The 141,898-nt window shown below is 36.3% G+C and overlaps 15 protein-coding genes and 1 long non-coding RNA gene across 21 annotated transcripts in view; 9 read left to right on the plus strand and 7 right to left on the minus strand.

Annotated features, from left to right (window-relative positions):
* The window catches only part of slc4a8 (solute carrier family 4 member 8), a 13,867-nt gene extending 13,280 nt beyond the window's left edge, over positions 1-587 (plus strand). For all 5 annotated transcript variants that reach the window (XM_073851485.1, XM_073851487.1, XM_073851488.1 and 2 more), the window contains one exon: positions 1-587. This exon is cut by the window's left edge and continues 889 nt beyond it. The gene's annotated coding sequence lies outside the window, so the exon portion shown is untranslated.
* A 12,288-nt stretch (positions 588-12,875) lies between these two features.
* On the plus strand, positions 12,876-14,090 carry LOC141347710 (uncharacterized). The gene is made up of 3 exons (XR_012357411.1): positions 12,876-13,328; positions 13,557-13,611; positions 14,033-14,090. It is a non-coding gene; the product is annotated as an uncharacterized lncRNA (long non-coding RNA).
* Positions 14,091-26,063: 11,973 nt separating this feature from the next.
* LOC141347279 (sorting nexin-5) lies at positions 26,064-31,608 on the minus strand. Its single transcript, XM_073852291.1, has 15 exons — positions 31,439-31,608; positions 31,227-31,267; positions 30,743-30,850; positions 30,551-30,658; positions 30,382-30,451; positions 30,159-30,286; positions 29,843-29,926; positions 29,596-29,670; positions 29,474-29,504; positions 29,250-29,334; positions 28,488-28,527; positions 28,290-28,376; positions 26,819-26,908; positions 26,647-26,712; positions 26,064-26,443 (listed from the first exon to the last, which is right to left on the minus strand). The coding sequence occupies exons 2-15, from the start codon at positions 31,227-31,229 to the stop codon at positions 26,300-26,302; spliced, it is 1,119 nt and encodes a 372-aa protein (XP_073708392.1). The 5' UTR covers positions 31,230-31,267; positions 31,439-31,608; the 3' UTR covers positions 26,064-26,299.
* Positions 31,609-31,932: 324 nt separating this feature from the next.
* ccdc174 (coiled-coil domain containing 174) lies at positions 31,933-36,963 on the minus strand. The gene is made up of 11 exons (XM_073852290.1): positions 36,856-36,963; positions 36,575-36,679; positions 36,379-36,479; positions 35,460-35,518; positions 35,176-35,338; positions 35,008-35,103; positions 34,781-34,917; positions 34,559-34,653; positions 33,655-33,784; positions 33,387-33,545; positions 31,933-32,389 (listed from the first exon to the last, which is right to left on the minus strand). The coding sequence occupies exons 1-11, from the start codon at positions 36,895-36,897 to the stop codon at positions 32,082-32,084; spliced, it is 1,395 nt and encodes a 464-aa protein (XP_073708391.1). The 5' UTR covers positions 36,898-36,963; the 3' UTR covers positions 31,933-32,081.
* A 1,064-nt stretch (positions 36,964-38,027) lies between these two features.
* Positions 38,028-40,643, plus strand: ghrl (ghrelin/obestatin prepropeptide). The gene is made up of 5 exons (XM_073852466.1): positions 38,028-38,174; positions 38,267-38,408; positions 38,542-38,622; positions 38,702-38,810; positions 40,513-40,643. The coding sequence occupies exons 2-5, from the start codon at positions 38,295-38,297 to the stop codon at positions 40,518-40,520; spliced, it is 312 nt and encodes a 103-aa protein (XP_073708567.1). The 5' UTR covers positions 38,028-38,174; positions 38,267-38,294; the 3' UTR covers positions 40,521-40,643.
* A 597-nt stretch (positions 40,644-41,240) lies between these two features.
* On the minus strand, positions 41,241-47,676 carry tatdn2 (TatD DNase domain containing 2). Its single transcript, XM_073852565.1, has 6 exons — positions 47,380-47,676; positions 46,933-47,280; positions 44,626-45,603; positions 44,420-44,547; positions 41,479-41,662; positions 41,241-41,381 (listed from the first exon to the last, which is right to left on the minus strand). Exons 1-6 carry the CDS (start codon positions 47,674-47,676, stop codon positions 41,241-41,243), a joined length of 2,076 nt encoding a protein of 691 aa, XP_073708666.1.
* A 2,259-nt stretch (positions 47,677-49,935) lies between these two features.
* Positions 49,936-53,196, minus strand: vhl (von Hippel-Lindau tumor suppressor). The gene is made up of 3 exons (XM_073852421.1): positions 52,815-53,196; positions 52,262-52,384; positions 49,936-50,477 (listed from the first exon to the last, which is right to left on the minus strand). The coding sequence occupies exons 1-3, from the start codon at positions 53,008-53,010 to the stop codon at positions 50,284-50,286; spliced, it is 513 nt and encodes a 170-aa protein (XP_073708522.1). The 5' UTR covers positions 53,011-53,196; the 3' UTR covers positions 49,936-50,283.
* Positions 53,197-54,378: 1,182 nt separating this feature from the next.
* crbn (cereblon) lies at positions 54,379-61,145 on the minus strand. Its single transcript, XM_073852021.1, has 11 exons — positions 61,026-61,145; positions 59,553-59,662; positions 59,151-59,353; positions 58,854-59,012; positions 58,558-58,696; positions 57,630-57,692; positions 57,335-57,419; positions 57,144-57,259; positions 56,939-57,003; positions 55,783-55,914; positions 54,379-55,691 (listed from the first exon to the last, which is right to left on the minus strand). The coding sequence occupies exons 1-11, from the start codon at positions 61,096-61,098 to the stop codon at positions 55,514-55,516; spliced, it is 1,323 nt and encodes a 440-aa protein (XP_073708122.1). The 5' UTR covers positions 61,099-61,145; the 3' UTR covers positions 54,379-55,513.
* A 1,386-nt stretch (positions 61,146-62,531) lies between these two features.
* Positions 62,532-63,167, plus strand: LOC141347571 (chaperone protein DnaJ). The gene is made up of 2 exons (XM_073852566.1): positions 62,532-62,742; positions 62,842-63,167. Exons 1-2 carry the CDS (start codon positions 62,532-62,534, stop codon positions 63,165-63,167), a joined length of 537 nt encoding a protein of 178 aa, XP_073708667.1.
* Positions 63,168-65,878: 2,711 nt separating this feature from the next.
* fgd5b (FYVE, RhoGEF and PH domain containing 5b) lies at positions 65,879-81,873 on the plus strand. The gene is made up of 21 exons (XM_073851596.1): positions 65,879-66,033; positions 67,605-69,924; positions 70,965-71,070; positions 71,148-71,206; positions 71,350-71,380; positions 71,506-71,612; positions 71,726-71,846; positions 72,078-72,156; positions 72,266-72,316; positions 73,771-73,829; positions 73,956-74,027; positions 74,136-74,204; positions 75,230-75,313; positions 76,942-77,021; positions 77,110-77,203; positions 77,280-77,417; positions 79,206-79,308; positions 79,400-79,509; positions 79,664-79,786; positions 79,872-80,014; positions 81,017-81,873. The coding sequence occupies exons 2-21, from the start codon at positions 67,760-67,762 to the stop codon at positions 81,051-81,053; spliced, it is 3,831 nt and encodes a 1,276-aa protein (XP_073707697.1). The 5' UTR covers positions 65,879-66,033; positions 67,605-67,759; the 3' UTR covers positions 81,054-81,873.
* Positions 81,874-88,301: 6,428 nt separating this feature from the next.
* On the plus strand, positions 88,302-106,229 carry prkcda (protein kinase C, delta a). Its single transcript, XM_073851595.1, has 18 exons — positions 88,302-88,547; positions 93,785-93,913; positions 94,266-94,465; positions 94,541-94,607; positions 96,570-96,729; positions 96,812-96,843; positions 98,243-98,328; positions 98,406-98,535; positions 99,567-99,667; positions 99,781-99,871; positions 99,949-100,079; positions 101,218-101,391; positions 103,449-103,540; positions 103,666-103,728; positions 104,529-104,667; positions 104,753-104,941; positions 105,032-105,160; positions 105,265-106,229. The coding sequence occupies exons 2-18, from the start codon at positions 93,805-93,807 to the stop codon at positions 105,421-105,423; spliced, it is 2,052 nt and encodes a 683-aa protein (XP_073707696.1). The 5' UTR covers positions 88,302-88,547; positions 93,785-93,804; the 3' UTR covers positions 105,424-106,229.
* A 1,878-nt stretch (positions 106,230-108,107) lies between these two features.
* On the plus strand, positions 108,108-116,512 carry ddi2 (DNA-damage inducible protein 2). Of its 2 annotated transcripts, XM_073852172.1 has the most exons (10): positions 108,108-108,462; positions 109,313-109,439; positions 109,525-109,812; positions 109,897-110,023; positions 110,123-110,250; positions 111,180-111,308; positions 111,400-111,503; positions 111,895-112,087; positions 113,496-113,547; positions 113,806-113,902. In XM_073852172.1, the coding sequence occupies exons 1-9, from the start codon at positions 108,325-108,327 to the stop codon at positions 113,504-113,506; spliced, it is 1,245 nt and encodes a 414-aa protein (XP_073708273.1). In that variant the 5' UTR covers positions 108,108-108,324; the 3' UTR covers positions 113,507-113,547; positions 113,806-113,902. The 2 variants fall into 2 exon arrangements, with proteins under 2 accessions (XP_073708273.1, XP_073708272.1); XM_073852171.1 differs by lacking the exon at positions 113,496-113,547 and having other exon boundaries at positions 113,806-116,512.
* A 7,034-nt stretch (positions 116,513-123,546) lies between these two features.
* Positions 123,547-124,237, minus strand: tomm6 (translocase of outer mitochondrial membrane 6 homolog (yeast)). The gene is made up of 3 exons (XM_073852145.1): positions 124,045-124,237; positions 123,788-123,915; positions 123,547-123,710 (listed from the first exon to the last, which is right to left on the minus strand). The coding sequence occupies exons 1-2, from the start codon at positions 124,137-124,139 to the stop codon at positions 123,819-123,821; spliced, it is 192 nt and encodes a 63-aa protein (XP_073708246.1). The 5' UTR covers positions 124,140-124,237; the 3' UTR covers positions 123,547-123,710; positions 123,788-123,818.
* Positions 124,238-124,344: 107 nt separating this feature from the next.
* Positions 124,345-127,106, plus strand: uqcc2 (ubiquinol-cytochrome c reductase complex assembly factor 2). The gene is made up of 4 exons (XM_073852144.1): positions 124,345-124,529; positions 124,920-124,994; positions 126,347-126,416; positions 126,708-127,106. Exons 1-4 carry the CDS (start codon positions 124,392-124,394, stop codon positions 126,812-126,814), a joined length of 390 nt encoding a protein of 129 aa, XP_073708245.1. The 5' UTR covers positions 124,345-124,391; the 3' UTR covers positions 126,815-127,106.
* Positions 127,107-132,022: 4,916 nt separating this feature from the next.
* Positions 132,023-135,115, minus strand: tspo (translocator protein). Its single transcript, XM_073852297.1, has 4 exons — positions 134,886-135,115; positions 133,209-133,382; positions 132,963-133,101; positions 132,023-132,517 (listed from the first exon to the last, which is right to left on the minus strand). Exons 2-4 carry the CDS (start codon positions 133,379-133,381, stop codon positions 132,341-132,343), a joined length of 489 nt encoding a protein of 162 aa, XP_073708398.1. The 5' UTR covers position 133,382; positions 134,886-135,115; the 3' UTR covers positions 132,023-132,340.
* Positions 135,116-141,383: 6,268 nt separating this feature from the next.
* frs3 (fibroblast growth factor receptor substrate 3) overlaps positions 141,384-141,898 on the plus strand; it is a 15,102-nt gene continuing 14,587 nt past the window's right edge. Inside the window, exon 1 of the mRNA XM_073852637.1 lies at positions 141,384-141,607. The gene's annotated coding sequence lies outside the window, so the exon portion shown is untranslated. The remainder of the gene's footprint in view (positions 141,608-141,898) is intronic.

The raw sequence follows: 141,898 nt of genomic DNA on the forward strand, positions 1-141,898 counted from the left end.
CACTTTTAAAACTCCCACGGTAGTTTCTGCACTGAAAGAGGTCAAAAATATGGTTGTGTTTTTAACCTCAGTGAAATAACACTTTATTTACAGTTGCACTTTGTGTAGATATATACTAATATGATTTTATATTTTAAAGGGAATTATTATATAAAGTATAACAGTGTGATAGTTATTTTAAGTAAATAATTTTCTTTTTATATAAATGTATTTTAATAAAATGAGTTGAGCAGATACAGCAAGACACCGGCTGTTAATATGAATGGGTTACAGCTGTACTTTTCTTACAGGACCAGTTGTCTGTAAGTTGTAATTTCACTTTATTAAACTGCCTTCAGATGATAGTAGAATGTCAATATTTAATTTGGAATGTCGACTCAGCTTTGGAATGTTGAGGAATGAGGAATTTTCCCAGCCAGACATTAAGCTACTAAATTATCTATATTGTCCCCTCCATGGCTTTCTTGTTTACGGAAATGTTGTCATTGACTTGATTGTACGTTATCTTAATGCTGGGATGTGCTCAAAGAGAATGTCTGTTTCACTCCAATAAATTTTAAATTTTCTGAATGAGATGAACCTGCTAAGAGTTGTGCATGTGTTTTTTTGGGCATGTTTTTGTGACATATCAGGACACAAATGTGTGTAATAACATGGGTATGACATAGGTATTACAAGGAGAGGGTGACTTATGAGGACATTGCCCATGTCCCCACTTTTCAAAAGGCTTATAAATCATACAGAATACGTTTTTTTGAGAATGTAAAGATATGCACAGTCTCCTGTGAGGGCTAGGTTTAGGTGTAGGGAAGGTGTAGGGTGATAGAAAGTACGGTTTGTACAGTATAAAAACCATTACGTCTATGGAATGTCCCCACAATTCACAAAAACAAACATGTGTGTGTGTGTGTGTGTGTGTGTGTGTGTGTGTTTCTCAACAAATGGTCATTTGTGTTAGATTTTTAATTGGGGTTGTAAATACAGTTGAAATCAAACATTTTCAGAATTTGCAGAATGTTAATTATTTTACCAAAATATAAGGGATCATACAAAATACAGGATAACTGAGGGACTCAAATGCAACTATTACAGATTCAAATGCTCACTTGTTACAAACGGGATGACTGAGAGTGGGGATCCAAATGCAAGGCTTTATTTAGACGAGGTCAGAACAGACAGGGTCGATCACCAGCAAACATCAACAGCAAAGATAATCCAATAGCGTAATCCAAAGAACAAGCGTGGGTCAAAATCCAGGTGAGCAGTCCAAAGGAAACAGGGAAATGAAAACCAGAAACTAGAAAACTACGACTAAGACTAGGGATAAACTGACTATGACTATGACTAGGAAAACAGGGAAAACAAACAGGGAAAAATGCTCAGTAATGTCCACAAATGTAAATCAATACTTCGCAATGAGTGTGTGTGTGAAGCTGGCTTTTATGGTAGACAAACAGGAAGTAACCATAGAGGCAGCAGAGGGAGCAGCAACAGTCAGTGGGGGTAAGGGCTCCCTCTGCTGGCCTGGCGTAACATAGCCCCCCCCCAAGGAGCGGCTTCCAGACGCTCCAAAAAACAACAGGAGGAAACAGTCCAGGGGAGCGGTGGGGGGGCCAGGAGACTGAGGCAGAACAGGTGGGGCAAAGGCCCTCCAGAGCAGGGCAGGAGATTCAGGAGCCCTCCAGGGCAGGGCTGGAGGCAGAGCAGTCCTTTGAGGTGGAGCAAGAGTCTTAGGAGCCCTCCAGGGCGGAGCAGGAGGCTTAGCGACCCTCTGGGGCAGAGCAGGAAGCGTAGAAGCCCTCCGGGGCGAAGCCGAAGGCGGAGCAAGGGGTTTAGGAGCCCTCCAGGGCGGAGCAGGAGGCGGAGCGGCCCTCCAGGGCAGAGCAGGAGGCGCAGGAGCCCTCCAGGGCGGAGCAGGAGGCGCAGGAGCCCTCCAGGGCGGAGCAGGAGGCGCAGGAGCCCTCCAGGGCGGACCAGGAGGCGCAGGAGCCCTCCAGGGCGGAGCAGGAGGCGCAGGAGCCCTCCAGGGCGGAGCAGGAGGCGCAGGAGCCCTCCAGGACGGAACAGGAGGCGCAGGAGCCCTCCAGGGCGGAACAGGAGGCGCAGGAGTCCTCCAGGGCGGAACAGGAGGCGTAGAAGCCCTCCAGGGCGGAACAGGAGGCGTAGAAGCCCTCCAGGGCGGAACAGGTGGCCGCATCATGGACTGGGACCTGGGGAGAACAGGGATAGAGGAGGCAGACAGAGCAAGGAGAGAAGTAGAGAGTTCATGGGAGAACGTGGCCTCCATAGCCGTGACCAGGCAGACGAGAACTTCAGGACCGACTTTCGGGGCAGTTCCTGGGCAGACAGAGACTTCTGGAACGGCCCCAAACGCCAAGACAGAGATGACAGGGAACCTAGGCGGTGCAGGCAGAGCAGGGAGTCTTGGCGGGGCAGACAGAGCAAGGAACCTTGGCGGAGCAGACAGGGCAGGGAATTTTGGCGGCGCTGGCAGAGCAGGGAGCACTGGCGATGCGGGCAGAGCGTGAAGCCTTGGCTGAGCGGGCAGAGCGTGAAGCCTTGGCGGAGCGGGCAGAGCGTGAAGCCTTGGCGGAGCGGACAGAGCGTGAAGCCTTGGCGGAGCGGGCAGAGCGTGAAGCCTTGGCGGTGCTGGCAGAGCGTGAAGCCTTGGCGGAGCGGGCAGGGCGTGAAGCCTTGGCGGAGCGGGCAGAGCGAGAAGCCTTGGCGGTGCTGGCAGAGCGTGAAGCCTTGGCTGAGCGGGCAGAGCGTGAAGTTCCGCTATGGACGCCACCTCCGAAGGAGGTATAGGCGCAGCGGACATGCGTGCAGAAGAGCTCTCCAGAACAAACTTGTGGGCAGACTCATGGGCAGAAGAGGCCACTGGGGCACAGTGTGCAGCCCACACACTCAAAATGGCGATAGCCATAACAGGTAGCACAGTTGGCGGAGGAATGCCCTCCGGGTCATTTGGCGTGGGGCTTGGGAGCGTTGGCTCTGTGGGACTTGGGAGCGTTGGCTCTGCATGGCTTGGCAGCGTTGGCTCTGCATGGCTTGGGAGCGTTGGCTCTGCATGGCTTGGGAGCATTGGCTCTGCATGGCTTGGGAGCGTTGGCTCTGCATGGCTTGGGAGCGTTGGCTCTGCATGGCTTGGGAGCGTTGGCTCTGCATGGCTTAGGTGCGTTGGCTCTGCATGGCTTGGGAGCGTTGGCTCTGTATGGCTTGGGAGCGTTGGCTCTGTATGGCTTGAGAGTGAAGGCTCTGGATGCTCAGGGGAGATGTGACTTGGCAGTGAAGGAGTAGCTATGACCTGACTCTTCATGACAGGAGCAGCAGTGACTTGATTTGGCGTGAGAGGGACAGCTGTGGCTTGGCTTGGCTCGGAGGGAACAGCTGCTTGACTTGGCCTGACAGGAACAGCAGCTGTATCTTGACTTGTCCTGGCAGGAACAGTGACTGTGACGTGACTCGACTCGGCAGGGACAGCAGCTGTAACTTGATTTGGCGTGACAGGGACAGCTGTGGTTTGGCCTGGCTCGGAGGGAACAGCTGCTTGACTTGGCTCTGAAGAAACGACTGCTGCGACATGATTTGGCCTGACAGGAACAGCAGCTGTATCTTGACTTGTCCTGGCAGGGACAGTGATTGTGACGTGACTTGACTTGGTAGGAACGGCAGCTGGTGCAGGTTCGAGAGAAGCAGATATGACGTTCACAGGCAATGGCTTGGTTGACGTGGCGTGAGCAGACGCTGGCTTGGTTGACGTGGCGCTAGCAGATGCTGGCTCGGCTGACAGTAAGGGACCAGCTGAACGAGCCGACCGCAGTGGTGGGTCCTCCAAGCTAGACATTAGTCTCTGATACGTCCTGGAAGGGTGTGAGTCTGGCGCTGTAGCCACCCTGTTAATAACAGACTCAGGTATGGCGGCCATCTTGCGTACAGGTTCAGGCGTGGCGGCCATTTTGTGTGCAAGCACGGGCGTGGCGGTCATCTTGGGTGCAGGCTCTGGCGTGGCGGCCATCTTTGCAGCAGGCTCTGGCGTGGCGGCCATCTTTGCAGCAGGCTCTGGTGTGGCGGCCATCTTTGCAGCAGGCTCTGGCGTGGCGGCCATCTTTGCAGCAGGCTCTGGCGTGGCGGCCATCTTAGCAGCAGGCTCTGGCGTGGCGGGCATCTTCGCAGCAGGCTCTGGCGTGGTGGCCATTCTGACCGGGAACTCAGGAACGGGAGCCATCTTATGAACGTGCTTTGGAACGGCGGCCATCTTGTGAGCAGGGTCTGGAAGAGCGGCCATTTTGCGAACAGGATCAGGAAGGGCGGCCATCTTGGGTGCAGACTCAGGAAAGGCGGCCATCTTATGAGCTGACTCGGGAAGGACAGCCATCTTGGAAACAGGCTTTGGGACAGCGGCCATCTTGTGAACTGGCTTGGGGGTGGCAGCCATCTTGTGAACCGGCTTGGGAATGGCGGCCATCTTGTGATCGGGTCTTGGGGTGGCAGCCATCTTGTGAGATAAGTCAGACGTGGTAGATTTCTTGTGAGCTGGGTCCAATCGGGTGACCATCTTGAATGCGGACTCAGGAAGGATGGTCATTCCGAAAGCTGATTCGGGAAAGGCGGCCATTTTGTGAACGGGCTCCTGAAAGGCAGACATCTTGTGCTTGGGCTCGAAGCTAGCAGACCTCTTGTGCTGTGGCTCGAAGCTAGCAGACATCTTGTGCTGTGGCTCGAAGCTAGCTGACATCTTGTGCTGTGGCTCGAAGCTAGCAGACATCTTGCGCTGTGGCTTTGGGCTAGCAGACATCTTGTGCTGTGGTTCTGAGCTAACAGACATCCTGTGCTGAGGCCCTTCTAGTACTCCCACAGTGAACGGAGATCCACAATGCGACAACACAAAGTCAATAAACTGTGCGAGGGTCCAACTAGGGTCCTCATCGGGTAAATTGTAACCGATATCTGTGTCCAACCCACTCCAAAAACACTCCTTCATTAAGGTCTCATCGTAAGGTGCCAGATAACAATAAGCAATGAAATCCCTCACATAATGCTCGATGGGACGGCCATTTTGAAAGATGGAGCAGAGCAGACTTACGGGGTTGGACAAACTTCCTGTTGAATCCATTCTTGATGGTTGTTCTGCTGGTGGTGAATAAAGCCGCTGGATCCGGGTGTGGCGAAGTATTCTGTTACAAACGGGATGACTGAGAGTGGGGATCCAAATGCAAGGCTTTATTTAGACGAGGTCAGAACAGACAGGGTCGATCACCAGCAAACATCAACAGCAAAGATAATCCAATAGCGTAATCCAAAGAACAAGCGTGGGTCAAAATCCAGGTGAGCAGTCCAAAGGAAACAGGGAAATGAAAACCAGAAACTAGAAAACTACGACTAAGACTAGGGATAAACTGACTATGACTATGACTAGGAAAACAGGGAAAACAAACAGGGAAAAATGCTCAGTAATGTCCACAAATGTAAATCAATACTTCGCAATGAGTGTGTGTGTGAAGCTGGCTTTTATGGTAGACAAACAGGAAGCAACCATAGAGGCAGCAGAGGGAGCAGCAACAGTCAGTGGGGGTAAGGGCTCCCTCTGCTGGCCTGGCGTAACATCACTGATGCTTCAAAAGGAAACACGATACATTAAGAACCAGGGGTGTAAACTTTTGAACATAATGAAATAAAATAATTCTAATTTTGCTTAAATATATATATTTTTTTATTTAGCACTGCCCTTCAGAAGCTACAGAAGATACCTGCATGTTTTCAGAAGACAAAATAAGTTAGATTTACTCTGATCTTCAAATTCAAAAAGAATTCACCCCCAGCTCTTAATGCATCGTGTTTCCTTCTGAAGCAGTGAGTGTTTATACCTTCTGTAATAGTTGCATCCGAGTCCCTGAGTTGTCCTCAGTGTGAAAAGATGGATCTCAAAATAATACGGATATTGTTGGAAAGGCTTTGAATACACAAAAATGCTGAAAAACCAAAGAATTTGTGGGGCCTGAAGGGTTTTTCTGAAGAACAGCGGACAGTTTAACTGTTCAGGACAAACAAGGGACTCATGAACAACTATCACTAAACAAAAAAAAAAGATCCACAACTGTGGATCATTCAGGTAACAACACAGTATGAAGAATCAAGCATATGTAAACTTTTGAACTATTGTTTTCTATTGTGGAATATATTTAAACATACTTCAGCATTTTGCAGATAGTGCATGTAAACGTTTGACTGTATTTCAGATTAAATATATGATATTTTGATTAGCTGTCTATTTATCAATAGTAAGTGGCTGATTGTACATTATCTAGTTTATAACACACCCACTCACCAAATGAAGGAATCTGTGCAAAAATGTGAGTTAAAAATATTTTAATAATTTACATTCATTTCAAAATTATTTTCTGTTAAGAAAAAATGCATTGTACAAAACAGCCTAGCAACAAGACAAACACTAATAATTATTACAATAGCTTTTAACATTTTAATTTTGCATTGTGTCTCTGTTTCAATGACTATGTTTGCTAACTGTTAATTGTGCAAGAGTTCTTCAACTGATAAAAATCTAGAGCTGACAGGATGTGACAGTGACAAGAACTGCCTGAAAGGATACGTGACCACCACAGTATAACATGGCATATATAAATATGTGGATATTTTTTAACATTTTGACTTCTCTGTGCTACTTCACAAAAGGTAAGGCTCCTTACTTAATTAAGGTGCAGTTAATTAACTGTACATTTATCCATGATTTGAGTCTTGGATTTATTTACAAATACAAATGCTGATAATTCCCCTTGTGTAGACTGACATATGAAATTCTTGTAAAAATCATGCATGAATAGAGGAAAGAAAAATGTATGGATAATAAAGTAAATTAAGTTGCCTCAGCAGTGCTAATCTTGAACAATTACTAACAAAAGTTTTTTTTACGTTTACTTTATTTTTTAAAAATCATGGAACATTTCACAGCAAACTGACGTGTACCTCAACCTGAAAGGGGGCGATATACTAAAAGGCCTTGTACTTGCTAAAAATCTAAATAAGAGGACACAAGACGCATAGTAAATTGTGTACAACAGATTCTTCAGCAAAGTTTTGATCATGCTGATAATTTAGAGGCTTTAGAGATTTGGGTATCAACAAAAAAATCTGACTTAGTGTTAAATATAGGCCTTATATTGTTAATGTATATCACATGTGTTTTCCCTCAGCCTGTACTCCATCATACAGTGGTTTTACACATATAACAGCTTTCACAAGAGGGTCTGTGCTGCTGCCCTGCACCTGTATCAACCCACAGGACAAGCCCAACAGTGTATTCTGGGAATCCAACAGCAGGACAGCGTCTGAAGTTGGCATTTATACTGACATATCCAGTGTGTTTGAGCTGTACAGTGAAAGAATTACAGTGTTTAATCAGACCTCACCTGGAAACGTCTCTCTACTTCTGTCAGACCTGACTAAGGATGATCAGGGATTGTACGTCTGTTTGTTAGATAAAACATCCAGATTCATTAACGTCACCATTGAAGGTAAGCAATCATTTAGATTTTTTTACTTATGGGTGGCCTATGTGTGAGACTTCTGGTTCATTATCCACTATAGGGAAATAGCAAGAATAACAATGTGTAGTAAACGGTAAAACCGTTTGCACTACAAACCATTGCGTTCATAATTAAGATAATACATTAAAATAATATGGTAGACACACCCATTTACAATATTAAGCAGCAAAACAAGCTGTTTTGTACAGCTAAAAATAGCTGGACGCAGATGAGACCGAACTCCACACCCATACAATTTACAAATGACTTCACCTACTCTTTGTGGGAAGAAAAAGGTGGATAGAATGTTAACATTAACAGACAAACAGTCAAACAGCTACAGTTCTTTCCAAAACACTTTAAAACTAGGCAAGACCAAAAATATGTACACGATCAGCTGATATTGTCCCACACTGCCTGCAGCAAGATCCTTGACTTGTTACTCCCTTTCAGTTTTGGACTAATAAAGAAACATATTGTATTTTTCTAGCAGAATTCCCTCAAAGCAGAATTACTGGTCACACACTGAGCAGTATGCAGTTATTCCCTTGTGAGCCCTTGTGAACTTTTAAAACTTTTATCTAGCTGGGCAGGGAGAAGTTGTGAGTCATCACAAATATCTCCATCTGATGTTACCCAAACATGAAAATTACGTCAATAATTATTCACCCTGATGTCGTTCCAAACTCATAAGACCTTTTTCGGATTCATTTTCGGGTTCGTTTTCCTCAAGATATTTTTTATGAAATCCAAGAGCTTTCTGACCCTGCATAGACAACAATTTAATTCAATGTTCCCAGGCCCAAAGGACATGGGCTCTCGGATTTTATCAAAATTTAATCAGTTCATCAAAATTTGAATTCAAATCAATGTTTTTTACTGTTCCAAATAAATCTTGAAATGATTCTGTTCCAATCATGAAACTGTTTAGTTTGATACGATTTTAACTGCAACATTTTTTGCAATATTGTGTTATAATATGCTTAATATGCTCTTCCTCTCTGTTTTCCTTCATTAGATAGAAGTGAAACTACAGCATCTTTAAAGCTGAGTCACATTGTGTTGATCTCTGTGCTGTTTCTGGTAATAGCAGCAGGAGGAGCCGCTGTCATTTACTGCATACACAGAGGTCAGCAGCACACACTCATTAGCTATATCTAGTGTTGGGCATGTTACTTTAAAAAAGTAATTAGTTATAGTTACTAGTTACTTCTCACAAATAGTAACTGTTAGTAAGCTAGTAACTGAGTAACATCATTATAAAAGTATCTAATTACAGGGAAAGTAACTATTGTCTTACTTTAAAAAAAAAATGTTTAAATAGCCTGTGTCAAATAACTTGCATGTCAACAATATTACATTTTTGATATAATGATATATAAGCATTTCAAGCATTATAATGTGATATTATATTAAATTATAGTAATTAAAATAACCATGTATGAATGCATATTTGTAATGTTGACTGAACTTAGGACTGGTTGATAACAGGTAACAAAACTACTACGAATTCTACTACTAATAACAATATTAAACGCACAAAGGATTGTTATAAAACGGTCGGTTAGTTCCATTCCTCAATTCTGATTGGTCAGCAGCTGTGTCATATTCATGATACGGCACTGCTATGACCGCTTCACTCAACGGTTTTGAGTATCATTGAACCCCCTTAGCAACCACCCTTAGCAACGTAAACACAGCTGCAGCAGTTAGGGACTACTTTTTACAGCGGAAGGCAGTTAATGATTTTATTTTATGAAAACGTACAACTTAATATATATAAATTAGGGGTGGTCATAGATTAATTTTTTTAATCTACATTAATCTAGATTAAATCTTGGAATTAATCTAGATTAAAATGGCTAATCTGAATTCTGCTGAAGGCATTCAGAATATGTGTGCTATCCAAATAATGACTAAAAGTAAGTCTTCGAGAACGGGCCAGGTGGCGCATTAGATCAGGCGCTCATCTCCTGTTTCCAAAATGCATCACAAACTGCTTGACAATTGCATTTACAACATAATTACCTATACAAACTTGTGTAACCAAGTACTTCTGCGCAAAAGGCTGCACGACGTGCGCGTGCTGCACAGACGCGCACCGGCATGGATATCTGCGTGCATAGTCTTGGGTTAAACTGCGTTGCTTTTAGAAGCGTCAATTCAGTTGTTGCATATAGTTTAATGTCTTTATTTCGGGATTATCAAAGTAAATTATAACTCATGTGCCCCAGTAAAAAGGGTCTAGCAACGCACCTGCCCTGAAGCGGCTTCATAGCTGCATTCATGTTTGCACGTCTCATTTGATGTGGTCATTTCACAGAAGTTGAAGACTGGTTCTCACCCCCTACAGTGCAATTCGACTAGGTATACGTCATCCGCGTTAAACTATCAAGGTGAAAGTCATCATATCTTGCGTAGTTTATGCTGCCTTCATGTGATATGGGAAAGATGATGCTTTCCACTTGTGAAGTGGAAATTACCAGTGTGTCGTATTCAGGTGCTTTTGTTGTCGTAGTGAAGAGAAACATGGCGAACTCGGAATTTGCCCTCACATGCTACTTAGGTAAAAGTTTTAAAACGGTTATAAACTCCCTAATGCATCTGCTACAGGATGCATCAAAACGCAAACGGTAAATTATAGGCTGTATCTTATTGATCATGAATAGTACAGTTGTTTTAAAGACAATACTTACTAATGGTTATTTTAGCTAGCCTATATATACGTTTTTATATAAGCCTATATATAGTATGTATATTTTATATAGCCTATATAAGTTTTTTTACTTTTAACATCATGCAATGTTTACCATTCATTATGGTTTCGTTACTGTCCGCCATGTTGAAAGGTCAAAGTTTATCCCATCTCGGCAACTCGGGTATCATAAAAGTTTTCGAGCTTTCCAGTGGAAATTACAACGTGAGTGGGTGTTCATGTGCAATTTCGATGTCGGATTTTGGTATTTACCATAATTACGATAGCACATGAAGGCAGCATTAGACCCAGCTCCCAACCCAACTTTGAGAATAGATTAACGGCGATATTTTTTTTATCGCCCGATAAGAGTCTCACGTTAACGCAGCACGTTAACGCCGATAACGGCCCACCACTAATATAAATTAATATATATTTTTGATTTTAATATTTTTATTGTGTGGTAACCGTTTTATAAAAGCAATAAGGTACTTGAGGCCGTGCTGTATCGTGAATAAATCACGGCTTCGCGTCGTGCCTAACAACGCCCTTCAGCCGTGATTTATTCACGATACAGCACGGCCTCTCGTACCTTATTGCTTAAATAAGCTGTTGGTTCATGAATATTAATCACGTTGTCTGCGTTTACTCGAACTGATTTGCTGAAATCAAAACAGGGACGATAATAAGTGAGCACTCATTGGCTGGTGCTCACTTACTATATTAATAGCTGAAGAAAAAGGAACTCCATTATTTTGACAAGAAAGTACACTAAAGAATATCATTTACATGTAGTGCATCAATTCTGCATGGTGTATAAGACTCTCTCGCTCTGTATCTTTATTTGCGTGCGTGTCAGACAAAGCGACAGCTAGTCGTGTGCCTTCACACTAGAGTTTATGGTTCGTCAAATACAGGTACATTGCACATCCATTCAGATGAACAGAAAAATAAAGTTATAATTATTATAATAAATTATGGTAACGCCACATTTTATTGTCAGTAATGGCAACGGCGTTGTAATGGGGAAAAGAGTATACGCTTGATTACTTGTAACTAAAAAATAAAATAAAAAGGTTGGTAATGCCATTTATTTATAACGCCATTATTCCCATCACTGGCTTTGCACACGCAAGTCACAAATACATTTCTATGAGCACATTTTAATTATTTACTGTTTCTAAAGCTTACAGAAAAGCAACAACGAAGACTGGAGAGATGAATGTGGAAAATAATTTGGTAAGTTTCAACACACAATTAACAAATTAATTTGTTGGCCGGTTTTTAATGATCTTTTCATTATGTCTCTTTAGGAGGATTTAACATATGGTACTCTGCAGAAAAAATACAATGCTGAGGAAATGTATGGAACTATTGGGAACAGATCAAAGGAACAGTAGAATGTCAGGGGTGTTGTACAATTATGTTACTAAACCCTGTTTGCAACTCATTATTAAAGACATATCATAACCCAGCAAACATTGGTCCGACGGCGACGTCCTGTCCCTGGCCAAAAATAGTCGCGGTAGGACGACAAAATATGCAAAAAATTTTAACACAAAATATTTCTTAAAAATGCATTCAGATGCATTTGTACATGTCTACAATTATATGTGGTTGCATGTAAAGTTGTTACTTTGACTTTTAGCTGAGTGTAGTTCAAAATATACCCGGTTGTGAAAGGACGTCCAGCAGGTGACGTCTTTTACACGTGCATTTATAGTCCATCGTCAACCTCTATAAAATCCTTAAGAATTATGCAAAAGCAATTGTGCTTACATTCACATTCACATTGGCATACTACAGTAATTAATTTAAGTGCCCAAAGTAGTTTCATAAGAGGTTGTTAATAGACGTCCACTGACGTCCTTTAAACGTTTAGTAAGACCCATGCAAACCAGCACGGAAATCTTTATTTAAAAAACTTCCATTTGTTTTACATCTTGTTTTATGTCAAATTCTATTCACAAATTGCTTGTAGTTAAGTGTGAAATCACTGCATTTACCCATTATTCCATCAGTTTCCCATACATTACAATATGATTTAATTATTTCGTTTTTAATGATTAAATATATATAGGCTATATACATAAGTAAGTCACAATTTAAAGTCTGAGCTGGATGCAAAAACTGCTGCCAAGATGTTGTTACAAATTCTGGCGATATGGTATCTCTATAGCAGATTATCTCGAGATATGACAGTTTGTATACTCAAAATTCCAGATCAATAGGTGGCGGTAATGCATCTTTTTATGCTGGTTTGGCAAAATCGCCAAAAACACCAGAAGAAGAGGAGTGAGCCGTAACGTACACCAGGAGAGAGTTTTTTGAGTTTCCAAATCATTAAAAATTCACCGATGGGTAAGTACATTTTGAGGTATTTTATTAATGTATTTTATTTTTACTTGTTTTACTCGGAGGAACCAAAAGCAAGTATAAGCACACTGTCAAGTTAAATTAACTTGGGCTAAAGTTAGCTAGTATGCTAAAAGGTAATGTTTAATGCTATGGTCTTTTTTAACCCTAAAAAGAAACTCATCTGTGGCGCATATATATATATATATATATATATATATATATATATATATATATATATATATATATATATATATTTCTTTATTATTAGGCAAGCTATAAAAGGGAAAAAACAATAGTTAAATGTATATATGTACTTTGACATCAATGACATGCAGCACATAAGAGCACATCGGTTGATTAAACATGTTTAAAAATTAAATTAAAAAGTACTACTCAGATGTAGCATTCTGAAAGTTTATTTCTGAAAATAAATGCAATGAAAGACTGTGATATGTTAAAACTGTAGGAGGAGCTCAGGAACAATTCACTGAAATCTGTAAATTAATTTGAGCATGGCTGACTTCAATAAGTGCTTTAAAAGTATTTTGTAATTTCAGATTTGCTAAACATGTCCTCTGACTATCAAAGAAACTGGAGATGTCGAAGGGCAAGAGTTGATGCCTTAGCGGAAGAGGACAGCAGCTCAGAATCCGAGGGGACAGTGGAGCCTGCCTTGGTGTTTTACAATTTCAAATAGGTGGAACCAGATAATTACCCCATGCCATCAGCAAGTAAGGAATATTATATGGTGTTTGAAACGCAGGCCATTTATGGGAAATTCATTAAAGCAAAGTTTGCAAACAGTCCGTTTGTAAATCTTTTATTAGAGGTACAAGTAGTTGTTTATCGATAATCTAATGCCAATATCGATATCATTGTTTTTGTTTGCTGTCAATTCTGTCTTGCTCTTGATTTTCCAAAACATTATTACATTATTTTGATTGTGGTGTCACTTTTAGGTTCAGCAACTGTCCAGAGTTGGCCGAATGTCAGTCAGAGACTGTGTATGAACAGGTATGTATTTACCTAGCATTGTTTGTGTGTTTTGCTGTGTCGTATTTCAGAAAAAAATGACAATAGTAACAGTATCCACAATAATAACCTCAACCTTTGGTAATACTATAATTCTGTCACACACTATATCTACTTATATAATTGCCTGTTTTTGTGTTGAAGTTGTAATGTCTGTGCTAAATCAGGTTGTTCGTAGGACTTAAAACAAGATATAAAAACATGTTAGTGTAAGAAATGAATGAGTCATTACTTGTCACAAAAACTTTGGATAGGGATAGAGCACTTATTACATGATAGAGAGTGGTTGTGAAAGTGTATGTTTTAACACTGCATGCAATTGGCAAGCTGCACAGTACTGCTAATTTGTAATACTGATCTTACAATGCATTTTAATATTATGACTGAATCGTTTATTTCGCAGAATCATGTCAAATGCCTTAATGGCAAAATTCAACATGCAGGGTGGTGGCCAGCTGGAAAAAGGGCTGGGCAATTTGGCTTAGAATCAAAATCTCGATTAATTGAACATTTTAACCCGATTACGATTAATGAACGATTATTTTATTTATTAATAAAATTATATTTAATTATATTTATATAATAATTATTTTTTTGCCCTCATAGTTCACTGACAAGTTTTGTACAGTAAATATGTTCACATATTACAAGCGAGACACTATCTACGATCTATGATTATTAATTGAACATCAGTGTTGAACAACTGAAATTAAAGCAAGCATTGCTTAAAACGAAAAGTCACATTTTTTCTTAAATTAGTGAAAATAAATAACTTGCACTATTGGAAATAAAATAAATAATTTTCAATGTTTTTCATATTAAAAGTAGAAAATAAGCAGTATCTCCTCTAAATAAAATTACCCTTGTATATCCTGTAAAAATACTTTTTACTGTATAAAATAAATACTGTTTAAGCTCTCCATCGACATGTCGGCGGAATAACGGAACGGAGCGCTTGTGTTTTTTAAAGGGAAAGTAATTGAAATAATCTTCCTGGAAAAATTTTAACGATTATAGGTTCTGAATGTCGATTTCGATTATTTTTCGATTAATCGCCCAGCCCTAACACATCGTATGTTCCTTGTGTCTTATTTAAAAGACCTGTTTTTATCAGAAATGTCCAAACGCATAATTAACATGTTTTAGTCCCGGTGTTCTCATATGTGGACATGTATGAAATCAACATCCTGCATCACGAATTAAGTCGTCACTTTGTTTTGAAATGAATAACATTTTTCTGAGATGTTGATTCATGACACACAGTTTAAAAATTAGACAAATTTAAATAATTACAAATTATCTTATTTCCATAAGAGTGTCACTACATTACTTTTAGACTTTTTGAAGACTAAGGAGAGGGAGTGGTCCTGGTGAAACATTCAATCATTTGGTATCTCAGAGAAGCTCATGTTCATGAAATGGATGGGAAAAGTCTTGTTCGACTGCATTGTACAATTAGTTTGATAGATAAAAACACTTTAAAAATAAGTGCTTGTTTAACTTTTTGCTTTTTACATTCATATTTTCTTCCCTCAGATGCTGTGAAGAGGTGGAACCCCAATTCAACGGAATCGGAAATTGATGGCGCTATGGCTGAACATCTAAAACATGCTCCAGGAAGAGCAGGGGGTGGGGGTTATAAAAAATAAGTTTTCGGGTGAAAAAGATGTGGGAGATATTTGTGACAGCTCAATTCCTTAAATTTAGTTATGAAACTGAATTTGTTTCGTGATGAACATGTTAATTTTTCCTGTTTCCCAGGTGAATTTGTATTAAAACCATAAAATAAATGTGATAAATAAATTGTGACTTTAGTTCATCCCATTATCTTTGATCATTTGTAATGAACTACTAAAATGTTAATAATATAACACTTTATTTTACAGTGACCTTGTTACATGTAGTTACTGTAATAACTATAAATTATGCATAATTGCATGCATCAAACCTTAACCTTATATTCAGATGCAGTTAATTATATTAAGTACTTAAATGTATAAGTAAAGTAATGTGTTGTTTGATCTACACGTGATTATAACGTGTTCTATCTAGACGTTTCGGTATGACTGGGCCGATTTTGGCCCTTTTTAGAACCTTTGTCAAGTTTAGATGCTTAAACGTCAAAATCGCCTGTTTACGATTTAACACAATTAGTGTATGATTATTTTATATGCAGGCTTATATGCCTACACTTATGCATAAACACACCATATAAACATCCAGAAGAAGACTAATTCTGACGTCCATGGACGCGCTGAAGAGACGTGGAATTCACGGCCAGAAAAGACGTGGAATTCACGGCCAGAAAAGACGTCGGTTCAACTTCCATTTTGGAACTATTTTTCAACCATGACGGGACGTGTCGGACGGACGTCTTTTCAACGGTCAATACACGTCCAAATGTTTGCTGGGAAGAACCTGACTTTTCTGTGGTTAAGTCCCTGGTGTCTCAAGTGACAACTGTGCTAGTTCTAACGGCATGTTTACTGTTCTGTCATTGGCTGCACAGATGAACACAGAACACTATTCAGAGTCCCAGCTTCAGAGGAGACAAAGCTAATAAATATAAACATGCGATTTCTTTCCCAGCTGTTTATTTTCACAGACAACACGATTAGGCATGATCTCATTTCATACATCAGATATGGTCTCTAAAACAGCCCTGCCCTCACAGGCGTGGCAGAATGAACGACGTTATAAATGTGAGCATTGCACTAGCTTCCTCTTTTAATAGAGACCAACAGCATCACAACTTGCTTAAAACTCAAAGAATGGCAGAGGCAGCTAGACAAGTAAGCAATTCTTGACAACTTATATCAATAAGAAATTTTAGTAACAGTCTTCTATAAAGAGAAATAATGAAATACTAAAGAATATTGAAGAAAAAAACTAAATAAATGAAAACTTCCTTTTTGTTTTAATTAAATTAAATTTGATTTAAAAATGTTGTTAGTATAATTTAATGCTGATGTGTTAGTGTACAATCAAAATCATGTCTAAGGACATGGACTCATATAAAGTATTTCAGAACATAATCAAGACTAAAACCAAATCTAATCTAAAAAGTAAAGATTGCAGATTAAAAAAACATTTTTGTGTTGCTCTGTTTGTTTTCTATGGTGGAGCATGAGAGACAACAGCATGCATAGAGTGGAAAGGGTTTTTGTGTTTTTAAATTAAAAGCAAAATATGTATCTACAAATGTATTCAAAGCTGATACAAGTGAGATGTTAAATCTTTATCTTTCCAGTATGCCTTTACTGGGAGAATAAATAATCGTGACTATCCTGAGGTCAGCCATGACAGACACATAAGCATAGAGGATCTGAGAAACGCACTTCAGGATGATACTAATGTCATGCAAATACAGCGTGACTTTGAAAAATTGGAAAGACACTATGAACTAAAAATACTTGAAAATCTGACTAATTACATCCCACACTACCCAACCCCCATTGAATTTCACATCTCAGAGATGACTCATGTCACTAACAACGATGATCTTCTGAAAATCTTGGAGTCAAGGGGATTCAAGGCTCATGAGAACTTATCATGGTGGAGTCTGAAGATTGATGAAGGGAATATAAGAGCAGCTGAGGAGCGTTTTTTGGAGAAGGTGTTCCCAAACAGATCCCAAGAGCAAAAAGAAAAACAGGAGCCATTCCTCAGCAAATATACCACATCACCTGCATTCCACACTGAAATTTCACGCTATGGCAACTTTCGATTCACGTTTCCTCTGAAAGAACTCATGGAAGCATACAAGGAGCAAATGTGTGGAGGCCAAGACCCAGTTCTTAGGGAGTATAAGACAGTGTTTTACAAGCAGGAGATCATGTATGTTGTTCTCGTTCACAATCCTGATGACAATAAGCAGTTTGAGAATTTCCCTAAGATTGAAAAAAGCCCATTTGCAGATTATGAGGAAAATCAAATTGTCTGGAAAGCACAAGCCATTAGTGATGCCATTAGATTTAAACTGGTACTGAATAAAGAAGACAGAATAGCAGAGGTTGGACCTGTGCTTGAGCGTTATTATGTATGGGATCATGTTAGCCTAGCATTTCATTTCGATGGTGTATTACGGTTCCCTCAAGAAACTCTTCAAAAGAACATCACCTGCTGTAAACTGGACAAAATAAATCTTGCAAAAGGAAAAAGAACCTGCTCCTCCCGCGAAGAAGCAGAAGGAATACTTTCTAAATATGGTGTAAAAACTAATTTTACGCAGAAAGATACAGCAAGTAACCCATTTAATTAAACATTGAATTCTATGTAGTAAAAGCAAAAAATACATTGTATGGGTCAAATATATATATTTTCTCTCTTATGCCAAAAATCATTAGGATATTAAGTTAATATATTTTGTAAATTTCCTACCATAAATATATCAAAACTTAGTTTCTGATTAGTATGTATGCCTAAGAACTTCATTTGGGGACATAACACAGTTTGATCTCAAGTTAATCTTAAGTAGCCATAGAGTAGTAATGCATTCTTCATATCTCCAAAAGACTTTACTCTTATCATATTTATAAATAGATATTATTATAAGTAAGTATAAATTATATTTATAAAAGAAAGAGACAGCTTTACCATTCTCTCCGAAAACAGCCGAGCTCCTGGAGGCGCGCCGTGGGCGGAGCTAAACATTGACTGATTGATTGATTGATTGATTGATTGATTGATTGATTGATTGATTGATTGATTGATTGATTGATTGTCAACAAAATATAGACATTTGATGACATTTCACTTACCAGCTGCAGTTCTGAATCAGGACCGAGAGACTTTACAGCTGGAAGGGACCGCTCCATCTTTCAGTATCAAACGATAAATATAAATATTCTTCAACAAACACACTTGCAAAACTCCGTTTCTGCCCAGTAAAAACAAGCTGTATACACTGTTCACATAACGCTGGGTTCTTTCGGGAGGCTGAGCAAGGTTATCTTTACCTAATAACCAAAACCACACTTTTTTAGAGACATTCTCTCTGAGAGACGTGCAGCAGTGCAGCCGAATGAAGACTGCGGTCACACCATCTGCGCTTCGTAAAAGTGCCTATATAGATATTTACGGTAACAAACACCTCCAACCTAACGCGGCGCATTTCATGTTACTAAACTACTTTTAAGAACTGCATGCCGTAGTCAGAACCAATGCTATTAACAATCTCTCTATCTCTGTCTCCCAAATAAAAATACTATTAATCTGACATGCGCAAAAAATCATAAAAAACATAAAAATCTAATTATTTTCTTCAAACCCCAACAGATTATTTTCCTGCAACCTATCACTGTGGGGATTTTCATGCTGTTTAACGGTTTCATTATTTTATAATTGAATACCAAAGTCCGGACCAATACTATTATTTATTTCTCAATATAGACATTTTTAAAAAATCATAGAAATATGAAATCAAACTGAATACTCCAACAAATTATTGTTCTGCATGTCCTGTATGTTATATACTGTATCATTTATTTTAATTACATACCAAAATCAAGACAAATGCTATTTACATTGCTGTATAGACATTTAAAATTTTCATAAAAATATGAAATCAAATTGTTTTCTGAAAACTCAACGAGATTCTTGTTCGACATCTCCTCAAGTTCCACTGTGGTGATTTTCAAGTTGTTTTACAGAATCATTTTTCAATAATTTCATACCAAAGTCGACATATGCTATTGACATTGCTATATAGACATTTTAAAAATTCATAGAAATATGAAATCAAATTGAAAAAAAAAACCCAACAGATTATTGTTCCTCATCTCCTCAAGTACCACTGTGGTGATTTTCAAGTTGTTTTACAGAATCATTTTTTAATAATTTCATACCAAAGTCGACATATGCTATTGACATTGCTATATAGACATTTTAAAAATTCATAGAAATATGAAATCAAATTGAAAAAACCCCAACAGATTATTGTTCCTCATCTCCTCAAGTACCACTGTGGTGATTTTCAAGTTGTTTTACTGTTTACTTTTTTAATAATTTCATACAAAAGTCGACATATGCTATTGACATTGCTTTATAGATATACATTTTTTTTAAATAAAAATATGAAATCAAATTGTTTTCTGAAAACTCCAACAGATTATTGTTCTACCTCTCCTCAAGTACCACTGTGGTGATTTTCAAGTTGTTTTACTGTATACTTTTTTAATAATTTCATACAAAAGTCGACATATGCTATTGACATTGCTTTATAGATATACATTTTTTTTTAAATAAAAATATGAAATCAAATTGTTTTCTGAAAACTCCAACAGATTTTGTTACTCATCTCCTCAAGTACCACTGTGGTGATTTGCAAGTTGTTTTACTGTATACTTTTTTAATAATTTCATACAAAAGTCGACATATGCTATTGACATTGCTTTATAGATATAATTTTTTTTTAAATAAAAATATGAAATCAAATTGTTTTCTGAAAACTCCAACAGATTTTGTTCCTCATCTCCTCAAGTACCACTGTGGTGATTTGCAAGTTGTTTTACTGTATACTTTTTTAATAATTTCATACAAAAGTCGACATATGCTATTGACATTGCTTTATAGATATAATTTTTTTTTAAATAAAAATATGAAATCAAATTGTTTTCTGAAAACTCCAACAGATTTTGTTCCTCATCTCCTCAAGTACCACTGTGGTGATTTGCAAGTTGTTTTACTGTATACTTTTTAAATAATTTCATACAAAAGTCGACATATGCTATTGACATTGCTTTATAGATATAATTTTTTTTTATAAAAATATGAAATCAAATTGTTTTCTGAAAACTCCAACAGATTATTGTTCCTCATCTCCTCAAGTATCAATGTGGGGATTTTCAAGTTGTTTTACTGTATACTTTTTTAATAATTTCATACCAAAGTCGACATATGCTATTGACATTGCTTTATAGATATCAATTTTTTTTATAAAAATATGAAATCAAATTGTTTTCTGAAAACTCCAACAGATTATTGTTCCTCATCTCCTCAAGTATCAATGTGGGGATTTTCAAGTTGTTTTACTGTATACTTTTTTAATAATTTCATACCAAAGTCGACATATGCTATTGAAATTGCTATATAAACAAAACATCTAATTCTTGCAATGTTTTTGAGATGATAGTATGCTGGTTTAGTTACTGCTTTGACATGGCTATTGAAACTGAGGTCCGACTCCAGAATCACACCAAGATTCTTGACTTTATTTTTTGTTTTTTTGACCCCTAGCATCAAGGTACGCATTTACCTTATGAACTTCACCTTTGTTTCCAAATGCAATGACTTCTGTTTTTTTCCTTGTTTAATTGAAGAAAGCTTTGGTACATCCAACTGTTAATTTCATCAATGCATTTGCAGAGGGAGTCAATGGGGCTGTAGTCATTTGGCGATAAGGCTAGGTAAATCTGGATATCATCTACATGTGATATGCAATTTGGTTCTTTCTCATTATTTGACTTAGTTGAAGCATATACAAGCTGAACAACAGCGGCGCTAGAATTGAGCCTTGTGGGACTCCACATGTCATGGACGTCCACTTAGTCTTATGTTCTCCTATACTCACATAATAGCCTCTCCCTTCTAAGTATGACCTGCACCATTTGAGAACCATCCTAGAAAGCCCGACCCAGTTTTCCAGTCTATCTAGCAGAATGTTGTGATCGTCTGTGTCGAACGCAGCACTGAGATCTAGTAATACCACCACTGATATATTGCCAGAATCAAAATTTAGGCGAATATCATTTATTATCTTTATGAGCGCTGTCTCTGTGCTATGATGTGGTCTGAAACCAGATTGGAAGTGGTCCAGGTATCCATTTGAGTTTATGTAGTGATTCAGCTGATTAAAAACAACCTTTTCAATAATCTTGCCTATGAAAGGAAGATTTGATATTGGTCTATAGTTGCTCAATATAGTGTTATCAAGATTTCTCATTTTCAAAAGGGGCTTAACAACTGCAGTTTTCAGGGAGTTTGGAAAAGTCCCAGAAAGAAGTGAGGTGTTCACCACTTCTAAGAGATCTGCTTCTAAACAGCTAAGCACACTTTTGAAAAAAGATGTGGGAAGTGTGTCAAGGTAGCAGGTGGAACAGACCCATGGAACAGGCCACGACCCTGATGCTGCATTACGCACAAACCCACGTGCCGGCAGGTATACATGCTAGCAGGTGGGAGTGTTAATGTAACCTTCCCAACGTCCTGGGGGCCAATTGTGGGGGACCCCACAAGAATGCCAGTTGTACTGAAGCATGGTTGGGGGGCGGAGCACATGAGATCTTTCCATGTGGAAATAAAAATAATTCAATATATCCATAAGTTCTTAGGGACATATGAGGGAAACAGAGGCCTTCTGGTTGACCACTGGAAAATACTGAAACATATATTGCCACAACCAGCGGGGCGAAGGAGACCCGGCAGGAGCACAGTCAGGAACTACTCCGCAACTAGCCCTGAATGCGGGGCATGAAGGACCCAGGGTTCACCAAGGGGATACATCCTGGGAAAATAGCGCACGGATCCTCATGGGAATGGTGCAGCAAGCCGACACCAGCCAACCTCCCACTCACCTGAAGTCCTTATGTTAGGACACAGGAGATAACGGTCTGCCTCCTCCAAGGGCAGAGCTTGCAGGTTCACCATCTGATCGCTGAAAGGCGTGGTGGGAACCTTGGGCACGTAGCCGGGCCGGGGTCTCAGGATAACGTGAAAATCGCCAGGCCCGAATTCTAGGCAGGCTTCGCTGACAGAGAAGGCTTGTAGGTCCCCTACCCTCTTGATGGAAGCCAGGGCAGTCAGGAGTGCTGTCTTAAGTGACAGAAATTTTAGCTCAACTGACGCCAGTGGCTCGAATGGGGCGTCCTGCAGGCCTTGGAGGGCGACGGAGAGGTCCCAAGAGTGTACGAGGTGTGGTTTGGGAGGATTGATCCTCCTCCCACCTCTCAGGAACCTCACGATGAGTTGGTGCTTACCAAGAGATGTTAAACCTACTGCATCATGATACGCTGCGATAGCAGCAACGTACACTTTGAGAGTCGAAGGGGACAGCCTGTGCTCCAACTTCTCTTGCAGGAAGAAAAGCACTACTGCAATGGTGCATCTCTGTGGGTCCTCTCCGCGAGAGGAATACCAGTCAGCAAACAGACCCCATCTCAGTGCAAAAGCCTGCCTGGTAGATGGGGCTCGGGACTGAGCGATAGTTTCTATCACGGCCTGAGGAAGGCCGGAAAGGTCTGTGGGTGCCAATCCTTGCCCTAACAGGGAGGGGCTGACGCGAGGGAGACCTAAGTCCAGGTGGGCCACTCCCGTGGCGCAACCAGCAAGACTTACACCTCATCCTCCCTGGACTTGCACATAGTCTGTGCAAGGAGGCTCTCTGGGGGAAAGGCTTACTTGAGTCCCGGAGGTCAGCTGCGTGCCAGTGTCACTTTGAGAAGAGGTGACTGGCAAAGGGAGGAATCGGGAAATGCGAAGACAGAGGAACCTCCAGACCAATCCCCCTGGCAGCTCGGAGGAGCATAGCCGAGACCTCGGCGTCAACCTCCGGCGGAGCAGTAACCAAGGAGGGGCGCTGCACCGCTGGGATGGCATCCTCACTCTCAGACTCTCCCTCTGATGCTGCAACAGACATCTCCTTCTCCTGTTGTGTGCCAAAGGAGACGCTCAGCCTGGCATGCAGGGTAGTGTACTGCTCTGGCATCTCGGTGGGACCACACTGAGGTGCGGAAGACCGCAGGCTGAAAAACATTGATGGTTTAACCAACGAGCGGCGAGACTTCAGCGTGGCCATGGTCATGCATTCGCAATGAACGCATGAATTATCTGTGAACGCCGCATCAGCATGTTCGTCCGTCCAGAAAGGTGAGGTAACTGCCGCACCCACAAACGCACGGCCAGAAAGCCATTCTTAAAAGAACATCTTACACAGCCATGAGAAATTGCTCTTTTAGTCCCGGTCTGCCCAGGGAGGAAACCGCGGCACCACTGTGCACTCAATGGGGCTTGTTTGCTGGAGAGCAGGAGGCTTTGTTGAGGCCGTGAAAATGGCCGCCCACAAGAACACTTCTTTTTCTTCTGTCGGCTTGAGCATGAGAGGCTCTGAAAGCGAAAATCTGAATGAGTGGTGCGTGCCGCCATCTTATATACCTGTATGTACGGGTGGAGTGGCTTTGGCACGCAGATACCACTCGCCAATGTTCATTGGACTTTTGAATAAGGCTCAGAGATGATTGGTCTCTCAGGCGAGTTCACAATGTAACATCGTAGTGATTTGACTGAAGGGGAACTAATAATCTGTTTTTAGAGTTTTCAGAAAATAATTTGATTTCATATTTTTATGTTTTTATTAATCATGTCTTTATAGAGAAACATTAAAAAGTATTGGTCCAGATTTGATATGCAATTATTAAAACAATTAAACTGCATGTTAAGCTGCATGAAAATCACCATAGTGGAACTTGAGGAGATGTAGAACAATAATCTGTTGGATTTTTCCGAAAACAATTTGATTTCATATTTTTATGAATTTTAAAAATGTCTATATAGCAATGTCAATAGCATATGTCGACTTTGGTATGAAATTATAAAAAAAAAATATACAGTAAAACAACTTGAAAATCACCACAGTGGTACTTGAGGAGATGAGGAACAATAATCTGTTGGAGTTTTCGGAAAACAATTTGATTTCATATTTTTATAAAAATAAAAATTATATCTATAAAGCAATGTCAATAGCATATGTCGACTTTTGAATGAAATTATTAAAAAATGATACTGTAAAACAACTTGAAAATCACCACAGTGGAACTTGAGGAGATGAGGAACAAAATCTGTTGGAGTTTTCAAGAAAACAATTTGATTTTAAATATCTATACAGCATGGATATATTTTAATGTAAATAGCATTCGTCTTGATTTTGGTATGTAATTAAAATAAATACAGTATATAACATACAGGACATGCAGAACAATAGTAGTATTCAGCGGAGATGACGTGACCGCACTTTTACGAAGCGCAGATGGTGTGACCGCAGTGAATGAAGCGTGTTGCGCTCTTGCTCTTGCTTTAACTATGTGTGCGTGGGCGTGCTTTCCCGGAAGATATGCCCATACAAGGAGTTCTACCCTTCAGGACGTCACGAAAAAACTTTCCTAAACTTGTAAGAAAACCGGAAGTGTGCATTAGGCACAAAAATACTCTATTATATCTACTATATCTACTCTGGTTATATGTCCAAACCTGGTTTTGTGGTCCAGGGTCACAAATAATATTTTCTTTTAAAATGCACTCTGATATTCTGTTTTATTTACAACTTAAATCATAATTATTTACAGTGTAGTCATAAAAGGACGGTGGAAGCAACCACACCGGGTCAATGTAAATATGTTTTAATTGCACACTGATGTCATAAATATAGCTTAATATTTTACTAGTTTATCTCTTTTGAAATCATTAGTGTTTTGTAATCTTACATAAATCATTTTTTAAATAATTTCTAAATGATCAATGTTAATCGATCAATAATTACAGAAAATCATTATTAAAGGTTTTATTTGATTATTTTTCTTGTATAAGCAGTTTAAGATGTTATAATGTATGTCTGTATTTGTTTTACCTGTATTTTACTTTTACCTACATTTAAAATACTATATTATATAATATTACCTTGTGTAATCTTGCGTAAATCAACTTTTTGTAAAGAATTGTTATATTATTAATCCTCTGGGCCTTTTCAGTAATTTTAAGAGCTTCTTTAGAATTAGAATGAGATGACAACTTGCTATGTGAATTTTGTGTGAACACACAAAAATGTAAAAAACAAAACTTTGCAGTCAAAAAAAGACCATAGCTCATACATTTTTTATAAATATTTCATAGTATCATAAACTCCCATTTCAATTTGAAATAATAATCCCAAAAAATATTATTGAACAAAATATATTACATTTTAAGGCTTAAAAAAGTGTGACCCAAAAATGAAGAGGCCCAGAATTAAGTTTTTTTATTTTGCTTGACATTTTATGTTGATTTAATTATAAGCAGTTTAAGATATGCTGTGGGAGAATATCAAACATAATTAATTCGGCAAGACTGTAATTTGATTTTGTATGTTTATGCTTTTTTTTATGGGCCTGTTTGCCTGACTTCATTAACCTTGTCATCATTAAACTCTTTTGCATAACTGCAACTGTGGCTCCTGGCCTTCTTCATCCATACTGGGACCAGTTGCAAAAAACACAGCCAGTATGTAAAGGCTGTGTCTTAAAAAATTATGTAACCAATAGCAGATACACAAGGGATCTATCATATTTACTTTTCTCATTCAAATGAGAAAGTTTCACAAACACCAACTCACTATACATTTTTTTTCTGTACAATATTTATTCAGCCATCACCTCAGTGACTTGCAGTGTTCAAAGTAGAAACAGGCATGGGTTTTATAGCTTTATTGCAAGCAGACATAGGACAAAGTTCACTTATGAATCTGTAGCCTAATCTAGAACTGGTAGTTACATTGGTGTTCAAATTAGATGACTTTCAATTTTAAAGACTGAAAAAGATTAAGTACAATCAAAGAGATTAAAAAGATGAGAATAAACTGAATTTACAGAGCATAGTTTGATAACATTACCAGCTTGTTATGATCTACTGCCTGCTTATGTTTCATTCAATCTGAGTACATGTTTCTGCAAGCTTCCAGATGCTGAGAGTAGAGTTCAGCAAACTCCTTCGCTGTGTTGAGCTGCTGTTCACACCAGCCAATCAGAAAGTTCTGCAGCACGTTCACTCGGGAGCTATGAAAACGCTCAATCTGCCACACATTAGTCCAGTAATTATTATAGTATATCCTCTATAAATGTACAATTTGGAAACTTGACCAACCTTGTGACATGACTTATGATTATCAGATCAAGAAGTCATGTCATGAGGTTGGTCAAATTTCCAACGTAACATCTTAGGTAACACATTCAGCAGATAATCTTCATTGGATTTAATATCAGTCCCATTATTTACCTCTTGTTTAGCCACAGATGAGATCTGGTTGAACTCTTTCTCAACCGCTTCTTGAAATGCTTCCATCTACAGTAGACACAGGAAGACTTAATCTGAATTTTGCCAGTTACACATGACAGAGACATTTCAGTGTGGACAGTCTGAATGGTAGATAATGCAGATTAAAACATACCACTTCTCTCTTATTGGCTTTGGCTTTTTCTGTATTCTTCTTAACTGTTTCCAGCTCTATCAGTTTACAGGTTCTTCTGAAGAGCATCTCCTGTAACAACACAAGCAGAAATGGACAACTATCAAAGCAGTCTTGAGTCCAAATGTATTACACTTTATATAAAACTGCATTCAATATATATATATATATTACAGGGTTATTATAGTGAACTAAAATTAAAACCTTGAAATACACTACCAAGGCTGGATTTATTTGATTTAAAGTGCAGCAAAAACAGTAAAATTGTGAAATATTTTTACTATTTAAAATAAATGTTTTCTTTTTGAATATATTTTAAAATGTAATTTATTCCTGTGATCAAAGCTAAATTTTCAGCATCATTATTCCAGTCTTCAGTGTCACATGATACTTCAGAAATCATTCTAATATGCTGATTTGCGGTTTAAGAAACATTTATTATTATTATCAATATTTAAAACATTTTTTTCAGGAGTATTTAATAAATAGAAAGATCCAAAGATCAAGTTTTATGTGAAATAAAATGCTTTTGTAACATTATACATTTTTTTTACATATTTTCTTTGGAAAGAAATTATAGAAATTAATACTATTATTTAGGAAGAATGCTTAAAACTGATCAAAAGTCATGATAAAGGAATTACTAATGTTACAAAAGATTTCTATTTTAGATAAATACTCTTCTTATGAACTTTATATTCATATTCAGAAACCTGACAAAAATTAAATTCTACTTCTTTTGAACAGCAAATCAGAATATTAGAATGATTTCGGATGCTAAAAAAAATTTGCTTTGAAATCACATGAATAAATTATATATTTAAATATATTCAAATAGAAAGCAGTTATTTTAAAAAGTAAAAATATTTCAAAATTGTAAAGTTTTTATTGTAATTTGAATCAAACAAATGCACGCTTGGTGAGCAGAAGAGACTTCTTTAAAAAAAAACATAAAAAATCTAAAACAATCAAAAACTTTTGACTGCTAGTGTAAATTAAACCTTAACCGAAATGAAATGAAATGAAATGAAATAAAATAGACATCAACTGAAATAAAATATGTATAACAAAATGTATTTTAGTTGCCAAGTCAGCATTTCTCATTATCATTTAGTTTAAACCTAAAATAACAAAAACATGAAATAAAAATTAAAAAAAAACTTAAAACACAATGAAATCACTAATTCTTTAACTAAAATTAAATGGAAAACATAGAAAGAAACTAATAGAAATTAAGAAGCTAATAAAGGCTAATTAAAAACTAATAGAAGTCATTCTGAATAATTTAAAATTGATTTGTTAGGGAAGCAAAGCTACTTTGTGGCAAGGGCAAAAATAGACAAAGTAACTGATAATACTGTATCCAGAAACTGTATCCATGTTACTCTGTATTCAATGTTGTAGAAATAGTACACATAACCATAGCCATGCTGATGCATTGAGTAAAACATACTTTCTCTGCCTCTTGGTAGCGAGACTCCAGGTCCAGACCCAAACCAAGAGTGGACAGGTTGTTACTGGCAGCTTTCTCAAAGTTTCGCTAAAGATACAAAAAAAAAAATCCAATTATTAATATTAAACAATTGTATATAAAGAGGAATGATTAAGAACTCTTTAACTGTGTTTAACGTTTTTGCATATAAAGTCCTACCTTTACTGCCTCAATAATATCCGACATCTTCAAACAAATCCTAAAGAAACACAACATCTGAATAAATTGATTATCCTCCCATGACCAACAATTCACATCAACATGCAATTCTCTGACACATTCTCTCTTTATTCAATTTGTGCACATTAAAGGGGACATCAGATGCAAATTCACTTTTACATGGTGTTCTCTCCATTTTTTAATCCCCAAAAAACCTAAACAGACTCAATTATTAAGCTGTTTTGATTTTCTCAGCAGTACTATGTCATATTGCTCAGGCCCCGCCCACAACCACTGATGGACTGTCCTGTGTTAGCATATTCCCGCCCTCTGCCAGTTGTACACTGTCTGCCATTTTCTCTGTGTTTGAGCTGCTGTAGTGACAAAAATGTTTTGTAAGCAATGCAGGTATTTTTTAGTTGAATGTAAAAGTAAACATAAGAGTCATTTTCTCCTGACGCAGTGGATTAGTTTTGTTTCTGATGGTAATGTGCAACCAAATACACTAAAAAAGGAGGGGCGGGGTAAGCAGTAGCTCATTATCATTTAAAGACACATGTTCTGAAACAGGTCGTTGTGAACAGAGCTATTTTTGACAAGGTAAAAGGTTTTGTTTTACATGACCATTGAGAAATTTGAACCAAAGTATGTTACAAACATTTCATGAAGACCCTAAATGATCCTACCAACTTGTGGAAAATGGGCATCCAATGTCATCTTTAATGCAGACACAAATGGTCATTTTATTTAGTAAATTCTTACTTGGAGAAAGCTACAGCATCTGCATCGTCCTGATTCACACAAAGATGAAGAGATGTGGAGAAATGTCCGCAGGCTAAAGCTAGCTCTGTAAAACACACACACACACACACACACACACACACACACACACACACACACACACACACACAGACACACACACATAGCGACTGTATTCCTAAATAATGTGTACGAAGTTTGTATGTAAACTGCATGCAATGACTTACTTTGCTCTGTCATGACAACATCAAGTAATTTCTATTAAGAGAAGAACAAAAAAATTCACAATGTATAATAAAATGACAGTCCGCTGGCCAAATAGAAATTGAAAACAGCTTAAATAGTGTACCTCCGTGGCAACTTTTGACAACGCAGCAACATTTGTGTTTTTGTTCCTCTCATTCTGAAAGAAGTTGTCCACATCCTGGGGGTATTAAATTATATATTTACAGTATATATGGGATATAAATCACATTAACAGATTTATGATGTTTGTATAGTCATACGTCATAGGTCACTTTCCCACCCAATGGTGCATAAACCACTCACATGAACAACTAATGAACTCATAAACCCACATTCACACACAGGCCTACCTTATGACTTTCCTTTCTCATCTCCTCCACAGCCTGACTGAGGCGATTAAAGATTCCTTTCTTGCCTCGCTGTTTTCCTGGAGACTAGTCCAAAAATACATGCAATGACAAAAGATTATCAACAAAGATCTGACCAGCTAGAAAGCAGCTATCATGTTCTAACTGTGAGACCTACAGTTGGTTTTAGCTGAATTGTCCAACAGGTAGCCGTATTGGTTGCATATTATATGCTATTGTATTTTCTTTAGAGCAATCATACAATAGGCTATGATGCAGAATTTGAATTAATGAATGTATTTGTGTGTTTATAGTTAACCTCAGAGTTAACAAGAAAGCTGTCCAGTGCTTTGCATTTGCAGAGAGTTGGGTGTGCCGCCACCTGCTGGATATAAAACTCCAAAGCTTTACAATAACTCTGCCAATCCTGTCCAAGAGCCAGAAACCCTGGACACATAAACAGAAAATGTAAAGAATGCATTACATAAGAAACAAAATATATTTTTGTCTAAATTGCCTATGCATATACAAATAATACATACCAAGTTGTTTGAGTGCTTTGGTCTGCGTGTTTGTCTGTGATGGAAATGCTTTAGAGGGCAAAGGCGGAAACTGTGGGCATAATCACCTCATTTTAGTCTCGTTTACTCACCATGTTTTCTAGTTCACAGATCTGATACTTGTAAATTGAGTTTTGGAGAATTCACTCACTATAATTCCCTGAAGTCCAGGAAGATTTTCTTGTGAGAAAAGACTCTGCTGAAGCCAGTCAAAGTCTTCATATGTTCGAAAAACACACACCCCAACACTGCTGTTCAACTGAGGGAAAGACATTTTAATTATATTGTAACGTTCCACAAAACGTCTCTAAAACATGTTTTATGCATTTACTAGGCGTCTTACTTTCTGAGACGTGATGGCAAACGTCAGAACTTCTCCATCCTGAGTCACATCAGTGATTTTGATGCTGCTCGCACTTACACTTAGTGCTTCTTCTGCATTTGAACCTTCCTAAAACACCCACACAGAATGAACGAACGAATTATGTAAAAAAAAAAAAAAAAAAAAAAAAAATGCTTGCATTCGGGTCACTCATGGGGTTTTTATTAGCAAATACGTGTTGTGAAATTTATAAGAGCTTAAATCTGCTGAGGTAATATTCCAGTATATTCATTTTTAGTCATAGTCATTTACTTACAGTAATGCATTATGAATGAACATTAACAATGAACAACGTAACTATTAATGCATGCTGTAAAACTACATTTCGTGATATTTAAAGCTTAACTTAATATTAACATCGATTGCGACTGACTACAATCAGCAGATGGCTGAACAGCATGTTACTACAGTCATGTGATAATCACAACCAGAAATAGCTACTTACCATATTCCTTGCATTCAACTGGTTTCGTACTTTGGTTTAATCTTAAGGAGGAACAAAACGGAGAAATATGAGAAAACTAAAAGTAGAACTGCCTCTCAATCTTCCATATGAACCATTTTACTGTCCTCTCTCTTCTTCACCTCAACTTTCTACTCTATTTTCCTTCCTTCCTTGCTCTTTCTCTCTGGTTGATACAAAATGCTCACACGTACATTCCTGCGAAGACAGGATATCCTTCGGATCAAAGGTCACTCTCGTCCTGCGATTTGAATGTACGTTAAATTTTATCCAATATATAGCTTTTAATGTCCTCTTTTGAATGACATGGAATACACTCACATTACATGTGAACTAAGTAACTTGTAAAGCAACTCATTACAGGCTACTGAGTAACTAAGCAGTTACACTGCAGTCAGGTGTAACTCATAAACTTTGCCCAGTGTACATAACATGCAGAAACACATTTAAGTTGCCAGGATTTCAAATAATTTTACAAAAAAAAAAAAACACTGATAGAACAGGAAAACTAACAAAGAGGACTTTTCAGTTCTCAGCTTTCATTTATCATGTTCAATTGACAATTTTATGGACAAGAGTGACTTCTGTTCTTTACAAGCTATTAAAACAACTGATGACAAAATTAATTATGGTTAAGAATGCTGTTGACATTGGAACAAATAGTGATGAAATAAAATATGCACAAAAATCTGGTCATTTTTTTTATTCTGACTTTGCAATTCAGTTACATTTTAGTACAAAGTTTTATTGTCCCTATTGCTTAAAACATCCATCCAGACTAACTGATGCAGCTTGTCACCTCTCATAGTTTCCCAAATGATTTTCAGACTTGCACATTCATGTGGAGTGTTTGTAGTATGATAACAGGTCGTCCAGACTCTGTGTTTGAGCAGTCTGTGATTGAGAAGGTTGTGCATATGTGGGTATGTCAGAAGGTTGTCTTGTGGTAGGTATGTTCTTTGTGTCTTTTTCTGTGGACATGTGGGATTCAGACCACTTGAAGGCAAGTTTTCCTTTGCTCTGCCCTTTGTCTTTTGCTCTGCTATAATTGGCTCTTGTGTCATCTGCATAATAAGCAGAAGGAGGAGCAAACTCTGAGTCTCGCTCTTCTCGACGCCGACTGGTCCACTGACCGGAGGAGAACTCTGGGAAAGGAAATAAATGCTTAAGTTGTGCACCTTTAAGAAGCAAATGTAAATAAAAAGGAAGGCAGTAGGGATGTAACAATATTATCAATATCATGGTATCATGATAGCAAAGCATCTCGATATCATCATGGTCACATATGAAACAAAAAAAGTGAAAAAGTGTAGTTTTTTGAATAATATATATTTAAATTTCTTCTAACATAAAAGGTCTTTCAAGTTGTGTTTTGGGCCATTATGCTTCGGCATAGTATTTGTTAAACGAACTAAAAGCGAAAGCACAATATGGCTTAATACATTCAATTCTGTTTTCGCAGCACATTTCAAAGCGAAGCACACACTTTATTTTAGGCGAACAGCTCGTGATCCGGCGTTTTCCGCGCCTCAGAACGGCTCAGTTCACAGTGAACGCAGTGAACTCATTTAGTGTACGTTCTGTGAGTTTAGTGTGTGTTTGGAAACACAATGGCTTATGCCGTCAAAATAAAAGCTTAAAAGTGCTGTATGAATTGCTGACAGTCAGCGGTTTAAATGGGCAACGTTACTGCAGTCCAAACTCAAATCTCTTTCAAGTGTAGAAATTCTTCATCTTCATTTATTTTACAGTGTAATTGTTTTACAATATATGGCTATTAATGTAAAAAGGAATAACAATAATATAACATTTTTATTATTATTATTATATTCTAATTTGTTTGGCTTCCTAAAACACCAGTGTAAATGAATTTCAACTGAGACAGTATACCACAAACAAAAAGAGAGTCAGTTCACTGACTTTTTTTCCGACTTGAGTTTTCTAAGTTAAGAACATGGGTTGGAGCTCTTAATTTTGAACTCTTAAAGTGCATTAGACAGAAGAATTTAACTTTAACCCTCTCAAGTCTTCATTTGACAAAAAATATCATATCATGGACTTCATATCAAGATTGTATCATGAGATTTTGATATTGTTACAAACGCAGGAATATCACGTCAATTTATTAGCACAATCATGTACCTTTGCCTCTGTCCCACTCTCTTACATGTGGAACGCCAGGTTTGGTGTCTTTTCTCTCTTGAATCTCCACTTCCACTTTCCGCACTGTCGCAGGGGCTGGAGGTCCAACCAAATCTTCATCATCTTCATCATTCTCAGCAACATCAGCAGCAGCAGCAGCTATAACGTAACATCAGACATGATCCAAAAACAACCACATATGACTTAGAATTCATTACAAACACACTTATACACATCAAGCGCTATTAACTTATGTTTAGCAACACACCCTCTTCTTCATCCCCTGGCTCCAGCTTGCTTTTCTTCATTTTCCTCATCCTCACTTTAGCGAGTCGAGCTTCAAGCAGAGCTTTCCGCTTCTCCTTCAGCTGCTCACGTTTGTTGCGCTGATCTGTGGTCTGCAGAGAGAAAGAGAGAATTTACACTCTAGCCAGGAGTATTTTGTTAATCAATGTTTTGTTAATTAAATAAATAATACACTTTTTTAATTGAATGATAAAAACACTATCTGAATTAGTTCACAGAGCTCTTCAGAAACTGGGATGCACAATATACTGGTGATATGTTGGTTATTGGTCAATATTGAAAAAGTCTTTCCTTTTTTTGTAAGAGATAGATCACCCAAAACTGAAAATTCTGTCCTTAATTACTCAGCCTCATGTTGTTCCAAACCCGTAAGATCTTTGTTGAGCTTCAGTACACAAATCAAGATATTTTTACACCATTAAAATAGTCCATATAACATTAGTGGTTCAACCGTAATTGTAAAAGGACAGACCTGGGAGAGAACAAATTGTTTAATAGTTTTAAGTTGTTATTTTAGTTTTCTTTGCACACAAAAGGTATTATTGTAGCTTCATAAAATTACGATTGAACCACTGATGTCACATGGACTATTTCAATGATGTCCTCATTACGATTCTGTGCTTTGACCCGTGGCAGGACCCATGTTGTCTATGAAGGGTAAGAAAGCTCTGATTTTGTCAAAAACATCTTAATTTGTGTTGTCTTACGGGTTTGGATCGACATAAGGAGTAATTAATAACAGTATTTATATTTTTGGGTGAACTATCCTGTTAAGCATATTTATGCTGCCTTAAAATGCCATCTAGGCAGCTCACTCTTCTTTGGAAAAGAGTTTGCAACACTTCATTGAATTCAGTTGTTCTGACCTGGTCTCTCAGCATGTCTAGAGTTTCTCTTTGTTTTCTTCGTTGGTCCTCATCATGGGCAAAAGCAAAATAGCCAACACCCAGCTCTCTGGCCTCTGAAACAGAAATAAAAAATAAAAAAATCCATGTGAAGATGTAATTCAGCACTCATAGAAGCACTAGAGACATTTTCTACACAAAAGACAGGTTTCTGTGTGTGTGGAGTTCATTCCTCTCAATCACCTTGCTCTTTGATATTTTCATAGTGAATGGGTCCAACAGGTTTCTTCATCTGCTCCTCTTCCTCTCTCTCCCACTGCTCTCTCTGCATCTCCCTCCTCATGTCCTCAGATAACAGTGTCCTGTCAGCTCCAGTCACCCTGCACACAATAAAACAAATATGGATTGAGCAGGAGCAAAGGCAATCAGTTACATACAAAAACCAACAAAGGTAAGAACAATAAATGTACCTCTTGTTCTGGAATTCTTGGTCCATTTTCTGAAAATCTGGTAGGTCTTTTCTCAGACATCTTCGAGAACGTCCTAATGCATCGACATAGTCCACCCTGCAAAAACCAAGAGTTCAAATCATATTGTCTCTTCATCAGGTTTAAAACACATTTCTCAATGAATTGTACCATTCTTCTTTTGCGTTCTGCGGAGGTGGAACAGGTATGTTCACATCAGAGTCCTCTCCATCTTGGTCCCCTGCTATATTCGCAGTGTGTGTCTGTGGTTCATTCCTCTGGTTGATGATCTTCTGGGTGAAGTCCACCAGGAAAAGACTTTCAGTCTCCTCATCTAATAATATTTAAAAAAAAATGCAGTCTACTTTATTATCAGTTCATTTTTGTTACACTAAAAAGCAGAGGAAAATTGTTTCAAGAAAAATTTGAATCTGGGAATGCCAGCAAGCATATACCTGGGAAATCTCCTTTTGTCATCTGTTCATAAAGACGTGCCTTTTCCTCCAATTTTTGCCTTCATAAGACAAAAATGGAAAACATTAATAGAGAGCGTTTTTACAATGCATCATCAATCGGCCATATTGGCGGCACTAAACGTATTCAATGCCACTGAACCAAACAAAACTCACATATTTTGCTGATTATTGCAGCTGAAAATGTTCAGTTACTGTCATGTTTTGGACTGTACTAATCGGTCGGACTAGGAAAAACATTTGGAGTACCATAGACTGCTAAAAGTTACAACAAATCAAAAAGAAGAGTGCAAAAAACTGCCTGAGGAAATGTTTGTTCTTACCATTTCTGGTCAGGTAAGTGATATACTTATTAGGTTATAATATTAGGCTATTATCTTAATTAATACTGCTCCAACGTATCTTGACCACCCATTAACTTTAGTTTGTCAAAGTATTGCACCCTTTCACTTTGATTCGGATTTCCCGAATCGATATCGTTGGGTTAAACTGAAGATCGATTAAAATCGGAGAATCAATATTTTTTACCCAGCCCTATCAAAATGTAATTTTTGATTTGTATTATGCATTGTTAAGAACCTAATTTGGACAACTTTAAAGGTGATTTTCTCAGTCTTTTTGATTTTTTTTTTGCATCCTCAGATTTCTGATTTCAAATAGATGTATCTCAGTCAACTATTGTCCTATCCTAACAAACCATACATTAATAGAAAGCTTATTTATTGAGCTTGCATATGATGTATAAACCTCAGTTTTGTCAAATTTAACCTTATGACTGGTTTTGTGGTCCAGGCTCACATTTTGGGTTAGGATTATACATTTTACATTTTGGGCAAAAGAAAATGAATTAAGAAAATATAAAGAATGAGAATATTGCAGTATCCATTTAAAGTTCATTCACCTGGATTTATCAAGTGTGTTTTCTTCCTCTGCAGTTTGCTGAACGTCCCTCTGTGCTCGAGCATTGACTCCTTCATTCTGTTTGCTCCAGATATTGGGTTTCTATGAGCAAATAAACACACAGTCAAACAAAACAGGCGTATTTACATAATAATTCAATGATCATACCTAGCTGTCATTAACTGTCCGTGTCTTACTTTGATTTTTGTTTTAGACTTCTGTGCGGCTCCTGCATCTTGGCCAAGCCGGTCGTGCTTAAATTGTTCCTGTTTTCGATATAATTCCGCTTTCAAATCAACCAACTGAAATGTAAATAAAGTAGATGTTAGTTAATTGATTTAAAAAGAATCAAGCCATCATTCCCAGTTTTAAAAACAGGCACACAATGCAAGTAAATGCAAGTCAGCTGTAAGCTAACTATAATACACAAACAAAACTTAAATCCTCTTGTTTAAAATTTAAGATACGAATTACTCACCGATGACGCTGTTACACTGTATGGTTTCTTCTTTTTATCCATATTAACTCTAACATTAGCTGTTTAGGTAATCCAGGCTAACACTGACATTCAGAGAGCAAAACAGTGTGTCACCGAAAGGGAAACATGTACTCTGCCATCTGCTGTGTCGGAGGTCACACTACAATAGTTTTTAGAATTTTACCATGTCAGTACTGTGGTACATTTTTGCGTTTTAGTGAAAAATATGAAAACTGCAATTTTAACGTAAACTGACATGCTCCAAAACATGTTGTTAAATGTCCAAAAGTGTGTCATTACACTGGTGTCACTGGTCATGTCATAAAAAAACATGGGAATACACCATGGTATTTGTCAGTGAAAACTTTGAAAGTCAAATGTTTATCATTTTAGTTGCTTCAAACCAGTTCTTAACAAGTTACTGCCATATTCTCTATGCATTATTATTATTATTTATCAAAAGAAAATAAATAAAATGTGACCCTGGACCATAAAACCAGTCATAAGTGTCAACTGTCTGAAATTGATATACATAATAAATAAGATTTCCACTGATGTATGATTTGTTAGGATAAGACAATATTTGGCTGAGATACAACTATTTGAAAATCTGGAATCTGGGGGTGCAAAAAAAAATCTAAATATTGAGAAAATTGTTTTTGAAGTTGTCCAAATGAAGTTCTTAGCAAATCATACTACAAATCAAAATTAAGTTTTGATATATTTACGGTATGAAATTTACAAAATATCTTCATCGAAAATTATGTTTATTTAATATTCTAATGCTTTTTGGCAAAAAGGAAAAATGTATCATTTTGAGCCATACAATGTATTTTTGGCGTTTGCTACAAATATACCAGTGCTACTTAAGACTGGTTTTGTAGTCCAGGATCATAAATGCAATAAAATGTGTCAAACAAGTGTTTCACATGAGTAGGATGATCAAGTTGAACCAACCACGTACAAAGGTGAGTCCACTTAAAAGTGTGTGTTCGTACCAAATAGGCCATGTTCCTGTTACAGAGGAATTACCAGGTCAGTCAAATAAACCAGCCATGGCAATAGTTCAGTGGTCTAGTAACACTAATAGCTGTTGACACAGCAGTGTGCCACCATATGACTGTTATCATTATATTCATATCACCCTGAGGGAAATCTCTGTCACACACATACAGTAACAATCAGGGATTTTTAGTTCTGTTTGTTTTCACAGTTAAAGTTGTAGACTTTCATGCTAATTGTTAACCAAAGGCTATTATAAAAGTGAGAAGCAGATCTGAGTGTGCAGACCTACAGAAGCAGTTTGATCATTACACAAGGTGGGGTTGGCTTCTATTATATTTGACTATTTCTGTGCAGTCTGCATATAGCATTTTAAAGTGCAGCCATTAAGTGTGTTGTCATAAAACAGAACCAGGTAAACCAGGTGACTTCCCAGGATGCCTCTGCGCTGTCGTGCCAGCCACGTGTTTCTGCTCTTATGCACTCTTTCCTTGTGTGTTGAGTCTGTAAGATGCGGCACCAGCTTCCTCAGTCCTGCTCAGAAACCTCAGGTGAGTGTATGTCAGGTGGATGTGTTTGAGATATGTTTGGAGTAAACTAATGTATTTTTAAGATGGGAATTTAAAAAATGAAGTATGTCAAGATTACATAAAATTTGGCATCAAATGTGTTCCCAATTTTAAGGGTCGAAGGCCACCACGGGTGGGCAGAAGAGATGTTGCTGAGCCAGAAATCCCAGTGATTAAAAATGATGATCAGTTCATGGTAAAAACTCAATGCACTTTTAAATAGGATTTCAAAGAGGTACTACTACAGTCATACTTTGTTCTCACTATTCATTTAGATGAGCACTCCATTCGAACTGTCTGTGTCTCTGAGTGAAGCCGAGTATGAGAAATATGGTCCTGTGCTGCAGAAGGTTCTGGTGAATCTTCTTAGTGATTCCCCATTTGGTGAGTTAAACTCTTAAAGAATGGATCCATATAACTTAAGTAACCATATATGAAAATCAAATGACAAATGCAATGAAACACCTACACTAACAGTCAAAAGTTTTTGAACAGTAAGACTTTTCATATATATATATATATATATATATATATATATATATATATATATATTTTTTTTTTTTTTTTAAATACGTCTCTTCTGCTCACCAAGCCTACATTAATTTGATCCAAAGTACGGCAAAAGCAGTAATATTGTGACATATTTTTACTATTTAAAACTGCTTTCTGTTTTAATATATTTTAAAATGTATTTATTCCTGTGATCAAAGCAAAATTTTCTGCATCATTACGCTGTCCTCAGTGTCATATGATCCTTCGGAAATCATTCTAATATGCTGATTTGCTGTTAAAGAAACATTTTTTATTATTATCATCAATATTTAACACTTGTGCGTTCAAAAAAAAAAGTTACACACAGGTGCAAAATGGACAAAAATGTCCATGTCCAAAAACTGTCATAAAAATATTATTAATTATGAATATTATTAATATTATTTATTAATATTTTTTCCACTTTCACTGATGTTGATTTTTTTAACCAGCATCTGTTCTATCCATAGATACCAAATATTCATTAATTTTCTGAAAGTTAAAATAAAAAAAATAGTAATTTCCATATACTAAATGCTGAACAGAACTTTTTCTCTTTGCTTATTAGATTCTTGGGTGTGTCAGTGAAGAACAACAACATTAATTTTGAGGCATTTTTATGTTTACGTAGTGTTAGATCTTTTAAAAAAAGAATGTATATGCCAAATAAAAAAAAAAAAAAGGCACAATCTAGTAAATTTTTTAAAAATTTTTACATTTGAAGCCTTGCCGATAGAATGAATGCCTATTAGCAAATATTGCTTCATTTTATAGTCAAATAGCCCTGGGTTAAAAAAATGCAGTTTTAATGGGTTTCAGTGTGGACATTTTTGTCCATAAGGTCCTGAGTATGATTACTTTTTGTATGGAGGGTAAAATAGATTTTTTTGAAGGAAATGATGATAAAAATATTAAAATTTCAATAAAAATAAACACCTGAGCCAAAATTGATGCAGTTGGCATTAACACAGGCAAAAAAAAAAACGGACTGAAATGGACAAAAATGTTCATAAGGTCGCACAAGGGTTAAACAGTCAAGTACATTTTTTTTTCAGGATACTTTGATGAATAGAAGGATCCAAAGATCAGCATTTATCTGAAAAAAACAAAAAACAAAACAACTTTTGTAATATTGTACACTATACCATTTAAAAGCTTGGAGTCAGTATAAGAATAAATTATAGAAATTAGTATTCTTATTTAGCAAGGATGCTTTAAATTGATCAAAAGTGATGATAAAGACATTTATAATTTTACAGATACATGCAATAGACTTCAGATACATGCGGTTTTTCTGAACTTTCTATTCATCAAAGAAACCTGGAAAAAAAAAACTCAGCTGTTTCCAACATAATAATAACTAAATGCTAAAAATTCAGCTTTAAAATTACAGGAATAAATTACATTTTAAAATATATTCAGACAGAAAGCAGTTATTTCTAAATAGTAAAAATATTTCAAAATGTTAACGTTTTTGCTGTGCTTTTGATCAAATAAATGAAGGCTTGGTGTTCTGCAAAATTACTAATATACTAATTGTGTGTTCTTTTTTCAGAATTCTGACAAGAGCTACCAGTTCCACAAGATTCAACTCCTTAAAAACCATTAAAAATGTTTGTAAATTAAAAATTACATTATCATTTTTCAACACCATGATTTGACAAAATAAAGGATGACAAAGAAACATTTTCTGCCTCTGGTCTCTCTTTTCCTTGTTAAATCACATCCGCTTTAAATTTAACGAGATCTCAAATAAAATTTCATAAACCCATGTTGCATATACAATATCATTTATTGAATCTTTCCATTTAGACAAAAGTTACATTTATATAAAACCAACAACTTGGTAAAAGCTATTTGTTGTGGTTTTTCACAATCTGTTTTGCATTAACTTTCATGTCATGGTGTAAAGAAATTATAAGGGAAGACACAAGTCGGCATTTGATGTCACTCATGTCTCACAAGCATACATAACTCGTAAGAATGTATGCAGATAGACGACAAAAGAATCCTGAGAACAAAGAACCATTTTAAAACAAAACTGAAGAGACATTAAAATGAATTACTAATCTTTTTAACAGATGTGAAATTTCCCACAACACTTACAAAACTTAAGTATCAATTCCTTATACACTTATTACCACACATTATAACACGCTAGAATATAAATGTTAACTTTTTTTGCAGACATTGTTATTTAAACACAATGAAAAGGTCAAAGAAATCACATTCAAAAATGCCAAGCAGCTCGACTAAGATGCTGTAGCAACATGGAGTTTCCAATCACAGGCCGTATATATGTCTAGTGTTCTGCCGGATTGTTTGCAGTACTGTGCTTAGGCTCTCATCCTTTAGCAGACTAATCTCATGCAGTGTGTGTATGCCCATACCAGGGTGAGCAAACCTGCATAAGGACTTAGGCACCTACAGAGAGAAGAATATTAAGTGTCTGTGTATATTAAATAATGACACATACGTAAGCGGAATCAAACAATTTGTGCCTGGTAAGACGCACTGATACCTGTCTGGGTAGGAAATATGGTGCATCTGTCTCCAGTAAGATCCTGTCAAGTGGGATTTTCTTGACGGCATCTCGAGCCTCCGCAGCATGATGGTACGTCACCAGGCCAGTGAAACCCACACACAGGTTAGTGAATTCACTTAGGAATGGCTCAATCACAGAGTATCTGTTGGTAAAACAGTGTCTAACACACAATGATACACATTAGTAGACTGTAAAAAATAAATACATTATATAAAATCAATAGTTTTGCCGTTCAAAAGTTTGGGATCAGTAAGATTTTTAATGAAGTATCTTATGCTAATCAAAGTTCCATTTGTTTGATTGAAAATACAGAAAAAAATAAATAGTATGACATATTATTGAAATTTAAAATTACCAATTCTATTTTAATATATAATTTATTTCTGTGATGCAAAGCTGAATTTTCAGCATTATTACTGCAGTCTTCAGTGTCACATGATCCTTCTGAAATCATTCTAATATGCAGATTTATTACCAATGTTGGAAACAGTTTTGCTATTTAATATTTTTTACCTGTGATATTTTATTTAGGATTCTTTGATAAATAAAAAGTAAAAAAATATGAATAAAATATCACAGGTTCCAAAAAAATATTAAGTAACACAACTGTTTCTGTTCAAAATAGAAATCTTTTCTAACAATGTAAGTCTTCACAATCACATTTTATAAATTATACACATCCTTGCTAAATAAAAGTATTAATTTCTTTAAAAAAATAAATAAATAATAATTCAAATGATTTCAATTTTAAATACATTCTGTTTTTTTTTTATGTTTTGTTCATCAAAGAATCCTGAAAAAAGTATCACAGGTTCCAAAAAAAAAAAAAAAAAAAAAAAAAAAAAAAAAAGCAGCACTGTTTCCAACATTGATAATAAATCAGCACATTAGAATGATTTCTGAACGATTATGTGACACTGAAGACTGGAATAATGATGCTGAAAATTCAGCTTTGCATCACAGGAATAAATTCTATTTTAAAGTATATTAAACTAGAAAACCACTATTTTAAACTGCAATAATATTTCATTTTTTTCTGTATTTTTAATCAAATATCTGCTTTGATGAGCAGAAAAGATGTCTTAAAAAAAAAAAAAAACTTTGAACGGCAGTTCAAAATTTGGCAGTGCCAATTATTTCTGTGAAAATCATAAATCCCACACACTTTTGAATGGCAGTGTAAGTATAATTTAATAAAAAAAGGAAGAAATTAATGCTTTTATTCAGCAAAAGTGGCAATTATTTATTTTTTTTTATTAACAATTATTGACAATTATTATTTTTAATAATTATTGTTACCAAAAAATCTATTTCAAATACATTCTTTCTATTCAAAGTATTGAAAAAGGTATTTAAAAATATACAAATGCTATTTATTTACTCCAAAAAGAAATATTTAATGAACTTTTTTCATAGGGTGCTAAATAATATTTTAAAAAATTAAGTGTATTTTAAGACCATATAAGATCACAGCAATATGGTAATTAAGGGGTGTTCACACTTGTCATGTTTGGTTCGATTAAAACAAACTCTGGTGCGATTGCTCTGTTAGTGCGGTTCATTTGAGTAAGTGTAAACGCTGCCATCCGAACCCTTCCAAACAAACTCTGGTGCGCTTTGAATGAAATATGAACGCAACATGGACCAAATACTTCTAAACGAACCAAAAACAAGATGCGACGCTATACAACACAATTTCACCAAGGGAACAAGCGGTGTATTCAAAACAAAATGAGCAGAGGGCAAACGTGGAGGAAAGAAAAGGTAAAGGGCCTTTTATGAGCTCTTTGTGAGTTCAGTGTGAATCAGTGTGAATGCTAAGCAGACCAGCACCAAATGAATAATTTTCCATTTTGGCCCAGACCAAAAAACCAAACAAACTGAACTATAAGTGTGAACACACCATAAAAATAAAAACAAAAAATGAATAAAATAAAAGGTCCTAAAAACAAACTTAAAGGAGAATTTCACTTCCAGAACAAAAATATACAGATAATGTACTCACCCCCTTGTCATCCAAGATGTTCATGTCTTTCTTCAGTCGTAAAGAAATTATGTTTTTGAGAAAAACATTTTAGGATTTTTCTCCATATATTGGACTTCTATGGTGTGCTGAGTTTGAACTTTCAAAATGCAGTTTCAATGCAGCTTCAAAGAGCTCTAAACAATCCCAGCTGATGGTCTTATCTAGCAAAATGACCGATTATTTTGTTTTGAAAAATTACAATTTATAGATGTTTTAACCTCAAACGCTCACCTTTTCTTGCTCTGCCTGAACTCCGGTTCAAGACAGTTAGGGTATGTTGAAATATTCCCATCTTATTTTCTCCCTCAATTTCAAAAATCTTTTCGAAATCACCCTACATCGCTGCAGAAGTACCGACCCATTGTTTGCAAAATGAACATGCAAAGAAGATCAAACACCATTAACAAAAAATGTAAAACAGCAATGTAGGACAATTTTGAAGTTGAGGGAGAAAATTAGATGGGAGTTTATCGACATACCCCAACTGCCTTGAACCGGAAGAAACAGAGTTCAGGCAGAGCAAGATGAGCATTTTAAGGTTAAAAAGTACATAAATTGTAATAATAATTAAAAAAAAACAATCATTTTGTTAGATAAAACCCTTATTCCTTGACTGGGATCATTTAAAATCACATTTGGATTCATTTGAAGCAGCATTTAAACTGCATTTTGTAAGTTCAAACTCGGGGCAACATAGAAGTCCACTATATGGAAAAAAACACTGGATTGTTTTCCTCAAAAAACAATTTCTTCTGAAGAAAGAAAGACATAAACATCTTGGATGACAAGGGAGTGAGTACATTATCTGTAAAAAAAAAAAAAAATCTATGTAACGCCAAGTAATTTAGCAAAAAAACAATTCTTGATCCTGTTTGTTTTATGAAAACTGACCTGTGTATTTTGTAATCTCGGGGGACACACTTCTTCATTATTTCCAGCACATCATCATCAGCATTACGGCAATGTATGACAAGAGGCTTCTTGAGACCGACGGCCAACTGCAACTGCCGTTCAAACACCTTGACACACAAAAACAAAAAACTGTCAGAAATAATATACTTTAATGTAATACAAAAATATTAGCCTGTCTGCAATACCTCCTTCTGCTTCCTCAAGTCTGTGGAATTCTTATGCGAGTAATCCAAACCGATCTCTCCGAATGCAATGGCCTTAGGGTGACGCATAGCAGTCAAGATGCTATGCTCATGAGCGTTGTTATACTCCTTGGCAAAATGCGGGTGGCAACCAAAAGCTCCCCACACTTTCTCCTCTTCCAGTAGCCCTTCCCAGATGGCCTCTCTCTTTGTTATACGTGGGTTGCAGAAGTCCGCGATGCAGCCCCTAAACTCCACTGGAAAAGTACTTGCATACTCGCTCTGAAACTTTCTGAAACTTCCCTGGAATCCCAACTTCCCATAGAGCATGTCAAGGTGACAGTGCGTGTCAATAAATCCTGCAGAATCTGCTTTTGAATAGCTCAAATCTGGCAGCCAAAGAGGCTCAGAGCCAACCGACATCCTGCGAGTGGCGTTGTCCTCAAGAAGCATCTGTGAGGATGTGTAAATGTTGGATTCTGAAGTTCTGCGTGTAGTAAGAGTCGAGTAATCCCAGTAACCAGGCGTATATGGGCCGGAGGCAAAGGTTCTGAGCCCGGGGTAGGCATTAACCAGTGGAGAAGAGCTGATAATAGACTGTTGTAATTGGAGGGACCGCCTAACTGTCATATAATGCGAATAGTTCTTGGGCGGCTCGAGGTCAGAGGCTGTATTCTGAGGAGAGCGCTCTGACAAGTGCTCCACATCCCAGGCTGGGACGGTTGGGAAACTGTCACCTACTTGTGACTCCAGTTTCCACATGGCTTGTGGGAAAGGTTTTAAAGCTGGTGATGAAGTGTAAGGATTATGTTCCAAAGGTGCAGGAGTGTCACTGAAGTCCACAAGCTCACAATCCCTTTTAAGCTTAGCTGTTTGTCGCACCTTTGGTTCGAAAGACTCATCCTGTGAGAAAACTTCCACCTGCTCTGAGTCTTCAACATCTGACCAATCCGGGGATTCTGGTCGCTTTAGGATCACACTCTGTGCATAGAGATAAAGTCAGTAATGCAAAATAGCTATTTTTTATATACACGGTCATTTAAGAAGTTTGGGACCAGTAAGATTTTTAATGTTTTCTAAAAAGTCTCTTATGCTCATCACAGTTCAATTTATTTGATCAAACATACAGAAAAAGTAATATTGTGAAACACTATTGCAATTTAAAACAGCTGTTTTCCATTTTAATATACTTTAAACAAGACTGTATTCCTGTGATGCAAAGCTGAATTTTTAGCACCAATACCAATATTATCAATGTTGGAAACAGTTGTGCTGCTTAATATTGTTTTGGAACCTGTGAGACTTTTTTTTCAGGATTCTTTGATGAATAAAGCATTTATTTAAAATAGAAATCTTTTGTAACAATATACACTACTGTTCAAAGTTTTGGGTCAGTAATTTATTTCTGTTCAAAATAGAAATATTTTCTAACATTGTAAGTCTTTACTATCACTTTTTATCAATTTAACACATCCTTGCTGAATAAAGCTATTAATTTCAGACAGAAAAAAAATTACTGACCCCAAACTTTGAACAGTAGTGTATATTGTTACAAAAAAATATATATTTTAAATAAATGCTGTTCTCCTTAACATTTAATTCATCAAAATTGTATTCATCCTGAAAAAAGTCTCAAGAGTTCCAAAACAATGGCACAACTGTTTCCAACATTGATAATAAATCAGCATTAGAATGATTTCTGAATGATCAACTGACACTGAAGATTGGACTAATGATGGTTTGCATGACAGAAATAAATTACATTTTCAAGTATATAAACATAGAAAACCACTATTTTTATTTGCAAAAATATTTCACAACATCAGTTTTCTCTGAATTTTTAATCAAATAAACGCAGCGATGATGAGCAGAAAAGACCTCTGTAAAAAACATTTAAAATCTTACTGATCCTAAACGTTTGAACAGCAGTGTAGGACTTTATTATTACAGGATGTTGTTTTATTTATTGTTTTGAAAGTCTCTTATGCCCAAGGCTGCATTTATCTGATTATAAATACATTAGAAACAGTAATATTGTGAAATATTGCAATTTATATAACAGTTTTGTCCTGTTATGACACAGCTGAATTTCAAGCTGCCATTACTCCAATCTTCAGTGTCCCATGATCCTTTAGAAATCATTCTAATATTCTGATTTTGTGCTCAAGAAATATTTCTGATTATAACCAATGTTAAAAACAGTTGATAATATTTTTGTAGAAACAAAAAGTGTCACTTTTGATTAACTGAATGTATTATTGCCAAAAAAACACATTTAATTTATTTCCAAATATATATTATATCCATTACCCTGGTGTCGAACTTTATTTCTGTCTCATTATCTTCTGTGCCTATTAACTCCAGAGGGGGAGGCCTATCATCTGTAGTCACGATCAGTTGTTCATTCGTCTCACTGAATGAGCAGCAATCAAGCTCAGAGGTGCTTTCCTCCTCAGTTGCCTTTATAAGCTTGTCTGGGGTTTTCTTTGCAGATAGGCTTTTGGGCCCACCAGTTGATGACTTTTTGCTTGCATTCCCCATCGCATCATTCAACGCTTTGAGGAGAATGATTTTCTGCCCTTCTTCTGGACTCCTGTGTTTCTTTCCAGCCGAAGGAGGTGAAGGTCCAACAGAGGACCTTTGTCCTGAAACAGTGTCCTATATGGCACACACAAAACACAAATCCAGTCAAATACATGCAATTACATTTCTACTATTAAATGAGACAAATGTATTATAATTCTTGAAGTTACTCACCTCACCAGGACTCTTTTTTTTCGACAGCGCTCTGTGGTGTCCAGTCAGTTTTAACCGTGTTTTTGGTGTACGGCGTGGAGTGCTGAGACACATGTTCTCCATGTCGCCCAGTCCAGCTGAACCAGTAGATGTGTTCAGGCCAGGAGAGCCAACCTCACTTATATCACCATCCTCCTGACCATCTCCATCCCAGCATGTTGGCTTTGCCACACCCACACTGTTCTTCATGAGCTTTCTGGGGAAGTCCACGGCCTTATTCAGCCAGGTTATCTTCACCTTTTCCCTTTTGCGGTTCATCGTACTGGGACCTTGAGTAAGAAAAGAAACGTATACATAAAAATACAAATACACAAATAGGTGGAGCCGTTTCTAACCTATATTTGAGATGGATTCACAAGCAGAAAACACTACATTGAAGGTGGAGATGGAGTTCAGCAACGATGCATTTCCAAAGACTTAAGTTAAATATAGAGTACCATTTATTCAATATTTACGTGTTTTTAAAACCTCCAAAAATGTGCATTGCCTGCAGGTTAACGTTAGCTATAAAGTTAAAAACAAATCTACTTCTCTTTTACACATTTATTTTATTTTATTCTTTAACGTATTTATTTTACACATGAATAAAGAAAAATCATAAACCTGTATAGGACGTAAAACACGTATTAATTTAAAGAGCTATTGGTTAATTACAGATGCTAATAATTAGCAAAACCTCGTGTCTGACCTAAAAGCGTCAGCGCACATAACGACGATCACAATAGCGGAAAAAACAGTCTGAAAGTGTGTAATAGTGTTGATTAAACCCGATTCAGTTCAAACAACGGCAAAGTTAATATTACAAACCTTAAGGCCTGTACGGGTGAAGAAAGTTCAGGTGGATCACGTGCGTATGTAATTAGCGATGCGTTACCTTCTGTCAACACCCAACATCTTACTGGACCCTAGACGGCATTGCACGATAGTGAACGCTAGTTTGAGACGTACTAAGTATGGAGTGTGCACAGATCAAGCACGGGGTAAGAAAGTCAACATTTACTGTCATTTGACTTACAAATACATTATCGTTTAAATTTTAGCGGTTGTTTATATCTCATGACGTTTCAATTTCTGCATATGCACTCACACAAGAATTACAAAAAACTAAAACACACTCAGCAAAATATTATCTATCGTTATCGACGAAAAATAAACCCTAAAAATATTTTCATGATTTTTGTCAATATCACACAACCCTAAATAAGGGGCATCATTTAGGTCATTTGGCACACAGACATACAGCTTGTGTGCGTGCAAGTGTGTGTGCATTGGTTTAACCTACATTAACCCGCAGCCTACATGGGAAAACAGCACATGAAGCATAGTTCATTTAATAAAGCTTATTTTTTGTTAAATAAAAATGTTTACAAATTAGATAAATATTATTGTTTGTAATCACAGGACACACAAAAATAAAAAAGGGGTTTAGTTTTTAGTTATTCTAATTATTCTCTTGAAGTAGATATTTGAAACCAAGAAAACACACTTTGTGTAGAGAATACTACTAAGATATACGCTGCCAGTACCATTTTTAATGTTTTTTTAAGAAGTCTCTTCTGCTTACTAAAGTACAGCAAAAACAGTAAAATTTTGAAATATATTTACTATTTAATATAACTGTTTTCTATTTAAATTGATTTTAAAATGTAATTTATTCCTGTGATTTCAAAGCTGAATTTTTAGCATTATTACTTAAGTCACATCCTGATGAACCTTCATAAATGATTCTAATATTCTGATTTGCTGCTCAAAAAACATTTATTATTTCTATTATGTTGAAAACAACTGAGTAGATTTTTTAGATTTCAGCATTTATCTGAAATAGAAATCTTTTTTAACATTATAAATATGTCTTTATCATCACTTTTGATCAATTTAAAGCATCCTTGCTAAATACAGTATAAGTATTAATTTCTTTCCCATAAAAAATTATACTGACTCTAAGCTTTTGAATGGCAGAGTGTATAATGTTACAAAAGCATTTATTTCAGATAAAAAAAATGTACTCAACTGTTTTACATATTCATAATAATAATTAAAATCATATTAATAAGTAATATTAATTAACTAAAATATTATTAGAATGATTTCACAGGAATAAATTACATTTGAAAATGTATTCAAATGCAGTTGTTTTGAATATTTAAAAAAATTTCATATTCAATAGTAAAAATATTTCAAATACTGCTTTTGCTGTATTTTGGATCAAATAAATGCAGGCTTGGTTAGCAGAAGAAACTTGTGTACACATATAAATACATACATTTAAACAAGAGTTATTAGTCTTATATATAATCAGACACATAAACATAATTAAAAATACATTCAAATGCAGTTGTTTTGAATATTAAAAAAATATTTCATATTCAATAGTAAAAATATTTCAAATACTGCTTTTGCTGTATTTTGGATCAAAGAAATGCAGGCTTGTTTAGCAGAAGAAACTTGTGTACACATAAATACATACATTTAAACAAGAGTTATTAGTCTTATATATAATCAGACACATAAACATAATTAAAAATATTTTGTAACTTTTTTTATTTACAAAACTTTTACCAAATATGAATCTGTTAAAAGAGTAGAAGTATACAGAAAACTGTAACCAAAAATATTGCAAGGCCTACCACACAGACAATCTGCATTTTCTAAAGTTCTTTCTGTGGACTCAGTGCCGGTCACTGAAACCTAAAGATTACTATGTTTAAAGTGTCCATTTGCTTAAGAAAATAGTCCTCCTGATCTGAGGTTTGTCAGCACTGTGTATTTTACAGTGTTAGACTTTATTGTCCATTTATGATGCTGGTGCACAGATCTGCTCAGTAAATATGCCCTCATTCACACTTATATTAAATTTTCATATTTTCATCTGTTTTGCTGTTCTCTGTTCTCCAGTAATTTCTGTTCCACTCGCTGACTAATGCGTCGTAGATCGGTGTGAATGCTGGGTCTCTGAGCAAGGTCATCTTGCAGGCATCGGGCGATCTCCAGCCGACAAATATCTTCTCTGCGGACCAACCGCCTCACAACTTGCAGGCAGCGATCTCGCAAGGACATCACTGGTAAGCACAAATATAAAGGGGAAAGTCAATTTTAGATTTCGTTCACAGTTCGATTACTAATTTACAAAATGACAGAATTAGTTATCAGTCTGAATGAAATATAATTGAAAGTGTAGTGTTTTCACGGTGTGTTATCAATCGGCCGTATTGGCCACACTAAACATAAACAATGCCACTGAGCTGAATGAAACTTGCATATTTTGCTGATTATTGCTGCTGTAAATGGTCGATGATTGTCATATTTTGGGTTGTACTAATCGGTCAGATCCAGGAAAAAATTTGGAGTCATAATGACTGCTAAGTTGTCACAAATCAAGGAGAAGAGTGCTAACTCTGTCTGAGGAACAAAAGGTGTTTGTGGTTGGCAAAACTAAACCAGGATTTCCAGAGCAAGAATCTTGACAACATTCATGTTTGTTCTTATCATTGCTGAAATATTAGGCTAATTTCTTAATTAATACTGCTCGACCGTATCTTTACGACCTATTAAAGCAGGGGTCACCACACTCGGTCCTGGAGGGCCGGTATCCTACAGAGTTTAGCTCCAACCCTAATAGATATACTTAAAGCCTCCAGGCAAGTGTGTTGAGGCAAGTTGGAGCTAAACTCTGCAGGACACCGGCCCTCCAGGATCAAGTTTGGTGACCCCTGTATTAAAGGATAACTATTGCCAAAATGCAACCTGGGCTGTTTTTTTTTTTTCCCGACAAACGAGCCGTTTTTGAGATTGACCGTGATTTCGTTTTGTGGTCAGTGGCTGGTGAATGGGAGTACTAGGTGCATAACTTTGAGCGCATCAAAATCGATATTTTTACAACACTAAGAAGGCTCGACACACCATGAAACTTTGCTCGAAGTATCGCCTGGGTCTCTACACATGAACTCGAGCATTGAGAACATTGTTTGTGTACACAGAGTTTACTAAAAAGAAAGTTTTTGAACAACTCACTTTCACTGTTTGAGTTTCCGCTCGCGGCCGTCTTGCCAGTCAAGAAGTGTCGATCTCCGAATGCGAGAATGGATAGCTCCTAAAGCATATTTCCATATAAATGAACGGCTAATTCGTTATGCCGCAAGTGAAAAACAATATTAACCTTCTAGTTGTAAAAAGAGCTTCATATAAGCCTAATATATTTCATCCTATGGAGTCCATTCATTCGCATTCGGAGATCGACACTTCTTGACTGGCAAGATGGCTGCGAGCGAAAACCCAAACAGTGTAAGTGAGTTGTTCAAAACCTTTCATTTTAGTAAACTCTGTGTACACAAACAATGTTCTCAATGCTCGGGTTCATGTGTAGAGACCCAGGCGATACTTCGAGCAAAGTTTCATGGTGTGTCGAGCCTCCTTAGTGTTGTAAAAATATCGATTTTGATGCGCTCAATGTTATGCCCCTAGCTAGAACTCCCATTCACCAACCATTGACCACAAAATGAAATCACGGTCAATCTTAAAAACGGCTCGTTTGTTGTAATTATGCTTTTAGATATAAGTTTGTCTCGTTTACAGTAAAAAAAAAAAAAAAAAACAGCACAGGTTGCATTTTGCCAATAGTTATCCTTTAACTTTAGTTCATCAAAATATTGAGCCCTTTTCTTGCTTACTGAGTCCTTTTTTGTATGATTTAACAGCTTCCACATGTTTTTTCCATGGTTTAGACAGTATAAATTAGCAGACCGTGCTGTTGTTTACATCCAAGAAACGCCGGTATGGACGCAAATCCGGTTAACTGACCAAATCGTGATATAAGTGCAAAACCTCTTTATGAATGAATATATACCAGGTAATGTGATGTTGGCAATTGAGACTTGTCCATTTTCAAGAGGGGCTGGCAAATACATTTCTTTATTGTTGACTACCATTGGATCGTCAGTTTCTGCATCCCGAAACATCCATGGATGTCCTGACAGAAACAGAAAAACAGTATGAGAAACTTTCATTCTAATGGATAATTGCACTACCTAACTCATATTTAGGTACACAGACAATATCTTTCAGATATTCCTTTTTTTGGGCATGAATAGGTTAAAAAAACTATGAAACTAAAATGTAAATAGTTCAACCACTTACACCTGGGGTCAAGAACCATTTTTTAAGTAGTTTCTCCTGAGACTAATAATCATGGTGAATAAACTCGGTTGTGTCACAGTAGACTTTAATAGTTCACGCTATTAACCCAAACAAAGCTTTTCTGAACAGTTTTGATGCAAAACACTTGTGTTGAGCCATTTTGTCCACTCACTGGCATAAAACACGAAAAAGGTGTAGCAGGCTGAAAGTGTTAGCCCTAAACAAGTAAAACAGCTCAGACAGAATGCAGCAATCGTACGAACCCACATATGTTGTCATTCTTCGTCCGGTGTACGGCTGAATATCTACGTATGGCTGCGGCTCTCCGCGGAAGTTGATCCAGATGGGCTTGACGACGCGCGGACTGCAGTTACAGAACACCACGTAGGCTGGTATACGGCTTACCAGAGATCGGACCAGCGGCAGCGCTTGCTGCCCCTCCGGAGGTTCCTGAGGCATCGTCAAAGACAGGGCAAGACTAATGCAAAGCTACACTGCACGTAAATAAATACGCAAACTAGAAACGTTAAAGGTCGATTCTAAACAGAATAAACTCATACGCCACGGCCCAAAACATAGGGGAACGAAACGTGTACGTGACTGTCAACATTCGTCGGTACAGCTTGTCGTCGTTTGTTGTGATTGCGTAATCATGCGAGAACCAGTGAAGAAGACAGCGTGGCTTGTAGCAACACTTCCCTCTGGCGGTTTGTTCGGAAAAGAAAACATTAGATACTGTGGTAAAAAATTACTGTATATACTGTACTTTCTCTCTCTCTCTCTCTCTCTCTCTCTCTTTTAAATATGAAATAGTACGAATTATGCAACAACAGACGTTTTGTGCGTCACTGTTGTTACAGGACCTCAATTCAGCAAAAGCCTTGAAATAAATCAACAAATACAATTATTTCCATTTTTAATCTATTTTGTACACATATCCAAGCTTGTCTACAAAAGTGTGATCAAACTATGGCTATGTTTGGATTAGCAGACTGTTAATATTTCTACAGCATACACAGTTCTTGAACAGTAAGATTTTTCACGTTTTTTTTTTATAGTTATATTTAGTTTAGTTCTTTTTTTAGCATTTATTGGTAGTTTAAATGTATGTATTTATATGTGTACACAAGTTTCTTCTGCTCACCAAGCCTGCATTTATTTGATACCGCAAAGTACTGCAAATACCACAAATATTTTTACTATTTAAAATAACTGTTTTCTGTTTGAACACATTTTAAAATGTAATTTATTCCTGTGATCAAAGCTAAATTTTCTGCATCATTACTCCAGTCTTCAGTGTCACATTAGTCAGAAATTAGTCTAATGCTTATTTGCTGTTCAAGAAACATTTGTATTATCTATATTTTAAACAGTTTAGTATACACTATACCATTCATTAGCTTGAAGCCATATATATAAATTAATACTTCTATTTAGCAAGGATGCTTTAAAAATGATGATAAAGACATTTAAAATGTACAAAAGATTTCTATTTCAGATAAAATCTGTTCCTCTGAACTTTCTATTAATTTAAGAAACCTGAAAAAAATCTACTTAGTTGTTTTCAACATACTACTAATAAATGTTTTTTTGAGCAGCAAATCAGAATATTTGAATAATTTCTGAAGGATCACGTGACTGGAGTAATGATGCTAAACATTTAGCTTTGAAATCACAAGAATAAATTGCATTTAAATATATATTCAAAAAAGGAAAAAAGTCTACTTTAATTTTTAAAAAACATTAAAAATCTTACCGTCCAAAAACTGGTAGCATAATGGAACTCTCCAAATAGAAATTTCCCTTTAAGAAAACAATAAACACACCTTGAGTTTTCAGAAGCGGTTTATTGGCGAGAATTTATCAGTACTGAACAGTATTTAATCTCTTGAACATTACAGATATGCAAGTCAGCATGTGTCATGTTTGTGTTTTCTTATTATTACAGCTATGTAACTGACTAGTGAAGAATGAGCATGTTCATGTGCTGAATTTTGTGTAAAGTGTATTTTGCACTCCATTTAATGAACATGTGAACAGAATCTTTATATTTTAAGGAAGTTTCTCGGCACACCAATTCCCTTCTGGATACACATTTTGGCTCTCAACTAAACATATACAGCATATCATCATTCAAATAAATGGTATCCAAATAAAACAATTAAGATAAAGGATGAAGCAAAACAGAGAAACTAAGAAATACAAAAATACCTCAAATACCTTTTGAGAGTTGCTCTTGATATTAAGTCTAAACAACACAAAGGGTAACTCCCTGATATTTCCTTTATTATTCACTGGCTGGCAATTTTAGCCAGAAGTTGTGTGCCAAATGTACCCGACACAAGCACATGGGACATAGCGTGTAGTCAAATGATTTCATTCAAGCAGTTTAGATCTTGTTTTGCAGACGACGTCCTGGTTGAGGTATTCTACATGATTGTTGATTATGTTGCTAAAAGTGGCCATGAAAATACTTTTTGTCAGACTAAATGAGATCATTACACTTTGGTGTTAGAGATTTGTCCCTATTTTAACACAATACTCATAAACATCTAAACAAGATGACATCTTGCTTAACTGTTATCTAGACAGTAATAATGAAGAAAAAGACTGCTAGACTGTAAATTAAGTGCATTACAACAGACTGTAATATCTTAAAGAGCCCATCTGGTATGATATTGCACGTATCAGGCTGTAATTTACACAGCACAAGGTGTGTGAAGGCAACAACTTGCATTCTGTTGTTCTTTCTACTCCCAGAACTTATGCTTCCCTGTCCCCTTTTTTTTTCCTCTCCCTGTTCATGCACACATTTACAAATATAAACTTACAAACACACGCTCTCTCTCTTTCTAGGTGAGGTTTTGGGGTCTCATGTTTTTGGGGTGATAGAAGAGACCCCTGGGGGAGCATATGCTTGTGGGCTGTAGGGTTAAAGGTCACAAGTAATGCTCAGATCACATTACAGGCACAGCAAGCGTGACCCTTCGACACCATCCTCGCCCTGTGGGATTGTCGGTAACAGGGCAGAACGAGTCAAACCCCAGAACCGAGGTGGACTCAGATCTTTTTTTACTGCTGAGAACTTCCAGCCCATATGAGCGCCACAGGTTCTGCACTGAGCAATTGTCCACGCATACCTAGGCAAAGAAATATGTAATTATATATAAAAATGGCTGATCAATAAAAATTCAAAAGTTCAAAAACATCTATAAAAGTACTGAATCTCACCCTGGAAACCAACTATGCAGTGTGGAAGGCCGTCCAATCAGGTTAAGGTTGTTGGCCTTGTAGACCGTAAGCGTCTCGTGAACATAGCCATGTGGATTCACATATGCTGCCATTGGCCCATACAGAGATAGACTAAAAACAGAGGAGTGCTAAATGAGTAACTGTTTTCATTTTTATCTTAAGATAAGATCACCCAATTTTTTTTTTAAGTCAGTGGATTATCCAAGAAGAAAAAGTGTAGGTTCTTTTCATTGGCTGTTGATTAAGCTTGTAGTCGATTGTAAAATTGAGGTGAAAAATTTGTATACAGTTGAAGTCAAAAGTTATTTTTATTTAGTACTGACCTGAATAATATAATTTACATAAAAGACGTTTACATACAGTCCATAAAAGTAAATAATAGTAACATTTATAAAAATGACCCCATTCAAAAGTTCCCATAAACTTGATTCTTAGTACTGTGTTGATACCTGAATGATCCACAGCTGTTTTTTTGTTGTTGTTGTTTAGTGATAGTGAGTCCCTTGTTTTCCTGAATAGTTAAACTGCCCCACTGTTCTTCAGAAAAATCCTTAAGATCCCACAAAATATTTGCGTTTTCAGAATTTTTGTGTATTTGAACCCTTTTCAACAATAACTGTATGACTTTGAGATCCATGTTTTCACACCAAGGACAACTGAGGGACTCATATGCAGCTATTACAAAAGGTTCAAATGCTCACTGATGCTCCAGAAGGCAACACGATGCATTAAGAGCTGGGGGTGAAAACTTTTTGAATTTGAAAATCAGGGTAAATTGAACTTATTTTGTCTTTTGGTAAACATGCAAGTATCTTCTGTAGCTTCTGAAGGGCAGTACTAAATGAAAAATAAAAAATAAAAAAAAATATTTAGGTAAAATTAGAAAAATGTACACATCTTCATTCTGTTCAAAAGTTTACACCCCTGGCTCGTAATGCATCGTGTTTGGTTACCCACATTCTTCATAAGATCTTATTTTGTTTTCAGCAGAAGATAATAACTCATTCAGGTTTGGAACTATTTGAGTTTAAGTAAATGCTGAATTTTCATTTTTTTGAGTTCACCCAACACTTTAAGATTTTAAGACTAAATTGTGACTAAATTCTCAGTGCTTTTAAATAAATTATTATCTGACCTGAAGATCTCATTCTTGCTAGTTATCTCTGTATCCTGGCACTGTTTACAGCAGAGAGAGGTGCACTGTAAAGAAACATGAAGTGCATAAATATTTTTTTGATTTTTTCCCATTATTATAATGCATAAAACAAATTACTGGACGAATAGAAATACTTATATAAATATTTATAGACAAAGGCAACCATACACATACACATACACACCCTGTCCATGATGTCCAACTCACAGCGCAGTCTCTGGATAGCACTGCCAATCTTCAGCAGCTGCAGTCGCAGAGCATCGTCTATTGGTAGACACGCGGCCACCCTATATGAGAAATCTGCAGGAAGACAGAGACTTACTAACTACTTGACTGTCTGTGAGCCTGAAAGCATCTGTGTGTTTGTATCCAAACCTGTAGGATTTGTAGGCAGGGACTCGTCTTTGAGGTTTTCATCCCATTCATGGAGTTGTTTCTTTACTCTGCTCATAAGAGTTTTCTGGAGGGAAACACACACACAACCTTCAATGCTAAAATATAGATTTTTTTTTAATTGCACTTATTCAGAATTATTTGTCAAAAGTACTGTTAATTTCTAAGAGGGTAACTGGTTTAAATGAAAAATAAGAAATCTCACCTTCAAGGCCTTCTATGCAAAATAAGCATTTGTAAAATTAATAATATAATAAAATTAAGAGATCAAACTCACAGAGTCATATAAGGCATACACCCAAGGAGGCCATGAGGTCATACTAGCACAATGAATCTTCTTCTGTGAGAGAAAGAAGAAAGTGAAAGAATATTAAGTATTAATAGTAGCAAAAATAGCTAAATCTATGTTACTTATATCTTATAAGGATGACTTAACATTTTAAAAGTTAAAGGATTAGATTTGCAATTTTCTGAAAATGTACTCACCCCCATGTCATCCAAGATGTTGATGTCTTTTTTTCTTTAGTCGAAAAGAGATACAATTTATTTGAGGAAAACATTCCAGGATTTTTCTCGATATAGTTGACTTTAATAGAGACCAACTCGTCCAAATTGCAGCTTCAAAGGGCTCTACACAATCCCGGCCAAAAAATAAGGGTCTAATCTAGTGGAACAATTTTCTAACAAAAATAAAACAATGTATATACTTTTTAACCACAAATGCTTGTCTTAACTTCACGCATTATGTAATCACGTTGGAAAGGTCATGTGTGGTTAGGTCTTCATCTGTGTACTCCGGTTTAAAACTTCAAAACTTCAACTTCAAAATCGGCCAACATCGTTGTTTTACCTTTTTTGTTTGTAAAGGGTGTTTTGACTTTCTTTGCACGTTTGGTTTGTAAACACTGGGTCGGTACTAGTGCAAGACGAGTATGTGTGGTTAAGAGGTTTTAAATTTTTATGTTTTTAAGAAAATCGTTTTGCTAGATAAGTCCCTTATTTCTCCTGTAGAGCTCTTTGAAGCTGCTTTGGACCTTTATCCCATTGATCACCATTGAAGTCCACTATATGGAGTAATATCCTGGAATGTTTGCCTTAAAAATATTTCTTTTTGACTGAAGAAAGAAAGACACGAACATCTTGGATGACATGGGGGGTGAGCAAATGATTAGAAAATTATCTGAAGTGGCATGCGTCTACATTACCTGTCTATGCGGGGGTGGTGTTGTTTGTGAGTGTTTGGTCTGTGGTGTGTGTGTATGCAAGTGGGGCTGGAATTGCAGTCCAACTAAAGGGTCTGGAAGAATCCTCTCAGGTAAAATCTGTACTTTTGCTTGACGAATCCTACAAAAACAAAAAGATGTGTGTATGGCAGTGTTTCATTCACATTACATTCCTGAATTTAAATGAAAACCAACTTTGTGGTTTAGAACTACAGTACAATTTGTGGACACTGGACAGCACATTGTTTCACCCACTCAAAGCACATGTATACCCCTACCCATCTGCTTGTGTGCGTATTTCATGCACTCGGAAGCGCTGCCGTCCAACAGCTTTGATCTTCACTGTCTCAATTCCGTATTCCTGTTCCTCACGAAAGGCATAAATCTCTGCAGTCGTCCCAAACTCTGCCTTTATCTCCGCTCCGCTCGCATCAGGACTGGGAGAGATAGAAACTTGTCAAACTACAATGCAATACAGTTGCAAAACCTCCACTGCAGCCTGCTTGGATAATGTTCTCGAAGTATCATCATGAATGTGGAGTAGTTATTATTCTGCACCTTGTGTTTGTTAATACCTGTGTGCAAGCACTGCAAACGTGCGGTCGTGGCTTATGAGGTTGCGGAACATGCTGACCTCCTGTGGTCGGAAAAGCTGCAAGGGTAGCGTCTGACCTGGGATCAGAATGAGTGCGACGTGGGGAAGAACCGGGAGATTCTGGACACTGTCCTCATCATGTAGAGTACGGCCATGAAACTCCTCCATGTCTGAGCCCAGATACTTCACAATGTACACACAAATGCAAAGTGAAAACTTTATTTCTAGATAAACATTGAATAAATAAACTATTTGTATATTGTGTGCATGCTAATGGATTTAAAATGAATTAAAAGTTATATTTATAAAGTTTTAAACATATTAGCTTCAGGTCAGAACACATGACTGGTGTTTTAATGAACTTATGAGAGATGACACTCACAGCGTGTGAAGTTGGCAGACTCGTGTCAAAGTTTATAATACTTGGCTTTTCTGCATCCTCACCATCTCGATCCTCCGTCTCCATGTCATCCTCTTCTTCCTCTTCATTTTCTGGAGAAAAACAGAAAGATAGAAATTAGATCTAGAATATAATGTCATTGACTCTCACTGAGTTTGGGTTCCTTTCTAAAGTCACCTTTGGCTTAAATGATTAGTTCATTTCCAAAACAAAAATGTAGAGATAATTTACTCACCCCCTTGCCATCCAAGATGTTCATGTCTTTCTTTCTTTCTTCAGTCGTAAAGAAATTATGTTTTTTGAGGAAGACGTACCAGGCTTCTTTGGTGCCCCCAAGTTTGAACTTCTAAAGTGCAGTTTAAATGTCGCTTTAAAGGGCTGTAAATGATCCCAGCCCATTGTTTACATGTGAAAGATAACACAGCGATGTTGGACAATTCTGAATTTGGAGGAGAAAATGAGTTCTGAGACATACCCTAACTGTCTTGAACCGGAGTGCACAGAGTACACAGAGTATCTTAGAGCTAGACAAGATGAGCATTTGTAGTTAAATTTTATTTATTTATTTATTTTTTTAGAAAATAACATCATTTTGCTGCATTTTGGAAGTTCAGATTTATGGGCACCGTATAAGTCCACTATATGGACATCATTCCTGAAATGTTTTTCTCAAAAATCAATTTCTTTATGACTAAAGAAAGCAAGACATGAACATCTCAGATGACAAGGGGCTGAGTAAATTATCTGTGAATTTTTGTTTTGGAGGTCTTTAATTGGGTCTAACAGGCACTAAATATTACTTACACTATTGTTAAAACTAAATTTTAACAGAACTGAGCTGAATAATGACACGATTGACTTATTGCTCTGTTCATAATTCATGAATTTTACTACATCAACATTGGTATTAAACTAAATCGAATTCCTACTGTGAAGCTGCTTTGAAACGACACTGTATAAAACGCTGTGACATAACTTACTGTATGTCTTACTATTTACTACATTTTCTTTTATTATTCACTTATACTTTCACTTTGTCAATTATATCTACAGTAACAACCTATTTCAATCTACTTTCGATTTCAATCACACAGTCATTTGAGGACAACGATCATTCTTAAAGCCAATAATTAAGCAAAGTACAAGCAGATATTTGCTCTAGATGCATAACATTGAATCTAACACTAAATGTCTGCAGACAATACAATAAACCAACAAAAAGCGTGCACACTTGACTTAAGTGTGGCTACAGCTACGAAACGTGTCTTTACACATAAGTGTTTACATAACAGGTAAATGTACGCAGACACTTGAAGTTTGCAGAGCTGTCATGCACAGCGACAGCTGCAGATCTGTCAGTAAATATCTCCCTGCATGTTCTGAGGAGGACATTAAGCATGCTTTTGCTACTGCGATAGCTCCGTGTTTTCTTTGCAAGCTAACAGGCCTACGAACCTGGCAGGAGTTGTAGTTGATTCCCCATTTCGTCGTTAATGTTGTTGTCGCCTCCGCCCCTCTCAGCAGCCATAGCCGTGTGTTTACAATCCGCTCTCGACAAGCGCAGCACTACCGTGAAGAGACATGCGGGGTAAATCACACAGCGCCCTCATGTGAGTGGATGTTAGTGGCCTAGTGATTTCGAATCATCAAAATGAATCGAATCTTTTGAATCGGTTCACTATGAATATCCGTTTAGTGGCGTTTTACGCCAGTAGATGGCGACAAGATGTGTATGCTAGAGGGAATCAATTAATCAAACTAATTCATTACGCTGAGTTGTTTAGGTAAACCAACTAAATCGTGGAGAGCTTTATTAAAATATTGCATTTTCACAAATTTATAAAGACGCTCTAGAATGAGCTTCCTCCACAAAGTCAACTTCTGGACACAAGAACGAAAAGAGATGCCTCGAGGTTCGAACGAAACGAACGAGAACGATTGATTCAATCAAAAGATTTGTTCGGAAGCGATTTGTTCACGAAACAAACAACTGAAAGAGTGGTGGTTATTAACAGCCACCTTATCGAAACGGGGTCAGCGTAATTCTTTGTTTATTAGTAGCAATACGTCTTATTTCTTTTGGGAACGGCTAGACCTTGGTAAGTCAACTGATGTTTATGAATTTCTGTATGAAACCTTGTAAGCTCCAAAGTGGGCCCTAAGTGTTTGCACACTTTTTCATTGTGTTGAAATTATATGTAAACCAAACATAATTTCTCCTTTTAATAAAACACACTACAATATTATCAAAACTACACAAAGTAATTAGTTCGAATTTAAATTGTACACCACATAAAACAGTAAATGTAGGCTTTGCTGCGCAAAACAAGACCATTTTTGACATTTTGGTTTTCAAAAGTAGTTGAACATGTCCATAGTTAATATGATGAACCACACCTGTGGTAACTCACCTGTGTGAACTTGAGGAGTGTATTAATAAAAAAAAAAGTATTTGTGCATATTACTTACAAAGACAACATAGTTTGCATAATTTGTTTTCAGAGACTGTGATAGATTTCTGTTTCCTGGTACATTCATATATGATCCTGGACCACAAACCAGTCATAGGTTTGATTTATGTTTGATTTGGGTTTGCTTTAGTTTGACTTTATAACAATTTAAAAATCTGAGGGTGCAAAAAAGTTTAAATAGTGAGTAAATCGCCTTCAGAGTTGTCTAAATGAAGTTCTTAGCAATGCATATTACTAATCAAAAATTACATTTTAATATATTAACGGCAGGAAATTAACAAAATATCTTGAAACATGATCTTTACTTAATATCCTAATTACTTTTGCCATAAAAGAAAAATCAATCATTTTGACCCAAACAGTGTATTTTTGGCTATTGCTACAAATATACCCATGCTACTAAAGACTGGTTTTGTGGTCCAGGGTCACATGTTTTGAACAGTGCATATGTATAGGTTTGTTTATTATTCTCTTTTTGCTTTTCAGGTGGATGATGGCAACAGCAGAACGATTATGCATTGTGCTTGTGTTATGTGTGTGCGCGTGTAAGGGCGTAAGTGACCATTACTCACTGCTTGGAGTTTCTCGCTCGGCATCTTCAAGAGAGATCAAGAAAGCATTTCACAGGCTGGCCCTTAAACACCATCCAGATAAGAACCAAAGTCCAAATGCACAGCAGACATTCACACACATTGCTCAGGGTGTGTTTGGATGTGAAAGTGTACTTTCAAACAAAAATAAATCTTTCATGTACTACTTGAAGTAATTCCTGATGAATTTTGTTAATTTTAACCCCTTAGCCTACGAAGTGCTGTCTGACAGAGAGAGGAGACGAGCGTATGATCAAATGGACCACTTTACTAACCCTGATCAGGACAGAATGAGAACGTTCAGGAAAGATGAAAATGCAGACATGGACAGCAATCCCTTTTTTCATAAAGGGGCATTTCATGGTAAAAGGTCTTTCCAGGATTTTAGTTTAGAGGAGCTGCTTCTTACGCTACGGGTGGATGATGACTTCTTCATGGGCGAACAACCTGGTTATGAAGGATGGAGTTATATTTTTGGGCCTGAGGATAATGATGATGAAACAGTCCTCTTCAGTGATCTTTTCAACATGCTTTGATTTACAGGGTTTGTGTATCTTGGTCAACGTTAGGTTGTATTTTTTTTATATATTTAATAATAAATGTCTTTTTTTTTTTTATCGCTTCTGCATATTAATCTTGCTGCTGTGTTTATCAAATAAAACTTCAGATTAATGAAAAAATCTCTGCATAACTCTCATGTTGTTCTATAGAGAATGGCCATTTTAATATGAGGTGATAACTATGTTTTTACTTTAAACAGTGTTATAAATATTAATTTCCAAAAATTCAGGGACATGAGATGTAAGTTAATAAAGATTGTTTTAGTCAACGTTACAGTTCATAAATATTAAAATGTTGGATTACCTCCTGCAAATAATGTTTAGACACTAATTTGTTTTCTGAAATTATGAACCCTTCCTTATTTCTATACAGGTGATATTTCCTTGTGTCAGTTCCTCAACTCTTCTTATTGATTGGACTTCCTACTGATTGGAACACCTATACTGAGCAAAAGTAAGTTGCTGACAAATGTGTTGTTTTATTGCTGCTATGAAATCAAATTCTCTAATCAGAGCTGATGCATTAACTCAGTGGTTCTCAATCCTGGTCCTGGGGGACCCCTGCTCTGCACATTTTGCATGTCTCTCTTATTTAACACACCTGATTGAGATCATCAGCTCATTAGTTCAGTTCATGAATCCCTCTCCTAATGAGCTGATGATCTCAATCAGGTGTGTTAAATAAGAGAGACATGCAAAATGTGCAGAGCAGGGGTCCCCCAGGACCAGGATTGAGAACCACTGCATTAACTAATATACAATATTTATTTATAGTGATATCCTGCTTTAACAAAATTGAACACGCATACTGATGTATGCTCAAAAGGACTGATGCTCAGATAACACCGAATCCTTGATAAACGTTCAACCTACTTTATCATGCTCAGCATTTCCTGCTTGAACTGGAAAGGGTGGAGTGTCCAGGGTGTTTTTTCCCTTCTTTGTTCAAAAGATGAACAGTGACTTTGTGTCAGTGTGTTTGCCTCCGCCGGTAGTGTGTGTTTGTGTGCATGTGTATATGTCTGTGCTTAACATTTGTCTACAGCAGGTTTGCTAACTGCTTACTTTAGCCTGATGACTACAAACCTGGGTGAGTCAGACACTGCAGATCCTCTGTGTGCCAGTGAGATAAACCACCTCCCTCAGGTTTTTTTGACTGTGATGTGATTACAACTAACCAAAACACTGAGTATGAATCAAGGATAAGAAATGTGCCTTAATCTAGTTTACGTGGGTAGTGAGTGTAGAGGAAAAGAGGATATCATCAGTCTTTTCCACCTCTGTTCAGTTGCCACTGCATATCAAAAAGTAGCATCCTGGAGATCTGAATATTATATTTAGAAGGAATTGAAGGCATAAAAATAAGAAATGTGACACTACAAAGACGACATGCTTTCCTTTTTTCTTCTAGTTCATCACAGGTTTTTGACATGTGTCATAGTGATTTGCTTATTTCTGGAAGAAATAAAAAGCAAAACCATTCTGAATCTTTCACGCTGCAATAAAGATTCAAACAGGTAAATAGTCTCCAGTATACAGAAGTTCATCTCATAATATTCTCATCTAAATGATACACGCGTTTCAGCACTCAATAACCAGGATATTACCAAGATTTAGAAACAAAGATGCAGACCTTTATATAATCGACAGCAAATAAAATAAGTATTAAATTAAAGTTAGGTTTAAGTCTAAAGTTTGAAGTAGATTGTTTACCTCTTTCATTGTACTTTTCTCCTTGAGAATTGAATGTTCATACTAACCCAGACTAAACTCAGGCTAAAGATGTTTGAGGAAGGAAGCATATTTCTGTAGAGCTGTTGGGAAAAGGTCATGGCCTTATTTAAGCCTATAGAAATGGCTTCCTACTATTAATTATAAATGTAAAAATAACATTTGCAGATTTTACTGCTGGATTAACTCATTGGTCACTTCACAAGTTGCGGTTGAAGTTAACATCAACAAACAAATGATGCTAGACCTTTTCTCAGTGCTAGCTTCACTTAACGTTTTTTTTTAAAGCCATTTTTTTTTTTCTATTTGGTTTTAACCTGTGACTGATCCTGACATAAGTAAGTAGTCCTGATGCTGTTTTTCTATGTTCACTGATCTAATCTGAATTCCAAACTCAGATTAATGCTCTGTGTGCGTGCGTGATTTGGTGCTTTATGAATGCTTAGTATTAATGTTTTTTTTTTTCCATCGTCACTAGGGAAAGGTTTTTAGAAAATTAAATTTTAGAACATAGAATATTCTCCATGCCTGCTCTTTGGATGACTGTTGTTGAGGAAACTTAAGCAGGATAAGAGAGCTATTTCCTGTAAAGCAAACCTCTGAAGGCCATACTGCCCTCAAATAGCTTTGACCAAAGTCAAGTTTTTATATATGTATATGTATGTTTTGTTATATTCATGATATATATATAGTGTGTGATATATACAGTAGGCTGGGAAAAATCTAACAATTTGTATGTAAGATATGTTTGCTCCTGAGCTAGGTGGTCAAATTTATACAGATACACTATATATAGGCTTATATCAATAATAAAAAAAAATGCCTTGATTTAAAAAGTCCTGCTTTTGCTTTTTGTCCTGACGCCCTTTCCTCAGGAAGTCAAGGCAAAGTCTCGTCCATGAGTGTGTGCGTGTGCGCGCGCGCTCGTGCTGGTGCTGAGCGCCTGCTGTCCTGTGCAGTTACATCGCAATATGAAGTAGGAGAATGCAGTAGTGGATATATAATCTCATGTTATAATCTCATGTAAATTCTTCATGGATTACGATTTCATCGTGTTTGACCCGTTATTGTCGTGTCTTAGATACCAGACGATGTTCGACAATGAGCGCAGGTGAGTTTTTAAAATGATAGCGTGGTAACGAAAACAAAGTATGGTAAATTTATTTAGGCAATGAGAAGTATGTGTTTTATGGAAATTTAAATGTCTGAAAGTATGTGAAATAGTATCGAGTTTAGAGATATTTCAGTGCGCATTTAGGTTTTTTTCTTCTCGAGAATTCTTTGTCATTGTATTATACTATATATTTTACCTTTTACATTGTTTAGATGTTTAAATAGTTGTAAAGATTCAGTTTATCCCTCATGTAGAGCATATGCAGTGTGGTATTATTTGCTAAATAAGAATGCCACCAATGTTTTACATATAATTTTTCTTATGAGATTGTTTCTTCAGCTGTCACTCTTGGCCCTGTGTCGATGTAATATACTTTTAAAACATGAAATACGTACAGTAGCCTATTTAAATTATTTTTCACTTTGTGTAGATCATAATTCATTTTTCTATAATGGATTTATGTTAACATTAAAAGTCTGTGAGTAAAAGGCTTTTAGGTTAAAATGGTAAAATATATGCTTAATAGGCAAAAAGTATATAGCCTATACATTATATTAAATATGCAATTTAAAAGTGTAGACCGTTTTACTGTAACCTTGTAATATAAAGCAAAATGTTCAAATCTGTCAGAGCTTGAAAATGAACCTTTTTTCAATAGTTTATAAGATCCACATTTATAAACAATTTAAATGGGCTACAGTATGTATGTTTACAATACTATACATACTGTAATTTCCACTACAGGATGTTTCAAACAATTGCGTTTTCTGGATTACGTTTTAATTGTGTGTGTGTGTGTGTGTGTGTGTGTGTGTGTGTGTGTGACCCTGGACCACAAAACCAGTCATAAGGGTGTGAATAAATATGCTTTCCATTGATGTATGGTTTGTAAGGATGGGACAATATTTGGCCAAGATAAAATTATTTAAAAATCTGGAATCTGAGGGTGTAAAAAAAATCTAAATACTGAGAAAATCGCCTATAAAGTTGTACAAATGATGTTTTTAGAAATGCATATTTCTAATCAAAAATTAAGTTTTGATATATTTACAGTAGGAAGTTTACAAAATATCTTCACGGAACATGATTTTTACTTAATATCTTAATAATTTTTTTTGTCATTAATGAAAAACCTATAATTTTTACCCATATGATGTATTTTTGGCCATTTCTACAAATATACCCATGCTACTTGAGACTGGTTTAGTGGTCCAGGGTCATATATGAGATATCTAGTCTGTTTTTTTTTTTTTTTTTTCGTACAATTCTATTTTATATTTTGTGCATAGCTTCAGTCTGTATCATTCATCAGTGAATAGAAAATCTCAAAGCATAAACCACCCTGAACAACTCTTTTCATTCAGAAATTTCTAGTAAATTTGACAAAGATTTGGCAAGCGACACTTTGATTAAAACATTCAAATTTTGAGGTGCAAAAACAGATATAGTATTTTCTTTTTCTAGTAATGTCTTTAAGGAAATAATTTTTACAGTGCAGATGGACATATTTTTTAATGCCCCGAATTGTTACAGCTACTCATATTAATGTTTTTTTTATTGTGTTTCAGGAGCACCTCCTGGGCCCCAGAGGACACATCCTGATCCTCTCTTAAAGAGGCGATGTCAACTACCTATTCCTGAATAATCCTGAGATAATCAAGAACCCAAACCAAAAATTGCATCCAAATTGAGGAAATATCTTCAGCATCATCTCAGTTCAAACATGTACTTCAATATGCTTCACACTAACAAAAGCCTAAGGCCTCCAAACTCAAGAAAGCATATGACGGAAATGCATAGAAAAATAGCACAGGAACAGGAGGGGTCACAAAAGAGGAAGACAGGGAAAATAATACATACAGAAAAGACAATGCACATAGAAGAGACAGAACCAGATGTTGTAGTGGAACAGGGAGATGACTTAGGATGCGGGGATGAGTTAGCACAGGGAATTGATTTAGATTTGGTGAAGGACGTAGAAGAAGGTGAGACATTTAAGTCAGAGGACGAGGAAGAGTCGATGGACCTACTATCTGATTCATGCAGTAAGAAAGATGTGGACGATAATATAGAGACTGAGCAGATTGAAATAGAGTACACTGGGAAGATAGCATGGAGACCGACTAATAATGGTTTATTAACATCACATAAAAGCCCTAGTGATGTTCAGTTGGCTTCTAATGCAGTTTATGGACGCAAATTCCTATATGACGAAATTTGCATGAATAAAACTTTCATTGAAGCCTTTTACCCAAATGGTATAGTCCCAGGCAGAATGTTTTCAAGTGAAGAAGGCATAGATGAGATGTTCCCCGATATTTGTGATGCAGGCGAGGCATTAGCAGACAAAGATGGACTTTCCGAGTGTGACCTTTTTGAACATACAGAAGCTCTCCAAATAGCAGAAACAGAGGACCACTCGAATGGAGATATTATGATGCTTACTTTGGAGGAGGGATTGAACGGCTCTGATTTGTCTTCAACTTCCATTGAGGAAGAGGATGATGAAATACAGTTAGAAAAAGAGCAAACGGAAGAAAAAGGAAACCATTATTTATCAGACGAAAGCACATCTCAGGATCTTTCAGCTGCTATTGACTCTCCAGACTGTCCTTCATCAATCAGTGGATGTGAAACTCTTCTTGAGTCTGATCTAACCTCGTTTTCTAATTCTTCCTCCTCTTCTTCTCAGCCATTTTTTGTTTCTGGCTCTGAAATGGTTTCAGATGATGATGTAGCAGATGCAAATCACAACCACTGTAGCGAATATGTGGTTAAGCAAGAGGAAGCCATGCCTGCCGCCTTAAATCTTGATGTCATCAATGTCCTTTCCCTCATTCAAGAGCAACCTGAAAGCCAAGGGCAAAGTTTACAACAAAATCAAGAAGAAGAGAGCATTGGGGAAGAAGAAGCTGGTGCAAGTGACAACTTGAGTAGATCTGAGGGAAAAGAACTTACAGTAGATCATGTGTATGAAGAAACAGAGCCAAAAATCCAAACCAAAGGCTTTCTTCAGAACAGGAAGTACTTTATGACTCGCTCTATATCTGTGGAAACCCCCAGTAAGAGAGTTGACCTAATGAGTAGCCCTGCGACAGGAAATAGGCGGCTTATGCTACACCCAGGCTCCTTCTATACAGATCAGTGTTTCCTCGGAGATAGTAGACCTGCGCTGACAGGCTCATTAGGATGTCTTTCACAAGGAACCTCAAACTTAGTTAAAGTCACCCGAGTTGATATACCACCCCCTTTTGAACTGGCATCCATCACAAAGCGACCAATTAGAAAAAGTTCTCCATCCCTCCCAAACGAAATCTCCGCTACTTGCAAGAAGCCTGATTTTGGCTTCAAGCGATACCTTCTGCCATTACGATTCCTTAGGAAATCAGATCGTAAAAGCATCATGGATAATCGCTCAACCTCCTCCAGGTCGTCGTCCGAGTCAAGTCCGCAAGGGTCATGCAAACGCTTGGATTTTATCAGGCATAACGTGGGCAGTCCAGAGTTGCAGAGGAGTGCAGATTGCACGCCACCTATGTCCCCTTCATCCTTTGTCTTTCAAAAAAATAGACAAAAACAGGGACTAAACTTCACCCTTAATAATGATTTGGCTTCTAGCACTATTTCTATGGAGCTAGACTCCCTCTTCGACCCCATTCCCCTTTCCAAACCTCGATCTTTTTCATCTCCTAATACAGACTCTTCGGATTACGAGAATGTTCAAAATGCTGCTTCTCACTATGAGAATGTGCAAATTCGCCTTCTGAATCCAGTCATTCAGAGTCAACGAAATCAGAGTTCAGCCAGTGATACTGATGGTTATGTGGATATGAGCAGTCTGCCCGGCTTCCAGGGCAAAAGTCAGACATCTGAACAAGAGACAGAAAGGTACAGATGTTTATTTATAATTAAACCTAAATATATCAATATTTTATGTCATTCATATGAAGATAGGGATTCATTTCAGTACCACTGTGGATTTTCTTTTACATTTTCGGTATGTAACACTTTTGCCACAACACAACTCTGCAAAAAATGTATTGATACGATGCCACATTGTGTGGTTTTTGGTTGTAATTTTCACTCGAATGGCAACAAGAGAAGCAATTTAGGTCTTCACTGCTTTCCTAGCGATAAGAAGCGGATGCCTTTGAGGCTTTTAGTAGACCACAGCTACTGAAAGAGCTTACAAACAGCAGAGACAAGAAACGCTAGCTGCCATCCTGGCAGGATGTAAACATGCTGAGGTTTGTCATGACAAATCAGTGTTTTCAGACTTGGAAATAACACTTGGAAATAAGATGCTAATACGATGACCACAGCTACTAAAAGAGCTTATAGGTGGCGATGGATATAAGCTTAGGCTTATACCAAATACCGTACTATCGATTTTTCCCATAAGGAGTCTAAATGCCCCTGGATATCGAGTGAAATCCGTGCTTAGTTCTTCAGTGCCTGTGGTGTCCTGCCAGGATGGCATCTAGCATTTCTTGTCTCTGCCATTTGTAAGCTCTTTCAGTAGCTGTGGTCTACTAAAAGCCACAAAGCCAACAGGGCTAGGGTGGAGAGGCGTCCTTAGGAAGTCATACATCTACTGGCATCTTCCCATTCTTTTTGGCTCATTTTAATATTTTTATATATATATATATATATAAGAATTGTTTTGTGGTAAAATAGAGTCAGGTAGCACCAATTGCTCACCGAATACAACCATTTGATGCAATCAAAATAATGGTGCCCATAGTCCAAAATCATTCATGGGTTTTCTACTACATATTTCAGTAAGAGACACAATTTACATTTAAGTCTCAATACCCATGGTTCCCTTTAAAAGTTCAAATATATTAGTTTGCAAAGTTGCATATCTAGGTAGTTTAAAAGGTTTTTTTTTTTTATTGTCATGATTCTACTTTTTCTGTTTTATTTAGTCTCTACACTTTCTGTTCTCCTAATGTGAGACAAGATGGAACAGTAGGTGTGTCTGTGGGTGTGGCTTGTACACAAGAGAAAAAGACAAAGGCATCTGAAAAACTGGTAAGCTTTTTATGAGTGTTTTTATGAGTGTTGTTTTCTTTTAATTTTATTGTAACTCAGCTGCCACTTTATTTCAGACTGTCAGCTGTTCCAGGGCATTCTATAGTGCCAAAGAGCTTCTCGATAGTGAGGCCCAGTAAGTCATGAAAACAACAGCTCAAGTGGATGGCACAATTAAAAAAAAAAAAAAAAAAAAAAATTAATATTTAGTGTTTGAAAAATGTCTGAATTTGATTGAATAAAATAGAAATATTAAGTTCTTTTTTTTCTAATTTTAAGGCATGTTAAGACTTTACAACTTCTCTGTGAGGTGGGTCATACAAATATTTCTTACTGACATTGTATGTGGCTTTCAGTAGAAAAAGAGTTGTAAAAATCAGAAATATAATGATGAAGGTAAACTCACTTTTTTTCCCCCTCACTTTCACACAATAGTCAGTTGAAGCTGATGAGAGGCTGATGACAGTGTTTACAGAGGTACCTGATATTTATACTCTCCACCAGAATATCCACACACTACTAGAGACTCGCTTAAAAGAATGGTAAGACACTCACCCATGCATATGCAAATGCTACCTTCAATTGTTTATCATCTACAAAAGATGTCCATCTGTCATAATTTCATCTGTTTTCTTCATTTCACTCCACTCATCAGGGATCAGAATGAAGGTATTGCTGAAATCATCCTGGCAAAGAAGACAGACTTTTCCATTTTCTCTTCTTACATCAGTCATTATGATGAAAAATTGCATTATCTGGAACACATACAAAGCACAGTAAGGCATTTATGTTGTCTTTGTTTTCATTTTCATTCATAACTTTAACCGAAACAAATCTATTCTTATTAGGCATATCCATCAACCTCCCCCTATCATTTAGTACATCAAACTGTACAATGTGATTTGAGTGTGTTTTGTATTGTATGATTACATGTAGATGTATTTTAGTTGTGTGTTCAGTTGCACATTACATACTATAGCGTGTTTTTTTTATTTTTTTTATCTCAGCTACATGATACAGTGACCCTGAAAAAGCAGTTGCTGCAGGTCATCGTGCGCATCCTGCAGTACCGTATGCTGCTAACAGGTGACTTCTCAATATATTCTAACTAATAACTTCATATACTTATGAATTTTAATACCAAGACTTGTAGTATTGCTTAATATTGCTTTATTTTTGTTGTCTTTTCTAACAGACTACCTGAACAACCTCTCACCAGACTCCAGAGAGTTTGAAAATACACAAGGTAAATTGCAACATTACTCAGACGAAAGACTCTTTTTATCTTGTTTTTTTTTCTCTCTATCTCTTGGATTACAGTAAACGAGAAAACCAATTTGTTTCCTAACTTAGTTTTTGTCTGTTTTAAGAAACTGATGTTTGATTCTTATCTTGACATGTTTGCAATTACAAACAAAACCATTGATCTTATCTCTCATTGTGTGTATAATTCATTTGCTTAAGCAACAACATATCTCTGATCTTCTAGATGGTTGCACAAAAGGCAAATGACCTTTGACTCCATCATGGATTTTCAATGATCTTTTTAAACGAGCCTTTCTCCATTTATATATTAAGATCATTTATTGCTGCTGTGAGAAAGTATATGTTTGTAAAAAAAAAAAAAAAAAAAAAAAAAAAAAAAAGGATGTTCTGTTAAGTTCTGCGATGTGACATAATATAGTTTTATTTTAAACATTTTTCTGATGATTGTCGATATCATATATGCAGTCTTATAGAGATGGTCTTTTTAGAAAATATTTAATATATTCAATTCTGATTTAATACAGGTACTTAATATACAGCTGAAGTCAAAAGTTTACATAAACCTTGCAGAATCTGCTAAATGTTAATAATTTTACCGAAATAAAAGGGATCTTACAAAATGCATATTACTTTTTTATTTAGTACTGTTCTGAATAAGATATGTCACATAAAAGATGTTTGAATATAGTCCACAAGAGAAAATAATAGTTGAATTTATAAAAATGACCCAGTTCAAAAGTTTTGATTCTTAACACAGTGTTGTTACCTGAATGTGTAGGTGAGTAGGGGTGGGGATGAAAACTTTTTGAATGTGAAGATCAGGGTCAATTTAACACATTCTGTCTTCTGGGAAACTTTTAAGTAGCTTCTGAAGGGCAGTACTAAAAAAAATAATAATAAATAAAATGTTCACATTCTGTTCAAAAGTTTTCACCCCCCCCCCCCCCCAGCTCTTAATGCAATGTGTTTCCTTCTGGAGCATCAGTGAGCGTTTGAAATTTCTGTAATAGTTGCATATGAGTCCCTCAGTTGTCCTCGGTGTCAAAACATGGATTTCGAAATCATACAGTCATTGTTGGAAATGGTTCAAATACACAAAAATGCTGAAAAACCAAAGAATTTGTGTGACCTGAAGAGGTTTAACTGTTCAGAACAAACAAGGGAATCATGAACATCTATCACTAAACAAAAAACTGCTGTAAATCATTAAGGTGACAACACAGTGTTAAGAATCAAGCGTATGTAAATTTTTGAACAGGGTTTTTTTTTTTTTTTTAAATTCAACGTATTTTCTCTTGTGGACTATATTAAAGATATTTTATGTGAAGTATCTTATTCAGCTTAATACTAAATAAAAAAATAACTTATAATTTTTTTTTTTTTTAATGTATGTTAAATCTGTCCCTCTCTACCTGTTACTTTTTGTCTCCTCAGATGCTTTGGTTGTGGTCTCAGATATTGCTCATCATGTCAATGACAGCTTTAAGAATGGAGTGAGTATGCGTTTGTTGGTCTAATTTGCTTACAAAGAGTCTATGCGTGTGGAACCAAGGAAGTTTGTGTAAATGACACTTTTGTTCCATGTAAGAGAATTTTAGCATTCTTTTTCTCTCTATCAGGCGGATCTCCTGCGTTTGGTCCATATTGAACACAGTGTTCTGGGTCTGACAGATCTCCTACAACCTGGGAGAGTAAGAAATACAATGGCTAACTTATCACATACAACTCATCCAGTCAAATTATATAATTTTTAAAGCAGTACTGATGAGTAAAGTTGTCTATGTATATTTGTGCCCTAGGTGTTTGTGAAAGAGGGCACCTTGATGAAGGTCAGCAGAAAATGCAAACAGCCACGTCACCTTTTCTTGGTATGTCATTTTAATTTATTTACATTAACTTTGCAACTTTTTTTGTGGAAGAAAGTTTTTAGAGTGTATACAACTTTTAATAACCGAGTTGAGTATGTAAGATACAGTTGCTTTCTTTTTGTAAAGCCTCTAGTGTCACTCCTTTGTGTTTGTTAGCTATTTTACTTGTTTTTAGAGTTTCCTGACAGGATGTTGTTCTGTGTGTGTTTATGTCTACATATGCTATTGTTATTGCTGTGCTGTTCTCACCCCAGAATAAGTCTGTGGGAACGGGGACAAAGTGATGTGTTAAGATAACAGAGCAGAGGGTGACAGGATGGACGTGAGATGGCCTTTCAGAAATACTGTATACTGTAGACCTTTCTGCCAGACGGACAGTTGTGTGCTGAGACAGGCACGTGGCCCCCAGAGTGCTGAACTCAAATGTCCCTCATATTTTATTTCTTGATGCACGAGATAGTCTGGCATTTTGTATGCACCATTGATTAACATTTCAGAAGACAAAATATGCTGCCTTATCAGGCAGTATCTGATGGTAGGAAGGCACATCTGAATCTAGTGTTTGCACAACATCCTGTCTAGAAGGTTGAATTTTAGTTGTTTAGCTGTATAGTTATATTTTTCACTACCTGTTTGATAACCCACAATAAAGTGCACATGTTTTGGCAGTTGTTTAAACATAAAAATGGCATCAGAATGAGTAATTGATGACTAATGATGGTAGAAATGTATGCTCTGTTTGATAAATCACAGCTTAAATGCGTGTTTGTGTTGGTTCTCAATTACTGTTGTAACACCTTGCTGTAACAACCTGCCTTAGTACAAACATTGCCTGGTGGACAGGGCTGTGATGCTGCAAAGCAGCTTCTGGTCAAAACCAATGTCCTTGCGCCCTCTTGTGGGTAACTTTGTTACAGTGACCCACTCAGATTAATTTTTGTGGTATGCAAATATCAAAAATGTCAAATTAATTGTGCTTGTATGTTGTAAATGTTATGCATTTCTTTAACCTTTTACATTTTCAGATGAATGACATAATGCTGTACACATATCCTCAGCAAGATGGCAAATACAGACTCATTAACAGATTACCATTGGCAGGGATGGAGGTAAGGCTGACAGCATTCATGAACACTTCTTGTGTTTATTAATGCGTAATAGTTCTTGGAAACCATCTTTTCTAATAGGGAAACCACTAATGCACTGTATTTAGCGCTCAAGACACTAATAATCTGTGTTATTTTTAACTAAAACTACAAAAAAAAAAAACTAACCTAAAATAAGTACCAAAATTACTCATTAAAACTGAAAAATAAGGCAAATTTATAAAAAAAACAAAAAAAAAAACAGAAGCATTTTACAAAATTGCTACAATGTACAGTGCCTTGCAAAAGTATTCATACCCCTTCATTTTTTTCACGTTTTGTTTTGTTGCAGCATTATGTTAAACTGCTTTAAATTGGTTTTTCCCCACATCAATTTACACTCCATACACCATAATAATGACAAAGCAAAAACCAGATTTGCAAATTTTACAAACTTATTAAAAATAAAACACTGAAATAAGTACATTGCATAAGTATTCATACCCTTAACTCAGTACATAGTTGAAGCACCTTTACAGCCTCAAGTCTTTTTGGGTATGATGTGACAAACTATGCACATCTACATTTGGCATTATCTGCCATTCTTTGTCTCACCTTTTCACCTCTCAAGCTCTGTCAGCTTGGATGGGGGCTGGCAGACATTTTCTAGAGTCCTAGTTGTTCCAATCGTCTTCTATTATGGATAATGGAGGATACATGCTTCTGTGAACCTTCAATGCATCAGATTTTATTATCTGTTATCTTGACCTCAGGACTTGGTTTTTGCTCTGATATGCATTTTCAGCTGTTAGACCTTTTCTGAGAGGTGTGTGCCTTTCTAAATCGTACTCATTCAAATGAATTTGCCACAGTTTAACTCCACTCGAAGTGTAGTAACATCTAGAAGCAATATGAATGCTCCTGAGCTAAATTTCGAGTGTCCCAGAAAAGGGTATGAATACTTATGCAACGGGATCTTTTCAGTTTTTTATTTCTAATAAATTTGCAAAGTTGTTACAAACCTGTTTTATGTCTTTATGGTGTATGAGATGTAGATTGATGTGGGAAAAATATAATTTAAAGCAGTTTAACATAATGCTGCAACAAAACGTGAAAAAAATTAAGGGATATGAATACTTTTGCAAGGCACTGTAATAAAAACTGAAACAATTAAATTAAAATCTTATTTAAAACATTAGGAAATGCTCCAATATTGTATAAATAATACTAAAATAAGGTTGTATGTACGTAAAGCATTGTTTATATAGCACCATTTAAAACAGTGTTTACAAAGTACTTTATTCAAAACCCCAAAAATGTCATATAAATAGTAAAAACCAACAGAATAAGAAATTAAAATGCATAAAACTAAATAAGATGAGGAGGAAGGAAAGGAAAATTGTATTTTACAAAAGTAAATAAAACAAGTAAAAATAACATGCATTAAAAATGTTCATCTTATTCTGCTTTCCATTTATTACACGTATGGAAATGTAAAAAAAATGTTCATGTATTTTATTTGTCTATTTATAATTTTGTATCTTCTCGTAGAACCCTAAGTGCCTATTTTTTTGAGCTCATTTAATTATCTAAACCCCAGAGAGGGAGTGAGTTATAATTATTAAATCCTTTTCACTTTTTTTGTCTTTCAGGTCAGCAAGCCACCTATAGAGAATGCTCAGAGTGCATTGAAGATAGACGTGAAAGATATAAGCATCACTTTGTCTGCCAAGCAAGTGACACACACAGACTCAAACACTCACGCATACATATGTGGTGTGTGTCTGCAGTGTAAATGATGCGTGTGTTTCTGTGCGCAGCTCCTGTGTCGAACGAGACGGCTGGTTTGTTATACTGAATCGGACATTAGTGAATCTTGGCCCCGTATCAGGAGATCCAGTGAACTGCTTTGGGGTGAGGAAACTTTAAATACAGTGTGACAAAATGTCAGCACCTGAAAGAGTAAAATGATACATGTCTTGTGTTTTAGTTAGTGGATGGTCCAGAGATGTGTCTTGGTGAGAACGCTCCTCCTCTGCTGTCTGTTTCCCAGGTGACAGTTTGCATGAACTGTCACTCACATTTCAGCCTCACAAACAGACGACATCACTGCCATGCCTGCGGCAAGGTACAAACACACTTAAAGGAATAGTTCAACTAAAAAGGCTATTCAAGATGTAGATGAGTTTGTTACTTAATTGGAACAGATTTGGAGAAATTTAGCATTACATCAGTGAATCCTCCCCAGTGAATAAGAGTCTGAACAGCTAATAAAAGCAGCGTGTTTATAATAAACAAATTCATCATTAATATTTTCTAACTTAAAATCAGCTCTTCTAGCCAAAATAGTTTATAATCCATAATAAGGCTTCCTCCAGTGAAGTTCCCTGTTGTCCTCTCACATTAAAATCCATTGACATATTTGTTTAGAACTTATTTGTTTGGACTGTTTTCGCTTGCAAACGGTGCTTGATCTATGCATACTGCCCTACAAAGGCAAAGTGCAGTAACTATGCCAACACTGAAAAAAATGCCTTTAAAGTTTTTACACCAGCCAGTCAAACATGTTGTGGGTAGATTGGTGGTAATGCATTCATGTAATGCCTTCTTAGGAAGACATTTTTTACAGATAAAAACCATGACAACTGATGTGACCTTTTACCACCAAAATGCAGATACTGCACTCTGCCTTTGGATGACCTGAAAAAACTAAAACACTATTGCAAAAGCAAAGTGCAGTATCTACAAACTAAATGTGTTCAACCAACTTTTGTGTTTCTTACTACTTGTTTTTTTAATAACTTTATTAGTTTTATTGATGTTTGTCTCAATATTAAGAGTCATCTGCTCCTTTTTAAACAGAATGTTTTGCTCATTTTATTTAAAAAGTAATTCATTACAGACCTAGGTTGCTTTAAAACGATAGCTGAAAAAAAATTCACACAATTTTAACACGAGAAAAACAACAAACAAGTAGCCTAGTGTGTGTAGGCTATTTTCAAACATGTAGATTTCCTATTAATGCTATCTGTACCCTTAAAGCTATAATTTGGCTAGTAATTAAAAAAGAGGATTCTTATGTATTCTTAGATACCTGTGAAATCCAAAAAATTGATTAGCAAGATGGACTCTGACAACTGAAATCCAAATCGTTATTCTTGAATATGACAGGACACAAATGAAACTGCCCAGTTCTAGTATATTTACTGATTATGCAAAAAATATCCATCATCATAAAAGCAGGTGTATCAGTCTTTTAATTAGGTTGCCATTTTAAGGCTGACTTATTGACTCAAAGCTGGGAAAACAAAGCTAGAACACAGTAACATCACTTACTGCAGTTTGCCTTGGTATTAGTTTGGATTTTGTAGTTACTGCAATTTTGACACTACTGTTTCTCTGAAACGGGACAAAATTGAACCAGGAGACTTTGCCACAAGACAAAACAGTTGTCACAAAGCCCATTTTAAGCCTTAACTCAATTTTGACCAAATGTGTAGTTACTGCGCTTTGCCTTTGGAGGGCAGCATATTTCTCTCCTGATTTAGACAAGATGGCTTTTTCACTGGAGAAATCAATAATCTAGATAGAGGCTCTATCCAGAATCAACAGTTTGACGTTAAAAACCTAATAATAGATTTGTTTTATTACAAGCACACAGCAAGGCTTTAATTGATGGACTGGAGTTTTGTGGATTATTGTGATGTTTTTAGCTGTTTGGGCTCTCATTCTGACGGCACCCATTTACTGCAGCAATGTAATGCTGATTTTTTTCAAATATGTTCAGATGAAGAAACAAACTCATCTACATTTTGGACAACCTGATGGTGAATAAATTCTCAGCAAATTTTAATTTTGCCTAAAGAACCACTCATAAACGATTTATTCTGATTTTCTCGTCTAATGCTGCTTTTAGGTTGTCTGCAGAGATTGTTGCAGAAACAAATTCCCCCTCAAATATATGAAGAACAGACGTGCCAAAGTGTGTGATCATTGTTATGCTGAGCTGCGTAAGCATGGTACAACCACAATATCTTTCATTAAAGTAGTTTTATTAATTAAACGTTATGCTTGACTCTCATCATAATTGTGTGTGCATTTGTTTAAAAGATGTTACTACAATAACAGAGAGCTCCAGTCGACCTCTTTCTTCTGTCTTCCAAAACATTCATCCGTCAAGTTTGTGGAAGAGCCGCAAAGGGCAAATGTCTTTCAACCAGGTATCCCATAACCTCTGGATTAATATCTTTCAGCTAAATATTAGTAATTAAATAATGAGTAATTAATGAATTTTCATTTTTGTGTGAACCATCCTCCCTTTAACGTTTTATTTTTTCCTTTCGAATTTGGGGTGATACATGTTTTCTTGCCTAGGAGACTGTATCTGATGGGGTGATGAGTGGATCCCTGCAGAGGTGCAGGAACAGCAAGAGAAGTTGGAGGAGCCTGTGGTTCCTCCTAAAAGATAAAGTTCTCTACACATACCCACAGCCTGAGGTAAAGTATACAGTCATATTTTTCCACACATTAAATTGCAACATGCAGCTCCTCATCTCTCCTTATGTCTTTTTCTTTTCATAAGGAGAGGGTTGCATGTGAGACCCTTCCTCTGTTGGGGTTCTCTGTGAGGTCAGAGGCTGAAGGGGAGAGCAGTATGTTTCAGCTGTACCACAAAAGCACCCTCTTCTACACTTTCAGAGCCCAAGACAGCCACACTGCACAGAGGTTAAAACACACACACAAACAAAGTATATAATATTATAAAAATGGAAAAAAGTTTCATGGTTTCCACAGAAATGTTAAGCAGCAGTTTTTTTGGTGTTAATACAAAATGTTTCTTGGGCACCAAATCATGTGATCAAATACACCTTGCAGAATCTATTTTAATTTTTTGACCAAAATAAGAGAGGTCATACAAAATGCATGTTATTTTTTATTTAGTACTGACCTGAAAAAAAAATTAATTTACTGTGTTGTTACCTGAATAATCCACAGCTGTTTTCGTTTGTTTGTTTAGTTGTTCATGAGTCCCTTGTTTGTCCTGAACATTTAAACTGTCCACTGTTCTTCAGAAAATTCCTTCAGGTCCTACGCATTTTTGCATATTTGAACCCTTTCCAGCAATGACTGTATGATTTTGGGATCCATCTTTGGACACTGAGGACAACTGAGGGACTCATATGCAACTATTACAGAAGCTTCAAATGCTCACTGATGCTCCAGAAGGAAACCCAATGCATTAAAAGTCAAAAGTTTACACCCCTGCTCTTAATGCATAATTTTTCCTTCTGGAGCATCAGTGAGCATTTGAAGCTTCTGTAATAGTTGCATACAAGTTCCTCAGTTGTCCTCATTGTTAAAAGATGGATCTCAAAATCATACAGTCATTGTTGGAAAGGGTTCAAATACACAAATGATGAAAAACCAAAGAATTTGGAACAGCAGGCATCATAAACAACTGTCACTAAACAAAAAAACAATACAGCTATAGTTCATTCAGGTAACAACACAGTATTAAGAATCAAGTGTATGTAAACTTTTGAACGGGGTCATTTTTATAAATTCCACTATTCCTCTTGTGCACTATATGTAAATGTTTTATGTGAAATATCTAATTCAGGTCAGTACTAAATTAAAAAATAGATGGTTTTTGCTGTTGTTGTTTTTTTTTTTTTTTCAAAAATATTATGTTCTATTACATAATGTGAAAATTCTCTTCTGCTCTAGGTGGGTCAATGCTATGGAAGAGGCTACAGTTCTGTAGCATCAGTCGTCCTGCTTTTGTCTTCTCAAATGGGCAATTAAATCTGTTAGCAATCATTTGAGAACAATGCATTTTCACGTCACATTCAAAAATCACCACCCAGTGTGACTGGGAGCGTAATCAACCATCCCTAAGCTAACATGACGCAACAGACATATTTTTGGAACGCCAAGGGAACAAAATGCTCACACTCAGACATTTATTTTATGCCAAATACTTCTTCCAAAGACCTTGTTGAGCCGTGGACTCACTTTAAAAGGCACACTGTAGCACTTGCAGCTGTCATTTAGATAAGAACATTTTAGAACCAGCAAGAGGTTGCTTAACTTAACCATTATACAATGTGATATATTATGCAATACCCCAGAGCACTAAAATATATTAGGACAATTTCTATATATGGGAACTTTGAGATTATTATGTTATGTATTATTATCAGTTAGTGCCATTTGCTTGATATCCTCTCATGTCTTGATTATATTTCCTTCTATACTGCTGTCAGTCATTTGGAAAATGACTACAAGTAAATTAGTATTTAGCAACTGAGCTGGTATTCACGTTGCACTTGATGATGATGTTGTAATGTTTAATTTACGTGTCTAAACTGCCAATCTGTTCACTTGCCATGTTATAATTACAATATGAGGGCTTAATCTATATTAAAAAAGGAATGTATAAGTAGTTTGTGAAAAGACTTGAGTGTTATTGTGTTCACTTTGGGTTTTTAAACCTCACTAGTGCCTCAACTTCCTATTTTACCCTCCTTGTGTGTGAAATGTGGTTATGCAAATGATACCTATATGGTTGACCACTGCTTAAATAAAACCATCAACAATCTAGTAGTCAGTGCTATGTATAAGGGTTCCCTATAAGGTTCATTTCAATTCAATTCTGTTTCATTCAAATGTATATCATGATGCAAATCATTCAAGTACAGCTTAGATGAACTTTATCATAAACCAATAGTTTAATTAGCTCGGTAACTTTTTTTTTTTTAACTCCCCGACATTTAAGTTTTATTTTCAACGACAGCCAGGTTGAGTCCACAGAGAGTGAATTTTAGAGATGCGATTCTGTGATTAAGTATCTTCAACTCAGTAATTAAAGAGTGTATTACAGATTGAGACTGTGTGTGTGTGTGAGGGAAATGAAGAAAAGGGGAGGGCTGGCGTTGCCCTGCTTCCACGTCCCCAGGAGACGATGTGACCCAGAACAGAGTGAGAGAGCATGAGAGTTTGTTTTCTGGAGTACCTGAAAGTTACGGACACCTTGTCCCAAATAGGAGATGCATTTATCATTTTAGCTCCCTCTATCCCTCTCTCTTCATTTACTTGCTCTCTCATGTCAGTGTGATACAGTTTCCATTTTACCTCCAACGCTCCTTTTCCTTTATTATATATATATATATATATATATATATATATATATATATATATATATATAATATTATTTGATCCAAATTAAAATAATGATAGCTTGTAATCAAGTGCATTATTGAGCTGACAACTTGCAATATAGGCCTACACCCACATGAATCTTCAATTAATTAATCCTCTTCTTTCTTGTTAGATAATGTATTGCATATTCAGAAATTCTAAAAATATTCAGATTCTTTAAAAAGAGTGTAAAAAAACTAAACATCACAAAAAACATGTGGCACCATTATACATAATGTAAATAAATCCAGCAAGGTTTTTGACTGCATGACGCTTGTGAGATATCTGGACATTGGGAAGCATGCAGCTGATGCTATCTAGGTTGCTTGTTTTGCAGTTTCTCTTTATTAAAGAGGACAAATTGCTCTCTCGCGGGGGTGTAGTTGACGCGACTGTACACTTCACTTCTCTCAACAAGATTTGTGCTTTAGTTTTACCACAGGTTTACAACAGGAGTTATGCCTTACTCAACATAGAATTATTTGCAACCATTTTCACTTAGTGAATGCAACATATTTATGAGGAAAACAACATATAAACAACTTGTTAAACAAATGTATACCTCAAGAATGAAAAGTGGGTGAAAGGACTAGATTCTGACATGCAGTCAATAGGAAAGGGCTTGATGGCGTAAACCAAAATGAAAGTAATTTCAAAGGGGTATGTTATTTTAAGATTATAAAGACGGCACTTTTGGATTTCAGGCAATTAAAAGTGTAAATAGAGTGAAGTTTGATTTCATAACTTGAAGGTCTCGGTTCTGCATTTAAAATCTGGCGTTAAAAGTTGCACCTAGGCTACTTCCCGATTTGTTTGGTTACCCAGATGCGTGGCCATATTGGTAAGCTCGGATGTAAAAAATGAATTGCGAGGATAATGTACTACTGAATACGTTGTTCTGCTAATTTATTCTGTATAAACTATGGAAAAATGTGTGGAAAGGGCACAATATTTTTACTAACTAAAGTTAATAGGTGGTAAAGATATGTACAAGCAGTATTAATTAGCCTAATATTTCACCTACCTGACTGGAAATGATCAACAAACACGAATGTTTGGAAATCCTGCTTTAGTTCAGCCAACCACAAATGCTGTTTGTTCCTCAGACTGTTTATTTTTTGCACTCATTTGGTATAACTTTTGGCAGTCTATAGTACTCCCAAGTGTTTTTACTCGTTCGACGGATTAGTACAGCCCAAAACATGACAATAATTGACCATTTCACCAGCAATTATTAGCAAATTATGTGAGTTTTGTTTGGTTCAGAAGCATTGTTTTCGTTCAGTGCTGCCAGTATGCCCAATTAATGATGCGTTGTGACTCATGAAAACACTCTATCTACGAAATAGAGAATTAAATGTCTCCTAAAAGGGAAAATCAGCTTACCTTTCTAGTAATGGACTGTCTACTCACTCCAATTTGAGTGCATGGGTGTTTCCACACAGCCCTAAGTAGGCTTCTTCAAAGTACTTGACCTCACTCAAGTAATGATAATAAGCTGTAATTTTGAAATAATTATAGGTAATCAAAATATCTCCAATTAGACGGCTTGTAGGCCAAAACGCATGTTTTACTGATACCTACCATAGAAAGTCAACTTATTTTGCCTACATTAGCATAGTAATTACTGTGCATAGCTCGTGTAGATAAATGATTTATAAATTAAATAAATTGTAAATTATAAAGTTTTAATCTTTTTAGTTCATAAAATACATGAAAGATAGTTAAGGCGATAGTTAGAATGAAAGTTCTGTCATTAATTACCCTCATGAAGATATTTTTGGCGAAATCCAAGAGCTTTCTGAAGCTATATAGACAGCAATGCAACTGACACGTTCAAGACCCTGAAAGGTAGTATGGACATTGTTAAAATAGTCCATGTGACATCAGTGGTTCAACTGTAATTTTCTAAAGCTACGACAATACTTTCTGTGCACAAAGAAAACTAAAAGAATGACTCTGTTCAACAGTTTCTTCTCTTCCATGTCAGTCTTCAACGCAAAGGTCAAAGGTGAGACATATAATAGAATACCAGTTTTTATTCTTTCACATTTCTAGACCAAGAAAATTGATTGAATTGATCCAGAGACATTGAGAGAAAGTGTGTGTGAGAGTGTGTTTGATTCTGTGGCTGTGTCATGGTGACATTGTCGTGACACTTTTAGGTCTTTCAAGTGTCTTATGTTCCTCTGCATTGCAGCTGAGAGATGAAGAGAGAGGGAAGAAAATGTGCCTCATTTTCCTACAATAGATAAAGGCGTTATCTGTTCTTTTCTTGACCTATCTAAGCTAAATTACCCAGTCTAACATCTAACATAAATATATAAGACCGACACCTGGCCTGATCTACTATTAATACACAGGAAATAAACTAATCTTCCACTTCCCCTTTATTTGCTGCTGTTTATAAATGTACAACTAAATGTGTATAATTACACTTAAAATGTTACAAAGTGCTAACAGTCTATTCATGGGTTTGTGGTGACAAGAGGAAGGAATGTGGCTTCTGTTTTACTGCTGGACTCTGACATATAAGGCATTACTAATCGGTCAGACAGCTGTTTACATACAGAGTGTGTGTATGTGTGCATCTTTGTGTGAATGAGTGTGTCAGACGCAAAGTTTATGCAGCACTGTAAACTTCTCTCTATGCGCACCAGTACACTAAATCTAATTCATCCATGTACTTAGTTGGGCTATTTATCTAACGGTCTTTTCATAAACAAAGAAGACAAAGACAAATGATTAAATATAATATAATTAGTACTCTGATTATTTTACATATAACAATACATTATTTATCTGTGTTGATCTGCTCGATTACAGATAAGGGGTAGCAAAACAGCCCCCTCACCACCTCCAATTCTGCACCAGACATCTACACACACAGGATCTGCAACATACTGTTGTTTCTTTGCTTTTTTTAAATCTCACCCACACACTTAAATCTAGGACATACACTCCACAGCACTGCGGACCAAGAGGAGGAAAGCAGGACAAGACTACAAGCACACACAGAGAAGGATGTTGGTTTTCACATTTTGCGTCCTTCACACTCAGTTATGTGACCTTTCAGCCTATGTTTTATAGGTAATTTTCTATGAACGCTATATAGAAACCAGACACAGGCTCTGTTCCTCATCTCAATGCTTCTTAAGTAAACTATCTATAAATCACCAGCAATTGCAGTCACTGTTTCTCTTTGCATGTGTGTCCAGCTGTGGACAGAATGCTGGCACATGTGGCAAGCTGCTTTATCATTTATTCCTTAAAGGTCCACTGAAGTGCTTTGAAACACGCAGTGTTATTCGTGTTGATGTAATTTCAACTGAAACAGGAAGACAGGACAGGACATATTTAGCAGTCCTGCCCCCTTTTTTAAAATGGCCATTAGCATTTTGTTTAGATCACAGCTTGAAACCAGAAACCAGACTTCATTTACGCAATGAAATGCATATTTACATTGCCTCAATCATTCCCTATCTCCTATATAGTGCGCTATGTGCCATTCACCATACAGAAAATACTAATTCTGTGAACAAGTGACTGATTTTAGCCTCAGCTTCAGCATCTATCTATAATGTAGGGGGTGGGACACTTCAGATTCTGGAGAGCATTTGATTGGACAGAAAGTTTGATGAGAAGCTGAAGTGCAGGGTGATGTCATTAAAATGGTTTATCTATATTTGCAGAAGTTAAAGACTGTAAGTTTTGAATGTGTCTATCTTTTAAATGCGAATTTTGTCACTGTTTTGAAACACACTAGCTAATATATAACTTTAAAGGGATAGTTCACCCAAAAATTAAAATTTGATGTTTATCTGCTTACCTCAGGGCATCCAAGATGTAGGGGACTTTGTGTCCTCAGCAGAACACAAACAAAGATTTTTAACGAAAATCGGTGCAGTCTGTCAGCCAAATAATGTGAGTGGATGGGCACCAGACCTTTAAAAGTAAACAAAAACATGCACAGACAAATCAAAATTACACCCTGCGACTTGTGACGATACATTAATGTCCTAAGACATGAAACGATTGTTTTTTGTGAGAAACTGAACAGTATTTATATAATTTTTTACCTTTGATACACAGCCACGTCCATCTGTCCTGAGCACGAGCTCATCACCCCGCTGTAATTATTAGAAAGTACTTTTACATTTACATTTTACTAGTAACTACTTATTGCTAGTATTTATCCTGCCTTCATGTGGTATTGTAAATTTTATGCTTCCTACTTCTGAAATTAAATTAAATACAAGTTTGTTACCTGCTTTGCTGTTGGAAAGAATATAAATCAGGTAGGACACCGGGTTCGTTCTTGCCTATTTATTGTAGAAATTTAATTAAAGGTGACCTATTATAGCTTAGGGTATGAACCAAAACATGCCCCTTGAAATGCAAACAAGCTGGTGCTCCCTGCCCCCTTTTCAAAAAAGGGCAGAGCTTCAAGAGACAAAAAAAAAAAAAAAACGGACAATCCTATGCACTGAAAATGAGAAATTCTCAGTAGCAGTGTTCAGCCTTATGTGTTTGAAGTGGAGTCAATCTTATTGTACTGTACAAAAATGCATGTTTATGTTTTACACAGATGGCGCAATAAAAATAACGACATAGTTGGTCTCATGGTGCCATTGTGTGCTATCACAAAAAAGTCCCACTTGTGTTCATGAGCTCAACAAATTAAAGCAGTCAACTTCACATTACTTTCATATGCAATTTTTAACTACCACATTCCTATTTACGATCATTCTGGTAGCATGTGAAGGCAGCATCAGTGAGAACAGGCAGAGACAATGGTAGCTTTAGCAACATTAGCCTTAGAAGCTCTTTCAGAGGAGCAATTTGTAAAAAAAAAAAAAAAAACGCTTGATGCTTACGTTGTCTGGAGCTGAAGTTCATGCAAGCTAGTGTACTCCAAAACAATGAGAAAATTTACATTTAGAAGATCAAAACTTACAGTATCTCACTTCTGCCAGTATGGATTAATGATTTTGATGACATCCCCCTGCACTTTAACTTCTCATCAAACTTTCTGTCCAATCAAATGCTGTCTAAAATCCAAAGCATCCCGTCCTCTACACGATAAACAGACGCTGAAGCTGTGGCTGAAATCAGTCTCTTGTTCACAGAATTTGTATTTTCTGTATGGTGAATTACACATAGTGCACTATATAGGGGATACGATTCAGGTAGTGTAAATATCAAACTTTCGGACCCATTTGAATTCTACAGGGAATGCTATATTGTATAGGGATTATAAAGATTGTGGCCATCATACGCTGTCAAATAGAGCTTTACCAAGCTCAACGGCTCTGACTCAAGCTGTGATATAAACAAAACGCTATTGACTATTTTAAAAAGGGGGGACTGCTTGATATGTCCCACCCAGTCTTTCTGTTTCTGTTGAAATTAAATCAACACATAGAATAATGCTACTCTTTTCAAAGAACTTCAGTGGCCTTAGTTTAGTGCCTGTTAGTGGTTTCAGAATTATGTAGCTTTACCAGTCATAAATACAACCTTTAGACTCCACTCATGTCCAATTTCCGACTAGGGAACTTTACGATAATTCCAAATTGGCATTATTCCAATAGTGACTTGTAGCTAATTAATAGTATTTCTTAATAATAATATATACTAATAATTATTGGAACAGTTGTTTAAAAATAGTAATAAAAAGAAAAAATAAATGAAAAGAATAAGAAATATATGTTAAAATAGCTTGCCATAGGTTTGCTCTCAATAGTGGGGCATCCAGAGGTACACTGCCAGTGGTAGTGCCCTTCACATGAGCCCTTCACTAAAGAGCTCACTAACATACATACTGGACGGACTGGTATAGACTCTACAAACACACCTGTGCTCTCTGTTTAGCGCAATAGCTTACTAAAGTGTCTTCCGAGCGCGGATGCCATCCGCGAAAAAAGAGAGCACCTGTGCGACGTCACTCCGCCCTACTTTACTCAGAACTCCACGAGCGATTTGTACTTCCTCAAACGACTCAATCACTGAAGCAAGCAGGCGCCTCAGAGAAAAGTCCGCTTCTTCCGAAGGAGAGGTAAGAAGTTAACAGCTTCTTTGCTTGTTTTTTGATCGAATATTGCTTGGTCGTGACAGAACTTTGGTAATGTTGCGCTTTGGAGTGACTCATTTTCTTCGCTTATGTTTTTCCGATTGATGCGCTGAACGCATTCGAGCGACGCGTTTGGAGGCACTCTGTGTTTTTAGATACATCAGACCTCAATCCTGGTTTTATATCACTTTATGTTTTCCAAAAAAACCTTAAACATATTTATAGTGTTAGAATGATATAAAAAGGGTGCAGTTTCACACAACACTTTCGTGTAACGTTACGCCGCTGCCTACTGGACCTTGACAGAATTGGTGTTTTCACACTTCGACTTGCTAGACAACACTTCTCCGTAACGTTAGTTAAAAAGGCAACAGAGGTCGTGCCTCAAAATATAGTGACCTACCTAGACAGCACTTTATATTACAGACGAGTTCGCAGTCAGCTGGTGATAGTCAAAAATGCTGCAAGAGCCTGATGTACAATGACTAGGTTAGTTGTTACACAGTATATTATCAGATTTTGTTCATAGTCCATAAACAGCACTGGTTTGTGACAATGAGGGCTCTAAAATGCCACTGGCACGGCCCTGTACAAAATATCAATAATATTGATCTAATACACAAAACAGATGACTAAGTGAGAGAGAGAGAGAGAGTGTGTGTGTGTGTGTGTGTGTGTGTGTGTGTGTATTTGGGTATGGTCGAAATGGTTATGCCATATTTTACTGTATTTATCTACTGTTTTAGTTCTTGTCAGTGGTTTGTTGACAGATTTCAGTGAATTTCCTTTAATATTAACTATCCATCACTACACTACCATGTGACTGACGTGATAACTCTTTGCAGTGGAGACACACATCCTGCTGTGGTTGAACAGTTTACACCATACCACTCTTTCATTCTGTTCAAGGGTGTCGATAGTTCCTTCCTGTCCCGTACATTAGATGTTGTGTTTATGACTGTGGACATGAGTGATGAAACCTGCTGCTCCTTTTGACGTCAGTGAACTAAAAGACCCCAGATTTTTCATGCACAAATGATGTATTTCATGCACTTTGAAGCAACTGATTACAGCGAGTTTGATAACATATCAGTAATTCCATCAGATGTGCTATGACGGGCTTGTTTATATGCTTTATATGCAATTAGATTTCCGTTACGCAGTTGCTAAAGCCATCTAATTGTTATATGTCAAATTTAGACACTGAGAATAAAATCCTAACATGCTAATCCAAATATGTATCACATCTCAATCTCCTCTATTTGCACCATTTGAGATTTCTGTAGCAGAAATAGTGCAAGATCAGTTGCACTCTTATGCTGATGACACACAGGGCAATTTTTGAGCAATTTAGCACATTTGAGAATTGGTAGCAAATTTCTATCTCAGTTATGGACTCTGATTGTATGTTTATGGTAACATTGGCCAAATTTCCTCGGTGACATTTCTCAAAAAGTTGCCCCATGTATCATCAGCCCTAAAGTAATAGTTCACCCATAAATGAAAATTCTGTCATCATTTATTCATCCTCAAGTACTCCCAAACCTGTATGACTTCCTTTTCCTCTATGGAACATACACTCCTAAAAACAAAGGTGCTTTACAATGCCATTGAAGATCCTTTTTAATCTAAATGGTTCCATTTAGAAATTTCTGTTTCGCACAAGGTTCTTTGTGGCGAAAGAAGGTTCTTCAGATTTTAAAAGATAAGAAAGAGATGGTTCTTTAAAGAACCTTTGACTGAATGGTTCTTTGTGGAACCAAAATGGTTCTTCTGTGGCATTGCTGTGAAGAACCTTTTTAAAGAAGCTTCATTTTTTTTAAGAGTGTAGAATGTTGGTAACCAAACTGTTTCGGTTCCCATTGACTCTCATAAAAAGCATTCTTCAAAATCTCTTCTACAGAAGTAAAAAAAAATCAAGGTTTGGGACTACATGACGATGTAGGTGGAGTTTTCCTATATAAGTAGTACAATACTTGGGGTCAGGGATTTGAACAAACCACTAATTCTTAGTATGAGCAATAGTACTAGATTACCTAGTTTACCTAACAAGGTCATGCAAACAAACACACACTTCTTACACCCTTGTAACACTCCTATTATGGCTTATTTTAAGGCTTATGAGAGCAAACATTCTCTTAGCGCTCATTTTAACTTGTGTATTCAGGGAAGCACATGGAGCCTGTTAACCACACCTGCCTACCCAACATCCCACCCTCGCTATCTCTGTCTTTCTCTCCACCGCTCTCATTTTCACACATATACTAAAACAGGTCCACAGGCTCTTCTAGTCATTTTTTGGCCGATTTTAACTGAACAGGGTTAATGATGCATGTGTCATCATCTAGAGAGGCTCTGACTGATGTGACATGGATTGTTTCAAAATCGATTTTGTACTGTGCTGCAAGCTTATGTTATTGACACATTCTTCCATACAACTGATTCGCTAGTTGTCTCTCTCTCTCTCTCTCTCTCTCTCTCTCACACACACATACACAAACGCAAGCAGAGATTTAGGTTTTCAGATGAGATGCTGCAATGTGTTTGGATGTTTCTGTGCTGGTTTCGGACATGTTTCGACATGTTCCTAATTGAGCTGCAGCAGAAGTCTCTGTCTGTGTGTGTGTGTGTGTGTATATATATGTATGGATGTGTGCAAATCGCTCTCTCCCTTTCATATTCTTACACACTCTGTAGTAAGTCTAAGTACAGTCACTGCAACACAACCAGCAAGTTTGATATGAAGTTTCAGTGTTCCAGTCACAGCCTGAGTCATGTCATTGGCTTTCAACAGAAGTGGGTAGAGTCCTGTTGTTATACAAGGATGATCAATTTCAGCCCTAATTATTACCATAACCTATAAACCTCATCTGGGTCATGTTCCAAATGACCCACAATAATAAAGCAAGATCATGTAATAGAAATAAACATGATGCTTAAGTTTTGGTTGTGACATCTTATTTTTTTTTTTTCTTGGGTGTTATCCCATAAAATGCCACTGCCTAAACAGTCACAAATTGAACATTTGGTGAAGTTTCGGTAGTGACATCTATTTTTTTTTTTTTTTTTGGAGTTATCCCATAAAATTGTCCGTACCGTAAGAGTCATGACCAAAACATTTGGTGAAGTTTCGGTAGTCACATCTTGTTTTTTTGGTGTTGTCTCATAAAATTGTTACTACCATTACAGTCACAACCGAAACATTCGGTAAAGTTTTTGGTAGTGACATTTTGTTTGTTTGTTTTTGGCGTTGTCCCTTAAAATTGTCTCTACCATAACAGTCACGACCAAAACATTTTTGTTTTTTAGTTTCAGTAGTGACATGGTTTTTTTTTTGGTGTTGTCTCATAAAATTGTTACTACCATTACAGTCACGACCAAAACATTCGGTAAAGTTTTTGGTAGTGACATCTTGGTTTTTTGTTTGTTTGTTTTTGGCGTTATCCCTTAAAATTGTCCCTACCGTAACAGTCACGACCAAAACATTTTTGTTTTTTAGTTTCAGTAGTGACATGTTGTTTTTTTGGTGTTGTCTCATAAAATTCTTACTACCGTTACAGTCACGACCGAAACATTTGGTAAAATTTTGGTAGTGACATATTTCTTTTTTTTTTTTTTTGGGGGGGGGGGGGGTTTATCCCATAAAATTGTCAGTACCAAAACAGTTATGACTGAAACATTTGGTGAAGTTTTGGTAGTGACATCTTGTTTTTTTGGGGTGTGATCCTATAAAATTGTCACTACTGTAACAGTCATGACCGAAACACAACTGTTTCCATAATGACAACTGTTTAGAAGTGTGCTAGCTAACCATGTGCTGATGTAGCATCTTTGAGCTAGGTTCAAAAGTATCTAAAATTGTCACTACCGAAACATTTGGTGAAGTTTCGGTAGTGAAATCTTAGTTTTTTGGGTGTTATCCCGTATAATTGTCACTACCGTAACAGTGACCAAAAGGGAACACACAATCCTTCATTTGGGGAAAATAAACCAAATTTTAGTACAGTTATGCAATATTTTTTTTTTGTATTTTATTATGTTTTAGTAGTGTGGTTGCTACCAAAACATTACTGTCTGTACCGAAAATGTGCTGTCACGACAGAAACATGGTATTTTTTTTTTTTTTTTTTTCAAAAAATAAAGTATACTGTATTATCAACTAAGATGTTATGATGGTTTTTGGTTCAATGTATCCTTAAGTTTGAAATCAGAATGATCAACTTTTTGACTATTTTTAATAAAATTTAAAGAGCAACATCAAAGCAAATATCCCACAAAGTCTTAGTAGCTATTAGTTGAACCTATAAGGGTATAGGTTAACGACACTTTTACATACATACATACACTAAATGTGTCACATGATAATTTAATCTTTGCAAATAGTTATATATACAGCATAACTGTAACCTTCAGAAAACAAAACATTAACTTTATTCCTAAGCCACACCTTCTGACGTGGTGCCTGCATTACCACACTATTTGGTGCATAGAAATTTGGGTCATCCATTCAGTGTGAGGTAATAAGAAGAAAATATTATACTTTTATATCTAAACACTGGTATTGTATTGTAAAAAATTGTATTGTAAAGAGTTAAATTGTAATGATTTTGTTTGTATATATCTCCTCCCACTCCACATACCTTTTTGAAGAATCCCAGTGTTAGAAACTGTAGCTCAAGTATTTTTATTTCAGGGTCGCTGATCATGTCAGTCTGATTATTTCAGCATGGATTGTTTTCTGAACCCAAAAAGAGACCAACAGAGCAGCAGATTTTGAGGAAATACAGTCAAGCACTCAATCTCATTTACATCTAAAAGGGCATTTTTTGCATTGAAGCCTAAAAGGCACTGAAAAAAGAGCCCCTGATTAATACTAAAGGTCAGAGAGAGGGTGGATGACTATTTTTGGTGATAATTGATTACAAGTAACATAACAAAACATTGCTAAGATACTAGGAGAGCAATGGAGCAACTGTTAGATTTAATGATAGAACAGATGCAGAAATTAACACTAAGATAGATTCCTAATAAGACTAAATGGCTTCCTGTGCAAGCACATATGTTTGCATGAACAAATTGTAGGTTCCTGTTTATGACTAAATATGATTTCTATTTTTTCAGTATTGCTATATGCAGTAATGCTGATGTTTTGCTGCTTCATTGAACATATCATCCAACGCATCAAAGTCATAAGAATTTTGTTTGTCTGTATCTTTTTTTAGGCTGTGCCTGAGGGGTTGCCATGGCCCCTTTCCTGAGGATTGCGTTTAATGCCTATGATCTTGGCACATTCTCGCCAATGGCTGAGGCACCATTCTGTGCCGTCAAAATGAAAGAAGCTCTCAGCACTGGTGAGTAAATGTGTGTATGCGGTTTTGTTTGTGTGATGAGTTTCAAGTGCATGGCTATGTTTGGAATGGCATACTGCCATGCTTCTTGCGCTCTTTTTGCAGTATACTGTATGTACACAGAACGACAAGAAAATCCTCCATCTGCATAGAACCGGATTACCTACTTAATGACTATTTTAAAACGGAGCACACTGCCCAGAATATTGTCTTCACAATGCAATACACCCTTATTTGACCCGAATTTCTATGTGACTAAACGTGATATCACTTGCATAGTTTAATATCATTTTTTTCTGGCTGACTAATGTATCAAAACCGGCTTATGTCCAAAATTTCCCTCTTTTCTATTGAGAACGAGGAAAAACATTGATCCAAAAGAAGCCCACTATGTATCCTGCTTGGCGAGCCACCTTTGATGCACATATTTATGAGGGACGTGTCATTCAAATACTGCTCATGAGAACCGCAGAGGAACCTTTAGCAGAAGTTACTGTTGGTGTGTCTGTGTTGGCGGAACGATGCAAGAAGGCAAATGGACGTGCAGAGTTTTGGGTATGTGAAGATATGTCTATAGATTTGTGTCAATGTTTGCACTTTCACAGGCAATGTTATTGTCTTTGTTTTCAGGTTGATTTGCAGCCTTCTGGGAAGGTTATGATGTCTGTACAGTTCTTTTTGGAAGATGCAGATGCAGGCAAGTCATGATCATATTCTCACTTACATAAACTCTTTCTCTCTTACTATACAGTGATTTAATGTTCACAGTGTGGGTTGGAAATCAAGGTCTTCAATCAGTGTTTGACACTAACAAACAAGTCTCTTCTGCTCATTAAGCTTGCATTTATTTGAAAAAATCTGCTGAATTTTTAGCATCATTGCTCTAGTCTTCACTGTTCAAGAAACATTTTTTATTATTATTATCATCAATGTTTAAAACAGTTGAGTATATTTTTCTCAGGATTCTTTGAATTGAGAGATCCAAAGATCAGCATTTATCTGACATAAAAAGCTTTTGTAACATTACACCATACCATTCAAAATCTTGGAGTCTGTATTTTTTTTTTCTTTTGGGAAAGAAATTATAGAAATTAATACTTTTTTAGCAAGGATGCTAAAAAGCATCCTATTTAGCAAGGATGCTTTAAATTAATCAAGTGATGATAAAGACATTTATGATCTTACAAAAGATTTCTATTTCAGATAAATGCTGTTCTTCTGAACTTTTTTTTTTTTTATCAAAGAAACCTGAAACAATTCTACTCAGCTGTTTTCAACAAAATAATAATAATAAATGTTTTTTGTGCAGCAAATCAGAATATTAGAATGATTTCTGAAAGATCATGTGACTAGAGTAATGATGCTAAAAATTCAGCTTTGAAATCACAATAAATTGCATTTTAAAAATATATTCAAATATAAGACAGTTATTTTAAATAATAAAAATATTTCAAATTTTTACAGTTTTTTTCCCTGTACTTTGGGGTCAAAGAAATGCAGGCTTGGTGAGCCGACTTTAACATTCAAAATCTTACGTACTAAATACTTTTGCCAGCAAACTAAACACAATAAAAAAAATCCTCATTTCCAAATACTTTTTTTCTAAAAAAATAACTAAAGAGACTAGAGTGCCAGATTTAAAGAGACTTATTCATATTGTGCTCAACCAGTTTAGTACATGAGTTAGTGTTTTAATAATAGGACATGGGCGTTTTATCTTAGTGCCACCCTTGAGCTCCTCCTGCTTGAATCTAACCTATTGCCCTTAGCGGTGGGAGGGGATGTGTGTGTATGGGCGTGTGTGAATCCATTTGCATTCCCATTTAAAGTTCTGTGCACAGGAATGTCTCTGCTGAACGTGTCAGAACAGCTTGTCCCTGCATTACACTGGGACGTCTTCAAACATCCCTGTGTCTTCTTTTTGCGTTTTATTGTTTTTTGAAAACAAAATGTTTAACTGGAGATTTGCAAAATAATGTCGGCATTTAAAAGTTTGGGGTTGGTGGCATTTACTTAATCAAAACAGAGTAAAAACAGTAATATTGTGAAATATTATTACAATTTAAAATAACTTAATTAAAATAACTGAAATAGCTCTTTGAATATTTTAAAATGTAATTTAATTTGATGGCAAAGCTGCATTTTCTTCAAAGTTGCATCATCTTTTAGAAATTATTCTAATATGCTGATTTGTTTTTTTAAAGTAATATTTCTTATTACTATAACAGTTAAAAATATTTAAGCTGCTTAATATTTTTGTGGAAATATATTTTTTCAGGATTCTTAAAAGAACAGCATTTTTGTAAATTACAAATATTTTTTAACAATGGAAAAATCTTTACTTTCACTTTTAATAAATTTAATGCATACTTTCTAATTAAAGAATTTCTTTAATAAATCTTACTGGCCCCAAACATTTGAACAGTAGTATATTTTCAATACTAGTTAATCTGAACAATTAGTTGATCATTCAGACCTAACAAAGCCCTGCACAGTGTAATAAGGCTGTTTGTGGATTCACTTGATCCCTGTCTGAAGTGTTTCTTAGGTGACTTTACATGAGATTCTTGTTCAAAAATGAATGGTAACAGAATGTTAAAAAGTTTCCTGTGATCAGCTTGATTCTGTTTCCATCCTGTTTTTTTTCTTTTACTCTCAGACTTTCGTCGGTCAGTAGTGTCGGAAGAGGAGGCACCAACCCTCAATCGCCGCCGTGGAGCTATTAAACAGGCGAAGATTCACTGCATCAAAAACCATGAGTTTATTGCCACCTTCTTTAGACAGCCCACCTTCTGCTCTGTCTGCAGAGATTTTGTTTGGTCAGTCCTGATTATTCAGTTATCAGATGTAAGAACTTCATAAATCAGGCGTACTTATAATTTTTTGTCTTTTGCCGCCCAGGGGTCTTAACAAGCAAGGTTACAAGTGTAGACGTAAGTATATTTTGTTGTATATGTATTTTTTGGTTATCGTAAACGCTTCCACAGTTTGTTCTAGTAAGAATGTGGGATTACATGAATGGATGCTTTCCATTATTCAATGTTTAACTGTTTTATAGCAACACTGTAAAGACACACAACCTTTGAAATTCTGTCCCAAAGCTTAAGCCCTCATTAAAAAAAATATATATACAGTATCTCACAAAAGTGAGTACACCCCTCACATTTCAGCCACTGTTTTAATGTCTTTTATTAGGCTATTAGAGGTTTAGTAACATCCTGAGACTAAGTTACACTACAGTGGTCAGGGTCATACAGAGGTTTTCCAAGATGGGTTCCATTCGGAACAGGCCTTGCAAGGGTCGATCAGCAAAGTTGAGGACTCGTTCTGTGCGTCAGGTGCAACACCTGTCTTCAAAAAACATATGCATGAGTGTTGCCAGCATTGCTTTAAAGGTTGCAGAAGTAGAAAGTCAGCTGGTCAGTGCTCAGACCATACGCCGCACACTGCAGCAAGTTTGTTTGCATAGGAGTCGTCCCAGAAGGAAGCCTCTTCTTCTGGCTCACAAGAAAGCCTGCAAACAGTTTGCTGAAGACAACCTGTCCAATAGCATGACTTACTGGAACCATGTCCTGTGGTCTGATAAGACCAAGATAAACTTGTTTGGCTCAGATGGTGTCCAGCATGTGTCCAGAAAATTGTGTCTTGCCTACAGTCAAGCATGGTGGTGGTAGCATCATGGTCTGGGCTGCATGAGTGCTGCTAGTACTGGGGAGCTGCAGTTCATTGAGGGAAACATGGATTCTATTATGTACTGTACATTCTGAGGCAGAACATGATGCCTTCCTTCCAGAAACTAGACCGAACGGCAGTTTTCCAACGTGATGACGATCCCAAACACACCACCAAGATGACAACTGCCTTGCTGAGGAAGCTAAAGGTGATGGAGTGGCCAAGTATGTCTCCAGACCTGAACCCTATTAAGCACCTGTGGGGCATCCCCAAGCGTAAGGTGGAGAAGCACCATGTGTCTAATGTCCAGCAGCTTGCGATGTCATTATAGAGGAGTGAAAGAGGATCCCAGCAACAACCTGTGCAGCTCTGGTCCATTCCATGCTTTGGACAAGTTCACTTAGGGTGTACTCACTTTTGTATCCAGCTATTTTGACAATAATGACTGTATGTTGAGTAATTCTCAGGGGACAGTAAATCTATACTGCTATACAAGCTGCATATTACTCTAAAAAAAACTACTCTAAAATATATCCAAGTTTCATTTCTATAGTATTGTCCCTTGAAAAGATATACTAAAATGGTTGCTGAAATGTGAGGGGTGTACTCACTTTTGTGAGATACTGTGTATACATATATATATTTTTTGTTCTCCACCAGAATGTAATGCAGCCATCCACAAGAAGTGTATTGATAAGATTATTGGAAGGTGCACGGGCACTGCAACCAATAGTCGAGACACCGTGGTATGTATTTTATTTTTAAAAAATGTAATTATTTTTATTGTGCCATTGTTTTTTTTTAAGTTTTTGTGTGCCTACAGTTTCAGAAGGAGCGTTTTAAGATTGACATGCCACATCGCTTTAAGACCTACAACTACATGAGCCCCACCTTTTGCGACCATTGTGGTAGTCTGCTGTGGGGTCTTGTCAAACAGGGCCTCAAATGCGAGGGTGAGTATACTGTGTGTAGATGTGTATTTATTGAAAAGGTACAAAATAAAAGGGATAGTTCACGTAAAATAGAAAATTCTGTCATTAATTACTCACCCTTATGCTGTTCAAAACCTGTAAGACCTTCGTTCATCTTTGGAACTCGAATTAGGATTTTTTTTTATAAAATCCAAGAACTTTTTGACCCCTGCATACTCAATAGTGCAACTACCATGTTCAAGGCCCAGAAAGGTAGTAAGGACATTGTTAAAATGGTCCATGGGACCATTTCAACCGTAACTGTAATAGGACAGAAGAGAAGAAATCATTAAATAAAGTCATTATTTTACACATGATCCTTTAAAAATCATTCTAATATGCTGATTTATTATCAGTGCTGGAAATAGTTGTGTTGCTTAATATTTTTTTGGAATCTGTGATACTTTTTTTTTTTTTTTTTTAGGATTCCTTGATGAACAAAAAGTTAAAAAGAACAGCATTTATTTAATATAGAAATCATTTCTAACAATATACACTACTGTTCAAAAGTTTGGGGGTCAGTAAATTTTTATTCTTGCTTTTTTGAAAGAAATTATTACTTTTATTCAGGAAGGATGTGTTAAATTGACAAAAAGTGATAGCAAAGACTTATATTGTTAGAAAAGATTTATATTTTAAATAAATTCTGTTAACTTTTTATTTATCAAATAATCCTGAAAAAATATCACAGGTTCCAAAAAATATTTGGTAACATTTGGTCAACTGTTGCCGACATAGATGATTCTAATAATAAATCAGCATATTAAAATGATTTCTGAAGGATCATGTAATACTGAAGACGGGAGTAATGGCTGATGAAAATTCAGCTTTGTATCACAGGAAAAAAAAATATTTTATTGTATATTAAAATAAAATCCATTATTTTATATTGTAATAACACTTTTTGATCAAATAAAAGCATAAAAGGTTTCTTTAAAAACATTACATGAAAACTCTTACTGATCCCAAACTTTTGAATGGTAGTATGTTTTCAATCGTCTATTCTCTTTCAGACTGCTCCATGAATGTCCATCATAAATGCCAGACTAAAGTGGCCAACCTGTGTGGCATCAACCAGAAACTGCTGGCAGAGGCTCTTACCCAAGTCTCAACTGTAAATATTATTGTTTGCACAAGCCCAAGTTATGAGGCACTTATATATAAACTGTATTTCAACACATTAGTGCTGTTATGTTTTAAAGTTTGTGTATATTTTTGTCATCTTAGAAATCTGCCAAGCGACCTGAAAGCAACTCACAGAGCAATGCACAGGATGTTGCTGTTTATCAGGATTTTAATAAAACTCCTGATGTTACGGGTAAGTGTGACTGGTGGCTATGTGAGCATTGTTAAAAATATGATTCTAATTTGACAGATTTAAATTTTATATTGTAGATTTAGCTCCTTATGGTCGTCTGTGGGAGGGTTCGAGTCCTCGTCCCCCGTCTCGAATCACCCACCAAATGCGTGTTACTGCTGAGCATTTCACTTTCCATAAAGTCCTGGGCAAGGGTAGCTTTGGCAAGGTAACAAACAAATTCTCTCTCCCATAAACAAACTTGTTTTAGGAGCACCTTCTAATCAATAATAAAAAATTGATCAGAAATTAGCCTTCCCATTACGAAGTGATATTTGACTCCTTAAAGTGATTTACAGGGGATTTTTGTTTTTACCTTTTGTAATGACATTTTATAACTTTATTAAAAGTATATAATCTTTTGTCAAATTTTAAAAAGTATATATATATTATAAGCTTTTTAAAATTTCTGATTAAAACAACAGAATAAGAACATGTATATGAATAAGTTGGCAAAGAAGAACACAAAAGTGGCTTGTAGGTGTATTTTTATGTTCAATGAGGCTCAGAGGTGGCATAAGTGCAATCAAATTCATAAATGCATGTTGAGATTAATGTTTTAAATACAAAATTTTGAATATAGAAATATTAAATGATTTAAGTAACTGAAAAGATACTTTAAAAATAAAACTGCCAGTAGGTGGCGGTAAGTCACGGATCGAATTACTGAATAATCAATTCCAATTCATGAACAGCTGATTCATTAAGAAATAAAGCAAGTGACTGTCTTTATGAATGGGAAATTGAATCATTGACTCACTAGATTCATATGAAAACGCACTTCATTCACAAACAAAACAACGCTGTGTTTAAATGGAGATGCACAGCGGCTCAGTTGTGACTTGTTTCAAACTACTTTTGATGACAAAATAGAGCAAAATCAGGCAAAAGTGTTATAGTCAGACAATGTAAGTCACTTAATATTAACTTGATTATTTAATTGTTGTATTAAATCAATGTTTCGTTTACAAACTCCCTTAAAAATCATTAAAAAAGCAAAAGCTGTCACTCATCTTACTTTATTGCAATCTCACAAAGTTTCATTATAATCAACAAAGCTCTCTGCACTGCACAATCAATCTCTTATTTACACGCTCTCTACACTTGAGTTATTAAAGAATTCATGAGATATGTCTGTGATAAATTACTCAATGTTGCAAAAACATGTAGAAACATTTTGAAGCTCCCCTGAGCGCAAACACAAATATGCTGATCGGATCAGTCGCACATGGTGCTCCTAAATATTTTTTCATGGTCGCACTGTAGAGCCCTGCAAGTACATGTTCACAGTCTTTTTCTCTCATCAGGTGCTGTTGGCTGAACTAAAGGGCACTAGTGAATGGTTTGCAGTGAAGGCATTGAAGAAAGATGTGGTGTTGATGGATGACGATGTGGAGTGCACCATGGTAGAAAAACGAGTGCTGGCTCTCGCCTGGGATAATCCGTTTCTAACACACCTCTACTCCACTTTTCAAACCAAGGTACACCACACACATTGACACAAAAAAAGCACCTCTTGCTCTATAGGGTGTCTCTTTGTGACAGTGCCAAACAATATGTAGAGCCCTATGATTTCCGCAATGCAGAAAACGCAGACTGAATCGCGGAAGCCACTAATGAAAATAGAATTTACTGTATAATGCGAAATGTCACGGAATTTCACTAATTTTGAATGAATAAATCAAAAGACTTAAATCAAAAGACTTAAATCAAAAGACGATATGGACTAATGTCTGTGAATATTAAGCTGAAAAAATACTGTTTAAATAGGCATGCGTGCCTCTGTGTGCCTCTGACGTGCGGTTTCGTTTAGTACACACATAGTGAAGTGCACGTGACGCTTGTGCATTTTTCATTTTTAGCCTCTGCCGCCTCAATATATGAGTACATGAACATAATCTCTAAAACTGCTCTGAGAGTCACTTTATGAGCATTTGACCATTAAATTTGAGTAAAATATGATCATATCTTATACAAACAGAAACTTAAAGATCTTCACAGCAACCTGTCAAAATAAAAGTTTGGTTTAACTTGAAGAAACTGTGATGGAATTATTTGAAGAAGTTCACTTTTAGAACAAAAATGTACAGATAATTTACTCACCCCCTTGTCATCCAAGTTGTTCATGTCTTTCTTTCTTCAGTCATAAAGAAATTTAGTTTTTTGAGAAAAACATTTCAGGATTTCAGGATATTTTCCATATAGTGGACTTCTATGGTGCCCCCGAGTTTAAACTTCCAAAATGCAGTTTAAATGCAGCTTCAAATGCATCTAGCAAAACGATCGGTTATTATAATTTTTTTTTAAATTACAATTTATATACTTTTTAACCTCAAATGCTCATCTTGTCTAGCTCTGCGTCAACTCTGTGTATTCTGGTTCAAGACAGTTAGGGTCGGTCGAAAAACTCCCATCTCATTTTCTCCTCCAACTTCAACATCATCCTACATCGCTGTTTCACCTTTTTTTGTAAAGGGCATGTGATCTTCTTTGCATGTTCACTTTGTAAACACTTGGTCGGTACTTCTGCAGCGATGTAGGGTAATTTTGAAGTTGGAGGAGAAAATGAGATGGGAGTTTTTTGACATACCCTAAATGTCTTGAACCGGAATACACAGTACATTCAAAGCCAGACAAGACAAGCATTTGAGGTTAAAAAGTGAATACAATTTTTTTTTTAGAAAATAACCGATTTTAACCGTTTTGCCTTTTGAAGCTGTATTTAAACTGCATTTTGGAAGTTCAAACTTGTGGGCACCATAGAAGTCCACTATATGAAGAGAAATCCTGAAATGTTCAGGAAAAAAAAAATTCTTTACAACTGAAGAAAGAAAGACATGAACATCTTGGATGACAAGGGTGTGAGTAAATGTATCTGTACATTTTTGTTCTAGAAGTGAACTTCTCTTTTAATACAATGATAGTACTATAATACAATTATTATTAAATAATTATTTTTAAATGAATATTTACCCCCCAAAAAATTTACCAGAATTTATTAAGCGAAAAAATTTAATGCACAACTATAAATAATTATTTGTTTAATAAAATCAATTAATTATAAATGCATTTGATTATTAATATTTAAAGAAAAAGTGAAAATTCATGGAAAACAGAATTTCATAGACAAAATGGAATTTGTGAAAGAACTAATTCATAGGGCCTCAAACATGTAATAAAAAGTTACAATTCCGAGAATAAAGTTGCAATACGAGAAAAGTCTAAATATTTTGAGAATAAGTCGAAATTGTGAGAATAAAGTCGAAATGTCTTGAGAGTAAAATCGAAATTATGAGCGTAAAGTCAAAATCTTTTGAAAATAAAGTCAATTATGAAAATAGTAAAAATATTTTGAGAATATAGTAAAAATATTTTGAGAATAAGGTTGAAATTACGAGAATAAAGGGGGGGGGGGGGGATAATTTGGAAACAAATAAAACGGATTTCATAGGGCCCTAAATATGTTAATGGAGAATGTCATGAATGGTTATTACTTGTATTAAAAAAGAGATTTTCTTTATTTGTTTGTCTTTAACAGGAGCATTTATTCTTTGTTATGGAGTATCTGAATGGAGGAGACTTGATGTTTCATATACAGGAAAAGGGGCGTTTTGATCTGTACAGAGCCACGTATGTCACACATATGTATATAAAATAGTTTCTATAATGTAAAAATATAGTTGAAGCCCTGATTTAATGGGAACATGTGGCATATAAATGGAAAGTAATTGTATTGACTCGACTTCTCCTGCCAGGTTCTATGGAGCTGAAATAGTGTGTGGCCTGCAGTTTCTCCATTCCAAAGGCATTATTTACAGGTACACACAACTGTTATTGTTTTTGTTGTATTTATTAAAGGAGAAGCTCACCTCCAGAATCCAAGATGTTCATGTCTTCCTTTTTCAGTTGCAAAAAAAGTTTTTTGAGAATGGCCAACAGTTTGAAGGTCCAAATTGCAGCTTCAAAGGGCTCTAAACGATCCCAGCCAAGGAATAAAAAAAAATCAAAATTGATATACTTTTTAACCACAATTGCTCGTCTTGCACTAGCTCAACCTCACGCATTACATATTAATTCACATGTGATGTAAGTGGAAATACCGACCCAGTGTTTACAAAGCAAACATACAAAGAAAGTCGGGACAACCTTTTTGAAGCGAAGTACGCAAACAAAGACCTAACATAATTATGTAACGTGTGAGGGCTCTTATGCGCATCGCAGAGCTAGTGCAAGACAAGCATTTGAGAGAGAGAGATATATATATATATATATATATATATTTTCAATTTTTTTCAAAGAAAACTACATTGTTTTGTAGGTAAGACCCTTATTTATTGACAGGGATTATGTTGAGCCCTTTGAAGCTGCATAGAAACTGCAGTTTGGACCTTCAATCCATTGGCCACCATTGAAATCCACTATATGGAGAAAAATCCTAAAATGTTTTCCTCAAAATAAATCATTTCTTTGCGACTAAAGAAAGAAAGAAATAGGGGTGAGTAATCAGGTAATGTTTTTTCTGGAAGTGAACTTCTCCTTTAATTACTCTACTCAGAATTCATTGAAAGGCTTTCTGGATCATTTTCACTTTGGATCATTTGCTCTCTCCTTTTGCCAGGGATCTCAAGCTGGATAATGTGATGTTGGATGGAGACGGTCACATAAAAATAGCTGACTTTGGAATGTGTAAGGAGAATGTGTTTGGAGACAATCGGGCCACAACATTCTGTGGAACTCCAGATTATATTGCTCCTGAGGTATGAAAACACTTTGATGTTCACTTTCAGACCACCGGCAATGGCCTGGTATTGACCTGATGTGTTTGTGTGTGGTAAATCACAGATTCTACTGGGTCAGGAGTATTCATTCTCAGTAGACTGGTGGTCATTTGGCGTGCTGGTGTATGAGATGCTAATTGGTCAGTCTCCGTTCCACGGTGACGATGAGGATGAGCTGTTTGAATCAATCCGAATGGACACACCTCATTATCCCCGTTGGATCACAGTGGATACTCGAGACATGCTAGAAAGGGTACACATGCACAAACACACCATTAAAAACTGCACAAATTAAATTTCTATTATTACACTGATTATCTTTTTTTGTTTTATCTGTTCACAGCTGTTTGAGCGCGACCCATCACGTCGTCTAGGGATTGTGGGTAATATACGAGGACACCTATTCTTCAAGACGGTCAACTGGACTGCTTTAGAAAGGAAAGAAGTTGTGCCCCCCTTCAAACCAAAAGTGGTATGTTTTCCCTCTCACATCTTATCTTCTTTTTTTTTCTCTTTCTCTTTCTCTGTTTTCTCATTCTGTGTTTGTTTTTTTGTTTTTTTTGTTTTTAATTGCAGAAAGCTGCAAATGACTGCAGTAACTTTGACCGGGAGTTTTTGAGTGAGAAACCCCGTCTCTCACACTGCGAGAAAGGCCTGATCGATTCCATGGACCAGAGCGCTTTTGCTGGGTTCTCATTCATTAATCCAAAAATGGAGCATCTTATACAAAAGTGACACTCTTACAATGTGGTCAAAAAGAAAAAGGTATATAATGTTCATGTGATTATAGTTTTGAGCCAGTTTATTGCTCTAACCAAACCAACCATGAGCACACTCCCATTTCCATTTCTTCCTTTAAAAGGACTGAACTCTAACCTTCTGAAAGAAGACAGGCCCCTTGTAACCTAATATATATTTTGAGCCTCCTCATGGTGCATCAGTGAGATTGCAACCTCGTTGCATTTTAGGGTGCCCCAATCTCAATGCAATTTTTAACTTGTCCTTGCAAAGTTGGGATGTCTAAAATTAGCTTTGCTGGGTTAGTACAAACTTGACAGTTGAATGCGGGAAGTGTGCTGTTTGTTTAGTTTGGGAAAAGAGCAATTCAAAGAAGTGTACAAAAACAAATTAGGTCAGAGATTATTTACAAGTATTGTTTAAATCAGTATGTGCATGCTACAGTCATCAATTACAGTATGTTGTACATTTCTAATGTGATCTGTGTCTGTGTGTGTGTTTGTGTGGGTTAATTATATTTGAACAAAGGAATAACCAGAAATAGTGTTGAATGTGTGCTTTGTAAGTTGAATATATTGTGTTTTAATTAGTTTGAAAACAGTGTGTATATCTGGTACAGAAACATAGCTATCTTAGCTCGGAGAGTGTCATCTGTTTGTGTTTTAGTGTGTATATTGTTGCATTCAAGGTGTTTTTATAACATGTACTTATTAGGAGACCACATGATCAAATACTTTACATGACTCTGTTTTAGGATGAGACAGACTTCACAGGGTCCAATAAACATTTTGATGGTGAAAAAACTGACTTGGACTGAGATTTATTTTTACTGTTAGATTTCGTTTTTAGTATGTGACCTTGCATTTTAGGTTTGTAGTAATACTTATACACCTAAGATGGAAAAAATCATTATATATCAGTATAAAGATAAACTGAACAATTGAATTCTGACCTTTTGTACAAAGAGGTTCCTGTCATTAATGTAACACATTTACTTATTTGATTAGAGATCTAGAAATGGCTTTCTGTTTTAAATGTTTACAAATCCTAAACCTTTGTTAAATTAAATTTCAGAGGTTTTTAATGTGCTCAGAGATTTTTGGTACACACTGTATATTGTGAGGGCAGTACAGTGCCTTGCAAAAGTATTCATACCTCTTCACTTTTTTTCACATTTTGTTAAATTTCTGCTTTGTTAAACTGCTTTAAGTTACTTTTTTACCCACATTTATCTACACTCCATACACCAGAATGGCAAAGGTTTTTTTTTAACATTTTGCTAATCTATTAAAAATAAAAAACGTAAAACATTTCATTGCATAAAAATTCATACCGTTAACTGGGACAGCTGAAATTTAGCTCAGGAGCATTCATATTGCATACACTTGTAGATGTTACTACACTTTAGGTGAAGTTAGTCTGCAGAAACACTTCACTGATCTGGGCAAGACTCAGCCCTCTCCTCAGTGAAGACACATTAAAACACACTTTGAATTTGCAAAAAAAGCACCTAAAGGACCCTTTGTGACTGTGAGAAACAAAGATTCTCTGGTCTGATGAACCTCAATTCTAATCAGGTTTGGAGGAAACCAGGCACTGCTCATCACCTGGAAAATACATCCTAAAAGTAAATTGTGTTGGTAGCATCCTCATGCTGTGGGGCAGTTTTTAGGTGGCAGGGACTGAGGGACTCATCAGAGTAGAAGAAAAGCTTATTGCACCAAAATATTGAGATAGTGATGAAAACCCAGTCCAGAGCATTCAGAACCTCAGACTGGGCAGAAGGTTCACCTTCTAACAGGGCAATGACCCTAAGCAGACAGCAAGAGTGGTTTATAGACAACTCTGTGAATGTCCTGGTGCGGCCCAGCCAGTGAACCCAATCAAACATTTCTGGAAAAACCTGAGGGTATGAATACTTTTGCAATTGTAGAATTCTGTTTTTGCTTTGTCATTATGATGCATGGAGTGTAGATTGATGTGGAGAAAAAAGTAATTTTAAACAGTTTAACATAAGAAAACGTGAAAAAATGAAGGGGTATGAATATTTTCGCAAGGCACTAAATATGTAATTAATTTAATCAAACGCATCTATAGCAAGAGGTACTGGATTAAGTTGAGCCGTAGCGCCCTCTATAGTGCATTGGTAGGCTGTATTCTATAGTCTTTGGCTGTGTTATCATTTTCTGGAGATAAAAATCAGTCAAACATGCCTCAATCATTAAAAATAGTGTGCATATTGAACATTATGTAGCAATATGAATATACTTGACGTAGCCTATGTGTTATTGGGAACATCGTAGTAATCACATAAAAAGTCTAAATAAATAGGCTTTGTATGTATACAGATGAATTAAAGTCTGAGGGTATATTAAAAACCTAGTATCTCGGTAAAAACAGAAATTGTAGGACTTCAAAAAAAAAAATTAACGCACACACGACACACCAGATTCAATCAAATAAGCAAATGTGTTATATTGACCATGTTAGCTTTAACCAATTTAGTTAAATTATTAAATCATTTGCTTTATTTAGTGAGTTCAATTCAGTTAACTGAATAATGAAATTAATGTATTCAATTTATTTATCATATCAAAATGCTTCACTGTTTTGACGATGTATGTTGTTTCTGACTTCCTGTCTCAGTAAGCTACGACACATGTAATCGGTTTACGGCAAGGGCTGAAGAGCCGTGGAAAGGAAGTGAACGAATTCTTTATTAGTGAATTGTTGTGGCTAGTTGACTTATTTCTCTATGTGCTTAACCTCTTCATAACCACATATCACGCATCGTTTTAACGGGACAGTCCTGGGCACATTTCCCACAGGAAAACTCCGGAGTAGCGGCAGTTTCTGACAGCGAGTAGCGGTAACCGGGTTCCAGCGACCCCGAGCACAATGCTGCTCACAGTGTTTTGTGCACCGAGAGACCGCTCGGAAACCACTTTCGCCCTGGACGTGTCCCCGGAGCTTGAACTCAGGGATTTTTTGGCTCTTTGCGAACTAGAATCAGGAATACCAGCCAGGGAGATTCAGGTAAACATCTTTTAAAAGTGTTAAACAGTTATTTAGCCTCTATGCTAAGCGACCTGACTAAACAAATTAGTGCCAAACAAGCCGGCAGGTCCTTTCTATTAATAGCACACTGAGCCTCTGTCAACACTTGTGGAAAACCCCAGATTTCGAAAGATTAACAAGGCCAGAGCTGCTTTTACCACGCTAAACTATTTCAATAAAACGCAGTTTGTTTGCTAAACATGAATCATGTCAGAAAACTGTAATACACGGAATTGTGCAGTGTTAAACATTAAAGCCCGTTTCCACCACATAACAACAATAAAAATCATGACACATATTGACGTAATTATGAGATGTAAATTCAAAATAGCCATATTAGGCCGACATTATGAGAAAAGTCGAATTTTATGCCAAAATTGACTTGTTGTGTCACAATTATTACTTTTAATCTCATTAATTCTACTTTTTATGCAATAATCGTGATTTATGTCATAATTTGACTGACTTTTTATGTAGTCATTATTTTCTATGCTTTACCAAAGAATGTTGTTTTTTTATGTGGAGGAAATGAACTTCCATATTTAAAACAAATATGACATCTTTATTTGATAAGGGTGTGTCTTGGTAGCAGACGAAGCTTCTTGAAAATTGAAAGAGAAACTTTTTCTTTATTCCCATTTTAATGGTGCATGAATTGAAACTGCAAGCTATCATTTATTAAACAGAAAATGTTAAATAAGAAGGCATTTGGTTTTGTGAGTTGGTAAATTTTAGAGTTATAAAATACTATTTTATAGGTGTTTTGAGAAAAAGTTGATATACTGTGTTTTCACATATTAAACAAAATAATTCCACCTTTGCTCTACAGATTATATATGCAGAGCAGCCTTTACAAGATCCCACCCGAGCCCTGGGGAACTATGGGCTGAAGGATGGAGACGTGGTAGTGTTACGACAAGCAGAGAGGTTACTAGGCCCACAACCCGCAGTTCCTGGTAAACCAGCATAACTTGATCTATTTTAAAATGGATTAACGTGAGTTTATCGTGGCATTAATCATAATCAATCCTAATGTCATAGGTCTGCCTCGCATCGATTTCAGTTCCATTGCTGTTCCTGGGACTTCCTCAGGCCAAACCAGACAGCAACAAGCCCAGCGTCCCAGTGCCACCCAGTCGCGACCGCCCCAAGCTGCCTCTGCTGCTGCCTCCACCGCCGCCACCACACCACCAGGCTCAGCCCTTTCTCCTCAGGGATTGGACAACCCCGCCTTGCTACGTGACATGTTGCTGGCAAATCCGCATGAGCTGTCATTGCTGAAAGAGCGAAACCCTCCTCTTGCTGAGGCTCTTCTGAGTGGAGACCTTGGTAAATGCCTAAATCCATCTGTATGGAACTTTGAATGTTTTTTTGTTTTACTAAGTGACAGAATCATTTTGATTCCTTTTTCAGAGCGCTTCACCAAGGTGCTATTGGAGCAGCAGCAGGACCGAGCACGAAGAGAGCAGGAGAGAATTAAACTGCTGACTGCGGATCCTTTTGACTTGGAAGCTCAGGCTAAAATTGAGGAAGAAATCAGGTAACAAATAAGGGGCGAGATTATATGCCAAGCCAAAACCTGGTTCATGGCACAAAAGAAAAGCACTGAATATGTGACGTTTTTATTTTTGATTTCCAGACAGCACAACATCGAGGAGAATATGACCATTGCTATGGAAGAAGCACCTGAGAGCTTTGGCCAGGTGGTTATGCTCTACATCAATTGCAAAGTCAATGGACACCCAGTAAAGGCCTTTGTTGACTCAGGTAGTAAATTATGTTTTTGAGATTGTTTTTTGGAAGTCGTCTAGAAATTATACTACCCATCAAAAGTTTTTGAACAGTAATGTTTTTTAAAGAAGTCCCTTCTGCTCCCCAAGCCTGCATTTATATGATCCAAAAGTACAGCAAAAACTGTAACATTTAAAAAAATTTACTATTTAAACTAACTTTTCTATTTGACTATTTTTATTAAATGTAATTTATTCCTGTGATCTCCACCCTTTAGTGTCACACGATCCTTCAGAAATCATTCTAATATGCTGATTTGCTCAAGAAACATTTTTTATTATTATTATTATCAATATTTTGTCAGGATTTCAGGGTCAGGATTTGATGAATAGAAAGATCCAAAGATCAGCATTTATCTGTAACATTATACACTATACCTTTTTTTTTTTTGGAGAAATTAATACTTTTATTTAGCAAGGATGCTTGAAGTTGATCAAAAGTGATGATAAAGACATTTATAGTGTTTCAAAAGATTTCAGATAAATTCTGTTCATAAAAGAAATCTGAAAAAATCTACATAATAATAATAATAATAAATGTTTTTTTTTTTTAGAAGTAAATCAGAATATTAGAATGATTTCTGAAGGATCATGTGACTGGAATAATGATGTTAAAAATTCAGCTTTGAAATCACAGGAATAAATTGCATTTTAAAGCAGAAGAGACTTCTTTAAAAAAAACATTAAAAATCTTACTGTTCACAAATGTGTGACTGATAGTATATGCTGTTTTAAATTGCTTGAAGTAATGTTATGTTGAACATTATTCCTTAATAACCAAAAGTGAAATATTTTGGGTAATAAACAGCATCCAGGTTATGCTATATTTGTATACTTGTTTGACATTCCTATTAATTTACTAAAGTGAACTAATTTTTTATTATCTTTCTGGTTATGCTTCTTTAGGAGCTCAGATGACAATTATGAGCCAAGCATGTGCAGAACGATGTAATATCATGCGTCTAGTGGACAGACGCTGGGCAGGCATTGCCAAAGGTGTTGGCACCCAGAAAATTATAGGCCGAGTTCATTTGGGTATGACATTTATTTAGACCTGCTTCTTTAATGTTTCCTACAACATATTTTTCTCAGATCTTATTATACTAAATATATATTTTTCGTCCAGCCCAGGTGCAGATAGAAGGAGATTTCCTGCCTTGCTCTTTCTCCATTTTGGAAGATCAGCCCATGGATATGCTGCTAGGCCTTGACATGCTGAAGAGACACCAGGTCTGCTTGGAAACTTTGGTTCATAGCCAATCAAATAATCCATTTCCTGTAATGGCATCTGTTTGCCTTGGCATTAATGTTGCTTTAATGGAATAAAACAAAGTTGAGGATGCAGACTTTTTCCATAATCCCTAGACACTTTAGCAAGTGAGTGTGCTTTGTCTGCATAATATTGTCAGTCTGTGTACTCAGGAAAATATTACTACTTTAATACTTTAATTGGCCCAAATAGTTTATTAGCTTTTTTTTAAATGGAACATTATGTGAATTATATTTAATTTTATTTAAATTTGGGCAAGATTACTTTTCGTCATTACTTTCAATCTGAGCATGCAAAGCCTCTCCCACTGTATGTCGATCTCATCTTATAACTTCATTTGCTCTCATTCAGTGCTCCATAGACCTAAAGAAAAATGTCCTCCTCATTGGGACGACGGGTACAGAGACACGTTTTCTACCTGAGGCAGAGCTGCCCGAGTGTGCCCGGCTGGCATACGGGCCAGAGGGACGAGAGGACACCCGGCCTGAGGAGATTGCAGATCAAGAACTGGCAGAGGCAATACAAAGATCTGTGCAGGACAGCGGTGAGATGCATGATACGTAGATGGCATGGCTTATATGGTTGGATTAAAAGCTAGTAATGTTTTACAGAGCAGGTCATATGGTATTTTAAAGTGTCCTAATATTGTGTTGGAGTCCCCTCCAACAGGTTTAAACGCATCTAAGGTCACAAAACATTGTAATTTTCTCATAATATACATTTAATATTAGAATCATTTTGCAATTTCGAAATGCTTCATTCAAAGCAGTTCTGAGCTTAAGTTTGGTAAACCCCTCCCTTCCATAAGCCTACTCTGCTCTGATTGGTCAGATGGCCAAGTCTGTTGTGATTGGTCTTTCTGTATACAGTGCAATCGAATCGTGCCCACAGCTAAAGTTTAGCTGCTAAACTGTAAACACTTCACAAAACAATTATGGTGGATACATTAGTGCTAACATGACTAACTGATGAAACAATATGTTTTGTAAACCAAAATATGTCTACATTCTTTGTTAAACAAAATGATGAGAACAACAGTCTACATTAATCGACACATTGTTAGGAAATAGTGGGTTCACAGCAAATTATCAGAACTATTTCTGTATGACGGTAATATTGAGAAGCAGTCCTCGGTAAAATGACGAACACTCAACAAATGGTTTGGATTGTATTGTTGTAGTATCGTGGAAAAAAATATATTTTAACCACTGATTCACATTATCATCTTTCGGCAATAAAAACAAAACAGACTTGCTTTCATAGAGTAGAACACAGCATCTTCTCGACATGATGTAAACACACTAACTAGCACTAACTAGCGGGCAGGTGGGGATTATGCTAATATGGTACCTAGTCATGTATATTGGTAACAGAATATTCGGAAATATGACGACTCAGTGTCGAGTCGCATCGTGAACTTTTTTGATTAACACTTTTGCAGACTGTTTACATTGAAGATACAATGTAAAAAAGTTACGTTACAAACTGCAAAAAATATATATTGTTTTGAAAACCCATATGACCTGCTCTTTAACTCAAGGAATGAATACTCATATTAGTTGTAGAATTATGAGCATTTCCTTGTTTAGGAATCACAAGAACATAACATTTTTAACAGTTTTTGTATAGACAGTGCAGAACCACTCACCCAATTCACAAGGTGGTGTATAATGTGTGTATGAAATACACTATCATTAAAACATTCGGGGCCACTAAGATTTTTTTTTTATTGAAAGAAATGAATAGTTTAAAACATTAGTGGAACATTGGCTCTTCAGAACATATTCTTCAGTTTGTCATTAAAGCCCTATGAGGGTTGAACACCATCTTGTGTAGTTAATGTGATTATTAGTTGCATGCCTCTTTTCTGTCTTCCTCTGGATGTGTTTTTGCTAATTTTTTGCCTCTTATTGCATGAAATGTGTGGCGTTGTGTGCCCTAACTATGAGCAGGACAAAACTGATGTCATATGGACAGACAGCTGGAGAGGGCTCTACTTACCAGGTACTACATTGACAATGGGTATATTTCATCAGCCTAATACAGTATTTGACCCAGTAAATATTGGACACATAATATACATTTGGTACGCACAGGAATGGCTTCCATTTTGTGAGTAATATCTTCAATTAGGTCTTAAATCTTTGCCTGTTTATGATGCTAACTGTTTTGCATGGTTTGCAGTGTTTGCTGAATCTGCATGGTGTAAATAATTGTTCCAGTTTAGACTTTTAGATTAATTAGTTGCTGTTTTTCTCATAGATATTGAAGATGGAAAAACTACCTCACCACAATCCCTGCCATTTAAGCCCCTCAACCAACCCACAACATCTTCAGCCTCAAGTCACCCCCACAGTCTCACCCTAGACCGTTCCAAGTCTGCCCCTGCCTCTATAAACCAGGGAGCATCCGCAACTGAAATTCCCACATCGATTGAATCCTCTCTACTTCAGCCTTTGAAAGTTAGTGAACCCTCTCCAGATCCTTCTGATGACACCTTTAGATCTCAGTCCCAAGGACTGGCAGATCCGACATCGTCTTGCTTGCAAACAGATGCAGATGCTCCTATCCCAAGCACTCTTCCCTCTCAGGAACCATTCTCTAGTACTGTGCCCGAGGACAATGAAGTGACAGGCGACATTGTTTCGGGGGATTCCGACAGTCCGGCAGATGCAGATTTGAGGGAGAACATCACTTCCTCTGGGACTGTAGCAGCAGAATCTCCCTTTATTCTTTTTAACCCGAGGTCTCAGACTCAAACACTGGATCAGGAAGTGGACATGGATGTTTCTTCCAATGCAAAACCAGAAGCTGGTCATGACTTTCCTGATCAGTTCCAGAGAGACCAAGGTAGTATGATGGAGGATGTTTCAGGGGCTCAACCACAACCTGTTCCAGATTTGAACCTTAAACCCTGTCATGCTGAGCCAACCATTTCTTCTGTCCATTCAGACTCTGAGAGTGTAATACCCTGTGAAAGAGACCAGCCAGAGACCGATAACACCCCTTCCTTGGCTCAGGCTCTTAAGGAGCTGCATAAACTTCTGATGTCCAACAGTTGTCCAACAGTTTCTGGAAGGATTCCTCTATCTGATGCTTATGATACAACACCAAGACAAGATGTTGATGAGGTGGATCAGGAACCTGCTGCAAGAAACCATGTCACTCTGAACCCAACTATTGACTCATCCTCTAATACTGCCACAATACAAGACAAAGAGGAAAGTGTTGCCAAAGCTGAGTTTACTTCTCAATCAATGAGGGATTTTCCAGACATACCAACACAAAGCAATCTAAGGCACACAGAGAACCAACCTTCTAGACTGGAGCAAACGATTGAGAGCCCTTATGCGGTTGAAGGAAATTTGGCCCTTGAAGAAAGTTCTGGGCCGGTGACTTCTTCCCAGGGAGATCTTGAGTTCCCTGAGGGTCCGCAAGGGCAGGACATTGTGGACACAAACACCTCAGGCATTGACATCTCAGCTGACCTGTCTCAGCAGCACCCGCTTTCTGTAGCAGCTGGCTCATCAACCGATTCCAGCCTAGGGCCTGTTGCATCTCCTCAAACTCGAGCCACTGAGACAGATCCTCTTTTCCTTGGAGACTCCATCCGAGCTGCATCACAGCCCTCGATTGGTCAGTTTCCACCAGAGCACATTCAGAGGATCCAGGCATCAGGGTTTTCAGCCCTTGAGGCTGCTGAGGCTCTGGAACAGGCTCAAGGCAGTGTAGAGCTTGCCTTATTGGTGCTGCTTGCAAGAAAGATCACTGTGCCCACTTAGACTCCGAATCAACTCTTAGCGGTGGCATCAGTCAACATATGAGCCTTTTTTCATCATGTGGTTTTCCTTTAGCAGTCCTTGTGGTTTCGTACTCGATGGTCTTCTTCTGGCTCTTCTCCTTTGCCAACGTACATAAGGTTTAAAAAATAGATTGGTGAGAAGCTGGCCATATTTCCCTTTCAACAGAACGTCTGTGCAGTCTTTTTTTAAAGTTTTGCATGTTGCCTCAATAGTTCGTAATGGATTGTTGATTTTATTGGTTTGGTTTGAATACATTTGATAAACTGTCAGACATTTTACAGGATTGTGAATATATACTTCAGGTGGTGGGGCTCAGTAATAAAATTCAACTTGTGGCAGAAATAGACCCTTTTTCCAATCTTCCAACAACTGCATGGTTTTAGATCTCAAAATTGATTTACGTGCCTGATGTTTACTGATCTTAAACAGAGACTTCTAAAGCATCCTACTAAATTTATTTTGTATGAATGTGATAATAGAAGCAGATGGTAAAGCACCGAGAGTCCTTTTTGCTATTTGAATTGGCAATAATGTTCAAGCTGAGGTCATTTTCTCATTAATTATTATTTTATTTCATAGTTGCCAATCCTGTATAACTTGACATGTTTTCAATAGGTTGCCTTTGGAAATTATTAAAGAGTAGACTTACCAGTACCTTGTTCTTATGTGTTCATAGTCCATCATTGAACAGTATTGTCACTCTTTTGTTAATGATATAAAACAAATCTGAAGGGGAAGTTATAACATACTTTTATTATCAGTAGTATCTCTTTTTATCAGAATCATAATGTTGTGGATGTGGCTGTAGTGTTTTACAATGTGTTTTTTGATTTAAATGACACGGACAGGAAAAAGTTGGTGCTGACAAAGTCTACAGGAAGGTGTTTTTTTTTCTTCCCGTCTGCCCTTAGGGCAGAAACCACTACATTTTGTTGGGAAGTCTGTGTTTTATTCTCTTATTTGTTGTCCCTTGTCCAAAAACTTGATTTTGGTGTAAAGTCCTGATGTGCCCTTTCCAGCTGTTTGTGATCTTTTGTCATGTCTACCTTCTTGTTATTTTGTAATCTCTGGGTCATATATCAGTTGTGTTCAATCTATTGAGAAACTCAGTTTCATCTTGTATACAGTTTAAAAACCAAATAAAAGGAAAAAAGTGATTCTTATAATTCAAATGTGCCGCTGTGTGTTTTTTTTTTTTTTAATTACTAATGGTTGTAATGTTGTCATACACAATGCTTTATATGTTTTAATGTTTATTAGATAAATTTGTCTTTGAAAATCTTATAATGCTAAAATGGCTTCTTAAGTCTACTTACATTACTTATAATTAACAGAGTGTCATTCATCTTTGATAATAATAGGGTGGATAGCACATTGAAGTGTTAAACCTGAATTCAACTGAAATTCACTACCAGTCAAAAGTTTTTGAACAGTAAGATTTTTAATGTTTTTTTGTTGTTTCTTTAAGAAGTCTCTTCTGCTCTCTTTTGCACCAAGCCTGCATTTATTTGATGCAAAGTACAGCAAAAACAGTACATTTTTAAAATTATTTTTACTATTAAAAATAACCCTTTTCTATTTGAATATATTTTAAAATGTAATTTATTCCTGTGATTTCAAAGCTGAATTTTTAGCTTTGGTAGTGTATATATTAAAAATATATTTTTAATATGTATTGTTTTATTTATGTTTTATTATATTAATATTAACTATTTTATTAGGAAAATCAAACACATTTTCTAGTTTTGTTTATTAATCGCGATTAATTGCATTCAAAATAAACGTTTGTGTTTACATAATATATACGTGTGTACTGTGTATTTTTATATGTATACATAAATACACATTATGTAAACACAAACTTTTATTTTGAAAGCGATTATTTACGATTAAGCGATTTGACAGCACTAGTATATAATCTATGTATATATACATTTTTCTTCGTTCTTACTTAATAGGAAGCAACACATTAAAGTAAAATAGCCTAAAAAGATTGAAATTGTATTTTCTTGGCAAAAGTATTTTTTTATTTACCTGTTAAAAATGTATACAGTGTGATTCTCTAAAAACATTCTTTTTTTCACTTTTTTTTTTTTATTATTATTAGCTCAAATTCAGCAATTTTACAGTAGCCAGGGGGTAAACAAAAGGGAAAAAGGATACAAAATGATAAAGAAACAGAAAAAGAAAAGCAAATAAATACATACAAAATAATTATATAAAAACATGAAAATGTTTACATACATTGACACACTTCACAGCTTTCTTCTTCAACAGATTGTAAATAGATTTTAGGTACTGCTTTACTTCTGATTTCAGAATGAGAAACAATGGTTTATAATTGCCAAACTTGCATTTATGTATACTGAATTTAGCCAACAACAGTAACAGATTAATCAAATAATATTCCTTATGGAATGACATGTCGTAAGTGAAAAAACCAAACAAAATATTTTCACAAACATCTAAAAACATTCTTTAATTAAAAAGAAAAGTGATAATATGACCGACTTCGGTTCAGCCAATAATAAAGTAATCTTAATCGTCAAGTCAACGCCCAATCAAATGCTGTAAAATTGGTTGGGTGAAATTAGACAGGTGAGGACGCTCTTCCGAATCAATTAGACGCAGACTCCGGTGACTTTGAGTGGACAAAAAGGTATATTGAGCGCGACAATTGAATTTTTTTAGTCAAATTCAATATTACGTTTAAAACTCTTAAAAGTTAATAGGCCGCGAGGAGGTTTGCTGTGCTCGTATGGCTCATGTCACGGAGGATGAAAGAATCTGGGCCGACAGAGATGCTGTTACAAAAGCATTAGATGAAAACAGCCCTGAAACAAATATGGAGGACTGTGAAGCGTCTGAAGGACTTTACTGGTATGTCATTTAAAAAAAAAGAACAATACATATTGCATTTGTTTATTATTCCTATGTTCTAACGTGGCCTGATATCAATATTCTTGTTGTTTTACTTCCTTTTAGCAGCCTCCCTCACAAAAAGGTTCAATGCTTGTATTGCATCTTCTTAAACGTTTTAGATTGTGCCAGGATGCTGTGTTGAATTCATTTTAATCTTTCTTTTTTTTTCTTAGCACATCTGAAGGGTTTGCTGAAGCTCTTAGATCTGTTGCAAGCTCACAGTTATGGAACTTTATAGGGTTTTCTGTGCCTATTTCATCCCTCTTCTCTCTGGAGAACTCCAATCTGAAATCTTCTGACATGCACTGTGTGGAGAGTGAAGTGAAAAGGTAACATGTTTGATTCACAAAATGACAATCCAGTTTTAAATGACTTAATTATGTCATTGTATGCATTTTTTTTTTTTAACCTTTTTCAGGGCAGATGCTATGGAAGTCACTTCTCAGCAAGAGGAAACATACGTTGCCCAGTTTGAATCGGAGTACATTAACAGTTGTAAGTTTACAGATGAATCTCATCAAAACCGTCGACCGGATATTGTATCACATTTGTGATCCAGGACCACAAAAGTCATCAGGCTGAATAAATAAGCTTTCAGTTGATGTATGGTTTGTTAGGATAGGCCAATATTTGGCCGAGATACAAATATTTAAAAAATCTAGAATGTGAGGGTGCAAAAAATTTAAAATGTTGAGAAAATCACCTTTAAAGTTGTCCAAATGAAGTTCTTAGCAATGCATATTACTAATCAAAAATTAAGTTTTGATATTTACGGTAGGAAATGTACAATATCTTCATGGATCATGATTTTTACTTAATACCCTAATGATTTTTTGCATACAAGGAAAAATTGATGATTTTGACCCATACAATGTATTGTTAGCTATTGCTACAAATATACCCGTGCTACTTAAGACTGGTTTTGTGGTCTAGGGTCACATTTATGCATCACACTGGGCACATTTCAGCCATTGAAAGACACAAAAAAGATTATTTGCTTAACTGTAATCTTAAGGCCACTGTATATTTCATACCCGAATTTCTAAGGCGTTTAAATTATTAGTATATTATTATTATTATTATTATTATTATTATTATTATTAGCAACAGTAATATTATTTACTTGATTCCCGATTAATTAATTTAATTAATTTTTATAGCAAAATCGTGTTAATATGCATCACATGATACATCAGGCTTTTAAGCAACATTTATTTGTTCTCTAAATTATCATTGTATTGCTTTGGATTATATGTTTCACCCCAACACTTAAAACTACAGTGCTTTGACTATAAAAGCATTATAATATCATCTTACTAAGACATTATTGGGAGATAAAATTAAAGTAGTCTGCTATGCTTTTGTAACAATCTCATTTATTTGACATTACTATCAAAATTTCATCTTCCATTAGCCATAAAAGCCTGCTAAACAAAAAAACACATGCATAGTTTGCTTATTAATTTCCGGTTTCTTTTATCTGCTCAAATGTTGTTTCTAGCGGTCCCTTTATACCAGGAGTATTGGATGAACTCTGTGAGGAAGGATTTACACCGAGCACAGCACAGTGGACTTTCTGAATTGGCGGCATCTGTGCGTCTTCCTGGTCTAAAAACTCCCCCTGCTATAAGCCCGACCTCTGTGTTGAGCCCACCAGGACTACAGGCTAAGGCATACGCTCTATGGCAGGAGCTACCGCAAGTAAAGAGTCTGTTGAACTCCCTTAGCGTGCATGAGATCCAGATTCAGGAGGTGTGTATTGCAGCCAACAAGACTACTAAACGACGTTGGTATGATGTCTACTATTATGCCACAATACTTATCTCTCTGTTTTTGTGCTCTCGGTCTAGGCCATGTTTGAGCTGATTGTGTCAGAGGCCTCGTATCAAAAGAGTCTGATAGTAGCGCTGAATGTGTTTCAGTGCTCAGCAGAACTTAAACAGACCCTTTCTCCTGTGCAGCATCATGTTCTGTTCTCCAACCTAAAGGACGTCTGCAGAGTCAGTGAAAAGTAAGGATAAATGCTTGAATATACAAACCAACAGAATTTCATGTATGAAAGATGCATTAAACTGCCTTCACTTTGTCTCACTGATTGCTGAATACAAATATCTATGTATTTAATAATGTAAATTAAAGATGGTTTACCCAAAAATCTAAATTCTTACTCACCCAAACCTTGTTGCACCCAGACCTGTTCAAGACCAAGAAAGGTAGTAAGGACACCCTTAAAATTGTCCATGTGACATCAGTGGTTCAACTGTAATGAGTTATGAAGCTATAAGAATTATTTTTATGTGCAAAGAAAACAAAAATAACGACTTTATTCAACAATTTCTGAATTTTCATTTTTGGGTAAACTATTCCTTTAAGAATTATTATTGTTGAAAATATTTTATGAACAATATTATTCATTTTAAAATATATTAACTTCTATAATTATATACAGTACATACACTGCCGTTAAAATATCTGGGGTCAGTAAGTTTAATTTATTTAAAAATGAATAAAATCCTTTTATTCAGCAAGGATGTATTAAATTGCTAAAGTGACAGTGAAGATATTTATAATGTTACAAAAGATTTCGATTTCACGTAAATGCAGTACCTTCAAACTTTCTAATCACCAAAGAATCCTAAAAAAACGACAATAAAAAAAAAAAAACGTTTTTCACAAAACTATTAACATTTTGATAATGAGAAATGTTTCTTGACAGTGAAGACTAGCAAAATGGCTGCTGAACATTCAGCTTTGCCATCACTAGAAGAAATTCCATTTAAAACAAGAAAAAAGTTACTTAAAATGATAATATTAAGCAATATTGCTGTTTTTACTAATGCTTTTAACTAATGCAGTCTTGATGACTATATAAGTTTTTGAACAGTAAGATTTGAAATCTTTTTTTTTTTTAAAGAAGTCTCTTTCGCTCACCAAGCCTGCATTTATTTGATCTAAGTATTGCAAAAACAGTAAAACTTTAATATTTAAAATAAATGACATTTTAAAATATATTCACTGTTTTCGCTGTACTTTGGATCAAATGCAGGCTTGGTGAGCAGAAGAGACTTGTTTAAAAAAAACAACTTTTGACTGGTAGTGTGTATTTATTTTATTTTGGCTATTTTAGGTTTCTGCAGGACATGGAGTCCCATCTTGGGCAGAATGTGGTGATGTCACAGGTTGGCGATATTGTTTTGAATCACCAGCAAGGCTTCCAAAAAGTCTATGTGCCATATATCACCAACATGATGTACCAGGAGGCTCTCATCACCCAGCTGCTGTTTGTTCAGTTTATCTTCCATATTGAACATATCAAATAAATTGTATGGCATGCTTGCGTTCTGATCACCATTTTACACCCCCACCAGGCAGGGAAATAAGAAATTTGCACTGATCCTGAAGAAACTAGAGAAAGATCCACAATGCCAGAGACAAACGCTCAAGTCTTTCCTGATTCTTCCCTTCCAGAGGATCACAAGAATAACACTCTTACTTGAGGTTTGTTTTCCTTTATAGAGTGTTTTCACGGCGTGTCATCAATCGGCTATATTGGTGGCACTGAATGCAAACAATGCCACTGAACCGAACAAAACTGACATATTTTGCTGATTATTGCTGTTGAAATGGTCAATTATTGTCATGTTTTGGGCTTTACTAATCAGTCGGACCAAGAAAACACCTTGGAGTACTATAGACTGCCAAAAGTTATAACAAATCAAGGAGAAGCGTGCGAAAAACTGTCTGAAGAACAAAAGGCGTTTGTGGTCGGCTAAACTAAACAAGGATTTCCAGGCCAAGAATCTTACTTCAAAGACCAAATCATTACTTGAGCGCAGACTCTTCAGAGAACATCCTGTTTAGTGAACATGAACATTTTATGTTATTTGATTTAGAACATCCTCAAACGAGCTAAAGGTGGTTGTTCTAATGTCCCTAATCTGAAGGAAGCCATTGAAGCTGTACGTAAGGTAGGCTTTATCATGCTCTTTCTTTTTTATAATCAATAAATAATTATTAGAATTGCATACAAATTCATTACATACTGATCAGTCTTACAAACCAATGCATCTGAATGTATAGATGGTGGAAGAGTGTGACAGAAGTGTCCAACAAATGAAGAGGACAGAGCTGCTGGTTTATTTGGACAAGTTAGTGGACTTTGGAAATGTTAAGGTATAAAATATCTTGTTAATGTAATTCCTATTTTTTTTCTGCTGTTGTGTTTTTAAACATTTCTTTCTGTTCTCAATCAGTCCATTCCATTAATCACCAGAGGGCGTCATTTGATTCAAGAGGGAACTTTGAAGCATCTAATTGTCGGTGGCAGTCACAAAGCCTCTGTAGTCTCTCGTAAAGATGTGTACATACACCTTTTCAATGATCTTCTGCTCCTCTCTGTTAAAAGGTATGGTGTAATAGATTTTTGCAGTTTTTAAAATTTAGAATGACCTAGTTTTGGTGTTTAATGTAAATAATTTCTCATACTCCACTCAGTGGACACAGGTTTGTTGTGCAGGACCATGCACTGTTTCCTGATAATGTGCATGTGGAGGAAATCAAAACAACCATTTTGGGATTGGCTCCTGAATCCTTCCTGCTCCATCTGACTAAGAACCACAATAGATCTTGCACAGTCCTGATACTGGGTGCAAACACAAGGTAGCTTGCTTGTCTTAGCAATATAATATGTGACACTGGACCACAAAACCAATCTTAAGTAGCACTGCATATTTGCAGCAATAGCCTACAAAACATTGTATGGGTCAAAATGATGCCAAAGATCATTGAGATACTAAGTGAAGATCATGTTCCATTAGGACATTTTGTAAATTTACTACCGCAAATGTATCAAAACATAATTTTTGATTAGTAGTATGTATTGCTAAGTACTTGGACAACTTTAAAGGTAATTTTGTCAATATTTAGATTTTTGCACTCTCAGATTCCAGATTTTTAAATAGTTGTATCTCAGCAATGGAAATGGAAAGCTTATGACTGGTTTTGTGGTCCATGGTCACACATTGTGTATTCATCTTGTTTGCAAGTTTTAGATAATGTAAGGTAAACTCTAAAGTGAAAAAATGTGTGTCCTCAGATTAGAAAAAGAGACCTGGATGAAAGTTCTCTCTTCAAAATAGAAGACTGCAAGTGTGGAAATGCAACAGGGATGCTCTTAAATGGGCACCAATAAGTGTTCTAAAATACTAACTACAATTATTTTAATTTTTTGAATAGTTTCAATATTAATATGTATATTCTTAAATAAAAGGCTGTATGCAACTGCTTCAACGTGAGATTTATTTCAACAAAACAATGAATGTACAGAAGAAATTTACAGTTGTAATCATCCAATTGCTGAGATTTATTCCCTTCAGTGTTGAATGGGCTTGTTCAACAAGACCCTCGGTAGAAAATGTTTCGGGTTTTCCATTTCAGCATCACCTAACATGAAAAAAGAAAGACAAGTCAAATCTAAGGTCTATTTTAGTGAACAATGCTTTCAAGATGTGTTGTTTCACCTGTTACAGTCGATTTCTTGTTATGTGGGAATTACGTGACTGGCTGAGGAGACATCAAGTCAAAATCTGAAAGGTTTCTTGCGACCCAAACACCCGCTGCAAACAAACCCAGGTTTACAAGGAGATTCCTGTAACAATAAAATAAAGGAGATGATCACATGCTAGCTAACATTCAAAGCTATACATTTGACCAATATTTCACATTCATGGATTGCACGCACCGCAAGCTCCGTATATCATTTAAAACCGTGACAAACCTTCTGAAGTCATTTCTGTCTGCCGCAAAATGGCACGCTGAGCTTATCCATCCCATGACACCAGCTGCTCGCCCTTCTGCTTTCTTTCCGCTCATTTTATTTTTATATAAATTCGTGTTATCCAAGCAAGCATAAGCCTCTTTGAAATTACCTTGAAATTTCTACGGCAAACCACGAGGTTAACAGGATTGCACTACGGATCCTCGACTGGAACAAACCGTACTGACAGACAAGATAAGGAACCAATTTTGAAACGCCGTACCGTTTGACCCTCCACGGCTTACGGTTTTTAAGCACAGTGCAGTTGTGAAACACACCACCTCCAGGTCCATTCCTGTGCTGAAAACATGGCTGCTACCAGATACCGTCGATTTCTAAAGCTATGCGAGGAATGGCCAAAGGACGAGTCAAAGAAAGGTCGAGACTTAGGAACATTTTTACGCCAAAGAGTCGCTAGTGCTTTCCGAGAAGGCGAGAATACGCAGGTATTTGAGTTAATTATTGTATGATTTACTCTTATTGCAGCCCTTGGAAGTTGTAATATAAGTCAAATGTCATCTTTAATATTGTGTATTCATGCCTCCATTATATAGTCACTAACATTTTTTATTAGGCTGTATTAGTTTTTACTATGAAGTGTCCTTGAACTGTCTTGTATTTATGTGTGCACGGGAAGCTGCATTGCCACAATAAATAAATACAATTAATAAATATTAAAATGCATAAATAAAACAAAAATCATTGTGTGTGCAAGTACATTTTGCAATAAAGCTCTTTCTTGTGTATGTTATGAAATATCCTTTTTCAGAATTATTCAGGCAACAATATAAATGCCTTATGCACAATTTCCTATGTTGATTTATGTTTTACTTTAGATTTCAGATCCAGAGAAATGTGATCAGATGTATGAAAGTCTGGCTCGCATTAACAGTAATGTGTACAAAGAAAAGGTAAGTCACACATTTTAAATGCTTTAGGTCCAAACCTTTATGGAGAACAGAGACATCCACATGACAGAGCTGCTTAACTTAGACAATAAGAAACAGGGCATCTGTATTTTTTTAATAGCTGATTTTATAAAAATGACCCCATTAAAACGTTTGCATACACTTGATTCTTAATACTGTGTTGTTACCTGAATGATCCACAGCTGTGTGTGTGTTTTACGTGATAGTTGTTTATGAGTCCATTGTTTGTCCCGAATAGTTAAACTGCCAGCTGTTCCTCAGAAAAATCCTTCAGGTTTAACAAATAATTATTTTTTCTTTTCACACTGAGAACAACTGAGGGACTCATATGCAACTATTAAAGAAGGTTCAAACACTCACTGCTGCTTCAGAAGGAAATAGAATGCATTAAGAGCCAGGGTGTACACTTTTGATCAGAATGAAGATGTGTACTTTTTTCTTATTTTGCCTAAATATCATATTTTTTCATTTAGTACTGCCCTTCAGAAGCTACAGAAGATACTTTTCCCCCAGAAGACAAAAAAAAGTTAAAATTACTCTGATCTTCAAATTCAAAAAGTTTTAACCCCCCCAGCTCTTAATGCATTGTGTTTCCTTCTGAAGCATCTGTGAGTGTTTGAACCTTCTGTAATTGTTCCATATGAATCTCTCAGTTGTCCTCAGTGTGGATCTCAAAATCATACAGTCATTGTTGGAAAGGGTTCAAATACACAAACATGCTGAAAAACCAAAGAATTTGTGGGGTTTGAGGATTTTTTTTGAAGAACAGCAAGCAGTTTAACTGTTCAGGGCTCATGAACAACTATCACTAAACAAAAAACACAGCTGTGGATCATTCAGGTAACAACACAGTATTAAGAATCAAGTGTATGTAAACTTTTGAACAGGGTCGTTTTTATAAATTCAACTATTATTTTCTCTTGTGGACTATATGTAAACATCTTTTATGTTAAATATCTTATTCAGGTCAATACTAAATAAATAAATAACATTTTATGTTAACATTTTAAAATAAAATATTTTGGTAAAATAAGTTACATTTTGCAGATTCTGTAAGGTGTATGTAAACTTTTTACTACAACTGTATTTTAACTGATCTGTGCTATTAAGAAATGTTATATATCAGTATCTTTATTGACTTTTTGAAAAAGATGCATCGCTTGCATACTCTGTGAGGCCATTGGAGCAGTTAAAGACTGTCATAGTATGAGCTCATTTGGATTTATTCTCTCTAGTGACATAAAGCCAGAGAATGACATTTATTTAATTGATTTAATTAACCCAAGCCTCATAATGTGACAGCATCATAATGTTTTGGTTTGTTTTTTATTCAGTTTCCACGGGCAAAAGATACAAGTTTTACAGGTGTAACAGTGGAAGAGTGCCGAATGCTATTGGCAACAGGTGAGGATTCTTGAGCTCAGTTGTCAGAAATTTTCTGTTTAGCTACGCTAATAGGTTGGTAATTCTTATGCTCATCAATGTTTTTTTTTTAAGATAAAGTAAAAAAGGTAATATTGTAAAATCTCATTTTACATCACATGAAGTTATTACGAAATACTGATTTGGCATATTGTAACCTTACCTTTTATCAAAACAGATTGTGAAAAAAAAAAATACTAGTTTTCTTCAGAATTCTTTAATTAATAGAAAATAAAAAAGAAACTTCTATTTTGTGATTTCTTTGTTTTGCAGGAAACATGCAGCAGACAGATGAGGAGAAGAAGGGACTGTGGAAGACACTAATGGAGCGCTTCTCCTCCAAACCTGAAGATGGAACTTCTGAAAAAGCTGAAAAATAATCATTGTACCGCACAGATCTTATTTATTCCCCTTTGCACTTTTTCAAATAAAACGATTAAGGTGTGTATGCAAATCTTCACTTCTAACAGCTGTAGCTCTCATCATGTTGATAGTTGGACAGAGACTTTCAAGTAAGACTGACGGTTTCATTTGGAGAGCTGTGTTAAAGTTGGAGACGTGAAAACAATTCAGGAAAAACAATATTCAGTTTTACAGAATATTACTTTTTAGTTTTATAGCATTTTTTTTGTGAACCCATAATTCAAATAAATATGTTTTGTGTTTCCCATATATCAGTCTCTTGTTTTGATGTCACTGGTCAAAAGCCATACTGAATTATGGACATTGTACATTATGGTTTTTACTTATACAGTCAAACCAAAATTTATTCAGGTACCCAGTGTTGTTTTCGTCAACGATGACGATGACGAAATCATTTCGTTGACGCCACTTTTTTTCATGACGATAACGAGACGATGACAAGATAAAAATGGCTCGTTGATGACTAAAACATGACGAGATGTGTGTGAGTTTTCGTTGACGAGACGAGAATAGACGAAAATGTTAGTGGGTGGTCCGTCAGACGTTTAAAATGCATGACATTTCTGCTTATTGTGCATGGCTGCATGCCAATCAAAACCTAAAACGTATCTGTATCTTTTATGTTTTAAAACATTCCTTCATTATTGTAATTATTGGTGAAAATAGTTGATCCGGAAGCTCACATTGTGTTGAACTATAGATCTGCTATTTTCAGAACTTACAAGTGACACTACCCAACAGCAAAATACTTACTGACCTACATTAATTTGTTAAAAGACTAATTACTTTTCCCCTTTTTTGACTAAAACTAGACTAAAACCTTTTTGACTTTTCGTTGACTAAAACTAGATAAAACCTTTTTGACTTTTCGTCGACTAAAATTGGACTAAAACTATCACATATAGAAGTGACTAAAACTAATAAGCATTTTAGTCCAAAAGACTAAGACTAAATCTAAGATGGTTGTCAAAAACAACACTGCAGGTACCTTTAACATTTCTCACATTATCAGTTTATTCGCTATAGATTTAAAAATGGTTATAAATATGACAAGAACTGAGTTAAATTGTGTCAGAACAAATTCATCTTTATAATGTTAGGTAACTTTGATAGAAAGGTATGTATTGGATTATAATCAACCAAAAATATATATTTTTTCCAAGCACATTTGACCAATTCCAAACCACATCAATCTTAATAGCTACTATTCATTTTGTATTTAATTATTTATAAGTGCTATATAATTGTCCATGAAGGCTGGAAGTGAAAACTTCCTTATATTCAGGTGTGTAGAATTATTAGGCACATTTTCTTTTACAGATAAAATGAGCCAAAAAAGAGATTACCTCAGACTGAAAAGTCAAAAACTATTAAATGGCCATGAGGAGGATGCAATACTAATGCAATACTGGATTTTGCAAAGTTAAGGCATGACCACCAGACAGAAAAACGCTTGCTGCGTCTGCACTGTCAGAAAAAACAGGTGGAGGAGAAAAGATGCATGTTAACTGCAAAAAAAGTAAGAATTAATGTTAAAGGTCCACTGAAGTGCCTTGAAACACGCAGCGTTATTCTATGTGGTGACGTACTTTTAACTGAAACAAAACATATCGCCCAGTCCCGCCCACTTCGCGTTCCATTAATATCTGCTCGGACCAGAACCGTTGAGCTCGGTAAAGCCGCATTTGTAGCTTATGACAGCCACAGTCTAATAAATTACCCCACAGACTCAATATGAAACTCTTGCTAAAACAAAATAGTGATTATAATCATGCTGAGGCTGTGTAGTTTAATACATGCCGATCGCACATATGAGCGCATAATATCTGCTCCGTATTATTGCGTCTCTGTGTAGGGGGCAGTGTTGCCAGATCGGGTTGACGATTTCCAGCCCAAAAGCTCACCAAAACCCGCCCACTTCAACAAAAACCAGCCCAAATTTTAACTGGCAAAATAATGAGAATTGTATTGCCATGTCAAGGTTAATAAGGACCATTTTTATCTCTTTAAAAAAAGAATAATGACAAAATAAAATGAAGATAAATCAATTTCACAGGAATATGGATCAAAACAGTCCGAAAATATGCGTAAAATGTCCTCTTTTCAAAGTGGAAATTAACCGATGACTTTAACCCTTGGAAAAACACATGCATCATTTTCAATGTCCACAGTAAAAATATGCTAATTTCTGTGCAAAAAGTGCACAATAAAGTGATGAGAAACAATGTAGCTGGCATTTACATTCATGCACACACCCACGTTGTCTTATTTCAGTTACAATTATATTTAGAAGTCTTCTATTCATCTCTTACCACATGTAATCCACTTAGACTTTTTATCGTGTAACTTATATTTAGGCCACTTTGCCATCGCAATTACTTAAAATGAATAAATGAATAAGCTGCATATTCAAAATCTTGCCCGTTAGCGCCAAAACCTCGTCACTCACAAGTTATCACATCTCACTAACGTAAAAGACGTAAATTGATTGACAGGTCTCTGTTAAACTAAACCAGTAAGGGTTGCGTTAAGCAAAAATGAGTTGATGACTGCACTACACATTATATTACTGTGATACTTTGAGCTCGAAGGTATTAAAATAACAATCACTAATGATAAAAGCGAATAAAACAGCAGCTGATTGGGCGGCTTTTATTTTTTTTAAAGCAGCCCAAATTTTGTCTACCCGCCCAATGCGTTATTCTCCAGGTCCAAGCCGATCAAAAGAAGCCCAATTGGGCGGAAACCCGCCCAATCTGGCAACACTGGTAGGGGGCGGGACACTACGGACTCTAGAGAGCATTTGATTGGCCAGAATGTTTGATGAGAAACTGAAGTGCACGGTGATATCATCAAAATCCGTTGATTCATATTGGCGGAAGTGATGAGACTGTAAGTTTTGAATCTTGTAAACGCGAATTTTGTCGTTGGTTTGAAGCACACTAGCTTATAGATAATCTTAAGGCTAATATTTTCATACTAAAAGCCAAAAAAAACTTTAATTTTGATTTCAGGGGGACTTTAAGAATTAGATATGAAACCATCAGGAACCATTTAGTCTCCAGCGCCACCGTTTTCACCCTCAATTAATAAGAATAAGATTCTGAAGTGTTGTGAAATACATGGAGACTGTTTTTTTTATAGGCTTTATAGACAGATGAGTTGAGAGTGACTCTTGAAGGACCAGCACCACATCCTCTTGTAGCACTCTTTTGAGTTTATCCTCCAGAATCTGGCAGTAAGTTTTGGGACTTCAGTTTTAGTCCATCTCCTATCCTGAAATGTCTGTCTTGCAGAGATGGACCAAAATGAACTCTTAAAACTTACTGCCAGATTATGGAAAATATATTTTTGAAAGAGTGCTACAAAAGGATGTGGTGCTGGTCCTTCAAGAGTCGCTCTCAACTGATCTGTCTATAAAGCCTATAAAAAACTGTCTTTATGTATTTCACAATAAGTTCCTAATAATTATGCACACAGTGTACAGTCGTGGCCAAAAGTTTTGAGAATTACATAAATATTGGAAATTGGAAAAGTTGCTGCTTAAGTTTTTATAATAGCAATTTGCATATAGTCCAGAATGTTATGAAGAGTGATCAGATGAATTGCATAGTCCTTCTTTGCCATGAAAATTAACTTAATCCCGAAAAAAACTTTCCACTGCATTGTTAAGATGGCTTCAGGGTGTCCAAGAAAGTCCAGCAAGCGCCAGAATTGTTTCCTAAAGAGGATTCAGCTGCGGGATCGGAGTGCCACCAGTGCAGAGCTTGCTCAGGAATGGCAGCAGGCAGGTGTGAGCGCATCCGCACGCACAGTGAGGCCAAGACTTTTGGAAGATGGCCTGGTGTCAAGAAGGGCAGCAAAGAAGCCACTTCTCTCCAAAAAAAACATCAGGGACAGATTGATCTTCTGCAAAAAGTATGGCGAATGGACTGCTGAGGACTGGGGCAAAGTCATATTCTCCGATGAAGCCTCTTTCCGATTGTTTGGGGCATCTGGCAAAAGGCTTGTCCGGAGAAGAAAAGGTGAGCGCTACCATCAGTCCTGTGTCATGCCAACAGTAAAGCATCCTGAGACCATTCATGTGTGGGGTTGCTTTTCATCCAACGGAGTGGGCTCACTCACAATTTTGCCCAAAAACACAGCCATGAATAAAGAATGGTACCAAAACACCCTCCAACAGCAACTTCTTCCAACAATCCAACAACAGTTTGGTGAAGAACAATGCATTTTCCAGCACGATGGAGCACGTGCCATAAGGCAAAAGTGATAACTAAGTGGCTCGGGGACCAAAACGTTGAAATTTTGGGTCCATGGCCTGGAAACTCCCCAGGTCTTAATCCCATTGAGAACTTGTGGTCAATCCTCAAGAGGCGGGTGGACAAACAAAAACCCACAAATTCTGACAAACTCCAAGAAGTGATTATGAAAGAATGGGTTGCTATCAGTCAGGATTTGGCCCAGAAGTTGATTGAGAGCATGCCCAGTCGAATTGCAGAGGTCCTGAAAAAGAAGGGCCAACACTGCAAATACTGACTCTTTGCATAAATGTCATGTAATTGTCGATAAAAGCCTTTGAAACGTATGAAGTGCTTGTAATTATATTTCAGTACATCACAGAAACAACTGAAACAAAGATCTAAAAGCAGTTTAGCAGCAAACTTTGTGAAAACTAATATTTGTGTCATTCTCAAAACTTTTGGCCACGACTGTATACCTATATTATTTTCACATGCTTCATTCTATCTTCAAGACTATATTTTTCTAGATGGGTGCATTTTGAAGAAATGGTTTGAACATTTTATTGGCTGATTTTGTACACCGTTTTAGAAGGTTAGTGTGGCGATTAAAGTATAAAATAAAATTTTATAATAATTATAATAATTTGCTTGTCATTTTTTTTAATACTTTAAGGTTATGATGGAATAACAGCTCAAGTGCTGTTCAGTAATAAAAAGTTGCACTTAAAAGATCAACATCAACCGAATGCACACCGAGGAATTTTCTGGCAGATATTGATAATATGGTGTGTGCCATGACACAAAATGTGTTCACAAAAGATAGCTAGATAATGAACACTTTGCCAAACCACCACCCTTGCACAGCCACAAAGGTTTATGACCAGAGCTTGGTGTTTGAAATAAAATTCCTTGCAACAAATCAAAAAGAGTCATGAAAAAACATTTATTCATGGAGAAGGAAGGAAGCACGCAAAACATTTTCTGTGTAAAATGCTGCTGAACTCAAGTGAACTGATGGAAAGAGTTTATATATTTAGTTTATTTTATCACCTTCTCTTATAATAAAGACACATTGTGAATTTTCTGATATTACAAAATTTTAAGTGAACATACATAACAAACTAAATTCTTCATTAAACTGTACCTTTAAAATGCCCAACAAGCAAAATAAAAGGCATGAGTGCATTTTGTTTAGTCAGTTAATCAGTGTTAGTTAGAATAGTGTTAGATTTATTGGCCTCTTCAGTCATCTTTTTTGGGATCAGGATTGTCTCTCCAGATGCAGTAGTTGAGGGTGGTAGCGAGGCAGAGCCAGGCCAAGTATGGTGCCATGAGAAGTGTTGCAGTGCGGCTGACCGGATACCAAGACACCATTGTAGCTGCCACTGTGCCAGTCAGCATTACTATCTCTATCATTGCCTGGATATGAAAAAAGAACACCAATATAGTTAATCATATAAGAAATATAAACATTGACCTCCATTGTATGGACATAAATTAAACGGAAGTCAAGCCTTCGGTTACTAACATTCTTCAAAATAACTTCTTTTGTGTTCATCAGAAGAAAGAAATACAGTCAACATTTAAAGTTGATCAAAAAAGTTCAAAGTTGTCCTAGGACAAGAACACATATTTTGGTTTTAGGACAACTCTGATTTTTTTGGTTTTGATCCACTTTAAATGTTGACTACTATACATAGAGGTTTGGAATAACATTAGGGTGAGTAAATGTGGTTTAAGTCTTCACAAAAACCTCTGATACTATCTCACAACTAGAGAAACTGGTTCCTGGTTTCTCAAGTAGTTTCTCACCATTTTAACTGAAATAACAGTAGGATTTTTGAAACCAAAGTTATCACCTCACCAGTTTAATGTTGTGAGCGCCAAAGAAGATAGGAGTCCAAGCCCAATTAAGTGCCAACTGCGTCCCATAGAGCCCCAGTGGTACCAGTGCATCCTCGGTGAAGCCTCCAAGCTCTTTCCACACAAGATATGAAGCGTAGCTTTAAATAAAGAGAAAATCATTTACACCATCTGGAGGTAGTTACTTATTAACTTTTAAAACGTAACTGCAGCTTCCTTTAAAGTTAATAAATGCGTAAGAACAAACCCCATGCCAGTGTAGAGAGTGGTCCACACCACTGGAAAGGCAGCGTTAGGTGGCCTCCATGAGGGTTTATTTAGCGTGGTGTACCAGGTCTTCACCTCCTTCCGTGTGATGAAACCTCCAAATAACCCACCAACGTGTGGCAGGGCAGTCAAACTCAGCATAGGAATCCACATCCTTTCAATGCAAAATGACAAATTATGGTCGCTTAGTATTTGACTATGTACATTATGTAACCCATAATGTAAGTTTTAGAGTAATTGCTCTACACCCTCCTTGACTGTATAACTCCCAAGTCTGACAGCTCATTTCCATTAAAATGTGAGACAATGAGGCCAACAGTAGCTTAGAGCTCAATTACAGTAAAAAAAAATTAGGACAACAGACTTTTCTCACAAATAATGCAATCGTACAATATTAGCTTGATGCAAAAATCTCATACACCACCAGTCAAAAGTTTTTGTACAGTAAGTTTTTTTTAAGTTTTTAAAGAAGTCTCTACTGCTCACCAAGCCTGCATTTATTCAATCCACAGTACAGCAAAAACAAATTGTGAAATGTTTGTACTTTTTAAAATAACAGTTTTCTATTTTAATATATATATATTTTTTTAAATATAATTGATTTCTGTTATCAAAGCTAAATTTTCAGCATCAATACTCTAGTTTTCCATGTCACATGATCAGGAATCATTCTAATATGCTGACATGTTGTTCAATAAACATTTATTATTATCAGAATTTAAAACAGTTGAGTACATTTTCAGAATTCAGTGATGATAAAGACATTTATAATGTTACTAAAATTTCTATTACAGGTAAATGCTGTTCTTCTGAACTTTCTATTCATCAAAGAAACCTGAAAAAAACACACTCAGCTTATCAAAATAATAAAAATAATATGTTTTTTGAGCAGCAAATCAGAATATTCATGTGACTGAAGTAATGATGCCAAAAATCGGCTTTGAAATCACAGGAATAAATTACATTTGAAAATATATTCAAATAGAAACCAGTTATTGTGAATAGTAAAAAATAATTCAAATTTGTACTGCATTTGCTGTACTTGGATCAAATAAATGCAGGCTTGGTGAGCAGACCTTACTGTTCAAAAACTTTTGAATGGTATAAAATATCAGTAAAATCTATTAAAATATGATGATGTTTGGTAAACTAGTACAAAAAATATAATAAAAATAGCAAACGTAGATTTTAACAGTATTGCTTCCCCCCAAAAAAGCATTTTTGGCGCACTTTTTTTTAGCAAATATGCTATCGTACACGATCTAAAGTTGTCTGTTTTAAATTAAATTGAATTAACTTCCAACCATTTTTTAATTCATGATTACAAAACAAAGTTTTGGTTCATTGCCAGTTCAGTTTTTCCTACTGTGGGAGCGACTTTACGCACGTACTGTACGACACACATAACCGTGTTTGTTTTATACAATATAGTCATGACAACCTGACGTAGACCTAAAAAGAAATTTTCTTTCGTGCAAATAATGTCGAGCATGACGAGTTGGGTTTGCATAATGTTAGTCACGCGGTCCTCAGCAGAACATTATTCAACGCGCGATGTAGATGCTGGAATTTAGTTCACAAATTCAAACGACGGACTAACAAGTTAATAGCCAAGCAAACAGCCTGTTGCACTAACTAACAATGTTTTTGTATTTACCTGAATCGGCAGGTCAAAGCGCTGTTCGACGTTATGTGGAGGGGAGAGCTCGTCTCGATGGCCTCTATGACCGGAGTGATCTTGAAATCATGATATAAGTTTGTGTAACAGACAGTGGGCGTGAAAGAAGGATAGGCTGCTCTTGTGTAGAAACAACACTACTGAATCGCTGGCTACTAGAGAGAGGCATGTAAACATCTGCCGCTTCCTCATGTTGTGAAACGATCACTCAGCATAGTAATGCTTGAATGGTGTGTTCAAGAAAATCAACGCTGCGCTGCGCTGGCACAGATGTCAGTTTTGAAAATTAGCTTTGACATGTGTGTCAGATATCAAGAGACTGAAAAAGCTGCCAGAATCGATGACGAACCGTTTACTGGCTCAAAGACAAGAACAAAACCAATAAACATATAAGTATCTGTTGTGTAATGTGTGTGTGTTTGTTTGTATGTATAGGCTATATATTACTGAAAAATGTGCAGGCGTGAATATTACACGCGAATATCTCATGGAAAATTTGTATTCCCTTAATCTGAGCTCCAAGGAAACCTGCAAACATGCAGAATGTTGTCTACAAGATCTTGAACATGTCTCCCTCTGTAGGCTATTTTCATGTATTTAATAGACTGTTTCCATGAGAGCTACAGTATTTGTTTTTAAAATCTTGCCAAAGCCATTTTTTTTACCTGTAGACATGTAACAGGTCATGTGCACACTAGCTATTAGACATTTGCAGTGCCTTGATATTGCAATGCATTACTTTATTAAGATGTGAACAATAGGCTAGTGTGTATCACAGTTCTGTGGTAAATCAAAATTGACATTTCCTCAGTTTATTATTTTAGCATGGCTATGTGAACTCCTCTGTAGTATAAATTTTATATATGTCATTTGTGACCCTGGACCACAATTCAAAACACAACAACATAAAGATACATTTTTTGAAATTGAGATTTGTAAATCATCTGAAAGCTGAATAAATAAACTATGCATTTATGTATGGTGTATTGTTAGGATAAGACAACATTTGACAATCTGGAATTGGAGGGTGCAAAAAAAGTCTAAATATTGAGAAAATCAGCTTTAAAGTTCTTAGCAATGCATATTATTAATCAAAAGTTAACTTTTGATATATTTAAGGTAGGAAATTTACAAAATATCTTCATGAACACAATCTTTACTTAATTTCCTAATGATTTTTGGCATAAAAGTAAGAAGTATGAAAGTAAGTAATTTAATTAAACTGACTGTTTTAATGACTTTTTGTTGTGAATTATGTTAAAATAATGTAACAATCTTAATAAATAAAACCTAAATGGCTTTATAATTTATACTGTGTGATTATTTTGTGGAAGCAATTTTAGTCAATTCAATTAGATGGATGTTTGCAATAAATCATTCTCAGAAAACATACTTGTATATTGGTTTAACCTCATGATTAATTTTTGAAATTAGATTTTTCTTTCTTTTTCTTTTTTATGCATTATGTGTACTACTGACATAAAGATGTTTTAGCACAATTATTATTTATAATTCTAACTCTATGCAAAACATTAAATATTAAAAATTTAATTTTTTAAGATGACATTTTAAACATGTTGGTAACACTACAATAATGTTCATTAGTTAATTACATTAGTTAACATAAACTAAGAATGAATACAATATTTCACATAAAAAAGAATCTTGTGTAGCTTCAGAATGGTAGTACTAAATGAAACAAATATGATGTTTAGGCAAAATAAGAAAAATGTACACATCTTCATTCTGTTCAAAAGTTTACACTCATGGCTCAAGCAAAGGACTCATGAACAACTCTCACTAAACAAAAAAACACAGCTGTGGATCATTCAGGTAACAACACAGTATTAGGAATCAAGTGTATGTAAACTTTTGAATGGGGTCATTTTTATAAATTCAGCTATTATTTTCTCTTGTGGACTAAAAAAAAATAACATCCTTCTTATTTTCGTAGAATAATTAAAAATTAGCAGATTCTGCAAATCGTATGTAAACTTTTGACCTCAACTGTACATCTGCATATAGTATTTTTGTATTCTTCTACATATTTGTTTGTATTTGAACTTTCCTAAGAGAGTATATGCAGCAGTTAAACTAGCAACTAATGTTTTAACACACTAACAGCAGATGAGAATATTCAGGGCATACTGGGCTGCTATCAATCTCAATTAAGCATGTGTGTCTTTTCTGATTTGAGAGAGCACAATTATTCCACAAATATATACTTATTAATGAATTCCTATGACTGGTCCGAGTCTGAGCTAGAGAACGAGGAGCCTTCTGACTCTCCACCACTTCAAATATCCCAGAATAATGGTAAGAGAGCATGATTTCCTGCTTGAACTAACGTTAGCTGATTTAAACCAAATTAATCATCAGTGAGTGAACCTTAGTTCAAAACTTAAGTACTTAACTGTCTGTATTAACAAATGATTAAATAAATAATACATTATTTCGTAACGTTCACTTATTTTTCAATCATTCGTCTAAAATGCTGTTAAATGTATGCATTGTGATTAGGGATGCACCGATCCTTATCGGCTGATCACTTGCACGTTTTGTCAGTAAAGCCGGTTCTGTAATCAGCGGTAAATGCCATCAGGTGCGTGATTTCACGTTGATCCGTATATACTACACACAGCCGTTGTTCACTGACGAGCTGCGCACATTCACACTGATAATGAACATTGATTTGCGCAGCTCGTCGGTAAACAACGGCTGTGTGTATATACGGCTCAACGTGAAATCACGCACCTGATGGCATTTACCGCTGATTACAGAACCGGCTTTACTGACAAAACGCGCAAGCTTTATCGGCCGATTGGTATCGGTGCATCCCTAATTGTGATTATAAATTACTTTTTTGGATAACATATTTCTCCGATGGCTTTGTATGATTTTTAAGGACCCATCATGGCACCCCCATCTCCCTCACAGGAATACAGAGAAGAGGTGCCATCCAACAGCCAAAATTTGGCCCTTCCTAGATCTGATGCGATTGAGACCCCATTTGGTGTTATTACACCTGAAAGTAATTTCTCAACATGAATAACACACCATTGTAGTTTATCAGCACAAAGTAAAAAAGATATTGGGATGCTTATTGTGGTTTTTATATTTAGATTTGATCTGGGATCCTCCAAATCTGCAGGAGCTTGCTCCACTGAAATTTCTAGGTGTTTACAACCTTCCACCAGCCTTCTGGCCTACCACCCTCAAAGATAAGATGAAGAATCTTGGCATTAATGTGGATGAGACAAACAAAGCTCATGACAGCAGCAACATGAAGAATCCATCCTCTTCTGTGCCTAATAATACATTTGAGGAGCTTCTAGAGAAACCTTCTCCTCATGCAAATGAAGATATCTTCATCCATTCTGTTGATGCATTCCATGAACAGACTGAGATCGATGCTGTCATAAAGCAGGAAGAGGATGAGGACGAGGATCAGTTCCCGCTCACTCATAATGTCATCACTAACCACAACATGGAAGCTGCAGCGGTTGATTCTGAGGAACTTCTGTCTTACATCACAGGCTCAAGAAAGAGAAAAAGGGCTGTTTTCTCTGACAATGGCTCCTCTTCTTCTGATGATGAAAGTTCTGACATTTTTGAGCTCTTTGAGTCTCCACATGCTAAGCCTCGACTGGACTCTAAAGAGTATGTTGAAGACATTCTCACTCCTCTTTGTACTGCTATCTTCTCAGACGAAAGCACTACTTCTTTTGATTAAAGCACTGCTGTTTGTGAATTAAAAGTCTGGTTTCCACACTGTCTGTGGTCATCTAAGGATTTTGACAATCAAAAATGTCACATGCTATAGGGTAGTGATGGATATCACACTTTCTGGGAACTTTCTGATACATAGAGGTTGCAGGTTAAATCCCTGAAAGGGGCGCTTCGTAAACCATGCACTTGAACAAGAACGTCATTGTGAACTGCCATTCACAACCCGTTTTACTTCCATAATGTGAGATTATCGAGAATGGATTAGATTGTGAAATCATGTGATCCTAACATGGTCGAGGGATCGCGTTCCATGTATAACAAACATCTTAATCTATCCCACTGATATGCCTCTTACTACTTTAATTTGATCAAACTTGCAGCAAAGTTGTTGTTGCCCTTTTCAGGCTGACAGACATGTAATTGATACCTGAAGCGGATGGATCCATTTACTGTAGTTGTATGCTCTGTCTGAGAAAGACTAAGATTTACAGTCAGGATCCATTTCATAGTTATATATTATCAACCTCAGTAAAAAAGGATATGCTATAAGATTGACAGACATCCCTAGCTTACTTTACAATGAATAAGAAAACATAACATAGACATGAAAGTGCACTAAATTTGAATTGTTATAATTCATGAATGCGTTTGAATACAGATTTGAGGATGGTTTGTTTTTGAAAAAAGGGAAATGTAAAGAAAATTTACTTTTTATATTATTCATATTTTATTTTACAAAATATTTTTAAATCCAAAATTTCTATAAAATTAAAGCCTTATGTCTAAATAAGTTGTGTTACAAATTTGAAGTAGATATTAAAAAATAAAGGTCCTATGAAATTTCGTTTAGGCATTGTACCAAACATAGCCACTGGGAGCCATCCAAACTCCATTGAACTTTTTAATGCATTTTTTCTGTCACAAATTTCTCTTTTGATATAACTTCTATCATAAAATAACCACTAAATGTGGAATCTTGAGACTATAGTATTTTTCAATGATATTAAAATGTTTTGAGTGTAAAATACAGTATTACATTTTGTAATATGACACCCCCCCCCCACTAAGGGGGTGGAGCCCGCTAAAGAAATTAAAGTACCATTTCCATTGTATCATTGTAAATGATATATAATTACAAAAATTTATGATGGGGAAAAAAAGCCAATAAAAAAAAAAAACACGCCAAGCGTCCCACAGGTGGGCCGGTAAGCAGACAGAAAATATTTTTAAATAATAGACATCTCCCAGCAAACACAGAACGTTCCCCTAATGTTAGTTTTTGGTTCCTCTTTTGGATATTTTTGGGAACCAAATAAGAACGTTAGAGGAACGTTAGAATAACATTCTAAAACCCAAAAACTAACATTCTGGGAATGTTAAAAAACTTTCCTGGCTGACTAAAAACAAACCATAAAAAATAACTTTCTTGGAACCAAAAACTAATGTTCTGAGAACATTCTGGGAATCAAAAAACTAATGTTCTGGGAACCAAAAATTTGCTGGGTTTTAATCTATTTGACCCTTTTCTCACAAATAGATCAAAGTCCAGCTAACAATTTTTTAGAACGTTAGCTTTTGGTTTCTAGAATGTTCTCAGAAGTCAGAAAAAGGGTTAAAAAAAATTACGAACATTCTGGGAATAAACTTTCCTGGCTGACTAAAAACAAACCATAAAAAAATTAACGTTCTTGGAACCAAAAACTAATGTTCTGAGAACATTCTGGGAACCAAAAACTAATGTTCTGGGAACCAAAAATTTGCTGGGCTTTGATCTATTTGACCCTTTTCTCACAAATAGATCAAAGCCCAGCTAACAATTTTTTAGAACGTTAGTTTTTGGTTTCCAGAATGTTCTCAAAAGTCAGAAAAAGGGTAAAAAAAAATATGAATGTTACGAACGTTTTGGGAATAAACTTTCCTGGCTGACTAAAAACAAACCATAAAAAAATAACGTTCTTGAAACCAAAAACTAATGTTCTGAGAACATTCTGGGAACCAAAAAACTAATGTTTTGAGAACATTCTGGGAACATTCTGGGAACCAAAAACTAATGTTCTGGGAACCAAAAATTTGCTGGGCTTTGATCTATTTGACCCTTTTCTCACAAATAGATCAAAGCCCAGCTAACAATTTTTTAGAACGTTAGTTTTTGGTTTCTAGAATGTTCTCAGAAGTCAGAAAAAGGGTAAAAAAAATTAAATGATAATGATTTATGGTGCAATATGTTAGCACAATATTTTTGGTATTATGTATGAAACTAAGATAAATATAAGAATGTAGTTTCTACAAGCTAACTTTTAAAAAGATTTCACATTTTATACCACCTAAAGCATGCTTATTTTTACATTGACTCACATAGCCCACAAATGGCTCTGAATTTAAACGTTTTCCACATTAATGGAGCTAAATGTATATTCTTCTCCAATAAACTCTTTGAACAGTTGAACATAACCTGAGCAAAGAACATGGCACAGTTGCAAACGATTCAGAAAAGAAGTTTTAGCCATTTGTCTAATCGTAAAACACCTGTTTGAGAGAATGCTGAACGCATGAAATCAAGGGGAATTTGATTTGTCTGTCTTTAATGACAGCAAGGTGGATTTAAATAGAGCTGCTGCCAACACGTCATCGTGTGATGCTCAAACACATTCACACCTCATCTTCTGGTCCTCCAGCATATTCTACCTTCTTGTCGCTCCAGCAGCCCTCGTTGTCTGCCTGAACTCTCACCCTGGTGGTCGGGAAATGTCAAAGAGAGGCCCGTGCCGCAGCAAGGGGGCGTTACGGGGAAAAAACAGTTGGCTTTATTGTTATATTTTCACGCAATTGGCTTTTTCCTAGTCTTAGCGCCAGAATAAGCAGCAAAAACGAGCATCACGCCGACCGCCAAGTCCGATGGTGTAGCATCCGCCGTGGACTGCTGTTCGCATCCTTCATCTGTCTCGTCTCGTATTGCAATCATTGCCAAACATGTGAGTAGCAACCGCAGCTGAATTGTTCTGCAGTAGCCTAAACGTGTTTTGATGCTGCTGGTACAGAGCGAGCTCGATCGCATCCTGCTCTCATTCATCTCATTAGTTTGCGTGAATGTGTTGTGTTTGATACACAGTAGTTACTAGCATCCAGCTGCAAACGGTTACTGGTAATGTAACACTAACGTTGATACAAAGGCTGGAACATAGCGAGCCATCATCTCCTTGAACGCCGCAAGTCTTGCTTTTACCGCTAAGACTTGTACTTTGCTTTTCTGTCTTAGCATTAGA

Source organism: Garra rufa, chromosome 12, assembly GCF_049309525.1.
Source record: "Garra rufa chromosome 12, GarRuf1.0, whole genome shotgun sequence".
NCBI classification, from domain to species: Eukaryota; Metazoa; Chordata; class Actinopteri; order Cypriniformes; family Cyprinidae; genus Garra; species Garra rufa.

Coding starts and splice junctions, on each gene's coding strand:
- crbn (XM_073852021.1), bottom strand. CDS start 61,098: ATGGCTGCTGAGAGGGGCGGAGGCGACAACAACATTAACGACGAAATG. Junction 59,354..59,552: donor GTCTGCCAACTTCACACGCT/GTGAGTGTCATC, acceptor TACATTGTGAAG/TATCTGGGCTCAGACATGGA. Junction 59,013..59,150: donor TTTGCAGTGCTTGCACACAG/GTATTAACAAAC, acceptor TATCTCTCCCAG/TCCTGATGCGAGCGGAGCGG.
- tspo (XM_073852297.1), bottom strand. CDS start 133,381: ATGTGGATTCCTATGCTGAGTTTGACTGCCCTGCCACACGTTGGTGGG. Junction 133,102..133,208: donor ACTCTCTACACTGGCATGGG/GTTTGTTCTTAC, acceptor CTTTATTTAAAG/CTACGCTTCATATCTTGTGT. Junction 132,518..132,962: donor GCGCTCACAACATTAAACTG/GTGAGGTGATAA, acceptor TTTCATATCCAG/GCAATGATAGAGATAGTAAT.
- fgd5b (XM_073851596.1), top strand. CDS start 67,760: ATGTACTTCAATATGCTTCACACTAACAAAAGCCTAAGGCCTCCAAAC. Junction 75,314..76,941: donor TACCATTGGCAGGGATGGAG/GTAAGGCTGACA, acceptor TTTGTCTTTCAG/GTCAGCAAGCCACCTATAGA. Junction 80,015..81,016: donor GACAGCCACACTGCACAGAG/GTTAAAACACAC, acceptor CTTCTGCTCTAG/GTGGGTCAATGCTATGGAAG.
- uqcc2 (XM_073852144.1), top strand. CDS start 124,392: ATGGCTGCTACCAGATACCGTCGATTTCTAAAGCTATGCGAGGAATGG. Junction 124,995..126,346: donor GTAATGTGTACAAAGAAAAG/GTAAGTCACACA, acceptor TTTTTTATTCAG/TTTCCACGGGCAAAAGATAC. Junction 126,417..126,707: donor CCGAATGCTATTGGCAACAG/GTGAGGATTCTT, acceptor TTTGTTTTGCAG/GAAACATGCAGCAGACAGAT.
- tatdn2 (XM_073852565.1), bottom strand. CDS start 47,676: ATGAACCGCAAAAGGGAAAAGGTGAAGATAACCTGGCTGAATAAGGCC. Junction 47,281..47,379: donor AAAAAAAGAGTCCTGGTGAG/GTGAGTAACTTC, acceptor TGTGCCATATAG/GACACTGTTTCAGGACAAAG. Junction 41,663..44,419: donor CGAGATTACAAAATACACAG/GTCAGTTTTCAT, acceptor ATTGTGTGTTAG/ACACTGTTTTACCAACAGAT.
- LOC141347279 (XM_073852291.1), bottom strand. Junction 30,452..30,550: donor CTGGACTTCAGGGAATTATA/GTGAGTGAATTC, acceptor TTATGCCCACAG/TTTCCGCCTTTGCCCTCTAA. Junction 30,287..30,381: donor CAAAGCACTCAAACAACTTG/GTATGTATTATT, acceptor TTATGTGTCCAG/GGTTTCTGGCTCTTGGACAG.
- ccdc174 (XM_073852290.1), bottom strand. CDS start 36,897: ATGGATAAAAAGAAGAAACCATACAGTGTAACAGCGTCATCG. Junction 33,785..34,558: donor TAGACATGCTGAGAGACCAG/GTCAGAACAACT, acceptor TTCTCTCTGCAG/ACCACAGATCAGCGCAACAA. Junction 32,390..33,386: donor AGAGTGGGACAGAGGCAAAG/GTACATGATTGT, acceptor TTCCTTTCCCAG/AGTTCTCCTCCGGTCAGTGG.
- ddi2 (XM_073852171.1), top strand. CDS start 108,325: ATGCTGCTCACAGTGTTTTGTGCACCGAGAGACCGCTCGGAAACCACT. Junction 108,463..109,312: donor TACCAGCCAGGGAGATTCAG/GTAAACATCTTT, acceptor TTTGCTCTACAG/ATTATATATGCAGAGCAGCC. Junction 109,813..109,896: donor TCTTCTGAGTGGAGACCTTG/GTAAATGCCTAA, acceptor TTCCTTTTTCAG/AGCGCTTCACCAAGGTGCTA.
- vhl (XM_073852421.1), bottom strand. CDS start 53,010: ATGCCTCAGGAACCTCCGGAGGGGCAGCAAGCGCTGCCGCTGGTCCGA. Junction 52,385..52,814: donor AAGAATGACAACATATGTGG/GTTCGTACGATT, acceptor TGTTTCTGTCAG/GACATCCATGGATGTTTCGG. Junction 50,478..52,261: donor TGCCAACATCACATTACCTG/GTATATATTCAT, acceptor TGTGCTTACCAG/TGATGTCCTTGCGAGATCGC.
- tomm6 (XM_073852145.1), bottom strand. CDS start 124,139: ATGAGCGGAAAGAAAGCAGAAGGGCGAGCAGCTGGTGTCATGGGATGG. Junction 123,916..124,044: donor GACAGAAATGACTTCAGAAG/GTTTGTCACGGT, acceptor TTATTGTTACAG/GAATCTCCTTGTAAACCTGG.
- ghrl (XM_073852466.1), top strand. CDS start 38,295: ATGCCTCTGCGCTGTCGTGCCAGCCACGTGTTTCTGCTCTTATGCACT. Junction 38,409..38,541: donor GTCCTGCTCAGAAACCTCAG/GTGAGTGTATGT, acceptor CCCAATTTTAAG/GGTCGAAGGCCACCACGGGT. Junction 38,623..38,701: donor AAAATGATGATCAGTTCATG/GTAAAAACTCAA, acceptor CTATTCATTTAG/ATGAGCACTCCATTCGAACT.
- LOC141347571 (XM_073852566.1), top strand. CDS start 62,532: ATGATGGCAACAGCAGAACGATTATGCATTGTGCTTGTGTTATGTGTG. Junction 62,743..62,841: donor ATTCACACACATTGCTCAGG/GTGTGTTTGGAT, acceptor TTAACCCCTTAG/CCTACGAAGTGCTGTCTGAC.
- prkcda (XM_073851595.1), top strand. CDS start 93,805: ATGGCCCCTTTCCTGAGGATTGCGTTTAATGCCTATGATCTTGGCACA. Junction 93,914..94,265: donor GAAAGAAGCTCTCAGCACTG/GTGAGTAAATGT, acceptor TTTTCTATTGAG/AACGAGGAAAAACATTGATC. Junction 96,844..98,242: donor GCAAGGTTACAAGTGTAGAC/GTAAGTATATTT, acceptor GTTCTCCACCAG/AATGTAATGCAGCCATCCAC.